The sequence below is a fragment of the Colius striatus genome, unplaced genomic scaffold (assembly GCF_028858725.1).
Source record: "Colius striatus isolate bColStr4 unplaced genomic scaffold, bColStr4.1.hap1 scaffold_38, whole genome shotgun sequence".
In the NCBI taxonomy this organism is placed as follows: Eukaryota; Metazoa; Chordata; class Aves; order Coliiformes; family Coliidae; genus Colius; species Colius striatus.
In genome coordinates this window covers 1,898,440-2,040,301 of record NW_026908522.1, presented here as the reverse complement: position 1 = coordinate 2,040,301, position 141,862 = coordinate 1,898,440, and the positions used below count along the sequence as shown (strand labels likewise).

The 141,862-nt window shown below is 51.5% G+C and overlaps 2 protein-coding genes and 1 pseudogene across 2 annotated transcripts; all 3 read right to left on the bottom strand.

Moving 5' to 3' along the window:
• Nucleotides 1–42,312: 42,312 nt before the first annotated feature.
• Nucleotides 42,313–55,337, bottom strand: LOC133629327 (immunoglobulin gamma-1 heavy chain-like). Its single transcript, XM_062019973.1, is given in 9 exon segments — nt 42,313–42,599; nt 43,159–43,275; nt 43,586–43,648; nt 44,246–44,473; nt 44,476–44,514; nt 49,814–49,872; nt 54,328–54,340; nt 54,662–54,967; nt 55,280–55,337. Coding segments are annotated over 8 exon segments (882 nt in total). The 3' UTR covers nt 42,313–42,599; nt 43,159.
• Nucleotides 55,338–55,603: 266 nt separating this feature from the next.
• LOC133629326 (E3 ubiquitin-protein ligase RBBP6-like) lies at nt 55,604–105,507 on the bottom strand (annotated as a pseudogene).
• Nucleotides 105,508–113,837: 8,330 nt separating this feature from the next.
• LOC133629325 (inositol 1,4,5-trisphosphate receptor-interacting protein-like 1) lies at nt 113,838–115,289 on the bottom strand. The gene has a single exon (XM_062019972.1). The coding sequence runs from the start codon at nt 115,287–115,289 to the stop codon at nt 113,838–113,840; it is 1,452 nt and encodes a 483-aa protein (XP_061875956.1).
• Nucleotides 115,290–141,862: the final 26,573 nt, after the last annotated feature.

Here is a 141,862-nt window from a genome sequence, read left to right as displayed (position 1 = left end):
TGCTCCCGGCGCTGCTCTCGGCACCTCTCCCGGCACTACTGTCGGTGCCTCTGCCAGTTCACTCTCTGCCCCAGGGACAGGCTCACTAAGTGGGGGGGGGGGAGGCGGGGGCTCTTTAGGCCGACACTCTTGTTCCTCGGGAGGGGCTGATGGCTCATATGGTTCTCGTACCCCGTCCGTGCCTCCAGGGTCATTTTCTACACGCGGGGTGGGGAGCATTACTTTTGAGACGGTAGGAGCCAGCGGGGTGGATTGGAACCAGTCACGCTCATCGTTTTTGTTCTTACTCTGTGCTGCTGATGCGTGCTCAGCAGCCTTCTTTTCTGCCTGATGTTGCAACAACTCATTGTGCACTATCCGCCAAAGCTTCCCTAACTTTTCAGCTATCTCATCGTCCTCCAGGGTAGCTTCCCACAGCAAATCCCCAAATCTACGCCATTCGCTCAATTCATGCACTGTATGTGGATTCTGAAACACTCCCTTAGCATACCCATAAGCTAACAACCCTGGTAGGTCTTTTTGCAGATCTATACCCTTTATCTGCCGCTTCTGCAAGAATGCAGTAAATAAATCATATGCCGCTTGCCTTTCCACACCTATTTGTCAGCTCGCTGTTGCAGCCCTTCAAGGTCCGGCGGCACGTATCGGCCGGGCTCGGCTATACGGTCACCCAGGGCACGGCGTGTTCCCAATTTTCACGCTTATTGCCGTCCTTGCTGCATAGGACCCGAACCCCTTCGTCGCTCTGCCGTGGCGCCCAGTCGGTATATCACGTCCTTTGCGTATCATGTCGGGGTCACCATTTGCTGAAGCCCACCCTGTAGTGCAACAAGTCTCAACTTTATTTGCAAAGATACAACTCTTTTATAGATACAATAATCAGGCTCATACATATTGCAAAAGCTAAGCTCATCATTGGTTCCCAGTTAGATGCAAACCTCGCCCTTGTTTCAACATACTCCAGATACGTGTGGCTGCTTAACCCAAACTAAGCTCCTGCTTTCTCATCCTGTTATCATACAGCTCTCTTGCTCTCACGGCCTTGAGCAAGAGTCCACTATCTTATCGCTTAATGCTTACTGCCTAACCAGCTGTATTCTATCATGTCCTCTTTTCTCTAGCCAAGTCTCCACAAAACTCCCCACATAGGTGGGATCTGCCATCCTGCTTTCTTGTAGCTCCCATATGCAGTGCTGTAACTTAACAGACACATGTATTTTTTCAATGGGAGATGAGGAGACAAAGAGTGTGGTATTGAAGATAGCTCCCACAGCAAAGCAGCTGCAAATGTGACACCGTGCTGGCTGATAGACTGCATGGGGACCTTCTCACTACTGTAGCTGGGGTCTGCCTTCCTGCTTTCTTGGAGCTCCCATACGCAGTGGTATAACTTAACCGACAACATGTATTTTTTCAATGGGAGCTGAGCAGTCCAAAGGAGTGGGACTGAAGATAGCTCCCACAGGAAAGCAGCTGCAAATGGGACACAGTGCTGGCTGATAGTCTACAATGGGACCTACGTACAACTGTAGCTGGGGTCTTCCTTCCTGCTTTCTAGTAGCTCTCATACGCAGTGGTATAACTTCTACCGACAGTTTGTATTTTTTCAATGGGAGTTGAGGTTAATTATGGACGGATAAAGTTGTGATGGACCGGCTTGCACCTCCTGGTCCACATCCATAGCAAGCTTGAGCAAGGGGAAAACCGAAACAGCAGATTGTAACAGAAACAAGGTCAAAGCAAGAAGATAGGACAGGACATTAAACCAAGCGTTGTTAGAGGACTGAATATAGCTTTCAATTTAGCATTGTATGATTGACTGTACTTGACTAATAAATGGTAACGTATGTAACTAACAATAATATAAAGGTAACTAAACGTAAGGTAAGCATAACCATAGTGTGAGAGAAAACTAACTGAAGGCCGAACAGATGGGGTGATATTTTAGACACAATAAGGCTGATGTTTTAAGCACAATAAGGATGGTGTTTAAACACAGTGAGGTTGGTGTTTAAGTTGTTACCAAAATGAAACTTTGAGGCCTTATGCATAGTGTGTGATGCTTAGTATTAACTATTTGCCATGAATTGTGGCACGTACAAAGCATTTGGAAAAGGTATAGAAGTGATGATGATGTGACAATAAATTGGAGCTGATGCACATCAGATTGGTGTCTGGTCACTCCCGTTTCGCGCAACAAAGAAGAACCCCTGCACAAAGAAAAAGAAACCCTGCAGAACAGGCTGCCCAGAGGGCTTGTGGAGTCTCCTTCCTTGGAGGATTTCAGCACAAGCCTGGACACGTTCTTGTGCAACCTGATCTAGGTGAACTGAATTCTGTGGGAGGGGGTTGCTCTAGATGATCTCTAATGGTCCCTTCCAACCCCTACCACTCTAGGATTCTATGATGTCACACAGTCTAGATGCAGTACCCAGATGTGCTGTGATGTCACAGAGCACTGTTGCAGCATCCAGAGGTGATGTGATGTTATAGAGAACTGTTGCCATGCCCACGTCTGCTGTGATGTCACAGCGTCTCGTTTCAGTGCCCAGATATTGTGTGAAATCTCAGAGCACTGTGTGTCCAGTGTCCAGACGTCCTGTGATGTCACAGAGCACTATTGCAGTGCCCAGATGTGCTGTCATATCACACAGCGCTGCTGCAAAGCCCAGATGTGCTGTTGCGTTACATAGTCCTATTGCAGTGCACACGTCTTATGATGTCACAGAGTACTGTTGCCTTTCCCAGATGTGCTGTGATGTCACAGAGCACTGTTGCACTGCCTAGTACTAGGACGTCGCAGAACCCCATGGCAGTGTCTGGATGTGATGTGATGTCAAACACTCTTGTTGCAGTGCCCAGATTTTCTGTGATGTCCTACAGCCCCGTTCCAGTGCCTAGATATGCTATGATGTCACGGAGCAGTGTAGCACTGCCCAGATGTGCTGTGATGCGACGCACACCACACATCCTCTGCAATGCCCACATGTACTGCTGTGCCACACAGTCCTGTTGTAGTGCCTAGATGTTCTCTGATTTCACACACCCCCTTGTCATGCCCAGATGTGCTGTGATGTCACACGGCCCTGTTGCAGGGCCCAGATGTGCTATGATGTCACAGAGCACTGTTGCAGTGCCCAGATGTGCTGTGATGTCACAGAGTACCACTGCAGTTCCCACTTGTGCTGTGATCTCACAGGCACTGTAGCAATGTCCTCTTGTGATAGGATGTTTCAGAGCACTGTTGCAGTGCCCACGTCTGCTGTGATGACAGAGTCTCATTTCAGTGCCCAGATACTATGTGAAGTCTCAGAGCAGTGTGTGTCCAGTGCCCAGATGTCCTGTGATGTCACAGAGCACTATTGGAGTGCCCAGATGTGCTGTAAGGTCACACAGCCCTGCTGCAAAGCCCAGATGTGCTGTTGTGTTACACAGTCCTGTTGCACTGTGCACATGTTCTGTGATGTCACAGAGCACTGCTGCCTTTCCCAGATGTGCTGTGATGTCACAGAGCACCGTGCCAGTGCCTAGTGATGCTGTTATATATCACAGCAGTGATTGAGTGCTCAGATGTCTTGTAATGTCACAGAGCACTGTAGCAGTGTGCAGTTGAGATAAGATGTTATAGAGCACTGTTGCAGTGCCCAGATGTGCTGTGATGTCAGAGAGTCCTGTTTCAGTGCCCAGATATGATGTGAAGCCTTAGAGCACTGCTACAGTGCCCAGACGTCCTGTGATGTCACACAGCACTGTTGCAGTGCCCAAAGGTGATGTGACGTCACAGAATACTGCCGCAGTGTCCGGATGTGATGTGATGTCACAGAGCCCCATTCCAGTGCCTAGATAAGCAATGATGTCACAGAGCAGTGTAGTGGTGCCCAGATGTGCTGTGATGCAATACACACAGCACAACCTCTGCAATGCCCACATCTCCTGCAGTGTCACACAGCCATGTTGCAGTACCTAGTTGTGCTGTGATGTCACAGAGCACTGTTGCAGTGACAACGTCTGCTGTGATGCCACAGAAACCCGTTTCAGTGCCCAGATATGATGTGAAGTCTTAGAGCACTGCTACAGTGCCCAAAAGTGTTGTCATGTCACACAGCGCCGCTGCAAAGCCCAGAGGGGCTGTTGTATTACACACTCCTGTTGCAGTGCGCACCTGTGCTGTGATGTCACAGAGCACTCTTGCAGTGTTCAGATGTGCTGTGATGTCAAACGTCCGCGGAAGAGGAAGACGGAGCACTGGAACAGGTTGCCCACAGGGCTTGTGGAGTCTCCTTCCTTGGAGGACTTCAGCATAAGCCTGGACACGTTCCTGTGTGACCTGATCTAGGTGAACTTGATTCCGGAGGAGGGAGTTGGTCTAGATGATCTCTAATGGTCCGTTCCAACCCCTACCATTCTAGGATTCTATGATGGCACACAGCCTGGATGCAGTACCCACATGTGCTGTGATGTCACAGAGCACTGTCAGAGTGTCCAGAGGTGATGTGATGTTATAGAGCACTTTTGCCATGCCCACGTCTGCTGTGATGTCACAGAGTCTCTCTGCAATTGCCACATGTGCGGCAATGTCACTGAACCCCATTGCAGTGCCCACGTGTGCCGTGATGTCCCCATGCAGTCTATCAGCCAGCACTGTGTCACATTTGCAGCTGCTTTCCTGAGGGAACTATCTCCATTCCCACTCACTGGGACTCCTCAGCTCCCATTGAAATAACACATGTTGTCGGTTAAGCTCTACCACTGAGTATGGGAGCTACAAGAAAGCAGGAAGGCAGACTCTACCTATAGTGGTAAGTAGGTCCCATTGTAGTCTATCATCTTGCACCGTGTCACATTTGCAGCTGCTTTCCTGTGGGACTTATCTCCAATCCCCTGCACTTGGGCTGCTCAGTTCCCATTGAAAACACACAGGCTGCCAGTAGAAGTTATGCCACTGCGTGTGGACACTACAAGAAAGCAGGTACACAGACCCCAACTACAGTGGTAAGTAGGTGTGGTAGTTTGAGCCTGGCTGGATGCCAGGTGCCCACCACACCACTCTGTCCCCCACCTCCTCAGCAAGCCAGGGAAGGGGAGAAAATAAGATGGGAGTCTCGTGGGTTGAGATAAAAGCAGTTTAATAAAGAAGCAGCAAAGCCGCGCGCGGGAAGCAAAGCAGAAGCAGATAAAGCTGTTCCTCTCCACTTCCCATCAGCAGCGATGTCCGGCCACCTCCCGAGAAGCAGGGCTGCAGTACGCGTAGCGGTTGCTTTGGGAAGGCCAGAAATGCATCTCGCCTCCCCTTCCTGCTCCTCTCCCCCAGTTTATATTCCTGAGCTGATGTCATAGGGTATGGAATATCTCCTTGGTCAGCCTGGGTCAGCTGTCCTGGCCATGGCCCGTGCCAAGATCATGCCCACCCACAGCTATTGGTGAAGGTGGGGGAAGGAATGCTGGAGGGACAGCCCTGATGCTGTGCGAGCGGTAGTCATAATATTGATATCAACAGTAAGCACAGCACTGCAGGAGCTGCTGTGGAAAGTCACTACCATCCCAGACCCACTACAGACAGTCACAGGAATGCAGACATATTACAAACACTATTGTTTCTGTGTTCAAACGAAACACACAGTCAGTAATATCAATCATGAAAACATCTCCTTAATTGTAGCATTCTTTTTTCATAAAGTGTATGCTCAAAAGACCTTGTAAACTCTTACAAGGGCTCCAAGTTTGCTGCATGTCCAATATGTTCATGTGGCTGCACAGCTTCTGAAGTTGTGTTCTATGTTCTGCATTGTCAGTTCCCAGACCTGTAGGCAAAACCTCAGATTGAACGTCGTATTCGTTAACTGACATCTTCAAGTCTGGAAGCCTGGTAACCCGGACCTTGGATGACAAAACACACCAAGTTGAAAACATAACTCATCAGTAGCCTCTCTCTAACTCTAAGCTACTCTAAGTAAAACTTTAAACATGTACCCGTTTATTGATACCTGTAAGTAATTGGTTTTCTCCCAATGTCCCAACAGGCACGTTCCCATGTTTAATTCTTCTCCAGATATTGCCATCTCTTTCATCATAATAGTGTCGTAAGGAACTTGTAGTTAACTCCATGGAACACAACCAAGAGAGCAACCAAGTAAACAATCCGAGCCCTGATTACACAAGTTACAGCTGAAATACACACCACACAGAATAACTTCCTAGACCAAAACATAGAAGAAAACTGCTGGGGGGACACAGTTAGAAAAACTCTAAACAAGAACAAAAGCATGGCAATCAGAAAAAGGCTGAGATGTGCCATATAGAAAAGGAAGCTGCTAAAGAGAATTACTTCTAGTAATTCCCCATTTCCACTGTATTTTTCATCTGAAATGGACTGAATGCTCAGATGGAAAACAGCATCACACATTCCAAAACACTAACTAACTGTACTCTTGGACCGGACCAAGCAGCCACAAGAGGCACGTCACGATCCTGAGATGGAGGGGTGGCCTTTCTGATGAACTTGTCCAGACAATTAAAAAATAACCAACTCTTTAAGCAAAACTCATCTCTAAGTCAATCTCCTACCAACAAGGTTTTGGGAGAATAGGAGAATGCTCAGAGGAAACACTCACTGCATGGAGGGCTGTTACCTTCTAGTCAGTCTTACCCAGAAGAATATTTGCCAGTGCCTTTATTACAGGCCAGGGAACTGACAGAACAATACAAACATGGCACTCACTGTAATATTTTCTTTTCAGGAAAACCTGAAGAGTTGACTCTGAGAAAACCAATAATTAAAACAATTTCATCCCATGCCTGAGATTATTGCCATGAGAAGTTATCTCAGTTTACCACAGAATGGCTGTGGCTGGAATGGCCCTCTGGAGATAATTTCATCCAAACTCCCTGCTCAAGCAGGGACACCTAGAATCATGTGCCCAGGACCACATCCTGGTTGCTTCTGCTTATTTCCAAGGACAGAGACTCTACAGTCTCTGAGAAACCTGTTCCAGGGGTCAGACGCCACCACAGTAAATTATCCAACAGTGTTACCTGAATACCGTGTGGAATCAAATTGAACTTGGAACGGACAGAAGCAAAGAAAAGAACAGGTGCTCTTGGTAAAGGAGTTTAGATACAAATATTTTGTAATGCTGCAATTCTATACCTCCCATTGGGTCAATCCCAGTTGTGTTTCCCAAGGTCAGTACTACTTTTGCTTTGTGTAGTTCTCCTTTAACTGTTTGATAAATAGAATTAGTTACCTAAGGAAAAACAAAGTCACTGCACTTAAGATGAATACCAACTTAACTTTACAATAACTGTAATGAAACAAATCTTCCAAGCTTAAAAATGACACGAGTATTAAACAAATAAAACCAGATTTTGTTACTCATTAAGGAAGGAGCTTCCTGAATGGGACAGTACTCAAACACAGTTTCATTTACACAGGCTACCCTTCCCCCGTTGAATCCCCACAGATGCAAAAGCAGCAATAACATTTTCTGGAAGAAGATACTGAATTCAGAAGAATTGAAGAAAAAAAATCGCACAAATCTCACTTGATTTTGCAGGAAAACAAACCAAGAAAGCTGACTTCTCAGAATCTGGCCAATAGTAGATATTTCTTGTTAATACTAATGAGGAGTTAAATTTGAAAACTAAGTTTGCAGTTCATTACTGCTTTCTTACAGAAAATAACACACAAAGAGAAATAAAAGAACATACCATTGAAAATCTGATAAATATTACCTTTGGGTTCCACTCAAGTTCATTACCAATGGGTGTCACTCTACAAATTCCCCAGCCTGAGGTGGCAGACACTGAAACTTGGCAGGTGAGTGAAGCAGCTGGTAACTTTGGACTTGACATGTTCTGCCTTCATCTATATAGTTAATTTTGACACTATAGAACATATTTTCCTTCTCTTTTGGGGAAATATCTAGCACCTGAGCCCTTCAGAGTTGGAGAGGAAACAAAGAATGATTATAGTTGTAAAGTTTCTTCACCTACTTGTGTCTAAAAAAGATTAAACTTTCACAGCACAATGTCCAGTGGTGTGTATGTGCAGCCATTCTGGCTTCCCTTCAGCACAGGCAGCATGGGAGAGCTTTTTAAAGAACAATTTGTACAGCAGAGATTTTTTTGCTAGTTTTCATGGTGGGTTAACTTTAACTTAGCAGTAAAAGTTCTAAAGTACTTTGTATTAAAAAGTGCACATGAATAATTTAAACCAAAAAAAAATCCACATTTTTACCTGTGAACAACTGTTTTCTGACATCAACCATGAAATGCCAGCTTCTCCACATTTTTAACAGCAATCTTATTACCAGGTTCCTTAAAATACCCATTAATTCCTTCAGCAAGAATTGTATATTGGTTCTTCTGCTGATCTACTCTTCGACCAAAGTAGTTTGTTGCATTTACAACGTGGAGAGGCAGAATCTGAAAGCATAAAATATGTTATAAAAAAGACAACTGATGGTTTCTTAAGTTAATGAGACGTTTTCATGTTGAAGATGACCTACCTCTTTCCAGCCTAAAGAGATGACAAATACTGCTGTACACATGCATTTCAGAAGATGATGACCTCTTATTACTCCAAAGATTAGGAATAATCCTGAATGAATGAATCCTTATGAATGGTAACTGTCCATAGCCCAGTCCAGACTGGACAGAAGTTCATAGAGCAAGATCTATTAGGTCTTGGTGGTATTCCACTTAAATGAACACTAGTGAACTACAGTATTACCTGTCAAGCTACTAACCACTAAGGCATTTCACATCATCCAAGCTTAATTTTAAGTGTTCTCCAACCTTACAATGAGATTTAGAAGAACTGACTGGGGAAGTGTGACGCCTTCCCTCTTTTTGCACAGAAAATGCTTGACATAAACTATCAAGAACACCAATTCACAAAATGCTGGGTGCATTTCATCCAAAGGCTCATGCTAGGCACAAGTACTGAGATACAGCTGAGTGTATGAGGCCAGACAGAAAAGAAGACCAGAAAGGTAATTGTCACTTACTAAAATCCTAAAACTCTCACAGCGCAACTAGAGATTCTTAAAGGAAAGCAACATGATACCGTGTTCTAAACAAAAGAGACAGTGAACACTTATCCAATTGACAATGGATTTGTAAGGCATATATCCAGGCTCTGCAGTCAGCAGAAGCAGAACTAGATGAGGAAAGAGGCCACAACTGCTGTCTTGAGTGCACAAAAGGGAAGTACAAGTTTATAACAGGAGTATTATGAAATCTGTCCAGGTTTCAAGCACTCAAACTGTATCTATAGGTTATCAACGAGTTTCAACTACCAGCTGCCAACAAAAGCTTATTTATTAGGCAGAAATGGAGTGACACCAAGGAATCCACCCAGTTTTTATTGTCTATTCTCACAACCTATGATTTTTGGGAATGGGGAACACCCATTGATTGCATGACTTGAGCGCACCTGAATTCTAGCTAAAGACAGGACAGGAAGAAAGTGTAAGCAGCTCATCCAAAAAGGAAAGCACCAGCAGTTCTCAGATCCAAGTACTAACCTTGAAAGGAAGCACCAGTGTCTACACACCTGCCCTCAGCAATCATTATCCAAGGTGGAGATGAGACAGACTCTACAGTACTGCTGTACAGGAAGACTCTCTAGTAAAGTCGGGACTGAAAAGCCAAGTGAAGGGAGTTTGACATACAAACTGTTACTGAGATGTGAAGAGCCACTATAGCAAAGTCAAACCAGTAACCAGGAAGGTTTCATGACTATTTAACTACCAAAAATGGCAGTCTGAATGTAACAGGATTCTATCAAAACTGTTTTCAAAACCACAATGACACCTTGGTAGGAAGCAACTGCTCCATCTAGAAGAGAGAATTTATATTCCATGTCTATGGACAGTGCAAATAGAGAAAATATTTGGTTCAATTGACAAGGCCAGAATATACTCATTTTTCAGGAAGTCTGCATCAACGTGACAGAGAAGGAAAAATCCTCCCTTCAACTCTTGTTAAACAGGCATGATCTTCCACTGCAACGTTTCTTCACTCCAGAGGATTGTGTTTGCTCTACTACAAAAATAATGACATTTACAGGACCTTTAATCTTTGCCTATTTTGGTTTATGTTCTAAATAGATAGAGGAAAGGAATAAACAGAACAAATGCCCTCTTCCCATAGAACATGAGCCTCCAATGCAGGAGAAAATCTAAGGTAAACTCAGAACCACCTACAAAACAATTTTAGGTCAAGCTAAAGATTAAGGGAAAATCTGACACACACTTAAGCAACGGAGAAACTAAAAAAGCTAAAAATCTCCCAAATATGTGGGATGTGGGATATGTACTACATTAACATGAAGGTAATATGCTAAGGAGGTATTTAAGATGTGTTCTTGGTACACCAAACCAAGGGAAAAAGCAATAACTGTAACTTACCATCAGATATCCAGGTGTTTGTGTCACTGTGTCTGGGATATGCTGGGGCACGTCTGTTTGTAAATTAACTTGATGACGATCCAGACACACTGTTCTGTTTCTACATATTTAAAAACTGGTTTTAGAACAAAGCCCTTTTACTTGTAAACTATTTTTGATGTGGCTTACAACATCTTTTCACACTAACATTTCATCAGCCCTCAGTATTCAATTTCTGTTTCAAGTAGCACCAATGACTGGAGATTAGACAGAAGTGGCCAAAAAGCTCTTGTTGGACAAGTTTATACAACAAAACCAAAATCCACCAGGAAACTAGTTTCAGAATAAAACAAATACTAACACTGAATTTTGTGTTACTTGCAACAAGGGTCATCCATAGAAGGAATATCTGAGGGCTTCATCCAAGGCCCTGTTAGAATCCAGTTAGACACAGCTCAGAGAAGTCATCTACTTACCTAATCTGGAGGGACAGAAGACAACAGAGGAGAGAGCAAAGCATAAGCCTCTGGCAATTATGGGCTAGAATACTAATCAAAAAAGAGCCTGAAGTTCCCTCAAGAACACTTGGGCAGGAATGACAATGAATTATGATATCCTGTCAGGCTACATGAGATTGGTCTCCAGAAAATGTTGGTATTTTGATTTTCGCAGCAGTATCTAAGAAGAGTGAAACTGATGCAAAAGTAACCACAAGAAAAAGAGTCATGAGCAAAAAATGGTTTCATGAAAGTATTCAACAGGAAAACTGAGCAAGAAAACAGAAGCAGCATCATTGAGGCATATACCACCTTCCTACACCAGTATGGGTGGTAAGAAAGCTTGGCAATTCCTTACCTGCAAGCCCCAAATGTTTTAAGATGGGTACACAGTGGCCTTGACAATTTCTGGTATTCTTCATCTTTTAGCACCTTGGCAGTCAAACCAGGCAGTTCTGGGGGAACTTCAGCTTCTGCCTGCTGCAAATAGCGGAGGATCCCAAGTGCATCACACTCGTTGTTTTCTCTTAACAGAACGACTGACTTTGCCTTTGTGATCTCTTGGTCTACAGAACAATCCTAAAACAAATACACACGTATTTTTAACAGCTTCTGTGTATCCACTACTTTGTGATCAAATGCACTATTAACCTGGTAACGGTTTGTCAAACCTTTATCGCATTACAGAAGTTGTCAGGCATGCTGTGTACACGATGAGCAAAGATTCTTGGAGAAGGAAAACTGAAATGTGTCACACAAGTGGCATCTGTAGCTTCCAAAGACTGCATGCATTCATCTGTTAAAGCTAAGCACACGGTTTATACACACTTGTAAGTGTACTACTCGAAGCATGTGAAGTGTGACATCACTTTAACAGTGGCTGTTTCCATCCCTCCATCCACTGATTTAAGAATTAAGAAAAAAGGTCCTTCCCAAACCACTTTGTCATGGTTTGCCATGACAGCCTTTTCTGGTGAGGGGGAAAGGGCTGTAAAGATGACTCCTGGAAGAAGCTGCTCGCAGCTCTCCCCAGCTCTGAGCCAGACCCACTGCTGGGGCTGAGCCAATGAGCCTCCATCATGACTTTTTAAGAGAACCCTGAAGAGGAGGTTTCTTCCTCCATTCTTCTTTCTTCTGCCCTTTTTTTTCTGGCTGCTGGTGGTGCAAGGAGTAGGAACAGTGAGAGAAACAACCATGTGGGCTCCAAGGTCAGTGATGAAAGAGAGGAGGAGGTGTGCTGGAGCAGAGACTCCCTGCATTCTATGGAGAGAACTGGGGAAGCTGAGGTTTGTTTGCATTTCTTTAAAGACCCTACAGCAGCAGTAGAGACTCATTTTGCTAAAGCTGGCCCCAGTCCAGGGGCAGCGATTCACTTCATTAATGGCCCCGAGCCAGGGGCAGTGATTTCCTTCTTTATCACTATGGCCAGAGCAGGCCGTGTCCCGAAGGAGGGACCCAATATCCACAGCTGTAACTGTGGGGAGGAACCATATTGGGATTTATCAAAATGAGACAGAACATAGTTAAAAATGTCATCATGAATGCATTCTGTGTCAGACATTCCTGTCAGCCTTTCTTCTAGCTGGCAGAAGGGCAGGGTTTGGGCTATTTTTAGCAGAAGTAGTTAAATTACAAATTCACAAACCTCCTTTATTCTTAGAAGATATTTTAGTTTGTTATATCTTAATAATTAAAAGCCCCACTTACCTGTGTAAAATGATGCTCACCTGATGAACCATTTCTGCCTCATCTCCTGAATTAGTGAATGTCAGCACCTTCTGAAGATTACTGTGGGTAAAAGCCAGTATTTTGAGTAACACAGCGGTTCTTTCACTGTCCATACAAGGCTGTACAACCTAAAGGTGGATACAAACCAGAGGGCTGGTAATTCATGTAATCTAGACATGCTTTACTGTGTATTTCTTCTTCTAAGAAGCACAAAGCATTGTTATATGCCAAAGAACACTGGTAAATCCTAAATCTTCTGTTAAACTTATAACGTACAATATACAACTCTCACAAAGGGTGTGAATTTCTGACAGCTTCCAGAAGCAAAATTAAAACCCATCACAATCAAAATCTCACATCGGTATTTTCTTATACGTGTGATTTTTGATGATTTGTCAGTGTTGAAGTTTCTCACTGAAGTACCACTGAAGAAGTTTCACACTCCATGAGCACAGTGCACTACCTCAGATAGTCTTAAAAAAAGCCTCAAAACATGGACATTTGCAGTGCTGCCAAATCACTAGACTTTTCACAAAAAGTGATGTTTTTCCAGTTTCATGTCATGCTCAGAATGTCTGGTCTTAGAGACTTCCCAACATTTTCAATCCCCAAATGATTATGTTTTGAGTCACAGAAGAATTCAGATCATACTTGTAACATTTTATACAATTGTTCAGCTCTATACCACACTGACTGGAAGTTCCATGAGAAGACACCTCAGGATATACAGTAGCTTTCTCAAAATATTAGGTCAAATTAATTTCTGCACTGTGTGGCACAGAGCAGTCAAACAAGCATTTTACTAGCTCTGTCTTTGGAAAACTCACTTGTAGTTCTGCCACTCAATCAACAACCACAAAAACATTCTGAACATTCTGGTCACAAACAACTAAGACAGCCTACATTGCATTCAAGTGTCATTAAGACGACAGAAGTATTCTTACTTCCTCAGATTTTCACACTTTTAGCTGCTTCTTTGTTCTGCCCAAGTATTAACAACATTGGATGAAGCTGTCTGGAGCATCTCTGGTATGTTTTCAGTAGCTCAAAAACAAGTTGTGCCTTCTTCCACCCAGGACACAAGATAAGTGCTAGTGGCTAGGTGTGGATGTACAAAAGAGTTACAGTATAGCATGAGACAACTGTTTAGAATCTTAGTCATTGTACTATTTCAGAATTTAGGGCAAAACTAAAATCTGCAAAACAGGCCTTTCAATGCTTCAAACAGAAGCTTTTAACACATATCACCTCTTCAATGCAGATGGTACAGGCCCGAGGAACCGTGCACCAAGCTGGAGACAAATGGATGTGCAGCAACACACGGTGAAAGGTCCAAAAGTTTCATAGAAGCAGAAACATCTTGTCTTACTTGGAGCTGTGTGAGCCATTTTCAGTAGTCCCTTACAGCCTCAGTGAGTCTATGTTTCTGTGATCTAATGCAGTAGAAAATGAATGACAATGTTTTAAAAATCAAACCAGACATTTCCATTTCACTATGTAACAGCCCCTTAAAAATCAAGCTTCATCGAGTATCAAAGTGATATGACATTAACCACTTGTTAGATATTACTTGATAAATAAGTTACAGACTCCCACACTCATGCAGTCCATCTCTGTCAATGTCTAAGCAGATGGCCTAAATAACCTGGGAAGCATCATGAAGATACTCTAAGATGACATCAGATGCACCCATTCTCAACATGCACTACCTTTTGGATCATTCATTGACATTTGCACCTTAGAACACAAAACCTGCAGTACTCTAATATATACATCCTCCACTCCTGTTTCTCAAGGTTTGTAGCAACTGCTCAACTGCAAAAGTGTAAGAATTAGTGGGATATACAAGAAAGGATTATTTCCCTGACATGAGATGGCAACTGCATCACATCCTTGAGCTATTGGTGGCCAACAGTAAGATTCAGTGGAGTTGGGGCCTAAAACTTTTTTCCAAGTACGTTCCTACAGAAAGAGAAATAAAGAGTTCTACCTGAAAATCGTGTGCTTGAAACACCAACAAGGCAACACAAAGCACTGAGCAATTTAAAAGCCTTTGACCCACTGCATAACACATTTCCTTAACACACAATATGATAAGAGTTCTTCTGGGATGAGGAGTTAAATTCCTACATCTAATTCAAATGCCATCATTTGTAGCAGTGGTTGATAGATCAGATGAAACTGTACAATTCTACAGTCTCTCTGAAGCATAATTTACTCAACAGTATGAACAACCTCCTACACATTCCTCAATCAAAATTAGCTACTATAGTATTTAGTATCTGAAAGTTAAGGTATGATACTAGTCTTAAAAATACTAAATGTAATGTATTACGTTAGCATTACCCTTTCCAGATCTTCAAGAAGTGGTGCTGTTTCCAGAATTGATGGTGGCTTCATTTTCTTGCCAAGAAAGACAAAGTTTTTCTTCAAGATTTTCAAAACTCTGAAACCATATGAAATAGATGACAAAGGCAATACTTAGTAAATGGGTTTGAGCTTACATCGAATTTAAAAACTGTTTTTTTTGAGAAGAATTAGCCAAAGAAATGTAAACAGAAATGAAATACAGCTCATACACACGTCACACAGCACAGTGCTGAGACTCCTACTGTCCCCTGACTTGGCCATTGCCTCTGTTTCTTGCTTTTTATCTTTTCGTCTCTTCCCCTGCATTTTTTTTTGCCCTTCATATTTTCACAGAGGCACCACCAACTTTGCTGGCTTGCTGACCTTTGGTCTGGTCTTGTTGCTGATGTGGCTGGATTCAGTCCCTGATGTCCCTCCACAGAGTCCCTCCACAAAGACCACTCTTGTAGCCTCAACACTACCCACACCTCCACATATATGACACACGTTTGCAGAGGTTAAATGGAAGTTATATCCTGGAATTACCTGTTGCTCATTTTCAGTTCTATGTGTCTTCAAAGGATCAGAATTTAAGCACTGCTGAAGCCTGAGAAATATACAAATATTAAATTCAATGTAAATGCAAAAGGAAAGTGTAATCGATAAATATCACCAATATTTCTAAAATGGCACGAAACAGTTCACCTACAAAATATCTCTGATGTATTACCTGTGCCAACAAAAACCCTCATATATGGAAGAAGAAATCAAAAAGGACCATTTTGGATGTAAAATTTACTATTAGGTTTTAGGTATCTGAAAATAACCCAAAGGTTTTTTTAACCAAGACAATTGGTGGGTTCCTCAACTTCAGAAGAAAATCAGATGGGACTGCAGGAATAAGGTGTCTTAAAGTTGCAAAAACGTGAAACAATGTATCTTTGCAACAGTTAAAACTTGAATTAAAAACACCCCTCAGGTTGTTTACATATGCAGCAAGTGATTTGCAGCATAATAAAAGCCTTGCACAAGTCAACTCAGATTTCATTCAGCTTGAAAACTTTATCAATCACACTAAGAATAACAGAAGGCAACTGAATATGCTGAGTGTGCAGAAACGTACTGCCTCATCACAGCCTTGTTTTCAAGCTACTGTTTAGAAAGAATTGCTATTTTTACTGTGGTCTGGATAAGTATCAGCAGCTTCTAATGGCCTCCTTCCCCAATACCATGTGCACACATCTGGTCTTACCCTCTGCCCTTTTAGCTGTCTAAGAAGAGTAACTGGAAACATACTACAGCTCCTAATTATCTGGCTACACAATTGGTTCAAATATGTAACATACTGTACCATACCTGTCTGTGTGAACTGCTGGATTTTCCTTGAAAGGCAATCCTGGGATTGTTTTGACAATCTATCAAGAAAAGACAAACCCTTTTCTGGCAGTAAAATACTGTTTAAGAGCAACATTTTAGAAAAAAAAGATTACTGAGCTCAAGGTGGTTTTCTTACCTAACCGAATTTTCTTCATTAAGAATCAAGCATGCAACAAGAACATCAACCACACAGGAGAATCAGTTCATGTTCACAGCTCAAGCTATAGCTTCTGGCAGCTCTTTCTTTGAAGAATCTGCCCCTGTATTCCCCCAACAACTACCAAAAGCTGGCCACACAAAACCACTACACATCTTCACAGCACTAGAGCAAGTGAGCACAAAAGGAGACATAACCTGTTCAAAGTCCATCGTTGCAATCTAAAAACCAAAACCACCAGAACCACAAACTTGAAGGACAATGTTCTCTTTTAACTAGATCAAGGGTTAGTCCCAGATTTGTTACAGAAAAGGACGTGATAGCTGACTACAGTATTCCTAATCTGCCTTACAGATGCTTCACTTAATTCATTCTGACATTTGAATAGAAAATCTAACACTTACAGATGTGGTAGTTTCACTGTCATCTGTGTTGGAGCTTTGTCGTGTCTTTTCAAGAACAGAACCAGATACAGCAAGATCTAGAAAGACAATTTTAAAAGATGCAGAAACACGTTTGTGATTATCTGAATCTATGAAAGGCCAGTGTTTTTACAGTTGGTTGCAACTGACTTCTTTCTCTGCTTGTCTCATTTTCTAATGGCAAAAAGAACAACCAAAAGACAGTTGTATTTACATAAAGATATGCAAATGAACCGAGGGAACAAGGACAGAGGATATTTATAGTGATTCAAGTCTGTTTTAAACAAGACAACTCACAGAAAACATTCAAGTTACCTCTGTGTAGAGAAATCCCTCTAAACTCAAACCAAACAGTAAGGTATCACTGATCAATGCTACAAGTTATTTCAACAGTATCTAATGCTTTTCAGCATATCAACAAATGACCCTGCAACTCACCCTTTGTCTTATCAAGTACAAAATGCTTTAGAATATTCCTGCATTTGCTGATTTGATTGCTCTTTGTAAAGTCTGATACATAGGCAGTGTTTGTTAGGATACCTTTTGTTCCACTTGTTGGATTCCAACTGATACAGTAGTTCAATATATCCAGGTAAAGACAAATGATGCACTGCATGAATGATTGCTGCCAACACACACGGTTCCCACTTGTTTCAGGATCTGTTGATACCTTCTGCTGGAGCAGCACTGTCCTCAAATCAAGTGCAGGATTAACAACTTTCATTGGAAGAGAGTCAAGATTTAATGATGTTTGGGTCTCCTGATAATCTGCTGAACTCACTGCATTCTCTTCAGCTTGCTCAAAATGAGCAAAGCTGCTTAAGACGAGATCATCATTAATGCATACCTAAAAACCCAAGTCTTTGACTGACCAGAATCAACAAGCAAGTCACCATCACATACTGCTTTAGAATTTACTTGAAGCTGGAGACAACAGGAAGACATATGCAGTATGTACAAATGCTTTCTGAAGAGTACTCATTCCAGGGCAGGAAAGTTGGTCATATCTTCCTCTATGTTCTCCAAACAGGTGTTACTTACCAGTTTCATGCTTTTGCCTAAAATTCTGTGCTCAGTTTTCTATCAGCTTTCAACATTTTTAGAAAAACTATCTTAGTTTTATGTCCCTTTGATTCAGAGTGCATCCAAACCTGGCAGGAAAAAGCAATATTCAACTTCAAAGTTCTTACTGGCTCAGAGAGAAGTGACACTTGCCAACTGTGATTCTGAACAGAGAAGGTATTCAAATTAAGATGTAATCCAAGTTATTGTCTACAGTGAAGACCACAGCTCTAATGTTAAAAGTCTTGGTAAAATACTCCAAATGGCAGCAGTTTTCAAACACATTTATTTTTGTCTACTAGGCAGCTGCTTAAGTCTGACAGTAGCTGCAGCAGAGATTTAGCAGGAGTTACGCACTTTGGTAAGTGCAACGAGCTTTCTTCCTTTCTCCCAACTGTTTGGGAATTCAGCCTTATGCACATATGAACTTGTATTTATTTTCATAACACCATGACACTGCCTTCTTGAAATATCTTTAAGTGTATCACAAAGAAGGACAAGAGTACAGTAAATTCACATAGTTGTTCATCTGAAGTACTTGGGGGACTTCATTTGCTTGTCAATACCTTCCAAAGCGGTTCACAAGTTTCCACCTCACAGAATTCATTCCAAAGTTCACAAACAACAGATTTAGAAAATAAATCTTCTAGTAAGTTAATGATTGCACTTCTACTGTATATGGCAAATTACAAAATTCACTTGCAAATAACACTTTTCGGTCTTAAATTTGTCACAAAGTTATAACTTCTACAGCACAGTGCACAAAGAGGTTTGTAGAGAGAAAAATATCTTACCTTTTCACCTTTTATTGTCACATAAAGGAAAACATCAGATGTGGTATCTTCTACAGCACATACTTTGGCTGTCGTCTGGGTAGTAGCAAAACTGAGTGATGGTGTTTCAAGGACGCAGCTGCCTGTTCTTTCCTGCTCTTCTCCAGCCCAGTGTTTCCTCACTAACCCAGCATCTGGAAGAGCAAACAATGGGTGCTTTAAAAGTCTCCCTCTCACTGCAGTGGTGACAAGTTTCTGTTGATCTCCTGGGGACTTTACTTTGGGTTTGGTTTGACATTTGGACCACCTGGACTTGAGAATTCTCCCTCCCTTTTCCACTCCCCTTTTCACATTTGTTGCCTGCGATTCTCCCTTTACAGTTCTTGCTGGACATTTATCCAGACTCTGTGCTCTGCACTTGAAACAACCAGCAGATGATTTCTGATGGAACCTGAGGCTCTCTGCACTGGCCTGATGCAAAGGCAATTTGCATCAAAACTCCTCCAAAATCCTTGTTTTTCTCTCACAATTGCACCAAAACCTCATTTTATCCCTCACAACTCCCCCAAACCCCACTTTTTCCCCTCAAAACGCATCCAAAACTCCACTTTTTCCCTCAAGATGGCACTTTTTTACCCAGCAGTTCCCAAAAATCCCACTTTTACCCTCAGAATAGCACCCAAAACTCACTTTTCCTCTGAAAATACCTCCAAAACCTCACTTTTTCATTCAGAACTCCACCAAAACACCACTTTTTCCCCTCAAAACACTTGAGTTTGCCCAACAGTTCCCTGCTGAACCATGTGGGTCTCCTGGCTCCCTTCCTGGACTTCCTACCCGCTGCATGCTCTGATCCTCAGCCTGGAAAAAGGGATCTTTGAATACAGATCAACTCTCTTGGGCCTCTTTGTCCTCTAATACCCTGTCCCACAAGATGTCCCCTAGCAATTGCTTGAAAAGCCCAAAGTTGGCCCTGCTAAAGCCCAGGGCTGTGGTCCTGCTTGGTATTCTGTTCCTACCACACCAGATCCTGAACTCCACCATCTCGTGGCTGCTGCAGCCAAGGCTGCTCTCGACCTCCACCACTTCCACCAGACCCTGCTTGCTCATGAGCACAAGATCCACTAGTGCTCCTCTCCTAGTTGGCACATCCACCACCTGCCTCAAGAAGTGATCATCCATGCACTGAAGGCATCTCCTAGACTGGAGTGGCAGCCATGTAGGTCTGCCAGCAGGTGTCTGGGTAGTAGGATGTGCTGCACCAGCCCTGCTACCCACCCGCCCTCTCCTGGCCAATAGCCACAGCCTACTGCTGCCTGGGGAGGAGCTCAGTCTCTGCCTTGAGCTTTGGTCAAAAACCCTGAGGGGCTTTGGCCAGAATAAGTCTTGAAAGGTTGAAAGCTCTCGAGCCCCTGAAGCACCTGGCTAGGGCACTGCAGTGCTCAGCAGAGAGCAGGGCAGCAGCCTCAGAGGGGCACAAAAGCAAGCGAGTCCCTGCCACGTCCCCCCAGGGCCAGATGCAGCCAGAAGCACCCAGCACACACTTACAGAGACAGCCACGTCTCTGGGAGCACTGCTGACAGCCACGGACAAGGAGCCTTCCTCAGGGACGTGCTGCAGAGCCACGGCACTCAGCTGGACTCGTGCTGGCAGCCTCATGACAACCTGGCCAGAATGCCCTGGGAAACACCAGCGCCTGCCCCGGGAGACATCCGTCTGCAAAGCAGCACAGGACAGCACTGAGACAGAAGCGAGTGCTGGGGCCAGCGCCGCTGCTCCTCTGGCCTGGAGCACAGGCGCCGTGTGCCTGGGGCTCTGCTCCAGCTGCAGGAGGAGGCACTGCCATGGCCTTGTGTGGAGCTGCTTTTTGCTTGGCAACAGGGGAAGGGAACTGCAGCGCTGTCCCTGTAAGCAGCTCTCAGAACATGCCCTGGATCTGAGCTGGATCCACCTCCAGCCTGGCCAGGCCAAGCTGGTGCCTCTGCCATCACTACTGAAGAAGCGAAATCTAAGCCAGAAGAGGAGGTGGTACAAAATGGAGCAGAGCATGGGGATCCCAGTCAGAGAAGGAGGAAGGAAAGAGCAACACTGGACCAGAGACCCCCCTGTAGCCCGTGGTGAGAGAGCAGCTGTGTCCCTGCAACCCCTGGAGAGCAATGGCAGGGCTGAGAGGCACCAGCAGCTCTGGGTCAGTGCACTGGTAGGGAAGAGGGTGGCAGCGGGGTCACAGCACGGCCCCTCAGTCCTGCTCCGCTCCCTTCCTGAGGGAAACCGCTGGTTTCTAGCAAGCCCTGCCCTGTCTTGGAGCTCTGGTTTCAGGAACCTGACCAACGCTGTGGGCTTCCACAGGAGCAGTGGCAGGCAGGCAGGCAAGCAGCACTGATGGTTTCTGCTACAGTACCTGCAGGATGGTATCAGGCCCATCCTCAGGGTACCTTTCTGCTCAGAACAATGTTGAAGATGCAATTCCAGCTGCACCTGTAGGTCTTGGAAGTTCTTGTCAGGTCAATGGTGGCACCTGTGAGGAAGGGAGAGCAGATGACTGCAAGAGCCACAGATCAGGAGGCCTCGGTGCCCCGAGATCAGCTGAGCAGCTCCAAGCCTGTCACTCCTGTCCCTGTGGCAGGACAAGGGCTGAGGGTGCTGGGAGACAGCAGGCGCCCATGTGGGTGTCAGCAGAGCAAGGCTGAGGGCCTGCTGCACCGGCAGCAAAGATGACCCAGCCAGTCCCCTTCCAACTGCCATGGAGAGGAGCAGAGTCCCTCCATCAGCACAGGAACGTGTGTGGGGGCAGCAGCAGGGGCACACACGGGCTGAGGGCAGGAGCGGGAGGCTCTCTGAGAGCCACGCTGCCACAGCCTTCCTCTTGGGCTGCAGCGAGCGTGGGAGCTCCCCCACTTTGGAGAGCAGTGCCTGGAGCACAGTCTTCTTGGGGCTTGCTGCACACAGGCACGGGGCAAGGAGATGGGGCTGCCTGTGTCCTTACCCAAGCTTTTCAGGGCCCAGTTAGACTTGATCATGTCTTCTAAACTCATCCCCAACGCTCCCTGGTCGTCTTCCTGGGAAAGCCATGAAGGAACACAGAAAAGGCCATCAGCAGGCTGCTCAGTGTGCCTGCTGGCACCCAGAGATGCAAAAGGTCGGCGTCAGCAATTGGAGGCAAGCCTTGTCCATGGAGCTGAGAGCTGCTGCTGCTGACCTGAGCCACAGAGGCTGAGAAACACTGTCTGAGGCTGTGGCTGTGAGCTGGATTGACAAGGGTTCCCACACCCTCATGGGCACCCTCCATGCTCTCCAGGTCAGCTGGGAGATGGGCTCAGGCCCTGCCAGCGGTGGCTGGCCCTCTGAGCGTGCCTGGCTCTCAGCCCTGCCTCAGGGGCGCAGCCAGAGCACCGGCACTAGGAGGGAAAGGACGTCAGGAGTCCTGCACTGCCTGCAGCAGCTCATTAAACTGGAGAAGGACCAGGGCAGGGCAGAAGCTCAGCCAGCAAGGCCCTGGCTGCTCCCTTGCAGGAGGTGCCCATCCCACCAGTGTCACCAACCTCTGTGCGTGCCTTTGCCTGCATCCTCCACGCTGCCAGCAGGGTCCCACAGTAAATGCCAACTGCAATTGACATCAGCAAGAGACAGTTATTTGCCTGGGGCTGCAAGCAGTCCTGCACTCACCTTGTCTCCTCCCTGTTGCCTTGGGCTGGGACAGCAGGTTAACTGGAGAGGTGGGGAACGGGAGCTGCAGAGAGAGGCCGCGTGCCTCTGCCCGGGAGCCATCAGCCCAGGCTCCAGGGGCTGCGCAGCCCTGGGCTCCAGCTGTGCTCGGGGCCCCATTTCCCCTCCCTGCTTCCCTGAGCTCTGACACCAGGCTACAGGGGCCAGGGGAGGGAACTGTCCATCAGTCCCCTGCATGGCCCCTCTGGCAATCTCCAGTTCAGGCTTGGAAATACACAGACCCTTCTGTCCCAGACACAGGCTGAGCCCTCTGGCTCGCTGCCCAGAGCAGCATTGTGCCGGAGACAGCACCAGCCTTAGCGGTCGTACAAAAGCTGGTCCCAGTCAAGGACATGCTCAGGAAGCACTTGGGCCCCAGAATTCCCACACACAAACAGGAGAGCTGCCCATCTGAGGGCTGCCATCCAGCACACACGGGCATTTGCTCTCGCCAGCTCACCCAGAAGCACTGCAGGCACCGCCAAGAGCTTGTTTTCAAGGGCTGCCCTGAACCTCTTGCTTTCCAGGGGTGTCTTCAGCCTGAAACAGAGGGAGTCTTGTGGCCATCAGTGAGCCGAGCCTGGAGCAAAGCCCTTCACAGGCAGATTCCCCTTTTCAGGCTGAAAAGCCCGTGTTTGGATGCCTGCTGCTGACAGAGAGAGAGCTGGCAGAGCAGCGCCCAGGAGGAACACATCCTGTGCTCACCCTTCAGCAGTGCCAGCAGCTTTTGCCCAAGGGAAGGGCTCCAGGAGCACCTTCCAAAGGCCTTGACAGTCATGCTGGGAAGCAAAGAGGTGGAGCAGACACGGAGACTGCATTTCAGCAGTCTTTCTGCTGGGGACCTTGCTCTCTGTGTGGCTGAGAATGCAGGCGTGCTCTCGCTGCCATCACACAGCTCTCTCTAAGGGCTGTTTCTGCACAGCTGGGAAGCGCAAGAGCCTCGTCTGGCTTTGCTCTCAGGGCCCTCCCACACCTGCATGGTCTCTTGCCACAGCTGGGGTTCACCCTTTCCCTGTGCAAGTGGCTGGCTAGTGACTGTGCCAGCGTGGCCAAAGTCTGGGCCTCTGGCAGATGTGCGAGAGAGAGTGCCAAGGGGCTTTGCTCTTGGTTCTCCCTGTGAATGGCCACAGCCCCAGCAGTGCCCAAGCTGCGGTGCCCCGGGGGGAGCAGGGGGCAGCTGCCTGGGGAGGCCTCTCTGCTCTCTCCTGGGCTTGTGCTGGCCCTCAGACCTTCCCTTTCTCCCCCTGTCCCCAGCAGAAGCATGCAGCACATACCTAGCAAAGGTGTTGGAGGGTGGCAGGCGGTTCCACAGGCAGACTGCCAGTGTGCAGGCGAGGCTGAAGATCATCCCTGGGCAAAGAAACCAGAGAAAAGTCAGGCCTGTCTCTTAAGGCCTCTTCTCAGGGATGAGAGAGTCTTTTGCCTCCCTGCAGGGACACGGGCAGAAGACAAAGGCACAAAGGGCAGAGGAGCCTGCGCTTCTCCTGCCGCTGCTGCCACGGGCACAGCGCAGCTCTCCCAGCTCATCCCTAGGACCTGGCAGCAAGCTGCAGTGCTGAGCTTACCTGGAACCTCTCGGGCTCTGTGGTACCACGCCACAGGCCGCTCTGGAGCAGGGACCGAGCTGGGAGCTGATGGCAAGCTGACATCCAGCTCTACACTGATGGTCCTATGGCAGGAGAAACAAAAGAGGTGCCGCTTGCCCACTGTCTGCAGGCTGTGTGAGCCAAGGCCCTTGCCAGCAGCTGGGCTCTGGCAGCCTCCCAGGGCATGTCCCAGCTGCAGAGAGAGAGGGCAGCAAGGCTGGGCTGCTTCCAGGGCTCTCCCCTCTCCTTTCCCCATCCCTAGCTTCACAAGGCCTGCAGTGGGAGGAGAGGAACCAAGGTGGCAGCAGCCCAGGCAGCAGCCCAGCCCCACTCTCCCCTCATCCCTCCCTGCACCCCCTCGGACCTGCTCGCCTGGGCTGGCTCCGCTGCCTTTCCTCTGGCTTCCGCGAGGGCCGTCGGCCTCTTGCCGCCGTTGCCTTTCTTCTCGGCATCTCTGGGCAGAGACAGGCTCCCTGCTCACACCCCAATCGAACCACACAATCCTTTGGGTTGGAAAAGCCCTTTGAGCTGCTGCAGTCCCAGCCCTCTCCTCACCCTGCCAAGCCCAGCACTGACCCACAGCCCTCAGCACCTCAGCTCCACGGCTTTGGGATCCCTCCAGGGCTGGGCGCTCCCTGGGCAGCCTGGCAGAGGGGCTGACACCCCTCTCAGGGAAGCAGACATTCCTTTATGGCAGCGCTGGGTGCACGGCGGATCGCTCCACTCAACGTGCCCCTGTGCAAGGAAACAACACTCCTCATACACATCAGAGAAACCAAGTGATGGTCTTGTACTTGGGCCTCACTGACACTGTTGGGAAGCTGTTTCTCTGCTCTGTTGTAAGGCTCTCTCCCTCAGCCACCCCCCAGGCTGGTTTTAAGGGCCTCAGCTCACAAGTGTCTGCACAACAGAGAAGTGGCCATTGGTGCTTTGAACCCTGTGCTTGCAATTCTCTCACTATTCAACTCAACATCCAACTCAGGTGTGTATAAAACAGCAAGTGAGGGTAGGAACTTGAGGACTGTACATGAGAAATCTCTCAAGTCTGTTATCAAAGAGACTCCTGAGGAAGAGCAGTGAGGTCAAGAACAGGGACACTCATGGGGGCAGGAATGAGGGTTCTGACAGGCCCCTCAGACAGCCTCCCCCTCCCATATTATGATGGGTTCATCAACAGAAAGACAGCCTGGGGCTGGGAAGGTGGAAGATCACATTGCTCACACTCGCAGCCTAGGACCAGGAGAACTCTGTTCAGACCTTCTGGCAAAACTTTCCAAAACTCCATGTCCCAAATAATCTTTAAGTCAAGGATTTGACAGATTGACAGAGCCCAGAGGCTGGTGATCAACGGCACAGAGTCGAGTTGGAGGCCTGTGGGCAGTGGAGATCCACAGGGATGGGTTCTGGGGCCAGTCTGGTTCAACATCGTCATCAACCACCTGGGTGAGGGGACAGAGGGACCCTCAGCAAGTTCCCTGCTGGCACCAAACTGGGAGCACTGGCTGATTCACCAGAGGTTGTGCTGCCATTCAGTGGGATCTCATCCAACTGGAGAGTTGGGCAGAGAGGAACCTGCTGAGGTTCAACAAGGACAAGGGCAGAGTCCTGCAGCTGGGAAGGAACAACCCCCTGCACCAGGACAGGCTGAGGGTGACCTGCTGGAGAGCAGCTCTGCAGAGACAGACCTGGGAGTGCTGGCTGAAAATAAACTGACCATGAGCCAGCAGTGCCCTCGTGGGCAAGAAGCCAATGGCAGCCTGGGGGCATCAAGAAGAGTGTGGGCAGCAGGTCAAGGGAGGTTTTTCTCCCCCTCTTCTCTGCCCTGGTGAGGCCTCATCTGGAGTCTTGTTTCCAGTTCTGAACTCCCCAGCTCAAGAGCAACAGAGAACTTCTGGAGAGAGTCAAGCACGGGGTCACCAAGATGATCAGGGGACTGGAGCATCTTTCATACTAGAAAATGCTGTGGGACCTGGGGCTGTTTAGTCTGGAGCAGAGGAGACTGAGGGGAGATCTTGTTAATAGATACAAATATCTAAAGGGTGGGTGTCAGGAGGTTGGGGCAGCACTTTTTTCGATGGTATCTAGCCACAGGACAAGGGGTGATGGGATGAAGCTGAAACACAAAAAAGTTCCACTTAACCATAAGAAAAATGTCTTTCAGTGTGAGGTGAGGGAGCCCTGGCCCAGGCTGCCCCGGGACGGTGTCGAGGCTCCTTCCCTGGAGCTCTTCAAGACACATGTGGGACACGTTCCTGTGTGACCTGATCTAGGTGGGACCTGCTTCTGCACGGGGGTTGGACTGGATGATCTCTAAAGGTCCCTTCCCAACCCCCACCATTCTGTGATTCTATGTGCAGAGCACTGGGCAATGGGGCATGGGAACAGTGGGATAAAGACGTAGCAGAAGCCACTTGGGTGGTTAACAGCAGAGGTTCAACTGATCGTCCTGGTCCTGCCCAAACAAAACCCCTGCACACTGTGGGAGGGGAAAGAGGTCCCTGGAGTGCACCCAGGGCAGTGGCTGGGGAAGGCAGGATGGGCTGCACCTTGTAGGAAGGGCTCCTGGAGCCTTGCTTCAGGATGGGTTTCCCACGCACTCACAGCCTCCTTCAGGCATCCACCCGCTCCAGCGTGGGCTCCTCCATGGGCTGGGAGTGGCTCTCTGCTCCACCAGGCACCTCTCTGGGCTGCAGGGACACAGATGCCTGAGGTGAAGCACAGAGAGATGCAAAGTACTGACAAGAAACACCAAGCGTGAAACCTCCTTTGTTTTTTCACGCATGCCAAAGAGATTTGCATTCTCATGTAGGCACTTGGAGTGGAAGCACGTGCACAGATGAGCTGCAAAGCTGTGCACAAGCAGAAAAAGGGCTGCAGGCAGCTGGCTGCTGATGGGAGCTGGAGACAAGAGTCCTCCTTGGGAAGAGGCAAGAACTCAACTCTGGTTGAGTCAGAGAGACACTCTTTGACTTGTGTGAGCTGCTGCTGCCGCCAGCTGCCGGAGGCAGCACGGCCACGTTCTCCCCAGGCCCCCGGAGCACAGTCTGTGCTGCAGTTTGTTGCGGGAGGGGTGTCCCATCCCTGCTTGTGCCTCCCTCCCCTGCTGGCCCCCTGTGTGGTGCCCCACGCAGAATGGCCCCCGCCCCAGCGCCCGCAGGCAGCGGCTCTGTGACATCAGCCCCGGGGCCGAGGTGCCGCGGGCAGCGCCAGCACTGCGGGCATTGCATCGGCCGCAGCGCTGCTGGGCACGAGCCCTCCCTCGGCTCTGGCAGCTGCCGCGTGTTGCCGCAGCAATGAAGCTCGTGCTGGTCTTTGTGCTGCTGGCCCTGTGCTGCTGGCCTGCGAGCGTGGCAGGGGACAGCTGTTGGTAAGTGGCTGTGGGAGGGAGCTGGGGCAGCCCTTCCCTGCAGGGTGCGCCGGTGCCACGAGCTGTGAGCCAAGGGTTCCCCAGCAGCCCCGCTGCCCGTGCGGCGCCCGCTGGGGAGGGCAGACGGCTGCCCTGCAGCCCCAGCAGCAGCCAGCCCTGGAGCAGGACACTCCTGACTTGCTCTTTGCAGGGGGAGCTGCGGCACCCGGCCCCTGGCTGAGCAGCCGTGGCGCGTGGTGGGTGGCGTGAATGCCCCCGTGGGGGCCTGGCCCTGGACCGTCAGCATCCAGAATCCCTGGGGAGAGGGCACCGGGCATTTCTGTGGAGGGAGCCTCATCCATTCCCAGTGGGTCCTCACTGCAGGACACTGCGTCGACTTCTACCGGTGAGTAGGAGCAGGGCAGGGCCGTCCCCCCGGCACTGGCAGGGGCCCTGTCTGCGGCCCGGCCTGCCGCTGGCGTGCCAGGGATGGCGTGTGCCGGGCACGGGCTGGTGCCGCCGCTTCCCGGCAGCCTGGGGCCGGCGCTGCCTGGAGCCCAGGGCACGCCGGGGCAGCCGTGCCCTCCGCAGCACGGCTCGCCTCTCTCCCTCGGCCAGCAGCAGGCAGGGCACTGCTGGGCTGGGCCGGGCTGCAGCGCACGGCTCCGCTCCCTCTGAGCCCTCTGCTCCCCATCTGCCTTCCAGGAGACTGCCGTGGTTTCGGGTGGTGGTCGGGGCCAACCAGCTGACTCTGACGGGCCCCGAGGTGCAGGTGCGATACACCACGCGGGCGCTGCTCCACCAGAGCTACTTCAACGTCACCGACTACGACATTGGAGCTGGACCGGCCCGTGGAGTGCAACCAGTACGTGCAGGTGGCCTGTGTGCCTCACCCCGCCGACGTGGTGGTGTCCCAGCTGAGAGACTGCTACATCGCTGGCTGGGGCCACACCACCGCACGAAGTGAGTTCCCCTGGGGAAAGCGCTGCTGTGCCCAGGGCAAGCCTGGCACGCTGGGGAGACGGCTCGGGCTGGCGCGGAGCCCAGGCGGGAGCCAGAGTCAGGCTGCGGGGACGGGCGGCTGCAGACGGGCCTGAGCTCCCTCAGGCTGCCACGGTGCTCAGGGCTCTGGGACACCTTTCTCGTGAGGAGAGCACCTGGAGCTCTCTGACCTTTGAGAGGAAACCTTCTCCATGCTGAGAGATAGCTCAAGGGCTGGGGTTTAGAGGCTGGGGCCAGGTTGTTTTGGCTGGGGGCCAGTGACAGGACGAGGGGTAAGGGGCACACACTGGAAGACGGGAAGTTCCCCTGGAAGAGGTGGAAAAATGTCTCTGCAGTGAGGATGCTGGAGGCCTGCACAGGCTGCCCAGGGAGGCTGTGGAGGCTCCTTCCCTGGTGGTTTCCAAACCCATCTGGACACGTTCCCCTGCCTCCTGCTTGAGGAGAACCAGCTTGAGCAGGGGCTTGGGCTGGATGAGCTCTCGAGGGCCCTTCCCACCCCCAGCCTTCTGGGACGCTGTGATTCTTTGCCACGGCCCCAAGGCAGCCCCACGGGAAAGATGTGTCCGATGTCTCTTTAGCAAGGTGCAAAGCAAAGGCCCAGGGAAGGGCTCTGGCAGCCAGGGGAGGGGAAGTGTCCCGCAGCTGCTGGGGGCTAATTCCTTGCTGTGCTCGCAGCCCACGGATCCGACGTGCTGCAGGAGGCCAAGGTGCGCTTCATCGATGCCAGGCTGTGTAACAGCAGCCAGTATAACAATGGCTCCATCCACAGCTACAACCTGTGTGCCGGCTACGCGCAGGGCGGCATCGACGCCTGCCAGGTAGGAGCAGCCGCGAGTCAGCCGCGGCAGCAGCCGCAGCCCTGTCCCACCTGGGGCTGCTGGGGCTCCCCAACACCCCCCTGAGCCTCTGTCCTGTGCTGCAGGGTGACAGCGGGGGCCCGCTGGTCTGCAGAGCTGCGGGCGCCAACTTCTTCTGGCTCGTGGGCGTGACCAGCTGGGGGAAAGGCTGTGGCAGAGCGCACAGGCCCGGGGTCTACACCTCCACCCAGCACTTCTACTACTGGATACTGGAACAGATGCGCTCAGCAGGAAGGGCTGCTGCTCTCACCCGGGCGTGGAGACGTTTTCCCAGCGCCTCATGGCCCTTTCACCGGCCAACACAGGCACCGACCGCAGCACCAAACCCAGCGTGGAACTGGAATCCAACCAGCTCAGGACCCTTTACCTGGGAAACATTTGCCCCAACTGCAGCACCAACACAGGCACCGGCCCTGACACAAACCCCAGCACCAGCAGCAGCGGGCCAGGTTGGGTCCTGCCCATTTCCCCTCCAGAAGCTCAGGGATTTCTTTAGGCGGGTCCAGGAGCTCCTGCAGGCCATGAAGGGACAAGCGGCTTGAGCAGCAGGACGCCGCTGGAGGTGCAGGCCTGGGCTCTGCCCCTCTGCTGCAGGTCTTTAGCAGTAGCCATTAGGTTGGAGGAAGTAGAAGCTGTAGTTGCAGTGTGTCTGGTATCTTGCCCTGGCTTCAGCCAGGATCGAGTTCAGTCTCCCTTTGTGGTGTTCTATTAAACTGTCCTTGTCTCAACCCGTGTTCTCCTTTCGCTGCCACCACCACACATTGCTCAGCTCTCACAACGCCGCCAGACCAGGACCAGCAAGAGGAGGTCACACAGGAACTCCTCCGGGTGGGTTTGAATGTCTCCACAGTCCATCTGGGCAGCCCCTTCCAGGGCTCCCTCACCTCAACAGGGAAGAAGTTTTGCCTTGTGTTCCTTTGGAACCTCTTCTGTTCCAGCTTGTGCCCGTTGCCCCTTGTCCTGTCATTGGCCATCCCTGAGCACAGCCTGGCTCCAGCCTCCTGACACCCACTCTTGATGGATTTGTAAACATGAAGTCACTCCTCAATCTCCTCCAAGCCCCAGCTCCCTCAGCCTTTCATCACAAGGGAGATGCTCCACTCCATCATCTGTCTGGCCCTACACTGAGCTCTCTCCAGCAGCTCCCTGTCCTCCTGCAACTGAAGAGCCCAGAACTGGACACAGTATTCCAGATGTGGTCTCACGAGGGCAGAGGAGAGGGGGAGGAGAACCTCTCTCCACCTACTGCCCACAGCCCTTCTAATCCACGCCAGGATGCCTTTGGGCTTCTTGGCCACCATGGCCCACTGCTGGCTCATGCTCACCCTGCTGCCCAACAGCATCCCCACATCCCTTTCCCCTACACTTCTCTCTGAGTTCGTTCCCCAGCCTGGTGTCTGGGTAGTAGGATGTGCTGCACCAGCCCTGGTACCCACCCGCCTTCTCCTGGCCAATAGCCACAGCCTACTGCTGCCTGGGGAGGAGCTCAGTCTCTGCCTTGAGCTTTGGTCAAGAACCCTGAGGGGCTTTGGCCAGAATAAGTCTTGAGAGGGAGAAAGCTCTCGAGCCCCTGAAGCACCTGGCTAGGGCACTGCAGTGCTCAGCAGAGAGCAGGGCAGCAGCCTCAGAGGGGCACAAAAGCAAGCGAGTCCCTGCCACGTCCCCCCAGGGCCAGATGCAGCCAGAAGCACCCAGCACACACTTACATAGACAGCCACGTCTCTGGGAGCACTGCTGACAGCCACGGACAAGGAGCCTTCCTCAGGGACGTGCTGCAGAGCCACGGCACTCAGCTGGACTCGTGCTGGCAGCCTGATGACAACCTGGCCAGAATGCCCTGGGAAACACCAGCGCCTGCCCCGGGAGACATCCGTCTGCAAAGCAGCACAGGACAGCACTGAGACAGAAGCGAGTGCTGGGGCCAGCGCCGCTGCTCCTCTGGCCTGGAGCACAGGCGCCGTGTGCCTGGGGCTCTGCTCCAGCTGCAGGAGGAGGCACTGCCATGGCCTTGTGTGGAGCTGCTTTTTGCTTGGCAACAGGGGAAGGGAACTGCAGCGCTGTCCCTGTAAGCAGAGCAGCCCCACACGAGAGGCAGAGAGGAGCTGCAGCATTTGGAGCAAACGAGCGTCGGAGCAGCCAGTGCAGGGCTGCCCTGTGTGTGAGGGACCCCAGGGGCTTGCAGGGAGGACGGGTGCAGAGCCCACCTGCCCTGAGGAGGGACAAAGGGCAGAAGCTATGGTGAACAGACTGACTGAAACCCCCACTCACTGGCCCCCAACCCCCCCAAGCCATTCGGGGTGTGGAGGGGGTAAAGACACTGGGATCAGGGCTCTGAACCAGGGAGGAGGGGAGGTGTGGCAAGAAGGTGTTCTTAAAAGGGCTGGTTGGACTCTTCATTGTTGTATTAATCTGAGTTGTTTTATTTTGGCTATGTTTTGGGTTTTGAGGTTATGTTTCAGTTGATGTGGCATTCAATTATTTTCTGTTTCCTTCCCCAAGCCCAGTAGCCTGCTCTGTTTTGTCCTGAACCTTAAGTTGCAATTAAGCTCTCCCTGCCCTTTGGCAGTTCTCAGCCTCTTCAGTACTTGAGGCTAATGGTGGCCTTTTGTTCCCTGATGGGCCTAAACCAGGACAGTGACCCACAGTGCTCCCCCTCCCCTGGGATGGCCTCTGCAATCATTCCTGGCAATCATTTAGAACTTCAGCTTCTACTAAAGGCACAGCACTGTTCACACTGTCAGCAAAAGTCTAACACTGAGCAGGGCTGCAGGGAGGAGGCAGCTGGGGTGCAAGAAACCCACTCCACAGTGGCTCCCTGGGACAGCAGCACGGAGGCTGGGACAGAGCAGAGACTGCGTGGGCAGCCCTATGAGCTCTTGCAGAAGAAGGGAGCTGCAGGGTACTGTGGAACTCACAAGCTGCATGTTTGTGATGCCAGGAAAGTGCCAATCAGGACTCAGTAGCCAATGTGACTATCAAGCAGCCCTTTCTGGCAGCGCTGGGCACACAGGGGATGGCTCCACCAAGTGTGTGCCCTGCTTAGAGCAAAACTTTCCACACGTCCCAGACTAGATCTGCATGTTCATTGCACCTTTTCATGAGTTCCCCCCATGGCCCTGCCTCAGCCCGCCCAGGTCACAGCTCCCTCACGCCTCCTTCGCTGAGCCACAGGGGCCTCTGAGGATGAAGATCTGAGTCTTCCTCACAGTGTATTTCTCACCTTTGGCTCCCTGGTGTTTGTCCAAACCACAGGCTTGAGCGGGTGCTGATTCATTTGTCTCACTCTGATGGGTCCAAGATAAGTTCTGCTCTTGCCAGATCACAACAGGAGTGAGATGTGCTGCAGTGACAGCTTCTTGTGACTCTAAGAGATCAGCCATGTCCTGAAGCTTGCACTGCCACAAGGGTAACAAGTTCCTAATGGCAATATTTCAAACGGTCACAGATGTGTGCTTGCAGTTTTCTGGCCAAATGCTGCTCTGTAACATCTGCAATTCATTGGACACCCTGGGCCAAGAGTCTGTCACTTTTCTAGCAAGCGCTGGGCTTTGGGTGCACCTTGCTCATCAGACTCTCATTATCATGGGGCTGTTTAGTCTGCAAAAGAGGAGACTGAGGGGGGATCTGATGAATAGTGACAAATATCTCAATGCTGGGTGTCAGGAGGCTGGGGCAGCACTTTGTTGTGTCTAGGAACAGGACAAGGGGTGATGGGATGAAGCTGGAACACAACAAGTTCCACTTAAATAGAAGCAAAGACTCTTTCAGTGTGAGGGGAGGGAGCCCTGGCCCAGGCTGCCCAGGGAGGCTGTGGAGGCTCCTTCCTTGCAGGTCTTCAAGACCCGCCTGGGCATGTTCCTGTGTGACCTGCCCTAGCTTGACCTGCTCTGGAAGGGGCCTTGCACTGGATGATCTCTAAAGGTCCCTTCCAACCCCCACCATTCTGTGATTCTATGATTCTAAGACCCAAACACAGCTCCATCCCAAAGCCCACCCAGCTCCAAGCTGCCACCAGCCCTCACTGAGCGTGTGCTCTGCATTCTCCTTACCCCACACCTTTAAAAGCAAAGCCAGAGCATTTCCCAGCAATCCCGATGAAGGTCTGTGTGCCCAGAGTCACTCCAGCCCCACCTCAAAGGGAAAGAAAAGACTATAAAATGGCTTAAGAAAGGGGCTGTTGGGGAAGGCACCATCGTGAATAAGTCAGGGAAGGTTCCATCTCAGGCTGCCTCTGACTCCTGGGAGCAGCCAACGGCTGCAGCTCCCTCCCCCCACAGGGACGCCTCTGGCTCAGAGCTGGTTGTGCCGAGGGCTGGCTGGGGAAGCTCAGAAATCCCTCTGCACAGTCGCTTCTCTCATCTCCTGCTGCACCATTCGCAGTCTCAGCTTCTGCCTGTGCTTTGGCACACGCTGTGTCCATCCCCAGCAGCCCACCAGCACCTGGGGAACCTGTTGCTGCCAGCAACTGCACCGTGGCTTCAGCTGGGTGTCAGAGTCTCAACGCAGCTGGGGAAGGGTCACGAGAACCGGTGTGATGAGGAGAGGCTCAGGGAGCTGGGGATGCTGAGCCTAGAGGAGAGGAGGCTGAGAGGACACAGGATCACTCTCTACAGCTGCCTGAAGGGGGTTGTAGTGACCTGGGGGTCGAGCTCTTCTCATTTTTAGCTTGCAAAGTGGTACCTTTTGGAAGAAATCCTCATTTTCACCATCCAAAGTGAGAGTTTTCTCTTCCAAACCCTCATTTGGGGGCCCATACCCTCCTTTTTAGCTTCCATTGCCTTCTTTGGAGGCCTAAGCCTCCATCTTAAGCTTTCAAACCTCACTTGGTGACCCAAACCCTACTTTTTGCTCCCAAAGCCCGATTTTCAGCTTCCAGACCTTGGGTTTAGATTTCAAATCGTCCTTTTCTACATCCAAACCATCATCTTTACTTTCCAAAGTCTCATTTTTGTGTTCAAACCCCCATTTTATGCTTCCTAACCCTCATGTCTCAGCTTCCAAACACTCAATTTTAGCTTCCAAATGCTTGTTTTGTGGCCCAGATGCTCATTTTTAGCTTCCAAAGCCTCTTTTTTGCCTTTTTTAACCTTATTGCTTGGATCCCAGCCCTCAAGGTTTTGATTCCAAAGTCTCACTTTGTGGCCCAAGTTCTTCTTTTTAGCTTTAATCTGTTCCTTTTCAGCTTTCAATCCCTCATTCTCGGGTCTCAACCTCAGTTTTTAGCATCCAAGGCCTCGTTTTTAGCTTTCCAAAGCATCCTATTGGGTAGATTTAGACCCAAATCCAGGTGTTATACACCTAAAAGAAGGATTTAGACCCTAAAAACTAGGCTTTAGGCCCAAAACGTCAGGATTAAGACCCTTAAACCAGGAGCTTAGACCCAAAAAAGATGATTTAGACCCTAAAAGCTTGGGGTTAGACCCAAAAATGGGTCTACAACTGGGGGTTTAGATCCCAAAAACAAGGCTTTAGACCCTAAAAGCTAGACTTTAGATCAAAAAAATGAGGGTTTAGACCCCAAAACTAGGGTTTTAGCAATAAAAAAGAGGGTCTAGACCCTAAAACTAGGAGTTTAGACACCAAAAATGCATATTTAGATCCTGAAACCAGGGATTTAGTTCTAAAAATAAGGATACAGACCCTAAAACTGGGAGTTTAGACCCGGAAAACAAGGATTTACACCCTAACAACAGGGTTTAGTCCTAAAACCAAGGATCTAGACCCTAAATCTGGGACTTTACACACCAAAAAAAGGGATTTAGACCCTAAAACTGTGGGTTTAGATTAAAACATGGGGATTGAGACCCTAAAAAGAGGGGGTTTAGGCCAAAAACAAGGATTTAGACCTTAAAAACAAGACTTTAGGCCCAAAAAATGAGGATTTAGACCTTAAAACTGTGGGGTTAGACCCATAAAATGAGGATTTAGATCCTAAATGTTTGGGATTAGACCCAAAAATGGGTATACACCTGGTGTTTTTTAGGTTCAAAAAGACCTGCTCCTTTTTAGCTTCCAAACCCTCATGCTAGGGCCCAGGTTTCTTTTTTTTGTCTTCCAAAGCCTTGTATCTAGGTCCAAACTTCTGGTTTTAGCATTGAAAGCCTCGTTTTTAGCTTTCCAAAGCATCCCATTGGGTCAAACCCCCTCCTTTTGAGCTGCCAAGGCCTCCCCTTGGAGGGCACAAGCAGGAGCTGGGCAGATGCTGCCCTTGTGTGTCTCTGTGCCCGTGCGGCCGCTGCGTGCCGCGTCCCCTCACACCCCAGGCTGCACATGGGCAGTGCCTGGGGGTACCCAGGGAGGGCCTTGGGTGGCCGCCCCTGTGTCAGCGTGTGCCCGGCACCCCGTGTCCCGTCCCTGCCCACCACACAGCACACACCGGCCCCAGCCTCTCGCCCCCCGCCCTGCAGGGAGCCCTCAGCGCTGAGAAGGGCCCCTGAGCTCAGCCTTCTCCTCTGCAGGGCCACAGCAGCTCTGGCTGGGATCTCTGTGCTGTGTCAGTGCCCCACAGAGAGCACAGACACACTGAGGCACAGACAGTGCTGCTGGGCGGGGAAATGAGCCCTCAGTGCCCCACAGAGAGCACAGACACACTGAGGCACAGACAGTGCTGCTGGGCGGGGAAATGAGCCATCGGTGCCCTTGGCTGGCCGTGGGGGGCTGAGAGCTTGAGCAAGGGCGAGACACGGAGTGGTGTGAGGGGGATCCCTCTGCTCTCAGCAGGGGCTGGGGCTGTGCAGGCTCACAGGGGACGGGCACAAAGGGGCAGCAACAGGGCGCTGGGCACCAGGCAGGGGCACAGCCCGGCTGCCCTGGCTCTGCTCTCACCCACAGCCCGTCCTCTGGCCTCGCAGCCCTCGCTCAGTTCTCCCTGAGGGCAGCAGAAACGCTGAGGGCTCCTGTGCAAATCCATCCCTGCACAGACACTGCTCTCTCCTGCTACACTCAGTGCAACTGAACCCCCCTCAACGTCCCGTTTCTGCTCTGTCGCCGCTTCCTCTCAGAGATGCAGCGAGAGAACAGAGCAGGGCAGGAGCAAGTCCTCAGCTGTTTGGTCTCTGCTGCACAAGTACCACAAACACAAAGCCTGGACTACACTCCTTCCTTGAACCATCAGCCATCAGCAGAGGAAGACAGCTTCAGCCAGTCGGTGCACCCCTGCTATTACATCTGGGCACCAGAGACAGGACTCCAGTTTGCCAGCAAGAAACAGCTGCATTAGCTTATGGCAAGATCCTCCCCAGAAATGTGACACAGAGATGCCAGGGCACATGGCAGGCTACAGGAATGGCAGCCTTGGTGGTGACCTGCTGATCTGTGCTGATCCACCTGCTCATACACAGAGAGAAAGGGAACCGTCCTCAAGAAATAAAACCCCATCTGCCTGAGATCAATGCTGTAACCATGGCTCACAGAAATGCCACCATGAAGTACTCGGGTCACTGGGCCAGTTCAAGGAACGCAGCATTTGCTCTGGCACACCACGCTGGGGAGGGGGCTCAGGATGAGGAGGGAACCCAAAAACACCCCAAAAGTCTTCGACACCCCCCAAGACTCTTCAAGGACTCAAAACAACCCAAAAGGCCTAAAAATGCCCCAACTCCCCTCTCCAAAGGCTCCCACATCCTCCCAGTTTATCCCTCAGTAGCCTCCTCTCAGTAGCTCCCAGAAGTCCCAAATCCCTCCCCAGGAACCCCCAGTTCACCCCTAGAGGCCCCCAGTAGCTCCCAGTGACTCCCAGTTCTCCTCACTGCAGCCCCTTGTGCCTCAATGAGCCGCCCAGTAATACCCCGTAGCTCCCAGTTCACACCCAGTAACTCCCAGTACTCCCCAGTGCCTCCCAGTAGCCACACAGTTCACCCCTCAGAAGTCCCAAACAGCTCCTCCCCAACTGCTCCAGCGTGGCTCCTTCCCACGGGCTGCAGCTCCTCACCGACTGCTCCAGCCTGGGGCCTGCCATGGGGGCAGCTCCTCACACCCTGCCCCAGCGGGGGTCACCCACCGCCACAACAGTCCCACGGGGACACACTGCTCCAGCCCAGGGCCCTCCCAGGCTCACAAGCGCTGACACAAACCTGCTCTGCACGGCCACCTCCCCACAGGCTCCCAGCTGCTGCCAGGAGCTCGCTCCACGATGAGCTTCCAGCACAGCCACAGCCTCCTGCAGCCCACGCCAGCGGGGCACGAGCAAGGGCTCCGCGCGGGGCACGCTGGGAACCCGAGGCCCCGCCCCCTCCGCCGCACGCCGCCTCCTGCCGGGCGCCGCCGCACAACTACAGCTCCCGGCACGCACCGCGGCTCCCGCCCGCGGCTTTGGGCGGCAGCGACGCGCTGGGGGTGATGGGAAATGGAGGCTGCGGGGCGCCAACGAGCCTCCCCACCTCCCGGTTTTAGGGTCTTTATCCCAGTTTTGCAGATTAAACCCCTGGTTTTAGGGTCTAAATCCTTGTCTTTGGGGTCTAAAGACCCAGTGTTCGAGTCTAAGTCCTAGTTTTCGGTCTGAACTCCCTGTTTTAGGGTCTAAATCTCCTTTTTTGGGTCTAAACCCACAGTTTTAGGGTCTAAATCCAGATTTTTGCAGCCTAAAGTCTAGTTTTTAGGGTCTGAATCCTTGTTTTGAGGTCTATACCACCTGGTTTTGGGTCTAAATCCTCGTATTTGCTGTCTAAACTCCCAGTTTTAGCATCTGGATCCTCTTTTTTATGGCTAAAACCCTAGTTTTAGGGTCTAAATCCTCATTTTTGGGGTCTAAACCCTCGGTTTTAGCACCTAAATCCCCTTATTTTGGTGTCTTAACTCCCAGTTTTAGGGTCTGGATCCTCGTTTTTAGGACTAACACCCTGGTTTTAGGGTCTAAATCCTTGTATTTGGGGTCTAAAGACCCAGCGTTAGGGTCTAAGTCCTGGTTTTCAGTCTAAACTCCCTGTTTTAGGGTCTAAATCTCCTTTTTTTGGTCTAAACCCACAGTTTTAGGGTCTAAATCCTCATTTTTTGGGCCTAAAGTCTTGTTTTTAGGGTCTGAATCCTTTTTTTGAGGTCTATACCACCTGGTTTTGGGTCTAAATCCTCGTTTTTGCTGTCTAAACTCCTGGTTTTAGGGTCTGGACCCTCGTTTTTACAACTATACCCCTGGTTTTAGGGTCTAAATCCTTATTTTGGGCATCTAAACAACCAGTTTTAGCGTCTAAATCCTCTTTTTCAGTATAAATCCTACTGTTTAAGGGTCTAAAGCCTTATTTTAATGCCAAAACTCCTAGTTTTAGGGACTAAATTCTCTGTTTTGGTCAAACCCCCCTGTTTTAAGGTCTATCTATACCACCTAAATCCCTAGTTTCAGGGTCTAAATCCTTCTATTTGGGGATCTAAACCCACTGTTTTAGGGTCTAAACCCTCATTTTTGGAGTCTAAAGTCTAGATTTTAGGGTCTAAAGCCTTGTTTTGGGATCTAAACCCCCAGTTGTATACCCATTTTTGGATCTAACCCCAAACTTTTAGGATCTAAAGCCTCGTTTTTTGGGTCTAAACCCACAGTTTTAGGGTCTAAATCCTCATTTTTTGGGCCTAAAGTCTTGTTTTTAAGGGGTAAATCCTTGTTTTCGGTCTAGTCCCCCTCTTTTATGCTCTCAATCTCCATTTTTTAGTCTAAACTGACACTTTTAGGGTCTAAATCCTCTTTTTTGGTGCCAGTGCAGAGCAGGTTTGTGTCAGCACTTGTGAGCCTGTGAGCTTGGAAGACATGAAAAGGAGAGACAAACTTAAAATATCCAGAAGTCTGTTGTAATGTGGCAGATAAAGCTCTTGGCAGCTTCTAAGTTCAAGATCCTGGCATCCTTAGGGTGTTCAGGATCAGAACCAGTGCAAAAGCTTTTGAGATTCCTTGGCCCAACATGTAGACTAATTCACCTTTTAAAAGCATTCCAGTGTCAGTCAGGTTGTTCAAGGTGGGGAGAGCACATAATACACCTTTCCCCACTAAGTATGTGGAGGAGAATACAGTTATTTGCTTTATTGCTTTAGTTTTCCTGAGTATTTCTGTGTCTTAGTACATCTACTGCAATACAACAGCATTTTGAAGAGAGAGCTTAAGGAACCAATTTCACAATCAGCATCTTTATTGACACAAAATGGCAATATTTACAATCCTTAATCAAATTCTGACATGACAGCTTTCTGCAAGTTCAAGTCATTTTGTTGCAGGCTTCGACTAGTTGTATAGACTTGGGTTTTACTTTTTATGATGTCTGAAAGACTTTCATTTTTGTCTAAATATCATCATGGTTATTTCTCTGCTAGATTTAGTTTAACTGTAGAGTAACTTCTATAGCCAAGCTGCTCAGAAAGTGACTTTGCTTTCCTGTGTAATAGTCCATTATAATGATGATGACATCTAGATTTCAAGTTAAAATCTGAACTACTTTGCTAACTCCTGAAAAATCTCTTCTTCTGGACACTGCATAAAGACAACATCATGTTTTAGATAAGATGAGCTGGTTTACATTCCACTCTCAATAGCATTTCAAGTGCTGTTAAATTTTACCAACATCAGGACATTTTTAATTGTGCTTCTACTTGTGGTGGTTTAGCCTGATGTCCACCCAGTCATTAAATCACTCCCCCTCCTAAACTGGAGAGAGAGAGAAATAGAACAAAGCACTTGTGAGTTAAGGACAGAGAGCTCACTCAGCAGTGAGCGTCACGGGCAAAACAGACTCAACTTGGGGAGAAAAGGTTTGATTATTACAAAATTAGAGCAGGGAGATGAGAAATAAAACCATCTGAAAAACCCCTCCCCCCACCCCTCCTCTGGCCAGGACTCCCCTTCCTTCCCCCCAGCAGCGCAGACCATGGGGCTTGTGGTCAGTTCATCACAGATGGACTTTGCCGCTGCTGCTGCTCAGGGAGAGGCCTCCTCACGCTTCCCACTGCTGCACTGTGGGCTCCCTCCCACGGGAGACAGTCCCTCCCCAACTGCTCCAGCGTGGCTCCTTCCCACGGGCTGCAGCTCCTCACCCACTGCTCCAGCCTGGGGCCTGCCATGGGGGCAGCTCCTCACACCCTGCCCCAGCGGGGGTCACCCACCGCCACAACAGTCCCACGGGGACACACTGCTCCAGCCCGGGGCCCTCCCAGGCTCAAACAAGATTTAGAGCCTACATGTCTTCTTTGTCATTTGACATCCATGGCAGTCCTGCAACAGCAGCTGCAATGCTAAAAGCCCACGGTCCCCCAGAGATGCTGTGACTCACCTGCTGTATCATCTCTTTGCATCTCATTTGGACTCCTGAGAACTATCCAGGAAAATGTCATTCCATGGTTTTCATGGAGACACAGAAATGGTACTCCCAATCTGAGTCTTGCCTGAGAGATTGCAAAGTGTGGAGTGCAAGATAAAAAGGTTCAGGGTGACGCCACAAAATCATGATCAAAACAATCTGCTAGTGAATGGCTTCCCCTGATACACAGTATGGTTGTAGGATGAACTAAAGTATTATGCTGGTTTTGAGTTTGTCATGCACATTTCACTTCTCTTCATACAGTGAGGGTCATCTAGGTGTGTGTAGGGACTGACTAACCTGGAAAAGCTTAATTAAACTGACCTTGCTATGCACTCTGTAGAAGCCGTCTTAAAGCCATCAGTAGAACAGTCAATATATGAAAAACCTTATTTCCCCTTCAGGATGTGGTTAACTTGTTTTTCAAACAAAGGGGGATTTAGTCTTGCCTGGTGTAACTTAGTCATAAGGTTGACCACAGCATCCTGTCTGTTGCTAGCGAGAGAAAATGAGTCGGGGGGATGTGTATGTTGGGGTCTTTTGAATAATAACCAAGTTGCTATGGAAACTGTTTTTCCATCACACCACCTTACATTAATTCCTCTTGGCCTGTTCCTAGTCTCAATGAGTGGAAAAAAACAGGATGCTTTTTTTTCTGAAATGTGCATTTTCCTTCCTCATACTCATATCAAACTGTCTTTTAACTGATTGCTCCTTAGACATGTGCCTTTCTGTTACCATGCAAAAGAAAGATGCATCAGAAAGGCCAGACCTCATTTGAATTTCTATTCTGACTGATCATTAGGTCAGTTGTGTTTCAGCAATCTCCATCTCAAAGTCATAAGAAAAAGCACAGAACAAACCACAGCATTTAGGCTTAGTAAAGCTTTCTTTTGGTCACCACTTCTGTAGCCTAAACTGCTGTGTGCCACACATTTTGCAGAAGAAATGCAGGTTTAATAAAGAAACACTTCCTTGGCTGAACATTATCTGGTTGAATTGAATCACTTCACATCCAACACAGGTCTCATCTACACTATAAAACTGCTGATGCTAAAGCTATCTAAAAATCATTAAAGCTATAAATAGCATCTCCTCTGCCTGAATTCTCTCAGCAGTAATACATCAATAACGCAACATGCCTGTAAATGCTGTTTTTAAAGGGTCATATATCTATGAGGACTGGATTTTTCAAAGCTATTGAAGCGATGTAGAGCTTTATACTAACATGTACTAATAAACCTTATACGAACTTATCGCAATAGTATCAAGCTTATTTTTTCAGACAAAATAAATTCACACAGGAGCTGTAAAAAGGTCGTGGTTATCTCCTCACACAACCTCCCGGGTCCTCCAACTTCCTTGAGGGCAGAAACCAGTTCTGCAAGGGGCCAAGTGATATCTCAAGTTGCCCAAAGATCAGGGGTGAGAAAGCCTCAGGACTTATCAGCCTTCATCTCCCGAGGCCCCAAAGACCATCACCGGGAGACACCACGCAAAGGAAAGGAAGAAAAGACCTAATTTACATGCCAAATCGGGGACAGGTTGTGTGTTTGTCTAGGTGGATAATGTCACCATATGATTTTGTGACTTTGTAACAAATATAAGTCAAGCAAGTTGCCCAGTCGGGTGGGCAAGTTTATACACCCCCTGCCCCCACCGTGCCGAATAAACATCCTTCCTTATCACTCTTGGAGCGACAGAGTCTGTTTCCGCGAGTCAGAAGCAGGTTGGATGCTGCTGTCTAGAAGTGAGAACAGTGGCGTGATCAACTTCTACTTAGCAGGGGGTTAAGAAAAAATACAGTCTCCTCAGTTCACAGAGAAAAAGAAACAGCAAAAGCAGCTACAAGTCTTGAAATGAAATCCACTGGCCAGGCAGGACTCGGCAGTACGGAAGGTCTGAAGGGGAGGGTGCTCTGTTGTCTTCTGCGTGGTTGTTGTCAGTAGATTTGACGTTGGCCGTTTGACCCGTTGTGCTGCTGGGACAAGCTCTCCAGCTGCTCTTCACAGTGCTGCTGCCTTGTTTCCACATCGGCCCTTTAATGCAACCGGGGCTACATGCCATTGTCTGACAGCTGTGAGATCAAGACAGGTAGACACTCACAAAGCTTAACCTGGACTATCTTTTGTGCCTCTTTGTATACTTTAATTTAAAAAGCCTCCCCTCTCCTCTCTCTCCTCCCACTACTTCACATGTCAGTGTTTTCAGAGCCTTGCTTTTAACCCCTTATTTGTGTTCATTTTTCTCCAGGCTTTGTGCTCTACCACTTGAAACAGTCAGTGAGATCTCTCTCAGGCATTTCTGGTAATACCTGAGTTGTTCTGGCAAAGAAAGTTTGCTGCAAAGAAAATCTGGGTACCAGACAGCAAGAACTGAGCTTTGGATATGAAAGGGGCTGTTTTCTTGGTGGTTTGGGAGTGACAATGGGACGATTTTCAGGTGGATTTTTTTGGTTGTTGTTGGGGATGAGGTTTAGATAAGCATTGTGCTTTTTCCCAGAAACCTACAAGAGTTATTTAAAGGGAGCAGGAGCAGGTGAACAGGTGTAATGACAGAGAACTACAAAAAGACAAGGGGTCATTCCTGGCATGAGCTTCCAGTTTTTCTATAGATCAAGCTATGTGCTTCCTTACCTCAGAAAAGAAACAGCTTGATGCTCATGAGTGCATTGAAGGCAATACTTTTTGCCAGCAGGACTCTCAAGCCCAACACAGTCACAGAGAGCATGTTTGTTTTCTCCCCTTCAGCATCTGTTCAGTGATAGAGAAAAGATGAGAGAGATCATGGTCTAGATTTGGATATTGTGACACTGTCAGAAAGTGGGAAAAAAACCAAACCCAAAGGTTATCGATTCAGGGGAAGATGACAGAGATACATGACAACAACATGGGAGGAGGATGTCTGTCTACACTGGGTTTTGCTTTATGATGCTTGTCTGCTGCTAAACCAGCTGCCTTTTAAAGCAGCTGTATTTTGATTCCCCTACCCCTGAGAAAATAGATTTGCATGCATTTACCACCAACATTGTCATGTATCTTCACAATCTATTAGGTAACTAACCTTGCATAGAGATGTCTGTGGTGTTGCAAATGTTCCCTGTTACTGATTCTTCAGCCTCCTTTTCTGTAGCATGATAATAAAAAAATGTTACAAATGATAGTCACATTTTTAAAAGGATTAAACACAATGTTCACATGACCCTTCCCATAGGAACACTGGGCAGTACAGCCTGAGGCTCCGCTGACCACTCACTAATTCTAAGGTTAATGAAGAGGAGGAGATTTCTCCATGCATTTGCAGAAAACAGAAGAATTATTGAATTGCTTTGGGTTTAGTGTTTGAATGAGTAAAAAAATCAATCCCCTTTTTCAAGAAAAAGAAACAAAATCCCACCACTGTAACTTTTTGCTGTGCTTACAAAGGCTATTTCAGGCTGTGCCAAGATGTTTGCTTCCAGGGGGAAACTATTTAGTCATAACTAAATGTGCATTTTTAAAAAAGACTGTGCCTTACTTTTCTCCCAAAAAAAGTAACTCCAAGTTGTTAAACAGTTCAGATTGTTTATGCTTTTAAACATCTGTCATCTCCACTTGCTCATGTACCAGATGTCTTCCCCATTTCTGCTGGTTACCCAGCACAGCACTCACTAGCAGGAGAAACAGCAAGCATCAGAAGATGCTGCCTCCAGAAATAAGCTGCAGCTGTACCACAAAACTGTACCTAGCAATGCTTCTTTGCCATCGTGTTTGGCTGTGCAAGCCACCTCTGTGCCTTTTGTTGCACTGACCACCTTAATGGTATCGTACAACCCTTCTGATGTCAAAACGGGGGTATTTTGCTCATATATGGCTTCATTAGAGGACACCTCCAAGATGACATTCTTTGTATAGAACTTCCTTGCCAAACAAGCTACTTTCTCGGTGTTGCCATCTTCTTCCAGTTTCTTGACTTCATCACAATGACTTGTGGGTCAGAACTCCTTATGTTGTCTGTAAAAAAAATAAAGCATTGTTTGGGCATGGTTTGGTTTGATTGCCAACTTGTCTGAGGTGCTGTCACTTAAAGTTCATATATACTCCAGCTGTGACTAATTCCTGGCTTTATCAATGACTAACTGCCTTTTCTTCCTCATTATTTCTTACTGCTGCTTCTAAAAGATCAGATCAAAGGCAGAGAGTAGGGGTTTTTATGGGAGCTTTCAGTTCACAGGATTCTAAGCCTCCTTTTTTCCAAAGCTCATTCTTTATTTATAAGTAAAGGACTTGCAAACCAGAAGAGAACATTTATTTATTCCCTTCCAAGAGTCAAATTATACCACTTTCTCAACAATTTAATTCCTAAAAATAACACTTTCATCAAGGACTGTCTTGCATATTCCAGAGACACAGGAGAATAACTGGTTTTCCTTAACTCTCCCTCCCCTCCCCCAAATCTTCTCCTGATGTGGCTAAAAGGTTTAACCACAGCAAGAGTAACAGGACAAAGAGATGTCAGTTTGTTGCTTCACTATTGTGCAAAGTTACCCCAATGAATGACGTTGCAGAAATGAAGTGCTGCTGCTGGACTGGGGGACAAGGTTGATCTTTTCTAGAACAAATGCTCAGATGCAAGAACGACTTTTGTCTCTAAGATGGGGAAGTAGGAGAGAAGCAATCAGAAGTCTGTGAATTGTGGATCTCCACTTCTCCAGGAGTTCCTGACAAGGTCAAGAACTTTCAGCTGTGGGGAAAGTTTTCCTCACTAGACATTGCACGTGCTGTGAGCTATTCCGACACATCAGGAGACAATGAAAAAGAGTAATACTGGTACTTGGTTCAACAAAAATTCTTTTGCTTGTTCTGAAAAGTGTGACCTTTCTCATCCATCTGCTGTGACATATTGTTTGTTCCACAGCTCCAGGGGCAGTTAGAAGTATAATGCAGAATTGGTATAATAAACTGATTTGAAGGGAAGAACAACCCGAGGCCAATGAACTTCTGATGTCCATGGACAAATCTTCTTACAAGCTTCCTTAAATTAGTGCAATAACCTTCAGAGGTAATGTTTTAGTGTTAAGAAACCAACAAACTTCAAGGCATGACAAATGTGCCCGAGCATTGGAGCTTTGAAAGAGCTTAAAAGATGCTGATAAGCTTTCAGAGGATTTGAAATCCCTGCTCTCTCATCTTTCCAAAGAGTTACTCTGAAACTTTTATATTCTTTTCTTTTTCAGTTTCGAAGGCATTTTAGAGTTCAGTTCCCAATTCCAAGCAACACACACGAATGATAAAGGTTTCACAACTGCAGAAGCCTTAATTTCAACTACACAGCAGCAGCCTTCTCAAGGAATTTCTTATGACATACAAGTAATGAAACATGATTGCTTAAACTTGAAAGAGATGTCTTTTCAGGAAACAGTGGTCTCAAAATGATTCAGTAGCCAACAAATCATTGTGATTTCTTGAAAAATAAAATATCTTTGCCCTCAGATCATAGATGGAGAAACCAGGCTGGTTCCACATACAAATGTCAGGACAAGATTAGCAACATGAATTTTGATAAAATCAAGAAACTGCAGGGAATCATCCAGCGTGCTTCCTTGCCAGACAGAGCTCAGCTTATGAAGGCTGGTTAGACAGACAAGAAAAGATTTACATGTCCAGCTTGTCAGGAGCATGCTGATGGATCTCTTTGCTAAAAAGAGGTGCATTAGGCTTTGAATTTTGCATGGCATCTGCCTTGCAGGGTGGTCAAAAGATCTTCCAGGTGTAACATTTTTCTCAATACAGGACTTTTTTAAGGTTTGATCAAGGGGCTCTGATTTTACTCTCTTTGCCACCGGTACCCCAATACTGAACAACTGAGGTGAAAGCCAAGTAGTACTCTGACATAGCTTCACCTACAGCAGATACCAAACAGGAATCAAACATTCACTGAATTCAGCTGACCTATTCAGTTTAACCCCAACTCTGAATAATTTAGTGTCAGGAGGTTGGGACGTCCCTTTTTTCTATAGTAAGTAGCAACAGGACAAGGGGTGATGGGATGAAGCTGGAACACAAAAACTTCCACTTGAGTATAAGAAAAATCTATTTTCCTGTGAGGGGAGGGAGCCCTGGCCCAGGCTGCCCAGGGAGGGTGTGGAGGCTCCTTCCTTAGAGCTCTTCAAGACTCACCTGGACATGTTCCTATGTGACCTGATCTAGGTGAACCTGCTTCAACAGGAGGGTTGGACTGGATGATCTCTAAAGGTCCCTTCTAACCCCCACCCTCTGTGATTCTGTGATTCTATGATTAAACTAGTACAGAAATGTTCATAAGGTTCCGTTCAATGCTTTTGTATATCATCCTTCTCTCGTCTCAGTGCTGTGTTTCTGATTCTGACATAATAGAAATTCTTAAGGACTTAAATGTCAGCCTGCACAGAAACTTTATTTCCCTTTAAACTGTCAAAGCATGACTTTAATACTTAAATCATCTAACTGCATATGAGAATGTAATAGATAGAAAGCCTACAGTCTAAGTAGCTACTTTAAGGCATTAGGGAGTCTGAGTTACAACTCAGACAAGGTTAGTACATAAAGGACATCTACTTGGCTCCACAGTCAGTTGAGTGCTGTTCCCAAAAACAAGCGCAGCTCTAATAGTTTAAACATGTCAATCAAAAAAGGCTCATTTTGCTATTCCTCCCACATGCATTTCCTTTCCAGGTGCTGTAACATGGTTCTGCCAGAGTCTGCTAGTCCTGTGGTTTCTTTGTTATCTGAGAAGAGGCTTTTCATTTTTTCTCATCTCCAGCATTTTTAAACAGTCAATATACTAGCAAGCTGCTTCTCTGGCATGATGCACTGGGTAAGACTTTCAGCAGGAGCAAATGTACACAGTGCAATTGTGGTTGATAAAGAGAATTATTTCCAAAAGCATCAACTGAGCCCCATTATTTTGCATTATCTGAAAACACATACACAAATCCCTACAACTGCTTGCTTTTGGGAGGGATTTATGTACATACAGGACTCTTGATGTGAGAAACAAGAGCATCATACCAGCATTTCTGTGAATGTCTGAAATGGCAACACCACTGCTCAGTCTTCCCTCTCCCTGTCTTTTGTTTCCTTCTTGCCACATTCTACTATTCTCTGTGGCATATTTTGCTTCTTTCAACATACAAACAAGCAAATATCATCTTCCAATCAACGTAGAGTGATGTTAAAATAATGGAATCTGGCAGTTTTGTCTGGCCCTACACTTGCAACTGAGGATTTGCTGGTTGGGAGGAACAAATCTTTCTCCAGAATGATAACTTTGTATTCCTTTAGCCCTTTGGAATTTGAAATGGACTTAAATTGTTCCAAAGCAGACATTTATTCCCATGCAAGACACCCAACAGACCTGGACAGATATTAGGCAGCACCTAAGGGAGTCCCAAGGCTTTCTGGAAGGAGAGCAGGATGTTTTAGATACGTAACATTACATGGGACATTTTTGCAGCACTTTAAGGACATGCAGACCTCTAAAAGCATCGTAACAAGTCTTAAGGTATGCACCTGGACGTTCAGGATAACGAAGATCTACTTAACAAATTCACCTCCTGTCCCATTATTCATACTTCCACAAAAAACCTTGGGGTGACATCCACCTATTCTTTACATCATAAAATTCCAAATAGAGCTGGGAAGAACTAAGGCTTGTTATAATCCCTGCTCATCACATTTGCATTTTCAGAGCCTAGGCAACTTCACAGCCAATTTTCTTTCATTCTAAGCAGTCTTAGACATGAGGCAGCTGTGAAAATTTAAGCCCAAGGATATTTAAGCTCCTTTCTCCTCTGTTTCCATGCCAGTGGAATTATTTACCTGGTGAAACTATGAATGTGGTGTTAGTGTCCCTTATGTTAAAGCTAAACATGAAGAGAAATAACAAAATAACTGCCATGCTCCATTCATCTCCTCTTCAGAGGAGCCTGAGGGGTGACCTCATTAATCTTTACAAATCCATAAAGGCTGGGTGTCAGGAAGATGGAGTCAGGCTCTTCTCAGTAATGTCCAATGACAGGACAAGGGGCAATGGGTATAAGCTTGAACATAAGAGGTTCCAAAGAAACAGAAGGAATAATTTCTTCACTGTGAGGGTGAGGGAGCACTGGAACAGGCTGCCTAGGTGGGTTGTAGAGTCTGGGAACATTCAAAACCCACCTGGATGAGTTCCTGTGCTTCTACTCTAGGTGGTCCTGCTCTGGCAGGGGAGTTGGACTGGATGATCTATCGAGGTCCTTTCCAACCCTTAAGAATCTGTAGTGTCAAAAACTAACTTCTTATACCAGAGAGCTAAAGATCCATCTGAAAACATCTCTCCACTGTCAACTCATGACTAAGTTGTTCATTCCTGCTCAAAATGATTCAGTGAAAATCCACTGGAGGGTAAGACACTTCACAGGAAATTTGGGCCAAATTGCTATCCAGTTAACACGTTAAGTAATGTGAGCCAGCAATGTGCCCTCGTGGCCAAGAAGGCCAATGGCACCTTGGGATGCATCAAGAAGAGTGTGGGCAGCAGGTCAAGGGAGGTTCTTCTCCCTGTCTACTCTGCCCTGGTGAGGCCTCATCTGGAGTCCTGTGTCCAGTTCTGGGCTCCTCAGTTCAAGAGGGACAGGGAAGTGCTGGAGAGAGGCCAGTGCAGGGCCACCAAGATGATCAGGGGACTGGAGCATCTTTCATACGAGAAAAGGCTGCGGGACCTGGGGCTGTTTAGTCTGGAGCAGAGGAGACTGAGGGTGGATCTCAATAGTTACAAACATCTCAATGGTGGGTATCAGGAGGTTAGGACATCCCTTTTTTCTATAGTAAGTAGCAACAGGACAAGGGGTGATGGGATGAAGCTGAAACACAAACAGTTCCACTTAAATATAAGAAAAATCTCTTTTCCTGTGAGGTGAGGGAGCCCTGGCCCAGGCTGCCCAGGGAGGGTGTGGAGGATCCTTCCTTGGAGACTGGACATGTTCCTGTGTGACCTGATCTAGGTGGTTCCTGCTTCTGCAGGGGTTTTGGACTGGATGATCTCTAAAGGTCCCTTCCAACCCCACCATTCTGTGATTCTATGAAGTAATGCACACCCAGTGCTTGGGGATGATGGAGCAATAGCAATATATAGAGGCAGCCTTCCTTAGCAGGCTCAAGCTGAGGATTCACCTGGAAACCCTGGACAGAGTGATTATTGCAGCAGAAAGTTCTTACAATGAACCCAAACTCTTAGATTCCTTCGTCCTCCTCCACATTAACAACATTTTACAAATAACATAATGACACTTACTTGGCTCAACTGTGAGAGTCGTCCCACTTCCAAAAATAAGCTTATCTGTCCTCACACTGCTGATACTTACTGCAGTCAATCACTCTTTCCTTGTGGTATTCAAAAATGTTGTAAGAACAGGGGTTGAAAAGCCAGATATTTGTCCTAATCATCCACATGTGCAATCCCATGAGGATTTCCAGATCCACATTTTCTTCCAAAACTGGAAAGGGAAAAACAATAATGAAATAGTTCAATGATTTCAAAGTGAGGACAGAATTTCCAGCTTCTACCTTTCGTCCACCTTTTAGAGACCCTTTGAGCTCTATTCCCAGGATTAATAGAAATATTAAAAGAATGTTGCATTTGCCTCCTTAATCATTTCAGTCACTCAGCTTCTTTTTTCCCCAAAATATGTTGCCTTTTTCCTCCTCTAGGTTTTTGTACAGGACCCTATGCTGTTTATATCATTGTGGTGACCCAGCCACCACAGTGATAGATTTCATTGCAAAAAACTGTCACTTCCTGCTTCTTTACTACTCAGAATTTGGATTCTAGTCATGTGACTTCTTGAGTGGTTTCTGATGCAATACACCACATAAAGAAATGTGATATCAGTAAACAGTGAAGACACATGAAAATCCAGCACTTTTAGTGCTATCTCAAAGCATTTATGACAATCTGCTTCACCTTGAACCTGGTTTCAGTTCTCAGGAGTTTATCTGAGCTCTTATCTGGGCTCTAAAAGTTGGTGTCTGAGGGTCATTTAGTGCCTTAGAAAGTCTTTATGCTGGTTTGAGACAAGGAAGCAGGCAAAATGATTGTTCATAAACACAGACTTATTGTGCACTGTTTGAGCTCAGGATCCAGAGAGGAGAAGACAATGCAGAAAAGCAGGACTGGAGCCCTGGACTTCAGGAGAGCAGAATCTGGGCTCTCCTGCTTAGAAAAATCCCATAGGTTATGGCCTGGGAAAGAAGAGGGCCCTGGAGCTGCTTGATTTTCAGAGATTAACTCCTCCAAGTTCAAGAATGTTTCATCTTGACGATGCAGCAAATGAAGAAACTTTCAAGAACATCTGTGGACCAGTTGCCCCAATCTTACCAATTTCTAACTACTTTCATTCTAAATTTCCTAACTCTTTCTGGACTCTCCAGTATTTATGGTCTCAAAACCTGTTTTCATGGGAAATAACAAACATCACATTTATGAATTGTTAAAACATTCCTTTGGATTAGCTGACAGTGGTTTGATGGAATCTGCCTTGATGTGCTAAAGCTGCTTATGCACTCAGGTATCTGATTTTTACTATCTCTTGAGTTATTTTTATAAGGGTTTTGGAAGGATTTTCCCAATTACTCCAGCACCTTTTTTTGTTTCTCAGTTTCTTTGCTCTTGTGAGCTAGATTATTTGACCACAGTGTTGGCTATTCTGTGGGCTATTATTTATTTACCTAAGCCCTTGGCTGAGCTTGAAGGGGGAAATATCTAGTTATGACTGACCAAAGCTGGCTTTTTAATTGGATCATGGAGCAGTCTCTGCATCTTCACACCCAGTTCTAAGACACAAAACGAAACAGCATTACTTCATCCTATTCACAAATCAGTGACTCCCCACTGATACAGTGGTTCCCCACTGGATTACTCCGTGTTTATTTGCATTACTGTTGTCATTACTCTTTATTGTGTTTAAGTGTTTTCTCCTCCTTATTCCCCCATTCCTCCCAGGAAAATGTTGAGATGTCTGATGTGATACTTTCAGTCTCTTGAAATGTTGGCAGAAGAAAGAGAACAAGCTCTAAATGCCTCCTGTAACAGACCTGGGTACATCCAGGTGCCTCTCTCACAGCCTTTGCCTGCTGCCAAGTCTTCCCAGAGCAGTGAGAACACACCCAGTTTGTCACTGGGCTCTCAGATGCAATTGAACAGCCTTTTCCCTTTGGGTGGCCACAGAAACACACTTGCCATCACAGCCTCCCACAAGTTGTTGCAGTACCTCTATGCCCCTTGCCAGGAAAGTCAGCTCAGAGAGGTGTAGCAAGTGCCTTGCCTTGAGGCCAGCAACAACCATCCATGATGGATTTAACCCCCCTCTTTCCAGGTCTGCTCTGGCCCTGCCTGTGTTGCAAGCACTGTGCCCTTTTCAGCCCTCTGCTGCTGCAGAAACAGGGTCGTGAAGTGACACCCTGTTTCCATGGGGCACCAGAAACCATGGTGTCTCTTTCCCCAAGATGCTGTTTGCTGATGACTCCATCAGCCTCCCACACAATCAGTTCCTTCATCTTGCTCAGAGGCCACCTGGCCAGTGTCTCTCTGCTTCAGTGAGGAGCAACAAACTGTGATCACTCCAAGGAGCAAAGACTGGAGTGATGCTGGTGTAGCATCAGACACTGGACTGGTAGGAGAACTAAATGGTTCTCTGTGAACTCAGCAGAAAAAGTTTAGCAGAGAAATAGAGCTGGCACCAGGAAGGAGGCAACACCTTCCCCTCTTCTGTGTCAGACAGGAGCTTTTTCTGATTTTCCCATTCAAAACAGTAAGTGCATCTGAAGGACAAAGCCCTTTCTTTCCCAAGCTGGGATGGTGAGGAATCCACTCTCCTGCCCCTGGAATGGCTCTGAATGAGCACAGCAAGGACAAGGACCTCTCACAGGCAAGTAGGGAACAACTACACTGCCCTCCTGAAACCTGTTTTTTTTAAGATGGGCTGCAGTGCCCCATGAGCAGTTTCCAGCCCCAGTTACACCACCAGCCCACAAGATGAGTGAGCAGCAGGTTGGTGCATCCCCATCCCACCTCTGCAGAGGCTGGTCAGATGTCCAACACTGCTGTGCCCTGCAGGGATGGCAGGAAGGGAGCCAGGGGCAGGTCAGGCTGCAGCAGCCAGCACAGCTCCACAGAGCCCTGCAGAGCACAGGGGCAAGCTCAGTTCCCAGGAAACATCAACCCTTTCACTTACCTGTGATGGGGAACATCAGCACACACACGGCAGCACACGTGGCCAGAGCTGCTCGCTCTTGCCTCTCTGCCCGCAGATCAGCTCTGCCCACATCTTCCCTGCCTCAGCTTTGGTCACTGTACTCACCCCAGGCAGTGCTACAGGCTGGGACAGAGAGGCTGGAAAGCTGCTCAGAGGGAAAAGACATGAGTGTTAATTGGCAGCAGCTGAACATGAGCCAGCGGTGTGCCCAGGTGCCCAAAAATGCCAATAGATTCCAGGCTTGGGTCAGAAATAGTGTGGCCAGCAGAACCAGTGATGGAGGTAACGCCTCTGTGAAGAACAGATTTGAGAAGGGAGGTTGTTGGTCAGTTGCAAAACTGCAGCAGCCACAGGGAGGGAGAATGTGAAAACATCTGGGCAGACCCCAAGGTCAGTGGAGAAGGAGGGGAAGGAGGGTGCTTAGGCACTGGAAGAAAGACTCCTCTGTGATATGTGGTGAGGACCATGGTGAGGCAGCTGTGCCCCTGCAGTCCATGAGGTCCTCAGGGAGCAGAGACCCACTGGCAGCCCGTGGAGGAGCCCAGGCCGCAGCGGGTGGATGCCTGCAGGAGGCTGTGACTGTGCTGGAAGCTCATCCTGGAGCGAGCTCCTGGCAGCAGCTGGGAGCCTGTGGGGAGGTGCCCGTGCAGAGCAGGTTTGTGTCAGCGCTTGTGAGCCTGGGAGGGCCCCGGGCTGGAGCAGTGTGTCCCCGTGGGACTGTTGTGGCGGTGGGTGACCCCCGCTGGGGCAGGGTGTGAGGAGCTGCCCCCATGGCAGGCCCCAGGCTGGAGCAGTCGGTGAGGAGCTGCAGCCCGTGGGAAGGAGCCACGCTGCAGCAGTTGGTGAGGGACTGTCTCCCGTGGGAGGGACCCCACAGTGCAGCAGTGGGAAGCGTGAGGAGGCCTCTCCCTGAGCAGCAGCAGCGGCAAAGTCCATCTGCGATGAACTGACCACAAGCCCCATGGTCTGCGCTGCTGGGGGGAAGGAAGGGGAGTCCTGGCCAGAGGAGGGGTGGGGGGAGGGGGTTTTCAGACGGTTTTATTTCTCATCTCCTTGCTCCTCTTTTGTAATAATCAAACCTTTTTCTCCCCAAGTTGAGTCTGTTTTGCCTGTGACGCTCACTGCTGAGTGACCTCTCTGTCCTTAACTCACAAGTGGTTTGTTCTATTTCTCTCTCTTTCCTGTCCCATTTAGGAGGGGGAGTGATTTAATGACTTGGTGGACACTGGTCTAAACTACCACAACTCACCTGGCAGCAAAACCTCTCTGGGCAAAAAGAGATGTGCTGTAGGTCCACCCCAAGTTTTCTCTGGAGCAGCACTGCACGCCGTTGCTGCTGGGATTCTGAAGATGGCCCCACAGCTCTCAAGCTGTCCCTTGCTCCTGTTACAGTCTCAGATCTGGGAAAAAAAAGCACAAATTCCCTATTCTGCTCCAAAGCTTCCAAATGACACTGTATTTCCCTCATTTTCTCTACCCAGTCCTCAGGCAGCTAAGTTGTGGGCTACACTGAGTGAGCCTGAGCCATGCCCAAAACCACAGCAAGGCTATTTACAGACCCCACCAGCTGGGCCATGGCTGGGTGGGAACCAAAGCTAACAGCAAAAACTGTTTACAAAGGCAAAAAGGTTATGGAGTGTGACAGGGGTAAGGATCAGCCTGAGACATGGGGAGATGGCAATCAGAAGGGTCAGGACAGAAAGGGACAAAACCAACTGAAATGACCCTTTCAGAATCAACACTGGAAAACTGATGCTGTAACTACACAACTCTCCGGGGAGCAGCACTGAAAAAGTGTGGGAACAGTCCCCAGTTTTGAGGCCCAGAGTTGGGGCAGTGCCAGGAGGTTTCTGCTAAAACTCATTTACATTTCCCGTCCCTGTGTGTGCGAACAGCACAGAAGTAGCGGGCAGAGTCCTGTGGGCTCAGGGCACTTAGAGACAGAGCTGTCCTAAACCGGGAATTGTCCCGGGACACAGAGGCTCGACCATTCACTGCCGGTGCACGTTGAATCAGTGATGAACTAGGGGAGATAAAGGACACCCACTCCAGCCTGCCTCCGGGTGCCTGACGGTACCATCTTATTGCGTATGTCCCGAAGTCGAAGCCGTGTCCGCGGCAGAAGAGGAGCACGGAGTCCCCGGGCGCTCGCTGCCCTCCGCCGGCCTCCACCAGCCTCAGCTGCGCCCACACGCCTGCGGACGGACGGACGGACGGAGAGCGCGGGCATCGGGCACGGCGCGCCCACGGCCCGAGGACGGGCACCCGCCGCCCCAGCGCCCCCCGCCCGGCCCGGACACAGCCGCAACAGCGGGGCAAGCCCCGCACCCGAACCCTCCCTCACCCTGCTCTTCCCTCTCTCCTTCTCACTTTCCCTCGCCCTCTCCCGGCTTCTCCTTCTCTCTCCACCCGTCCCTCTCCCTGTTCTCCCCCTCCCTGTCCCCCTCCCTCCCGCTGCCGCTGCCCCCGCCCCGGGCTCGCCGCCCTCCCCGCCCGCCGCCTCTCACCTGCCGGCCCCAAGGCCAAGCCCGAGCCCAGCAGCCACGGCCCCGGCCCGGCCGCCATCGGCGGAACCAGGGCCCGGCGGGGCCGCACACGAGCCGAGCGGAGCCGAGCTCGGGCCCGCCGCTGCCCGCCCCGTCGCCTCGGCCCCTCGCCGCCACAGCGCCCGCGCCTCTGCCCGAAGCCCGCACGGCCGCCCCGGCCCGGCCCCCCGGCGACAGGGCCCCTCCGCGCAGGAGAAGGGGCGGCGCCACAGCACCGGCGCGGGCTGGCCCCCTGCTCGGCTCCTGCGCACACGCTCAGCCCCTGCCGAACGGTGCTGGCGAGCTTCAGAGCTGCAGGAAACGAGGGGACGGTGCCGCAGATGACCCGACGGCATCAAAAGGCTGCTCCGTTCGATCGGCGCTAAGAGCCGCGGCAGAGATGTGGCGGGGGGAGACGTGCGGGAACGGACAGCATTTGCCTTCAGCACATGTGCGGCTGACAGCGCTCTGCAACGAGCGGCTGATCCAGCGCAGGGTTGTGCTGCTGATAGCCTGAGGCACCTCAGCCGGCTGCAGCAGTGGGCTGCCAGCAGCCTCACAGAGCTCAACAAGCACTTAGGACACATTGCTGCACCGGGAGCAGAACAGCCCTAAGCACCAGGACAGTCCATGCTCACCCAGCTGGAAATAGCTCTGCAGAGAAACACCTCGGGGTTGTGGTGGACACCAAAGTTTCCGTGAGCCAGCAACGTGCCCTGGCGGCAAGGGCAGCCAGCGGCATCACGGGCTTCTCCTCTCTCTACTCCTCCCTCTCCTCCCCGCCTGCGCGCCACCAACAGCCCTGCGCAAGGGACGGGCTGTCAGCCGGCAGCGGCAACTCGCGGGTGTCTCCCCGTGCCCCGCACCCCCAGCCCGCCCTGGCCCCGCTCCCATCCCCTGCCTGCAGGGATCGAGGCACGGTGCTTAAACGATCCTATACACTGCTGTTGCTCCTTGGCCTGTGCCAACCCTAAAGCTGAGGTGGGTAAAGAGAAAGTTGTTGCAATTGCCATGTGTAGTGGGTCTGGGATGGTAGTGACTTTCCACAGCAGCTCCTGCAGTGCTGTGCTTACTGTTGATATCAATACTATGACTAACGCTCGCACAGCATCAGGGCTGTCCCTCCAGCATTCCTTCCCCCACCTTCACCAATAGCTGTGGGTGGGCATGATCTTGGCACGGGCCATGGCCAGGACAGCTGACCCAGGCTGACCAAGGAGATATTCCATACCATATGACGTCAGCTCAGTAATATAAACTGCGGGAGAGGAGCAGGAAGGGGAGGCGAGATGCATTTCTGGCCTTCCCAAAGCAACTGCTACGCGTACCGCAGCCCTGCTTCTCGGGAGGTGGCCGGACATCGCTGCTGATGGGAAGTGGAGAGGAACAGCTTTATCTGCTTCTGCTTTGCTTCCCGCGCGCGGCTTTGCTGCTTCTTTATTAAACTGCTTTTATCTCAACCCACGAGACTCCCATCTTATTTCCTCCCCTTCCCTGACTTGCTGAGGAGGTGGGGGATAAAGCGGTGTGGTGGGCACCTGGCATCCAGCCAGGCTCAAACTACCACAGCGCCGGGCCGGCGGCCCTCCAGGAGTCGCTGGGGGTGGCCCTCGGGAGCAGCGCTGCAGGGCACAAGGGATCACGGGGGCTTTTTCCTGCACGGGCCTTCCCTCCCTGCACCGATGGCAGCAGAAGCGAGGAGCTTCCAGCCTCTTTGGGAACCATCCCGTGTCCCCGGCGCATCGTCACATAAAGGATGTCTCTGCTGATCTGACTTGGTGTAGAGAAGTTTGTCTGCCCCAGCACATTTGCAACAACCTCACTCAATGGAGATGAGAGAGTCTGAGGCCCCCACACACACACTTGCTGCCAGTTCATGATGAAAACCCTGGAGATTTGTTCCCCACGCATTCACAAGGTCTGTTGCAATCTTCCCGCGCAGCTGCTGGGCTGTTCCTCCTGCCCCTGCCTACATTTCTGTACTCTAGTTCCATTGGCTCTTATCTCTTTGACAACTTCCATCTCTTCTATCAGTTTCTAACCATCCTTTGACCAATTCTGTCTGTCTCTTTAGGATCACCCCAATTCAAGCTAACTTGAGGCCAGGCTGATTTGTTCAGGCTATAGGGTTTATGGCACATTCCTGCCAAATCTCTTCTCTCTGGACTGAACAACTCTCAACGGCATGTCACCATCAACTGAAGCTTTGACCTTGAACAAATATTGGAGAATGTTGACACACATTACCCACATTTTTCCTGACCCTGAACACTGATTTCCTCACACACATCACACCAGAGGGGCTTCAAATACCCTGGACACTGATTCCCTCACACACATCACACCAGAGGGGCTTCAAACACCCTGGACACTGATTCCCTCACACACATCACACCAGAGGGGCTTCAAACCTTTTATGTTCACACACTGGGCACAAATCATTTCCCACAGACACACACTGACTGTTACAGAACAGTGGGGAGAGCAGCGGGGAGGGTGCTGCAGCGGCCGGCTCTGCAGGAGGCCTCAGTTTGATCCCTCACCAGTGACCTCTCCTCTTTCCTCTCCTTCCTTCCCCTGTTGCCATGTTGGGCTCCCTGGCCTCACCTTCCCTCTGTGCCCTGAGGCGAGCCCGCCTCTGATTGGCTGCGGGGCTGTCACTGCCCTGGCTGGGCCCGCCCTCCCTGAGGCAGCGTTTTCTCTGATTGGCTGAGGAGCTGTCACTCTCTCCTGGGCTGGGCCCGCCCTCCCTGAGGCGATGATGTCTCTGATTGGCTGCGGGGCTGCCACAGCTGTGGCTGGGCCCGCCCTCCCTGGGGCGCCGCCGCCTCCGATTGGCCGCGGCGCACACGTCAATCACGGCTGTGCCCGCGTCCTGGGCTGCCATTGGCTGTGCGGGGCTCTGGCTCCCCTGTGGGCAGCCGCTGCCAGGACAGCAGCTCTGCCTCTGGGCTCGGCGCTGCCCGAGCCAGGCTGTAACAAAGACGCGATGGACGCGGAGGGACAGGAGAAAGCCCCCAGCCCTTCAGGAAGGTCTCAGAGCAGCCTGTCAGGCAGCAAGGGCTGGGAGGGTGGAACTTGGCTGGCTGACATGGATCCTAGGACCTCTCTACAAGGGTAGGACACCCGGGGCTGAGGGCTTCCTTCTATCCCTCAGCGTCCTGGCGTTTGCAGGGTGGGCTGAGCACACTCGCTGTGCACCATGAGGGACACCTCACACCGCAAAAGAGGGAAGTGGGGCAGAGCTTGGCTGGCTGAAAGGGTCCCCTGGCATCTCTCTGGAGGGGAAGGAAAGCTGCGACTGCCGGCGTTCCTCTGCCGCTCAGGCTCTGCCGCTGATTTCTTGTCTCCGAGCCCCTCCTGGCAGAGCAGCCGTCCTGCATGCGACTGACACCCCTCCCGCAGCCAAAGGGACGAGCAAAGTCTCTCACAGCCAGCCAGACTCCACATCTTGTCCCACAACACTCCAGCAAAAGACACCTTTCCCCTCAAAAACCCACCTGAACCCCACTTTTCCCCTCAAAACCTCACCCAAACGCCACTTTTCCCCTCAGAATCAGGAATTGTTTGGTGGTTAAAGCCCCTGAAGCTGCTGCAGTCCCAGCGCTCCCCACACCCTGCCCAGCCCAGCACTGACCCACGGCCTCAGCACCTCAGCCCCACGGCTTTGGGGTCCCTCCAGGGCTGGGCACTACCCCAGCTCCCTGGGCAGCCTGGCACAGGGGCTCACACCCCTCTCAGGGAAATGGTTCTGCCTCAGCTCCAGCCTCAACTCCCATCCAAACTGCACTTATTCCCCTCAAAACTCCACCAATAACTCCACTTTGCCCTCAAATCTCTACTAAACTCCCACTTTCTCCCTCAAAACTCCACCAAAAACCCACTTTTTCCCCTCAATTCTCCACTAAACTCCCACTTTCTCCTCAAAACTCCACCAAAACCCCCTTTTCCCCTCAATTCTCCACTAAACTCCCACTTTCTCCTCAAAACTCCTTGAAAACCCCACTTTTCCCCTCAAATCTCCACTAAACTCCCACTTTCTCCTCAAAACTTCTTAAAAACCCCGCTTTTTCCCCACAAAACCCCCAAAGCCCCACTTTTCCCCTCAAAACTCTAACAAACACTTTTTCCTCTAAATTCCAAGAAATCCTTTTTTTTTTTTTTCCCACAATACTCCACCAAAATCCTACTTTTTCCCTCAAAACTCCTTCAAGATATGACTTTTTCCCTCCAAAACACCACAAAAACCCCACTTTTTCCTCAAAACTCCACTGAAACCCCTTTTTTCCTCAAAACTCCATCAAAATCCCACTTTTTTACTCTGAAAGCCCCCAAACCCCCAGTTTTTCCCTCCAAACTCTGACAGAATCTCAATTTGCCTTCAAAATTGCACCACAACTCCATCAAAAACCCCCTTTTCCCCTCAAATCTCTACTACCACTTTTTCCCTCAAAACCCCTTCAAAACCCAACTTTTTCCCACCAAAACACACCTTTTCCCCTCAAAGGTCCACTGAACTCCACCTTCTCCCCTCAAAACCCCCCTTTTATCCCTTAAGACCCCAAAACCTCCCCTCTTTCCCCTCAAAACCTCCGTTTTTCCCCTCAACCTCCCCCTTTTCCCCTCAAAACCCCCTCTTTTAACCCTTAAGACCCCAAAACCTCCCATTTTCCCCTCAAAACCGCATTTTTTTTCCATCAAACCCCCATTTTCCCCTCAAAACCCCTCTTTTATCCCTTAAGACCACAAAAACTCCACAGTTTCTCCTCAAAACCCCCTTTTTGCCCTCGAAGGACCCCTTTCATCCCTTAAGATCCCCAAATCTCTCCTTTTTCTCCTCAAAACCTCCCTTTTTCCTTCTAAAACCCCCTTTTTCCTCTCAAAAACTCTTTTAACCCTTAAGACCCCAAAACTTCCCCCTTTTCCCCTCTAAACCTCCCTTTTATTCCTTAAGACCCCCAAACCCCCCTTTATCCCCTCAAAATCTCTGTTTTTCCCCTCAATGCCCCCTTTTTCCCTTCAAAACCTCTCTTTTATCCCTTAAGATCCCCAAACCTCCCTTTTTTCACCTCAAAACCACTTTTTATCCCTTAAGATCCTAAAACTCCCCCTTTTTTGCCCTCAAATCTTGCCTTTTATCCCCTAAGACCCCAAACCTTCCTTTTTCCCCTCAAAACCACCTTTTATCCCTTAAGATCCCCAATCTCCCCCCCTTTCCCCTCAAAACCCCCCTTTTATCCTTTAAGACTCCACAACTCTCCCTTTTTCCCCCAAAAGTCTCCTTTTATCCCTTAAGACCACAAAATCTCCCCTTTTTCCCCTCAAAACCCTTTTTCCCCTCAAATCCTTCGTTTTTCCCCTCACCCCAGCCCTTTTTCCCTCAAACTCAACTTTTTCCCTCAAAACTCCACCAAAACTCCCCTTTTCCCCTCAAAACTCCTCTAAACTCCCACTTTTGCCTCAAAACTTCACCAAACCTCACGTTTTGGCTCAAAACTGCCCCCAAACCCCCCTTTTTCCCCTCAATACCCCACTTTTGCCCCTCAAGACCCTCAAACACCCCATTTATCTCCTCAAAACTCCCCCAAAACCTCCCTTTTTCCCCCTCAAAACCTCTCTTATCCCTTAAGACCCCAAAACCTCCCCATTTTCTCCTCAAAACCCCCTTTATCCCCTCAAAACCCCCCTTTTCGACTCAACCCCCCCTTTTATCCCTTAAGACCCCAAAACCCCCCTTTTTCCCCTCAATACCCCTCTTTTATCCCTTAAGACCCCAAAACCCCCCTTTTCCCCTCAAAACCCCTCTTTTATCCCTTTAGACCCCAAAACCTCCCATTTTCCCCTCAAAACCTCCATTTTTCCCCTCAAACCCCCCCTTTTCCTCTCAAAACCCCTCTTTTATCCCTTAAGACCCCAAAACCCCTTTTTCCCCTCAAAACGCCCTTTTTCCCGCCTTTAGACCCAAAGCCGCCCCTTTTCCCCTCAGCGCCAGGCCCCGCCCCTCCCCTCGGCCCGTCCATTTCTCACGGGGGGGGGTGCGAAACAAACCCCCCTCATTTTATACAAAACCTTTATTCTGTAACAGTGTGTGTTGGGGTGGGGGGTCCCCCAAACCTCCCCCCGCGACCCCCCAACACTGAGAGGGGGGAGCACAGCGGGTGCCAAGGGGGGACACACACATAGGTGCCCCCCCCCCCGCCATCATCCCGAGGGCCACAATGCCGCCCCCCCCCCCCGCCTTAAATCTCTTGATCTACACAATAAATACGGCGGGGGGCGGCTCAGGCGCGGGGGAGGCAGCGGCGGGGCCAGGCCGGGGGGGCACAGGCAGCGGAACGAGCCCGCGGTGTTGAGGCAGCGGCCGGGCTGGCAGCGGGGGGGGCCCGAACACTCGTCCACGTCTGGGGAGGGCGGCGGCACAGAAGGGGTTAATGGGGTATTGGGGGGGGGGGGATGGGGAGGGGGGTGGATGGGGAGGGCTCAGGGTGCTGGGGAGGGGGTTTGGGTGCTGAGGAAGGAGTTTTGGAGGGGGGCTGGGTGCTGGGGTGGGCTGGGTGCTGGGGAGGGGGTTTGGGTGCTGGGGAGGGGGTTTAGGTGCTGGGGAAGGAGTTTTGGAGGGGGTTTGGGTGCTGAGGGAGGGGGTTTGGGTGCTGAGGAGGGCCCTGGGAGCTAGGGAGGGGATTTGGGTGCTGGGGAGGGGATTTGGGTGCTCGGGAGGGCATTTGGGTGCTGGGGAGGGGGATAGGGAGGGGGTTTGGATGCTGAGGGAGGGGGTTTGGGAGGGGGCCTGGGTGCTGAGGGAGGGGGTTTGGGTGCTGGGGAGGACTCTGGGTGCTGGGGAAGGGGACCCGAGTGCTGGGGAGGGGATCAGGGTGCTGGGGAGGGGGTTTGGGTGCTGGATTGGGCTCAGGGTGCTGGGGAGGGGGATAGGGAGGGGCTTTGGGTGCTGGGGAAGGAGTTCGGGAGGGGGTTTGGGTGCTGGGAAGGGGTTTTGGGTATTGGGGGAAGGGCTCAGGGTACTGGGGAGGGGGTTTGGGTGCTGGGGAAGGAGTTTTGGAGAGGGGCTGGGTGCTGGGGAGGGCTCTGGGTGCTGAGGGAGGGGGTTTGGGTGCTTGGGGAAGGGGTTTGGGTGCTGGGGGAGGGCTCAGGGTGCTGGGGAGGGGGATAGGGAGGGAATTTGGGTGCCGAGGAGGGAATTTGGGAGGGGGTTGGGTGCTGGGGCAGGGCTCTGGGTGCTGGGGCGGGCTCAGTCTTGAAAGGGGGCTCCTGGTGTTGGGGGGTGGTCAGGGTGCTGGGGGAGGGGTCAGTCTGGTTGGGGGGGTCAGACTGAAAGGGGGCTCAGGCTGATTTGAGGGAGTCAGGCTGGTTTGGGGGCTCAGGCTGGTGTGGAGGTGTCTGTTTTGGGGGGCTCAATCTGGTGTGGGGGTGTCTGTGTTTTGGGGGGCTCAGGCTGGTTTGGGGGGTTCAGGCTGGTTTGGGGGTGTCTGTGTTTTGGAGGGCTCAGGCTAATTTTGGGGGGCTCAGGCTGGTGTGGGGGTGTCTGTGTTTTGGAGGCTCAGGCTGGTGTGGGGGTGTCTGTGTTTTGGGGGGCTCAGGCTGGTTTGGGGGCTCAGTGTGTTTTGAGGGTCTCAGTCTGGTTTGGGGGCTCAGGCTGGTTTGAGGGCTCAGTCTGATTTGGGGGTGTCAGTGTGTTTTGGGGGGCTCAGTCTGATTTGGGGGCTCAGGTTGGTTTTGGGGGGCTCAGTGTGTTTTGGGGGACTCAGGCTGGTGTAGGGGTGTTTGTGGTTTGGGGGGCTCAGGCTGATTTGGGGGGCTCAGGCTGGTTTTGGGGGCCTCAGGCTGGTGTGGGGGTGTCTGTGTTTTGGGGGGCTCAGGCTTGTTTGGGGGGCTCAGGCTGGTGTGGGGGTGTCTGTGTTTTGGGGGGCTCAGGCTGGTGTGGGGGTGTCTCACCGACACAGTCGAGCTGCGCCGGGTCCAGCCGGTAGCCGGGGTCGCAGCTGCAGGTGAAGCCGTCGGGGAGCCGGACGCAGCGCCCGTGGCGGCACCCACTGAGCACCCCACACTCCTCCCCTGGGGCTGGGGGGGTCAGGCTGGGGGTCAGCACCCCAAAATCCACCCCCTCAGGCTGGTTTGGGGGTGTCTGTATTTTGGAGGGCTCAGGCTGGTTTTGGGGGGCTCAGGCTGGTTTGGGTGACAGTGTATTTTGGGAGGCTCAGAGTGGTGTGGGAGTGTCTGTGTTTTGGGGGGCTCAGGCTGGTTTAGGGGGCTCAGGCTGGTGTGGGGGTGTCTGTGTTTTGGGGGGCTCAGGCTGGTGTGGGGATGTCTGTGTTTTGGGGGGCTCAGGCTGGTTTTGGGGGACAGTGTGTTTTGGGGGGCTCAGGCTGGTGTGGGGGTGTCTGTGTTTTGGGGGGCTCAGGCTGGTGTGGGGGTGTCTGTGTTTTGGGGCGCTCAGGCTGGTGTGGGGGTGTCTCACCGACACAGTCGAGCTGCGCCGGGTCCAGCCGGTAGCCGGGGTCGCAGCTGCAGGTGAAGTCGTCGGGGAGCCGGACGCAGCGCCCGTGGTGGCACCCAGTGAGCACCCCACACTCCTCCCCTGGGGCTGGGGGGGTCAGGCTGGCGGTCAGCACCCCAAAATCCACCTCCCCTCCACCCCACCCCCTCCCCAAACTCACCCTCTTCCTCTTCCTTCTCCTCTTCCTCCTCCACCAAGGCTCCGTGGGCTTGGTAGGACCAGGCGTGGGGGTCGGGGTGGGGGTCAGGGTGGGGATCGGGGGGTTCATAACGGGGTCCCCGAGGTCGGTGAGGGATGAAACGTAAAGGGGGGGCCTCAAAATCATCCCCCTCGTACCGGGGGGGGGGGCTGTAAAGAGGATCGTGAGCGCCGATGCTGCCAAGCCCCGCCCCGAAGGAGTAAGGGTCGTATTCGGAACGGGGGGGCAGAGTGGAGGGGGCGAGGTGAGACCCCCCCGAAATAGTCGGGGCTGTAAGGTGGGGGTGGGGGGGGGCGTAAGGGGGGGGGTGCTCGAAGGGGGGCGCGGCATAGCCCGGGGGGCGCAGAACGCTGCACAGGAACTCGAAGTCGTCTGGGGAGGGGGGAGGAGAGAGAGAGGAGAGAGGGGGGTTATGGGGGACCCCCACACACAGTAAACGGGAATGGGAGGGGGTTGGGGGGCTGGGGAGGGGGTTGGGGTGGGGGTTTGGATGCTGGGGAGGGAGTTTGGGTGCTGGAGGTGGGCTCAGGGTGCTGGGGAGGGGGTTTGGGTGCTGGGGGAGGACTCTGGGTGCTGTGGAGAGGATTGGGGAGGGAGTTTGGGTGCTGGGGAGGGGGTTTAGGTGTTGGAGGTGGGCTCAGGGTGCTGGGGAGGGGATTGGGGAGGGGGTTTGGGTGCTGGGGAGGGGGTTTAGGTGTTGGAGGTGGGCTCAGGGTGCTGGGGAGGGGGTTGGGAGAGATCAGGGTGCTGGGGAGGGGGTTGGGAGGGCTTGGGATGCCGGGGAAGAGGATTATGTGTTGGGGGTTTGGGTGCTGGGGGTGGGCTCAGGGGGTCTGGGTGCTGGGAGGGGGTTGGGGAGGGGGTTTGGGTGCTGGGGGTGGGCTCAGGGTGCTATGGAGGGGGTTGGGGAGGGGGTTTGGGTGCTGGGGAGGGGGTTTGAGTGCTGGGGGTGGGCTCTGGGTGCTGGGAGGGGGTTTGGGTGCTGAGGGGGAGGGGGATTGGTGCTGGGGGGATAAAAACGCCCCCCAAAGGGGGCCTGAGATGGGGGGGGGTGGGGGGGTACGCGCGACCTTCTTAGTGAGGCACTTGGGGTCCCATCATGGGGGTGCATGGAGGGGTCAGCTGGATCCCTCCCATCGCCACGGGGTGAGTGGGGGATGTTGAGGGGTCCCTGTTGCTGCCCGTTCCGAAGGAAAACACAAAACAACCGAGGTCGTTTCATGCGGTGCTTTATTGAGGGCCCTAGGGACCTGAGGACTAGTGTCCAAAGTCAGAGCCCCCACTAACAGAAAATTTCAGAGAAAGATATCAGTCCCTTTGTTTTAGTAACAACTAAGGTAACAGCCAAGGTAACCTAAGGAATACGTTGACCAGGGTCTTGTAGTTCAGGTAACAGCCAAGGTAACCTAAGGAATACGTTGACCAGGGTCTTGTAGTTAAGGTAACAGCCAAGGTAACCTAAGGAATACGTTGACCAGGGTCTTGTGGCTAAGGTAACACGTCCCCATCAGGTGTGGTATGTAACTCTTGCAGTTTGATCCTTATGTGATTCAAAGGAATACTTACTTAATCCATAGGTGTATGAGTTATTGGAAGTGCTGAGCTAACTGATTGGTCTCTTACTAACTAGGTGCTTAACAAGTACTTCTGGTGGTGATAAGTGGTTCACTAAAATAATTGTGTGTGTGCAACAAGAAGGGACCTTTAGAGATGATCTAGTCCAACCTCCCATGGCAAAGCAGGTCCACCTAGATCAGGTCACACAGGAACATGTCCAGGTGTGTTGGGAAGCCCCCCAGAGAAGGCTACTCCCCACCCTCCCTGGGCAGCCTGTGCCCATGCTCCGTCACCCTGACAGTGAACTAGTTTTTCCTTAGGGTTAAATCATAGAATGATAGAATGGTAGGGGTTGGAAGGGAGCTTTCCCCTTCTCCTTGGCTCCTTGACCACTTGTGACAGTTGATTGTCACGAGCACTGTGCAGGAAGCTCCTGGCCTGTGTGTGCTTGGCTGAGTGGCTTTGCCAGCAAATATCAGGGGTGTTGAGGTCCCCGTGAGGACCGGGGATGATGATCGTGAGGCAGCTCTGAGCCGTTTCTTCGAAGGCCCTATGCACTTCTTCCTGCTCAGGTGGCCTAGAGTAAAGTGCCATAGTAGGATCATCCACACTAGCCTGCCCCTTTGTTTTCACCCAGAAGCACTCACCCCAGCCCTCATCCCCACCCAGGCAGAGCTCAATGTGCTCTAACTGCTCTCTCACCTAGAGAACAACTCCAGCCCCTCGGCCCAGTTGCCTGTGTTTCCTAAACAGCACGTAGCCATGGCTGGCTGTGCTCCAGCCCCGTGAGCTGGCCCAGCGCGTCCGTGTCACTGGCGTGAGATCATGGGCGCCCTATCTCTGCACCCACATCTCTAGTTCCCCCTGCTCACTCCCCAGGCTGTGTGCGTTGGTGTACAGGCAACACAGGGGCTCCCTCCAGCAGATGGGTTTCCCTGGCCCCTGGCAGGCCACACCTTTCCCCACTCCTTGTCCCATCTACGGACGGGTGTCTCGATGCCTCTTCACAGTGAGTCACCCCCAAGGAGCAGCCCTTGCTTTTTACAGGGCCTGTTGCCAGGGGCACAGTTGGTGGTGTATTGGTTGTTGAGATTTCCCCACCCAGACCGTGTTCATTCATGACCACATTTATTAGAGCTACAAAGGTATAATTTATTGGAACACGGGAGGGAGGGTCACGAAGGGGAGAGGGTCGTGTACCAGAGAGTGGCAAAGCGGAGAGGGGAGAGGATCGCGATGCGGAGAGAGTCTTGAAGTGGAGAGGGACGTGGAGAGTGTCATGAACATAGAGAGCCTTGTGAAGCGGGGAGTCCTGAAGCTGGAAGTCCTGAAATAGAGAGTCCTGAAATAGGGAGTCCTGAAGCTGGAGTCCTGAAGCGGTGAGTCCTGAAGCTGGAGTCCTGAAGCGGGGAGTCTTGAAGTGGAGAGGGTCACATAGTAGAGAGAGTCGTGAAGTGTAGAGGGTCGTGGAGGGGGTCGTGAACTGGAGGGTCTTGAAGTGGAGAGGGTCGTTAAGCGTGAGTCGTGGAGACAGTCTTGAAGTGGAGAAAGTTGTAAAGCTGCAAGGCTCTTGGAGAGGGTCTTGAAGTGGAGAGGGTCATGAAGCGCAGAGTTGTGGAGGGTGCCCGAAGTGCAGAGTCTTGAAGTGGAAAGGGTCATGAAGCAGAGAGTCGTGACCTTGAGATGTTTGTGAACTATAGAGTGTCGAGAAGCAGAGAGTCGTGAAGTAGAGAGGGTCGTGAAACTGAAAGGATCGTGGAGAAGGTCCTGAAGTGGTGAGTGGTGGAGGGTCGTGGAGAGGGTCGGAAGCATCGAGTCTTGGAAGTGGAGAGGGTCGTGAAGTGGAGAGTTGTGAAGTTGAGAAGTTTGTGAAGTGTAGAGAGTCTTGGAGAGTTGTGAAGTGCAGGTGGTGGGAAGCACAGAGTGGTGAAATGGAGAGGGACGTGAAGCGGAGAGTGGTGGAGAGAGTGGTGGAGACAGTCATGAAGCTGAAATAGTGAAGAGGGTCGCGAAACGGAGAGTGGTGGAGAGAGTCATGTACCTTAGAGTCCCGGAGTGGGGAGTGGGGAAGTGGGGAGGGTCGTTTACCTTAGAGTCATGAAGTGGGGAGTCGGGAAGTGGGGAGGGTCGTAAAGCAGAGAGGGTCCCGAAGCGGAGGGTCCAAGGTCTTGTGCTGCAATGGATTCTGACACTAGAGTGGCACTCTGACATCAATATTTCCGTGGTGTTGCAAAGAGGAGCCTTGGCATTCGTTTGTAGTGCCGGGACCCATACTGTGGTGGATCGACCTCCATGGGCTCTTCCCGATCCTGAGGTGGATCCACCTCCATGGGCTCCTCCTGATCCTTTGGTGGATCCACTTCCATTGGCTCCACCCTGTCAGCTGCTGGAGGAAAAGCCATTGCAGCAGGAGCAAGAAGAGTTGCGGGAGGAGGAAAAAATGGTGCGGGAGGAGGAAAAAATGGTGCAGTAGGAGGAAAAGGGAGGGGAAAGGCAGCCATCGGTGCAGGGGGGCAAGTCGTTGTTGCAGGCATTGCTGGAGGAAAGGCAGGAGGTGCTGGAGGAGGAAAGGTGAACGTTGGTGGTACAGGAAAAGCCATTGGTGCAGGGGGAAAAGCTGGCGGAAAGGCAGGTGCTGCTGGAGGAGGAAAGGCAGGTGTTGCTGCTGCTTTGTTGATCTTGAGAAGTCTCTGAAGCCACATCTTCACCCTCCTGAACTTCTTCCCTTCTTGGCCAGGCAGAGATGAGCAACTGCTGTCTTTGGTGCTAAGGATCCCCGTCCAAGTGTGTGGAGGTCACGACGCCAGGAGCTCTGCAGCTGAGAGTCAAGTGCCGTGTGTCGGTTGGTATGCTAATGGGGTTAACGGACATGGCAGGAGACAGCGTGATGTCAGCAGCACACGCTGGGGTGAATGCAAATGTCCACGCGGACGACTGTGATTGGCTCGTGTGTGTGTTGGCTTGGCAGCGTGAGCTTAGGACTAGATGATGGTCAAGGCCTTTTCCAAGCAAACTAATGCTATGATTTGATGAAAGGTAGCGTGGTGTGGGAGGAAGAGGAGGGCTGTGGAGGGGCAGAGGGCCCCTTCCTGGGAGTGTCCCCTCTGTGTCCATTGCTAAAGGAGGGCCGTAGCAGGGATTGGGTCTGACCTGTGGTTTCTAGGTGTTAAGTAGGAGAAACACAGCACGTCACAAGGCAAGGCTGCTGCAGCTTTCAAAGCTACCCTTGAACTCGATTTGTGACGTAGGCACCTTGATCTTGTAGAGAGGGCTTGGATGGGCTTGCCGAGTGGGTGGCCTCCACAGTGCTCCAAAATATGCCTTTCTTGGCTGCTGAGAAGTGCCAGTGGGCTGATGCTTCTTGTCCAAGTGGTGCTTTGCAGCCCTACTTTCCTGACTTTGGGCCAGAGCCCTTCCGAGTGGGCTTGTCAAGCCCCAGAAGTGCCTTCTAAGCTGCACTGGATCTCATGGATGTGAAGCCGTGCCGTTGGTTGCCTTCTCTCCTTTGGCACTTAGTGCAGGGAGCTTTGGCTGCTTGTCTGTCAGCATCAGGATGTTGTGAGTTCAAGGCTCCTGCCTTCCATTGGCTGCATCCTGTTGGCTCTGCAGACTGGGAGCAGGCTGGCATTTTTCAGGCAGGAGCAAGGTAGTTCTGATCCTCTGGCACTATCAGAAAGCATCAGTGTTTGTGCTGTAGCAAGACTGAAAAGAGTCCCCCGCAGAGAGTGACTGGGAAGAACAGGCAAGCTCCTGCTGCCAAGGAAGGCTACGTCTTTCTGTCCAGCAAAGGCTTTCACGTTTATTGCCAAGGCATAAGGTGCCCGTCATGCGCAAACAGTTGCAAGGTGTCTTTGGAAGGCAGCAAAACCTGTTGCTTCCTGATCTCGCTTCACGTCTCCAACGTTGCTCTGCATGAAGCATCTGAAGGGTGGAGAGGAGTGGGTTGGTATCTAAAAATCAATCCTGGTTTTGCTTTAATTCTAAAGCAAAGATATCCTTGTGTCCTCTCATCTGGAGAAAGAGGATCCTGTGTGTAGTCAAGCACATAGTTAAATACCTTTATCTGGTAAGGCCATTGTTGCTGCCTGCAAGAAGATAATGTGCCCAGAGCTGCTGGAGGTGGGATTTGAACTCCTTCTCTTGTTGCAGATGGCGGAAGCTGTGCAGACTCAAGATCAACCAATGGAGGAGGAGGTGGAGACCTTTGCCTTCCAGGCAGAGATTGCTCAGTTGATGTCTCTGATGATCAACACTTTCTATTCCAATAAGGAAATCTTTCTGAGGGAGCTGATTTCCAACTGATCAGAGGTAAGTCCTTTAAGGTCTGCCCTCATTCATGTCAATAAAGCTGCTATAATGTTAAAAACCAGGCAATGCTAAAGCCTGCGTCTTCTTTTAAAGGCTCTGGACAAGATAAGGTACGAGAGCTTGACAGACCCAAGCAAGCGGGATTCTGGAAAAGACCTGAAAATTGACTTGGTTCCAAACAAGCACGATCTCCCACTGTGGATACAGGCATAGGGATGACCAAAGCTGACCTGGTCAACAACCTTGGTACTATTGCCAAATGTGGTACTAAGGCTTTCATGGAAGCACTGCAGGCAGGAGCTGATATGTCCGTGATTGGGCGGTTTGGTGTTGCTTTCTACTCGGCCTACTTGGTTGCAGAAAAAGTGCCAGTGATCACCAAGCACAATGATGATGAGCAGGACGCTTGGGAGTGGTCAGCTGGAGGATCTTTCACTGTCAGACTTGATAATGGTGAGTATGAAATGTCTCTGCTCAAGTATGCTTTCTAGAAGGTTTTTGGTACTCGGATACCTAATGTATTCATTGAAAATGAAAGGAATTGGGACTAGTCATGTGTCAGGTGAAGCCCAGGCCCAGTTATTCTCATACCATTCCTGTTTGAGTAGCTGTTGGTACCAAAGGGAATGCTTCATAATGAACAGTAAGCTTTCAAAGCTTGTAGATATCAATATTTCTGTAGGTTCCTACAGTTTATCTACAGAAACTTGAAAGAGACCATGTGAGTAGATGAATGAGTTTCAAATCTCTTAGACTTGCCTGAAGTACCTTCTAGGTACGGTCAGCCCGAGGAAGTGTCTGTGAGGCTGTTCCTGTGCCCAGAAGTTTCCCTTCTCCCAGTAAAGATACTGCAGGACTTAGTCAAAGAAAATCTGCTTTAATATTCATTCCAAAGTCAAAGTGTAGGCTTCTGCTGCACAAATTAAAGCCGTCAACACCGTTCTAGGTGAACCTTTGGGCCCTGGAACAAAAGTCATCCTGCATCTGAAGGAAGATCAGACTGAATACCTGGAAGAGCGGCGAATCGAGGAGATTGTGAAGAAGCACTCTCAGTTCATTGGCTACCCCATCACACTCTTTGTACGTACCTTGCTTCAAGTTTTTACAAGGCTATTAATACATTTCACAAGATCTAGGTAAGTCACGTCATTTTAAGGGTTGGAAGGGACCTGGAAAGCTCATCCAGTGCAACCCCCCTGCCAGAGCAGGACCACCTAGAGTAGGTCACACAGGAACTGATCCAGATGGGTTTGGAATGTTTCCAGAGGAGAGTCCACAGCCCATCTGGGCAGCCCCTGCCAGTGCGGCCTCACCTGAACACTGAAGAGGTGTGTTTCTTTGGAAGCTCTTACGTTCCAGCTTGTACCCATTGCCCCTTGTCCTAGAGCACAGCCTGGCTCTATCCTCCTCACACGCAGCCTTTATGGCTTTGTCAACATGAATGAGGTCACTGCTCAGTCTCCTCCAAGCTCAAGAGCCCCAGCTCCCTCAGCCTTTCATCACAAGGGAGATGCTCCACTCCATCATCTCTGTGGCCCTGTGCTGAACTGTCTCCAGGAGCTCCCTGTCCTTCTGGAACTAAGGAGCCCAGAACTGTGCTGCCCGTTCCCAAAGGAAAACACAAAACAACCGAGGTCGTTTCATGCGGTGCTTTATTGAGGGCCCTAGGGACCTGAGGACTAGTGTCCAAAGTCAGAGCCCCCACTAACAGAAAATTTCACAGAGTTTATATACTTTCCACAAATGATTACTTCATCAGGTCCCCGTGATGTTTACCAGTTTTCTTAGACTTTAGGATTATGTTGTGCTCTTTCATGTAGTTACTTGAGACAACGCTTATCTGAATCCACAGCCAGAAATTTCCATAGATAACAAACAGGTAAACATTCAATAACGATTTCTTTGAGAAAAACAAGATTCAGGTTCAGCATTCTTCACTAATGTCTTTGCTTTGTTTAAGCAAGAATGCACAAGCTCAGCATGCCCCACTAGTTCCCTAGACTGCTAGGTTACATCAACATCCCACACTGCTCACTAGGCCTCGATACAGACCTTAGCCTAACTACTTCTAACTTTCCATATACAGTAATGCTAACAACTGGACACTATTCCAGATGTCGTCTCACGAGGGCAGAGTGGAGGGGGAGCAGAAGCTCAGGATCACAGTCTCCAAATCACTGAGAAAAATGAAACACATCTTGATGTGTTGTCAGTGGTAGTTGAGTGTAATTGAAACGAGACAGTATAAATGACATCAGCACATGGAAATACACCAGCACTTGTGCCTGGGCACGCAGAATGCGAGGAGGAAAGTACCGTTTCCCTGGTGCCATTTTCAGGCCAAAGAAGAGAAAGCGGCCTCGTTATCCCAGGAGATTTGTCCAAGCAGGTCTTTGAAGAGGCCCAAGTCAGCTGGCCGAAGCCCAGGCTTGCAAGCCAGTTTGGCATCCTGCTGCTTCTCCATAGCAGCTGGAACTGCACCATTTCATGGTCACTGCAGCCAAGGCTGCCTCCAACCTCCACATCCCCAAGCAGCCCTTCTTTCTTGGTCAGCACAAGGTGCAGCAGCACACCCCTCCTCCTTGGCTCACAACATTTGTCCAGTGCAACAGCTTAGTCTTATTGCTTGTGTTTCCAGACCAGTAAGGAATGCACAAAGAGGTCAAGAGACTTGCTGGAGGGGAGGAGGAGCATGGATGAGACAGCTGGCAAGAGACCTCAAGTCTCCTTCCTCCTATCCATGTAGTTTTCCCTGAAGACCGTTGTTGTGCGTATGAAATAAGACGGGGACAAAGGCTGTTTTCCTGGTAGTCTGATGTAGTCTTGAGGTCTGTGTAATAAACCCGGAGTCTGTTAGAATTCCAGCATATAATATAAGGACCCTGTAATGAAATGAGTAATACAGACAGAGAGATATTTGTAACTGTTAATAAGGTCCCTACTCAGTCTTCTCTTTTCTAGACTAAACAGCCCCAGTTCCCGCAGCCTTTCCTGCTATGAGAGATGCTCCAGTCCCCTGATCTTCTTGGTGGCCCTGCGCGGGACTGTCTCCAGAAGTTCTCTGTCCCTCTAGAGCTGAGGAGCCCAGAACTGGACACAGGATGTCATTGCTGTGAGTTTCATCTTTAGAAACATTTCCCTTCAAGGTGTTTACATTGAAATTCAAGGTGTTCTAGATGTGCCAAACCACTCGGGAAAAGCCACTGGGTTTTGCCCTCTTAAGACTCAGCTGGTGGTGTTGGTAACCTCAACCATCTTTTGAGGTGAGTTGAGATAGAGCTGTGCGTGCTCAGGTTCTCAGCTGTGCTCGTCACCAAATGTTCACTTGAAATATTCCATCATTCACTTCCTCTTCTCACTTACCTTGGGGTCTGCGTAGACACTTGTCCCTCATGCAACTCCTTCCACTTCCCAGAAAAATAAGCTTCCTCTACTTTCTTCCTCTGACAAAGGGGTTGTGGAGGGTGCCCAATTGGCTCAGCCCCAGAGGTGGGTCTTACTTAGAGACAGGGAAATTTTTGAGCAACTTAGCATTACCATAAGGACCAATATTACAGCTCCTTCCCTGGGACCAGAACCAGCTCTACACAGAGCCAAGACGTTAGCTAATGTTGTTCCTTGTGTGTGTTTGTGTTTGTTTGTCTTGTTATTCAACCAGTTGCAAACCCTTGTTTTCAAATAGAATCCTAGAATCATAGAATGGTAGGGGTTGGATTGTTGACGGATCCGCAATCCATGAAAAACTTCCCTACACAGGAATGCAGAGAAGCAGGCACTTCTTTATTATGCAGCGCTGGGAAGACACGAGGGATAGCTCCTCCATAGGTGCTTCCTTGTTAGTTACCATTTTCAGGGTTTTTACAGAGCTGAAAGAAAAGGATCACATTTGCCAACACAAGCATGCATAAAATGTCCATCTGTCAGTTTAGCCCTTCACCTTGATTGGTTCCCAACAAACACAAAATTTCCAAAACCACAGTGATTGGTCAAAGAAAGATATCAGTCCCTTTGTTTTAGTAACAACTAAGGTAACAGCCAAGGTAACCTAAGGAATACATTGACCAGGGTCTTGTAGTTAAGGTAACAGCCAAGGTAACCTAAGGAATACGTTGACCAGGGTCTTGTAGTTCAGGTAACAGCCAAGGTAACCTAAGGAATACGTTGACCAGGGTCTTGTAGTTAAGGTAACAGCCAAGGTAACCTAAGGAATACGTTGACCAGGGTCTTGTGGCTAAGGTAACACGTCCCCATCAGGTGTGGTATGTAACTCTTGCAGTTTGATCCTTATGTGATTCAAAGGAATACTTACTTAATCCATAGGTGTGTGAGTTATTGGAAGTGCTGAGCTAACTGATTGGTCTCTTACTAACTAGGTGCTTAACAAGTACTTCTGGTGGTGATAAGTGGTTCACTAAAATAATTGTGTGTGTGCAACAAGAAGGGACCTTTAGAGATGATCTAGTCCAACCTCCCATGGCAAAGCAGGTCCACCTAGATCAGGTCACACAGGAACATGTCCAGGTGTGTTGGGAAGCCCCCCAGAGAAGGCTACTCCCCACCCTCCCTGGGCAGCCTGTGCCCATGCTCCGTCACCCTGACAGTGAACTAGTTTTTCCTTAGGGTTAAATCATAGAATGATAGAATGGTAGGGGTTGGAAGGGAGCTTTCCCCTTCTCCTTGGCTCCTTGACCACTTGTGACAGTTGATTGTCACGAGCACTGTGCAGGAAGCTCCTGGCCTGTGTGTGCTTGGCTGAGTGGCTTTGCCAGCAAATATCAGGGGTGTTGAGGTCCCCGTGAGGACCGGGGATGATGATCGTGAGGCAGCTCTTAGCCGTTTCTTCGAAGGCCCTATGCACTTCTTCTTCCTGCTCAGGTGGCCTAAAGTGCCATAGTAGGATCATCCACACTAGCCTGCCCCTTTGTTTTCACCCAGAAGCACTCACCCCAGCCCTCATCCCCACCCAGGCAGAGCTCAATGTGCTCTAACTGCTCTCTCACCTAGAGAACAACTCCAGCCCCTCAGCCCAGTTGCCTGTGTTTCCTAAACAGCACGTAGCCATGGCTGGCTGTGCTCCAGCCCCGTGAGCTGGCCCAGCACGTCCGTGTCACTGGCGTGAGATCATGGGCGCCCTATCTCTGCACCCACATCTCTAGTTCCCCCTGCTCACTCCCCAGGCTGTGTGCGTTGGTGTACAGGCAACACAGGGGCTCCCTCCAGCAGATGGGTTTCCCTGGCCCCTGGCAGGCCACACCTTTCCCCACTCCTTGTCCCATCTACGGACGGGTGTCTCGATGCCTCTTCACAGTGAGTCACCCCCAAGGAGCAGCCCTTGCTTTTTACAGGGCCTGTTGCCAGGGGCACAGTTGGTGGTGTATTGGTTGTTGAGATTTCCCCACCCAGACCGTGTTCATTCATGACCACATTTATTAGAGCTACAAAGGTATAATTTATTGGAACACGGGAGGGAGGGTCACGAAGGGGAGAGGGTCGTGTACCAGAGAGTGGCAAAGCAGAGAGGGGAGAGGATCGCGATGCGGAGAGAGTCTTGAAGTGGAGAGGGACGTGGAGAGTGTCATGAACATAGAGAGCCTTGTGAAGCGGGGAGTCCTGAAGCGGGGAGTCCTGAAGCTGGAAGTCCTGAAATAGAGAGTCCTGAAATAGGGAGTCCTGAAGCTGGAGTCCTGAAGCGGTGAGTCCTGAAGCTGGAGTCCTGAAGCGGGGAGTCTTGAAGTGGAGAGGGTCACATAGTAGAGAGAGTCGTGAAGTGTAGAGGGTCGTGGAGGGGGTCGTGAACTGGAGGGTCTTGAAGTGGAGAGGGTCGTTAAGCGTGAGTCGTGGAGACAGTCTTGAAGCGGAGAAAGTTGTAAAGCTGCAAGGCTCTTGGAGAGGGTCTTGAAGTGGAGAGGGTCATGAAGCGCAGAGTTGTGGAGGGTGCCCGAAGTGCAGAGTCCTGAAGTGGAAAGGGTCATGAAGCAGAGAGTCGTGACCTTGAGATGTTTGTGAACTATAGAGTGTCGAGAAGCAGAGAGTCGTGAAGTAGAGAGGGTCGTGAAACTGAAAGGATCGTGGAGAAGGTCCTGAAGTGGTGAGTGGTGGAGGGTCGTGGAGAGGGTCGGAAGCATCGAGTCTTGGAAGTGGAGAGGGTCGTGAAGTGGAGAGTTGTGAAGTTGAGAAGTTTGTGAAGTGTAGAGAGTCTTGGAGAGTCGTGAAGTGCAGGTGGTGGGAAGCACAGAGTGGTGAAGTGGAGAGGGACGCGAAGCGGAGAGTGGTGGAGAGAGTGGTGGAGACAGTCATGAAGCTGAAATAGTGAAGAGGGTCGCGAAACGGAGAGTGGTGGAGAGAGTCATGTACCTTAGAGTCCCGGAGTGGGGAGTGGGGAAGTGGGGAGGGTCGTTTACCTTAGAGTCATGAAGTGGGGAGTCGGGAAGTGGGGAGGGTCATAAAGCAGAGAGGGTCCCGAAGCGGAGGGTCCAAGGTCTTGTGCTGCAATGGATTCTGACACTAGAGTGGCACTCTGACATCAATATTTCCGTGGTGTTGCAAAGAGGAGCCTTGGCATTCGTTTGTAGTGCCGGGACCCATACTGTGGTGGATCGACCTCCATGGGCTCTTCCCGATCCTGAGGTGGATCCACCTCCATGGGCTCCTCCTGATCCTTTGGTGGATCCACTTCCATTGGCTCCACCCTGTCAGCTGCTGGAGGAAAAGCCATTGCAGCAGGAGCAAGAAGAGTTGCGGGAGGAGGAAAAAATGGTGCGGGAGGAGGAAAAAATGGTGCAGTAGGAGGAAAAGGGAGGGGAAAGGCAGCCATCGGTGCAGGGGGGCAAGTCGTTGTTGCAGGCATTGCTGGAGGAAAGGCAGGAGGTGCTGGAGGAGGAAAGGTGAACGTTGGTGGTACAGGAAAAGCCATTGGTGCAGGGGGAAAAGCTGGCGGAAAGGCAGGTGCTGCTGGAGGAGGAAAGGCAGGTGTTGCTGCTGCTTTGTTGATCTTGAGAAGTCTCTGAAGCCACATCTTCACCCTCCTGAACTTCTTCCCTTCTTGGCCAGGCAGAGATGAGCAACTGCTGTCTTTGGTGCTAAGGATCCCCGTCCAAGTGTGTGGAGGTCACGACGCCAGGAGCTCTGCAGCTGAGAGTCAAGTGCCGTGTGTCGGTTGGTATGCTAATGGGGTTAACGGACATGGCAGGAGACAGCGTGATGTCAGCAGCACACGCTGGGGTGAATGCAAATGTCCACGCGGACGACTGTGATTGGCTCGTGTGTGTGTTGGCTTGGCAGCGTGAGCTTAGGACTAGATGATGGTCAAGGCCTTTTCCAAGCAAACTAATGCTATGATTTGATGAAAGGTAGCGTGGTGTGGGAGGAAGAGGAGGGCTGTGGAGGGGCAGAGGGCCCCTTCCTGGGAGTGTCCCCTCTGTGTCCATTGCTAAAGGAGGGCCGTAGCAGGGATTGGGTCTGACCTGTGGTTTCTGGTTGTTAAGTAGGAGAAACACAGCACGTCACAAGGCAAGGCTGCTGCGGCTTTCAAAGCTACCCTTGAACTGGATTTGTGACTTAGGCACCTTGATCTTGTAGAGAGGGCTTGGATGGGCTTGCCGAGTGGGTGGCCTCCACAGTGCTCCAAAATATGCCTTTCTTGGCTGCTGAGAAGTGCCAGTGGGCTGATGCTTCTTGTCCAAGTGGTGCTTTGCAGCCCTACTTTCCTGACTTTGGGCCAGAGCCCTTCCGAGTGGGCTTGTCAAGCCCCAGAAGTGCCTTCTAAGCTGCACTGGATCTCATGGATGTGAAGCCGTGCCGTTTGTTGCCTTCTCTCCTTTGGCACTTAGTGCAGGGAGCTTTGGCTGCTTGTCTGTCAGCATCAGGATGTTGTGAGTTCAAGGCTCCTGCCTTCCATTGGCTGCATCCTGTTGGCTCTGCAGACTGGGAGCAGGCTGGCATTTTTCAGGCAGGAGCAAGGTAGTTCTGATCCTCTGGCACTATCAGAAAGCATCAGTGTTTGTGCTGTAGCAAGACTGAAAAGAGTCCCCCGCAGAGAGTGACTGGGAAGAACAGGCAAGCTGCTGCTGCCAAGGAAGGCTACGTCTTTCTGTCCAGCAAAGGCTTTCACATTTATTGCCAAGGCATAAGGTGCCCGTCATGCGCAAACAGTTGCAAGGTGTCTTTGGAAGGCAGCAAAACCTGTTGCTTCCTGATCTCGCTTCACGTCTCCAACGTTGCTCTGCATGAAGCATCTGAAGGGTGGAGAGGAGTGGGTTGGTATCTAAAAATCAATCCTGGTTTTGCTTTAATTCTAAAGCAAAGATATCCTTGTGTCCTCTCATCTGGAGAAAGAGGATCCTGTGTGTAGTCAAGCACATAGTTAAATACCTTTATCTGGTAAGGCCATTGTTGCTGCCTGCAAGAAGATAATGTGCCCAGAGCTGCTGGAGGTGGGATTTGAACTCCTTCTCTTGTTGCAGATGGCGGAAGCTGTGCAGACTCAAGATCAACCAATGGAGGAGGAGGTGGAGACCTTTGCCTTCCAGGCAGAGATTGCTCAGTTGATGTCTCTGATGATCAACACTTTCTATTCCAATAAGGAAATCTTTCTGAGGGAGCTGATTTCCAACTCATCAGATGTAAGTCCTTTAAGGTCTGCCCTCTCCTCACACGCAGCCTTTATGGCTTTGTCCCCAGCTACCTCAGCCTTTCATCACAAGGGAGATGCTCCACTCCATCATCTCTGTGGCCCTGTGCTGAACTGTCTCCAGGAGCTCCCTGTCCTTCTGGAACTAAGGAGCCCAGAACTGTGCTGCCCGTTCCCAAAGGAAAACACAAAACAACCGAGGTCGTTTCATGCGGTGCTTTATTGAGGGCCTGAGGACTAGTGTCCAATGTCAGAGCCCCCACTAACAGAAAATTTCACAGAGTTTATATACTTTCCACAAATGATTACTTCATCAGGTGCCCGTGATGTTTACCAGTTTTCTTAAACTTTAGGATTATGTTGTGCTCTTTCATGTAGTTACTTGAGACTATGCTTATCTGAATCCACAACCAGAAATTTCCATAGATAACAAACAGGTAAACATTCAATAACGATTTCTTTGAGAAAAACAAGATTCAGGTTCAGCATTCTTCACTAATCTCTTTGCTTTGTTTAAGCAAGAATGCACAAGCTCAGCATGCCCCACTAGTTCCCTAGACTGCTAGGTTACATCAACATCCCACCCTGCTCACTAGGCCTCGATACAGACCTTAGCCTAACTACTTCTAACTTTCCATATACAGCAATGCTAACAAGTCCCCCCTTTTGAGCATTCTTCTATCTTGCAAGGATGCTCAACATCATCTGTTTCTATTGTCCGTGTCTCAAGTAGTGGTTTCCTTATATGATGGAGGAGGAGACCCATTTCCAGTTCCATTTCTGGTCATCGCATTCGTTAATCTGCAGGTGTTGAGCTTTTCTCTGGTAATGGTTCCTAAAATACACTTGTAAACTATATAAATTATCATCAGTAGTATAACAAACATAATTACATATTGGATGACTGAGGAAATCCACCCAGAGACCTGGAGCCCCAATGAATCAAATATTGCTCCTATCCAATTATGTTGAGCTTCTTCTTCAATTTCTTTGGCTTCGGTTTCAACCTTCTCCAATTGTAAAATATCTTTTTCTACTTCGATTGTCATGTTTGGAATATGGATACAGCAGTGATCAATTCTTTTGCTCAGGTAACCACAGACCCCATGTTCCCGCAGCAGCAACATGTCTAAGGCCATTCTATTCTGCAAAGTCATTCTGCTAGTTGCCTGTAGCTGCAAATTCATATCCTTAAACCCTTTCTTGGTGGCTGCTGCTAATCTTTTAGTTTGGCCCAGTAGCTTATACAACATTTCCCTATTACGGTAGGATGCAACCTGTGCAAACAAAGACTCTAAAGCCCAACCAAAGTTTACTCCATCACTTGGTTCATGCCACTCATCTTCTACCTTGATATCATCACCTATTTCCCTTTTCTTCCGAGCTATCCTTGTTTCTAATTTAGATTGTCTCCAAAATGGGCATCATGTGGGAACTCCCAAGGTTATTTGAGTTACTGGACCATCAAATGGTAAATGGGTGGTCCATTGCCCATGACCCATAACCCAAACTAAGTTTCCTGGACTTCTGATTGTGGTGGATTTACAATTAATGACCCTTTTTCCATACATCCCTTTCTCATGTACATCTCCCTTTATTTTGTCTTTAATCGTATGATTGTATCCCCGACATTCACACCCCCACTTCAGCAGAACTCTAACAGGGACTAAACCTATCTGACTCTCTGGGGAGTCATAAATAAAAACTTTCGTACAGTTCCATATTTCTTTCTGATCTCTGGATGGTCTCACGGAGGTGTATGTAGCCACCACACTATCGTGAGTCTGATCTTTCTCCCCTGTCCATTGTATACACCATTGTACTGGACCTAGGTAACTATATGATTCCAACAAACCAGGTCCCCATACTGTGTCCCATTCATCTTCCAAAGTTTGTTATTGTGTAACATTCTGGAAGATCTCTTCATTCCTAATCTTTTCGACTTTTATTCTTGTGCTACTACACCAATATCCAATTATTGGAATAGTACCATCTACTGTACAGCGACCTTTAATACTGCCACCTCTCCCATAAGGACCTGTTCTAACCCATCTATAATACCCCGGCAATGATCTACACTCCTTTTCTGTTAAATCCCCCTTTATTAAACACCCATTTGTCCACTCTTCATACTTTATTGATACTTGCCTGCAGTTCCAAGTAAAATTAACAGAGGTTTCTGGCATGGTTGTTAATGGAATAATTCCCCAGGGTATAGGTTCACCTGCAGCCTGAGGTAGTGGCAAACATGCTGTAATCTTAGATACATTCTGAATCATTCCAAAATCTCTAATCAACCCGACCACTAAATTTTCCCGTCCTTCATCTCGATGGAAGTTTATTGTCCCATTTCCTAGATCCCGTATTCTCCTTCGGCTATATTTGCCTCTAATTAATGATACTAACATCCTAGAGTGGGCCCACCACGCATCTTTGGCCATCCAACACCAATACATCCCTTCATCATCTGACTCTACGTCATTTATTATTAATACTATGGTGCCGCCTAACCTCTTCTCTATCCGATATTTCCTTCCAGGCTGTATACTGCTATCTCCAAACCACCACCCAAAATCTGAAAAACTCATTCTGGGATTCACTTTACATGTTAAAATAACTATTTTCCCTTCATTGGCCTGATACACCCCTTGTGTGGCCCTAATTCCTTGATTCAAATGAGGTCGGCCCTGCACATTTCTTTTTCCATAATTAGAGTAGGGTCCACATACAACTACACATAGATATTGTCCATCCACCTTACCCAACAGAGGTTGAGTATAATTCAGCCATTCTATCCCTCTGTTCCCCACATTCCACCAACTGATTCCTTCCTCGATCCTATCCCACAATCCTTGAGGTCCCATTTTCCACCATTTAACTTGAACCGGGGCTTCACATTCTCTTTGTGAAGTAAAAGCACAGTTTATCCTCAAGGGTGGGCCATCCCACATATCCACTAAAGCTATTTTTGGTATTACTTCTACTCCCTCCTGAATCGGGGACCAAGGTACCACTCTCAAATCTATTCGCTTATAATCAAAATTTTCCCGAATTAACACCAAACACATGTATACTCCTGCTTCTCCTAACGTTAAATTAGTCAATTGCAAGGTAACACTTCCTTTTTTGGGTATCCTTATTCCAAACAGTAACAATACTTGCAGTCAATCTGGTTTGTCCTTGTTTCCAAATCGCAATTATTTCCTCGGCTCCAGCTCCTTGGTCATCAGTAATGTCACAGGTTAAATTGTCACAGGTTAAATTGACATCCATCCCTTCCATGACAGTAACCTCAGGTTCTGTAACAGTGACAAATACAAATCCATTGACCGATACCATTTTCAATAATATCAACAGTACAACAGTTAAGAATGTGGTTTGGCTCGAAATATCATTCGAGTGGGGGATACCACTTGGGTTTCCCATTCGGTTGGAACCTTCTTGACTCGAGTGTAGTGGATCCAAGCGTCGATTCCCGCTACCTTTATGGCTGTGAAAGTTGTCAAGATCACTTGATGGGGACCGTCCCATGTCTCTCTCAGTGGGTCTGTGAACCAATTCGTCACATAGACCTGATCTCCCGGTTGAATATCATGCACTGGATTTTCCAGCGGGAGCGGCCGATTCCATTGAAGGGCACCCCGTAAGGCGTTGAGAACTCTATTGAGCGACATAACATAGTTAAAAATCACCTGGTCTCCCAATGCATGCGGGTCTCCTTTTAACACGGTGGCATGATAAGGCTTGCCGTACAGTATCTCGTACGGACTTACTCCTATCCTTTCCCTAGGCTTTATCCTAATCCTAAGTAACGCTAACGGCAAAGCTTGGGGCCACTGAAGTTTGGCCTCCTGACATATCCTTTTGATCTGATTTTTCAATGTTTGGTTCATCCTTTCTACTTGACCACTAGACTGGGGTCTCCATGGAGTGTGTAAATTCCAGGTAATGTCTAACGTCCTAGCCACCTCCTGAACTATCCCTGCCACAAAATGTGGGCCTCTATCTGATGATAATCCCAGTGGTACTCCAAATCTAGGTATTATTTCTTTCAACAAAGTTTTCACCACTTCCTTTGCTTGGTTTGTTCTACAAGGGAAAGCTTCTGGCCACCCTGAAAAGGTGCACACATACACCAACAGGTATTTAAGTCCCTGAGCCCTTGGAAGTTCTGAAAAGTCGACTTGCCAACAATCTCCAGGCTCTGGTCCTATTTGTAATTTTCCCAACTGCACCTGTTTCCTTACAATAGGATTATTCTTTAAACAAACTGGGCACATGGCATTCACCCTTTTCGACAGCGTTAACATTTGGTTGGAAATTATTTCCTTTTTCAAAAATTTTACCAACACTTCTGCTCCCCAATGGCATTTATTGTGTCCAGTCTCTAATATGGACTTCATAACATTTTTGGGCACCACCACTTGTCCCATTGTCGTTACATACCATCCAACTGCATTCTTCTGGGCCTTTAGATATGTCGCCAATTTCTCATCATCGGCAGAATAGCTCGGTTTCCGAATCATATAACAAGAAACAGGGCTCACCTTGGTTGGTATTAAAGCCATCTGAGTCCAAACCTGTCGAGCAGCTTCTTTAGCAGTGATGTCTGCTAGTTCATTCCCTCGATATATCTTTCCTTCTTCTTTACAATGTCCCCTGATGTGCATTACTGCTACCTTTTCTGGTTTATGTACCGCATCCAACAGGGCGAGAACTTCCAATCTATGTTTTATCATAGTCCCTTGTGATTTTAACAGTCCCCATTCTTTCCATAAGGCACCATGAACATGTACAACTCCAAAGGCATATTTCGAGTCAGTCCATACATTTACCTTTTTTCCAGTACTCAAAATTAATGCCCCGGTAAGTCCAATTATCTCTGCCTTTTGAGCAGATGTCCCAGGGGCTAAAGCCTTTGCTTCAATCACTTGTGCAGCTGTGACCACCGCATATCCCGCATACCTGGTTCCATTTTCCACAAAGCTGGATCCATCGGTAAAGAGATCCCAATCTGAATCTTCTAACGGTGTGTCCTTTAGGTCTGCTCGGCTCGCATACACCTGTTCAGTTGTTTCTACACAGTCATGAACCAGCTCCCCTTCTTCCTGTTTGCTGTGAAGAAATTCTGCTGGGTTGATATGGTTAGTTATCTTAAGTTCCACATCATCTTGTTCTCTTAATATAGCTTGATATTGTAACATTCTGCTGGATGATAACCAGTGACCCCCCTTTTGTTCCAGGACAGCCAAGACCATATGGGGCACAAAGACCTCCATTTTCCTTCCCAAAGTCAGTTTTCGGGCTTCCTGTATGAGGATCACTGTGGCCCGTAACTGCCCTCAAGCATGACGGCCAACCAGCACTAACATTATCCAGTTGTTTTGAAAAATATCCCACTGGGCGTTTCCATGACGCTATTTTCTGGGTCAACACTCCCAGAGCCAGATTCTGCCTTTCATTTACATAAAGCTGAAAATCCTTATTTAAGTCCGGCAACCCTAAGGCAGGTGCTTCTTTCAGAGCTTGTTTTAGCTCCTGAAAGGCTCTTTTCCTTTGTGGACTCCATTCCAATTGGGGCTCCTTCAAAGCCTCATACAAGGGTTTGGCTAACAATCCGAAATTTAGAATCCACAGTCTACACCAACCAACCATTCCTAAAAATGATCTCAGTTCCTGATGATTCCTTGGAAGGGGTATGGCACATATTGCCTTAATTCTGTTTGTGCCCAATCGTCTCTGACCTTGCATCAATTCACATTCCAAATAAAGAACATTCTCTTTGAGGAGCTGGGCCTTTTCCTTAGATACTCGATATCCTGCTTGTCCCAGCATATTCAGTAAGGCAATTTCAAGCTTCAGGCAAACTTCCTTTTCCTCAGTTGCCAACAGAATATCATCCACATACTGCAAAATCACATAAGAGAATGGAGATTCTCTTACCTGTTCGGTCTTCCATTCCTCCAACTCTTTGGCTAATTGATTTCCGAAAATAGTGGGGCTGTTTTTGACACCCTGCGGAAGCCGTGTCCATGTCAGTTGTTTCTTCCTTCCCGAATTTGGATCTTCCCATTCAAATGCAAAATACTTCCTACTGGGTAATGCCAGCGGGATGCAGAAGAAGGCATCTTTCAAATCAATTACTGTAAACCATTTAAACCTTTCCGACACAGATGTTAACAGAGTATAAGGGTTAGCAACCACTGGGTGAATGTCCTTTACAATTTCATTTATTGCCCTAAATCTTGCACTAGCCTATATTTACCATTAGGCTTACTTACAGGAAAAATAGGGGTGTTATACTCAGATTCACATTCCTGTAAAATTCCTTGAATCACAAATTGGGTTATCAGTGGAGCCACTCCTTTCCTAGCCTCCAACTTAATTGGATATTGTCTAACCCTAACCGGCTGGGCTCCTTCTTTCAGTTCTACAACAACAGGCTGGGCAGCTTTTGACTTTCCTGGGGTCCCTGTTTCCCATACCCAGGGTACAACTGCCTGATCTATTTCTTCTGGAATGGGAATAGGTTCTATTTCCTTTATTACAAAAATTTTCCCAATTTCTTCATTTGGAATCTCCAATTTTACTCTCCCATTTTCAAATATTATTTTCACATTTAACAAAGACAATAAATCCCTTCCAAACAGGGGCTTGGGACAATTGGGCATATAAAAAAATTGATGATCCAATTCCTTTCCCCCAAATTTCAAATTTAGAGGCTGCAAAAATGGTCTTTCTTCCAGCTGACCCATAGCCCCTACCACCTGTACGGTGGTATCACTTATTGGTCCCAGTCTTTTGTTGAGAACTGAATAAGTAGCTCCTGTATCAACTGTGAATTCCTGTTCTTTACCATTTATTTCTAACCTTACCCTTGCTCTAGTCAGCTCTGATTTTGGTAATTCCCCAAAACCAGGGCTTGGGCGACATCTGCCTCAGGCATAGGATAACTACCCATTGTCCCGGCGCCACCCCCCATTCCATTTTTCACAGGACATTCATTTTTCCAATGTCCTATCTGTCGACAAAAAGCACACTGATTAAAACCTAACTTTCCTTGATTAATGTTTCCCATTCGAAATCCCCCTCTTCCCTGACCATAACCACCTCTTCCTTGGGCAGAGCCTCCCCTACCAGGACCTCGGCCCCTTTGTCCTCCTAATTGTTGAATTGCAGCCAGTATACCCGCTTGTTGCCGCTTAGCTGATTCTTTTTCCCCTACTATTATAAACCTTCCACGCAACTTCTAACATTTTATCCAAGTTCCTGGTGTCCTCATCTTCATCCTCTTCTTCCTCCTCATTATCATCGTCCTCGCTATCCTGTTCCATCTGAGGTGGAACATAGGGTGGAGCAGAGGGACCCTGTCCACTATGAGCAACTAATAACGATAAATCTTCCTCTGAACCAGAGGAGGCAGCTAAACACTTAACACACATAGATCTCTTCTTACATTCACTACACCCTAATTCCTTTGTTTCCAAAACTAAAATACCACATTCCTTCTGCCAATCCAGTTTTCGCCCTAAATAATAAAACAAATCCAAATACGGGATCTCATCCCATTTCTCATTGTCCCGTAAATACTGCATCAAAGGCGATACAATACCCGGATCGACAGTACCGTTTAGGGGCCACGCAGGTCCCCGTTCTGACTCATATAAAGGCCACCAATGATTACAATAGTTTATCGTTTTACCCTTATTCAAATCCTGATGAAATCCAGCACTCCTCCATCTTCCCAGCAAACATCCTAATGGGGTGTTTCCTGGGATTTTACTATTAGACTGAACTAACGGCTTAAAAGTTTTAAGCGGCATCATTTCAAGTATTCATGAAACAAAATAACAGCAGACAAAATAACAGCAAACACAGACACTGTAACGACACAAACAAAACCCACAAAACCAATACCCAGTACCAAACCAACTTGCCACTTCTGGACGCCGCGAGGGGCAAGTGCCGGACCTGCGCAGCTTTCGCCGCGTCTTACAGCCGGCGCCTGGGCATCCACCAAGACGTCTTAGCCCAACTCAGCGAGGATCGCCGCCTCGTCTTATGAGCAGGCACCCATACCAGAAAATAAAGCACCTATGGGCTTACCTTATAGCAGTCGTCCGCCAGGTGCGGGGGTCGGGCACGAACCGATGACTCCCCGAGAATCTCTCGGTGCCGGCGTGGAGTAAATCAGCACGCGAACCGCCCCAGCTGCCTTCGGAGTCCTGCCGCGGTCGCCAGAAAACTGCTGCCCGTTCCCGAAGGAAAACACAAAACAACCGAGGTCGTTTCATGCGGTGCTTTATTGAGGGCCCTAGGGACCTGAGGACTAGTGTCCAAAGTCAGAGCCCCCACTAACAGAAAATTTCACAGAGTTTATATACTTTCCACAAATGATTACTTCATCAGGTCCCCGTGATGTTTACCAGTTTTCTTAGACTTTAGGATTATGTCGTGCTCTTTCATGTAGTTACTTGAGACTGTGCTTATCTGAATCCACAGCCAGAAATTTCCATAGATAACAAACAAGTAAACATTCGAGATAACGATTTCTTTGAGAAAAACAAGGTTCAGGGTTCAGCATTCTTCACTAATCTCTTTGCTTTGTTTAAGCAAGAATGCACAAGCTCAGCATGCCCCACTAGTTCCCTAGACTGCTAGGTTACATCAACATCCCACACTGCTCACTAGGCCTCGATACAGACCTTAGCCTAACTACTTCTAACTTTCCATATACAGTAATGCTAACAGGCTCAGTCTTCAAAGGGGGCTCCTGGTGTTGGGGGGTGGTCAGGGTGCTGGGGGAGGGGTCAGTCTGGTTTGGGGGGGGTCAGACTGAAAGGGGGCTCAGGCTGATTTGAGGGAGTCAGGCTGGTTTGGGGGCTCAGGCTGGTGTGGGGGTGTCTGTTTTGGGGGGCTCAATCTGGTGTGGGGGTGTCTGTGTTTTGGGGGGCTCAGGCTGGTTTTGGGGTGTCTGTTTTGGAGGGCTCAGGCTAGTTTTGGGGGCCTCAGGCTGGTGTGGGGGTGTCTGTGTTTTGGGGGGCTCAGGCTTGTTTGGGGGGCTCAGGCTTGTTTGGGGGGGCTCAGGCTGGTGTGGGGGTGTCTGTGTTTTGGGGGGCTCAGGCTGGTGTGGGGGTGTCTCACCGACACAGTCGAGCTGCTCCGGGTCCAGCCGGTAGCCGGGGTCGCAGCTGCAGGTGAAGCCGTCGGGGAGCCGGACGCAGCGCCCGTGGTGGCACCCAGTGAGCACCCCACACTCCTCCCCTGGGGCTGGGGGGGTCAGGCTGGGGGTCAGCACCCCAAAATCCACCTCCCCTCCACCCCACCCCCTCCCCAAACTCACCCTCCTCCTCTTCCTTCTCCTCTTCCTCCTCCACCAAGGCTCCGTGGGCTTGGTAGGACCAGGCGTGGGGGTCGGGATGGGGGTCAGGGGGTTCATAACGGGGTCCCCGAGGTCGGTGAGGGATGAAAGGTAAAGGGGGGGCCTCAAAATCATCCCCCTCGTACCGGGGGGGGGGTGTAAAGAGTATCGTGAGTGCTGATGCCGCCAAGCCCCGCCCCGAAGGAGTAAGGGTCGTATTCGGAACGGGAGGGCAGAGTGGGGGGGGCGAGGTGGGACCCCCCGAAATAGTCGGGGCTGTAAGGGGGGGGGGTTTGCTCGAAGGGGGGGGCGGCGTAGCCCGGGGGGTGCAGAACGTTGCACAGGAACTCTGGGGAGGGGGGAGGAGAGAGAGGGGGGTTATGGGGGACCCCCACACACAGTAAACGGGAATGGGAGGGGGTTGGGGGGCTGGGGAGGGGGTTGGGGTGGGGGTTTGGGTGCTGGGGAGGGGGTTGGGGAGAGGGGCCGAGTGCTGGGGAGGGGGTTGTTGGGGGGGTCAGGGTGCTGGGAGGGGGTAGAGGAGGGAGTTTCGGTGCTGGGGAGGGGGTTGGGAAGACGTTTCGGTGCTGGGGAGGGGGTTGTGGGGGGTCAGGGTGCTGGGTAGGGATGCTGGGGGTGGGCTCAGTGTGCTGGGGTGGGGGTTGTGGGGTGGGGTTGGGTGCTGTGGAGGGAGTTTGGGTGCTGGAGGTGGGCTCAGGGTGTGGGGAGGGGGTTTGGGTGCTGGGGGAGGGCTCTGGGTGCTGGGGAGGGGGTTGGGGAGGGGGTTTGGGTGCTGGGGAGGGGGTTTGAGTGCTGGGGGTGGGCTCTGGGTGCTGGGGAGGGGGTCTGGGCACTGGGGTGGGCTCTGGGTGATGGGAGGGGAGTCAGGGTGCTGAGGGGGGGGGGGATTGGTGCTGGGGGGATAAAAACGCCCCCCAAAGGGGTCGTGAGATGGGGGGGTGGGGGGCTACGCGCGACTTTCTTAGTGAGGCACTTGAGGTCCCATCATGGGGGTGCATGGAGGGGTCAGCTGGATCCCTCCCATCGCCACGGGGTGAGTGGGGGATGTTGAGGGGTCCCTGTGTTAGCGGGGGGGTGCCGCGAAGTTTTCGGCTCTTGGCCTGAAAAACCAGACTCGAAGTCTGCAACCCAGACTCTAAGTCTGAAACCAGCTCCAAGCCTACTTCATGCGGCGATCAACCCAGGGTCCGATTCTCAGCTGGGTGGGAAGAAATCAGTCCTACTCAATGTGAGTGATAGCAGAAATCATCTTCTTTATTGAGAGCAGGCTCTAACTTATATCCAGCAGCTTCAAAGCTGGCTCAGCAACAGCAGCTAATAGATTACATTCTTATGCTAATCCTACTTGCGGTTCCTGCCATAAGCAAGCTCCCTCACATTTTCCCATCTTGTTTTTCCCCCATAGTTGTTTTCCACCTTGGGCTGTTACCTCGTTAGCTGAAAACAGCCCGACCTTGAAGGAAGAGAAAGCGGCCTGCTGTCTGCGTGATAGCAACTGCTTTAACCATGGCTCTGACTCTGGTCTTGATTGTCATTAAATTCATATAACTAGAACTCAGATTGCCTTGCCCCATCGGGCCTAACATTATACCCTGGGATCCATGTCCATTCTCCCTTAACCATTCCTCGACAACAAATGGCTTGTGAGTTCAGATAAGGATGGAGAGATCACTCAGCAATGAGCATCACAGGCAGAACAGAAACAACTTGGGGAGAAAAAGGTGTGATTTATTAAAGGAACAATAAGAGCAGGGAGGTGAGAAATGAAACCATCTTAAAAAAACCTCCTCCCACCCCTCCTCTTCCCAGGACTCTCCTTCCTTCCCCCCCAGCAGCGCAGGGGATGGGGAGTGGGAGTTGGGGTCACTTCATTACAGATGCACTTTGATGCTGCTGCTGCTCAGGGAGAGGCCTCCTGACACTTGCCACTGCTGCACTGTGGGCTCCCTCCCACGGGAGACAGTCCCTCCCCAACTGCTCCAGCGTGGCTCCTTCCCGTGGGCTGCAGCTCCTCACCAACTGCTCCAGCCTGGGGCCTGCCATGGGGGCAGCTCCTCACACCCTGCCCCAGCGGGGGTCACCCACCGGGAGAACAGTCCTTCAGGGACAGACTGCTCCAGCCTGGATCCGTCACAGGGTCACAAGTCCTGACAGCAAACAGGCTGTGTCGTGGTGTCTTTTCCCTGCGGTCCCTGTAGGATGCCCTGTGGTCAGCACCATCGTTGCGCTGGAGCCCACGCGCAGCCCGGCGGGTGCAGCCCTGGTGATGTCAGTGCTGAGAGAAGGTGCCCGAGAGCGTGGATGGGCCGGAGAAGGTGTCGCTGTCACAAAGGGCCCGGCCCCAGCAGCCCTATAAAAGCGGGCCGGGGGCAGGGAGCCGGCAGCGCGGGCAGCGGCTGAGCAGCACGCTCGGGCAGCGGCAGCATGGCCCGGGCCCGGAGCCGCAGAGCGCGCAGCAGGAGCCGCGGCAGGAGCCGCAGCAGGAGCCGCCGCTCCCGGGGCCCACGCCGAGCCAAGAGAGCCCGCAGGGCCGGGCAGCCCAGGCGCCCGCGGCCCGTGAGGAGCCGCCGCCGCCGCGGGACGCGCGGCCGCCGCCGTGGCTGAGCCCGGCCGGCTCTGATCCGCCGCGCGGCCGCTGGGCCTGAGCCTCCCGGCCGCCGCCAGCACCGCTGCTGTGCCGCCGCAGCGCCGCCACGGCTCCTGCAATAAAGACGAGCCCGTGACGCAGCCCTGGGCTGGGTGTCCTTGGCGCTGGGGCTGGGCCGGGGGGGACACGCCCTAGGGAAGAAGACTGAAGCCGGCAGCTCGGCACTTTGGCGCTTTGACAGTTGCATGGCAAGGGGATGGGGCGGGATGGGAGTGCCCAGGGAGAGCACCAGGGCTGATGGACAACAGCTGAACACAAGTAGTCTCACCGAAGGAAAAGCCTCTTTAGAGGAAGGCTGAGGGAGCCCTGGCACAGGCTGCCCCAGGAGGCTCTGGAGGCTCCTGCTCTGCAGGTTCTCAGGCCCGGCCTGGACACCTTCCCGTGTGACCTGATCTAGTTGGGAGCTTTAGCAGAGGGCTTGCCTAGATGATCTCTAGAGGTCCCTTCCAGCTCCTACCACTCTGTGATTCTGTCATAGCTCCCACATCACAGGAGCTGGCAAGGGAGCACTTTGCTGGCTGACAGGCTCCCCTGGGACCTCTCTAGAGGAGTAGGAGAGCTGTGGCTGGGGGCTTTCTTCTGATCTGGGGCTGTTTAGTCTGGAGGAGACTGAGGGAGGATCTCACTGAGTTACAAACGTCTACATGGTGGGTGTCAGGAGGCTGGGGTTTCCCTTTCTTTGCTATTGTAGGCAGTGACAGGACAAGAGGTCATGGAAAGAAGCTGCAACAACAAAAGTTCCATTGAAATGTAAGGAAAACAATGTTTCCCTGTGAGGTGAGGGAGCCCTGGCCCAGGCTGCCCAGGGAGGGTGTGGAGGCTCCTTCCTTGGAGCTCTCTAAACCTACATGGACACGTTCCTGTGGGACCTGACAGAGATGGAACTGCTTTAGCAGGGGGGGTTGGACTAGATGATCTCTAAAGCTCCCTTCCAACCCCACCACACTGTGATTCCGTGATTCCCTGACCATGGCCAGCTTTGAAGAATGGTTTGTTCACGTCAAAGCTGGCATCACAAACCCAGTCACAAGGTGTCCATCCTACTCCTGTAGAGGGGTCCCAGGGCAGCCTTTATTTGAGTCTGGGCTGAGCAGACTGACTGCACACGAATGAGGAGAGCTCCCACCTTCGTATTTCTTGTAGAATAAGCTTTCCTACTCTCCTCTCTCGCTCAAGCACTGGAGTCTGTTTTGCTCAGGACCGTCACTGGCAGCGAGCCCTCCCTGCCCTTGTCTCCATCCACAACGACCTTGGTGATCTTTTTAGTGCCATTTCGCTGGGGCCTCTGCCATCCTAACGAGGGTGGGGGTGGATGTGGGCACCGAGCAACAGACTGTGGTGCTGCTGCTGGGCTGCTTGGGCCAAACCACCACACACACACACACCAGTGTTACACACACACCCACTGCTCTCACCAGTTGGCCCCAGCAGAGAACACTACACCTGACGACTTGTAGTTCCCACTCAGATGCTCTGGCATTCGGACCTCCATCTGTACCTAGAGCAGAGAGCTCCCTTGCCCTAGAAAGCACTTGGATGTGCAGGTATTGGGAAAGCAGGACAGGCTGTGGTGATCAGCTGCAAGGCAAGGCCACAGAAGTGGACTGATCAGCCCCCTGTTTACGTGTGACCTGCTCCTTTCAACCCCTTTTCTCTCTGTTTTCCCACCTCTGTTCCTCCAGAAACCACCTGATCTCACCCTTTGCCTTGGTTTGGTCCTTTCCTACACATCCCATGGCAAGATCCGCGAGGCAGCAGCAGCCATCCTGATTTGCCACGGCCATGCTGGGAAGCTCTCCCCTTGCCCTCCTCGGTGAATCTTTCCCACAGACCTGTTGGAACTCTTTTTCATTCATCTTTTCAGTGATTTCTCAGGAAACACAGCAATTCCCCTCCTACACCTGGCAATTCTGTCTTTGTTAAGAAAGCACTGAAAGCCATTCAGAGCTCCAGACCAGCCCCGGGACATTTCCCAGTGCACATATTCAAGCAGGAGCCATCTGAAAGGGAAGGATCCTGTTCTAACAGTCTTCACCTCTGGGTTGTCTGGCTGGGCAATGGGACATAGAAAGTCGTCTCTCATTTGAAGAGCAGACAAATCCCTCATTTGTACCACTTAGAGGAGGGTAAAGCAGGGAGTGTCAGGACTCAGCACACTTTGGCTTGCAGACAGTCAGGCCCCATTAGGATTGGTCTGATATTCTAATTGTTGTGATCCTGTTCCCTTTGCTTCTCTGGAGTAGGAGTTGTGTCCTGCTTTGTCCAGGACAGCTCCATCTCCAGGGTGGGACAGAGCAGAGCCTGCAGAAGTGCCCTTTGCAACAGGACTGTCCTGCTTGACTTACGGTCCAGATGCTTGTTGAGGAGTTACTTGTGTGTGAAGTCATCTTCAAGGCAGCACAAGGGAAAACACAGGGCAGAGAGGAAAAAGACTAATGGGCACTGCAGCTCTCCTGACTGCACTAAGGCACAGAGAGAGGAGCCCTTTCCACGTCGTGTGCCAAGATTCCTCCAATTTTCAGTGATAAAAGTGAGTTCTATCCCAAAAAAGAGCCCCCCTGACACAGAAAAGCTGACTCCTCAGCAGCACGGGAGCAGAGCTCCTGCCCCTCACAGCCAACACACAGCACAGCAGAGAAATGCATTTCATTGGGAAGGTAATTACCTGAAGAATGGAGTGGCTTTGCTCAGAGGAGTCTGTCTTCTATTTTCTCTGCACTTTGCTGTTTTTAAAAGGCTCTCCTTCAAAGGAACAGCAAATGCCCAACAGCAGCTGCAGCAGCCAGTTCCTGCTCCTGCCCTTGGCAGACACAGGGGAGCTGCAGCTGCTGCACTTTGGGCTGTGCCTGGGCATCTCCCTGGCTGCCCTCCTGCCCAACGGCCTCGGCATCAGCGCCGTAGCCTGTGACCACCCCCTCCACACCCCCATGGACTTCTTCCTGCTCAGCCTCTCCCTCTCAGACCTGGGCTCCATCTCCACCACGGTCCCCAAAACCATGGCCAACTCCTGCTGCGACCATTGGGACATCTCCTACTTGGGACATGCTGCCCACACATTGAGGAGTCTCCTTTTCATTTCAGGACAGCGTTATCTTCTCACCATCATGTGCTACGGCCGCTCCCTGGCCATCTGCCCAGCCCTGCACTAGGGGCCGCCCTGGGCAGCAGAGCCTGTGTCCAGGTGGCAGCAGCTGCCTGGGGCTCTGGCTTTCCCTCAAGTTTCTGTACTTTACTTTCTGTCAAGTTTCCTTTGTTTCCCGTGTTTTTCTTTGGCAATATTAGACTTTATTTTGTAAGGTATTTTCTACGATTACTACTATTTACTACCATTTCCTACTACTTCCTCTTCTTTTTCCCTGCTGCAAGTGCTTGAGGCGTCTGGGACTTTGCAGTCCTAGGGACAGAAGGACGTGTCACCGGTGCAGGGGGATGCAGAGGGTAGATGTTGTCCAGACACAAGTGTTTGAATCTCCTGCCAATCAGGCTCAACGCTCCTTCAACTTCATGGGAGAGGCCTGGAAGACAAGAATCCCACCCAAGGTCAGCAGCACAGGTAGGCTGAGGACACCTCCAGCCCTGCCATGGGAAGCAACTCAGCTGCCAGAAGCCTCCTGAGCTGCATTGACCCAACTCACTCACAGACACTTTTCAGCCCCAATTGCTCCAACATCCTTCCCAGTCAAGATGCTGAGAAGCATCCCCTATCTGCTGCTTCAAGCCCAAAGGGATCCTGCAAAAGGGGCTGGTTCAGCTCCAGCAGCCAAAGCTGCTCAAATGCATTCCCAGCCCTACAACAGAGGCTGCACGTGCCCAGGCCCAGGCCACTTGCCACATCCCTCTGCTGGAACAGCCCTGAGCAGAACATTTTGGTAAAAGCCGTGGCCTAGCCAAGCCACTGAATCCATTTCTAGTCTAATTAAAGCCCCCAAGCTACGCTCTAGACTCTGAACAAAAAGGCTCCTCTTACCTTTGATGTGACAGACTTCGTAGTCATCGACATCAGGGAGCGCTGAGAGAGAAATTTTGGCCCCAGACTCTCTCCTCAAGCTGTTAATAAATTGTCCTTGCTTGCCAATCAGATGTGTAACTATCACCTTGATGAAAGACAAGAAAGCAAGAGTCAAGGAGAGAAATGTAGATCAAACACCACTGTGCCCTGGGGCTTCTTTTGCCCATCTTCCTGGTTCCTGCAGCTGATTTGGAGGTTGGGTTTGGACAGGCAGCGGGAGCGTGACCCTCCTGCACAGGGGAAAGCACCACAACTCATTCCCTGCTCTTAGGAGCTGTGAGCCCTCAAAGCCTTCTGAAGGCTTTCAGAGGGTCACCCTGACAGATCAGGGTGGAAGGTGCTGGAGAAGGACTCCAACCACCAGCCCTGGGTGTCTCCCTAACATGCCTCTTCTTTCCATCTCTGCACCTCTTCTTCCTTCCTATTGGGTCCCCACGGCAGCTGAAAGTGCCTCCGCAGGGCAGGGCAGGAGGCACGAGCAGGACAGCGGCTGCTTACCTTTGGCACCTCTATTGCCCAGACAACCACTTTGGATTTTCCCCTTTGGCCGCGCTTCTTTCGGGTCACTGTCTGCCACTCGGGACCGTCTGTGTCCTCCGAGTCCTCGTCAGAGCCATTTACACCTGCAAGACAGGCACACAGGTCAGCATTCAGACAGCCCACACAGTGCAGCTGCCACACAGCAGGTCAGGCAATGAGATCCTTTCCTAGAGAGGTGACACTGAGCACTTGCTACGCATTCCATGGGGATGCTCCTCCATCAGGTTCCCCGGGATGTCACGAAGGGTCAAGTCCCATCACACACCCTTCATGCCTGGGGAGAAACCAGCCCACCTCTGGGAATGCAACAGGAGCAGGCCCAAGTTCAGCAGCAGCCCCTCAAACACAGTGATCCTTTCCCCAGCAGCAGAGGCAAGACAGTCCTGTCCCAGTGCTGACCAAAACTGCCCCAAGTGGAGCAGCAGCCGTTTGTCGTGGCCCCAGCCCAGCCAGGTGCCCAGCAGCCCGGCACAGCCCTTACCTGCCGCGCCACGCGCATGGCTGCCCGCCGCCAGCAGCCCCGCAGCATCCCTGCTGGCAGCCGTGTGCTCAGCCGCTGCCGCCGCCTCCAACAGCCCCCGCTCAGGGGCAGCAGCGCCGGCCGCCTGCGGAGGGGCATCAGCTGGGGCGGCTGCAGCCGGGCAGAGCCCAGCGGGCACATCCTGCGCGGCACCCGGCAGCGCTGCCTCAGCCCGGGGCTCTGCCTGCGGGGATGGCGGCAGCGCAGCGGCGCTCTGGGCACTGCTGGGCTCCTGCCCGGCTCCTGGCGCTGCCGGCGCTGCTGCCGGCCGCTGCTCTGCGTCGGCGCCTGAGCCTGAGCCCTGTGCGGGGCTGGCTGCAGCGCTGCCGGGACACTCTGTGCTCTGCACGGGGACAGAAACAGCAGCAGGGACGCTGCTTTCCCCTGCACATCCTGTTGTCTCTTGTCTCTCAGCGTCATCCTCCAAGGTGCTGGGCTGAAATGTCATCGCTGACACCTCTGGAAGGTCAGCCTTTGGCCATTCCTCTTCCAACGAGGAACACAGACTCTGAGGGACACAGGCTTCCGTCTGGGGCCACGATTCCTTCTCTGGGCCTCCTTCCTCCAGCGCTTCCTCAGCAGCCGTGGCCGGTTCCTCACGGTCTCTGGCCTGCGCTTTTCGGGAGGAATAGAGCCACCAGCAGCCCAGCAGTGCCAGCGCTCCGGGCACGGCGTATGGGATCACGCTGCTGAAGCGCAGAGACATTGCACACAGCCTCAGCAGGATCTAGCAGGAGACACAGACAGCACGTTCAAATAGACACAGGGAACGAAACAGGAAGGCAAAAGTTTCAGAAAAGCCTTGAGGCTCCTGTTTGGGCCCAAACCCTCCTCTGTAGCTCCCAGTGCCTCCTTTCTGGGCCACAATCAGAACTAGCACAGAGCAACACTACTCATAGCCCTGGCCAGCCTAGAGAGGTGCAAGAGTTCAGCCTAGAGATGGATCACGAGGTACAGAGTTGGATCATCCTTACCTTTGGAAGAGGTTGGAGAAGTGGGCAGCAAATGAGAGATGGTTGGAAGCAAGCAGGAAGGCAAGTAGCCAAAGAAGGAGCTGAGTCCTCCCGAGGGCAGCTCAGCCCAACTGGCTCTGGCTGTCCCGCTCTGAGGCTCTACAGCCCCTGGCCAGGTGAGGTCACAACGCCGGGTGGGGTCTGGAACAGCCCCTGTGTGACATCAGCAGCGCCCTAAGGTCTCCCTCTCCCTTGGTGACGCCCACAGCGCTCCCCCTCCCCTGGGATGGCCTCTGGCATCACTACTAGCCATAGTTTAGAACTACTGCTAGAGGCACAGTATTGTTCACACTGACAGGAAAAGTCTAACACTGAGCAGGGCTGCAGGGAGGAGGCAGCTGGGGTGCAAGAAATCCGCTCCACAGTGGCTCCCTGGGACACCAGCACGGAGGCCGGGACAGAGCGGAGACTCTGTGGGCAGGTCCTGTCAGCTCTTGCAGAAGAAGGGAGCTGCATGGTACTACAGAACTCTCCTGACAACACAAACATACAGCTTGTGAGTTCCAAGTGCCAATCAGGACTCAATAACCAGTGTGACTTTCAAGCAGGGATTCTTTTTGGCAGCGCTGGGCACACAGGGGATGGCTCCACCAAGTGTGTGCCCTGCTTAGAGCAAAACTTTCTACATGTGCCCAGACTAGATCTGCATGTTCATTGCACTTCTTCATGAGTTTCCCCCATTGTCCTGCCTCAGTCTGCCCAGGTCACTGACGACTTATTTCATAGAGACTGATGTCACTCACCCACGTCAATGACAGCAGGTGGTTCTCCTTCACTCAGCTCCAGAGGGTAACCTCCAGGGGCATCTCCACTCAGAGAATTGAGGGCTCCTGAAGAGCCTTCCTGCCCTCAAGCACATCTACACACCTGCCCAGCTTGGTGGGATCATCATACTCCCTGAGGGTGGTGGTTTAGCCCTGACTGGGTGCCAGGTGCCCACCAAGTTATAACTTTCACATGATTCCACACACGTTCTTCAGCATCATTCCCCCTCTGAAGGTCTTTCATCAGTTTCAGATTTCCTTAAAAACGACCTTGATCTCATAATTCCTGAGACAAAAACTGACCAATACTCGCAAAAGCCACCAGTCTGCAGTCTGGGTGAAAGCAACTGCTGCCCCATTACAACTGTCAGCCAGCTGTCACCTCTGCCACACTGGAGCTACTCACCTACACAAGATTCCCCTATCACTGCCAATCACCTTGGATCATCCCTCATGATCCAGGTGTGGAGTGGAACTCCTCCCGAGTTCCCCACACAACCTGCTTCTCCACCACAGACGTGTCAGGCAGTTGGATAGCTTCTTTTCAGCCCTTCTGTATTCTGTCAGTTCCTTTGCCAAATCCCTGCCAAAGCAGGCGACAGGTTCCCTGGCAGCCCGGCTGCCACAGATGCTGCACCAGGGCCCAACAATGGCAAAGCAGCAGCAGGCCAAGAAGCTGGAGAAGCTGGTGGGATGATGGGTGGATCCTGCTGGCTGGAAATGGTTGGCTGGAGAAGAGGTTGCAGGTTGTGTGTTCTCGCTTGTCTGAGGAGTGTGGCTGGAGGTGGAGGCGGCGGCAGCTGCTGCTGAGGCTGCTGCTGAATCTGCTGACTGCAGCCAGTGTCATTCCTCAAGTTGTTCACAATCTGGAGGCAGAAACACTGTTAGAAAAAGGCACCATGAAACTTCAGGAGAGTCGGGAACAAAAACCTCCACAGAGGGAAATGATGGCTATCCCTGTAAGGGCTGTCAATCCTAAAATCAACCCAGAGACAGATACATGAGCACATCCCACTAAAGGCTGGTAAGAATGACTGGTCACCCAGAGCAGCTGCATTCAAAGCACTTGAGTGTTAACAGCCCATCGGAAAGGGAGGCAGCTGTGTGGAACAAGCGTGACCTGAACTGGCCACATTGTCTGTAAGGAGCTGTCAGCTTCTCTAACAACAGATCATGGCCTGGAGAAGCCAGTTGGGCCTCAGCCCATTGAGCCTTGCCTAAGGAGACCTCAGTGAACATTTCCTTCCCTTCCAACTGTTTGCAAACAGACTTTCCTCACAAACCCTCTCCACCCAAGCCATGGGGCTACCTTGCGCAGGACTTGTTGGCCTCCTAAGAGTCAGGAGAAATGTCTGTCTGATGACACGTTGGGCACTGATGTTCCTCAGGTTCCAGCAGTGCTGTTCTAATACCTGTGATGAATTAGAACCATCAGAATAGCTCTGAGCCAAACTAAGGAAATGTTTAGGGTTCAAGTCAATGACAATCCATTACAAAAGCATGTGGGTTAAATGCCTGCCTGTCTGTCTGTGGCAGACCCCAGTAAGTCACCAGAGCTGGCTGTACAGTTTTGTGGGAGACAAAAGGGCTGTGGGCAGCCTAAATGCCTTCCATATCCAATCTGGAATTCACCTGCACCATTATGCTCTCTTCTCATACTCCACCTTCTGCCTCTAGAGATCATTGAAGCAGAGACGTTCCAAGGGAAAAAAGAGCTGGCTGCCTTTTGTTTCTGTCTTTAGCACGAGAAGAGCCCTTTGCTGTTCTGAGGGTACTTCAGTTTTCAGTAGAACAGGTAACAGAGTCGCTGTGTCATCTATTTCAGCTTTCACAAGATCAGATGTAATGTTTGGAGTTAACAAACATGGCAGTAACACTTACAGTCATCACAGTCATCGTTTTGACAGCAGGGAATAACAGCTGCGTCCGTGATTAACTCTTTACACAGGGGACATAACAGCTCCTCAGGAACAGGAACATCTGAAGAGGAGGAGGAGGAGGATGGCTCCTGTGGCAAGAAGGGAGGCTTTTCCTTCTTCTTCCGAGCCTAAGCTGCCCTGGGGGGAGGGAGGGTGGGGAAAGAGAAACATTAAAGACTGGGAAAGGAAAAGTCATCCTCTCAGACTAGTCAAATCCCTTTCTGACAGCTGGAAATGCATGGAATGAATCCCACCTCTGCTCTGGAAGAGGGTCAGTGCAAAATGCAGGCTCACGAGGAGTTTAGTCTCCGAGTCATCACATATCAGAGAAGGAGGAAGTCTTTGTAACAGCTTCTGCAAAAGGAGCCCTATGACAGAAAACCACAAGTGCTCCCCATCCCTTTCTCAAACAGCCACTCTAGCAGCACCTGCTCAGTTCAGAGCAACAGCACAACTTCAGCCTGTTTCACACGTGCCATCTGATCAAAGGCAGAGGAAATCTCCAGCCAGCAGCCAGTGGTGAAAGTTGACAAGAAGCCTTTGAAACTTAAACCAGAGGCAAAAGGAGCTTTCCAAGAGAAAGACTCCCCAGGAACAGCACTGAACTCTTGGTCAGAAATGCAGGTTCTTAGCACGCTACAAGATGAAGCAACTTCCAGGGGCACCAACAGCAGCACTGCACTGTCTTCATATTGGAACGGACGACAGATGGGAAGGTTGAGATACATTGACACTGCTGCCTCCCTCACAAGGACAGATGCTGGCCCGTCTCTCTCTCACACACACACATGGTTCCTCTCGCTCACTCTCTGGCCAGTCCAATTAGCTCCCCACTTACGCATTACTGGCTGGGATGGCGCATTTCCCGTCGCTCGTCAGCATCGCGCCCTTCGTGTTGGGATCATCCACCTCCACCATGAAACTCCTGGGAATTCCAGTGCTCCTTTTCATTCTGGGAACAGCATCACAAGGGATCAGAACTTCAAATGAAGCACTTGCAGCTAGACTCTAAAGCCTGAACATCAAAATGCTGTGTTCTCAGAGTCCAGTGACTGTGGAAATCTCTCTGTGCACAGACACTGCTCTCTCGTGGTACATCCAGTGCAGCTGGAAGGCTTTCAGCCCAAAGTCCTGTGACTCAGGAGCCCTGTAAAGAAAAACCAGAACAACTCATCAGGCTGCTGACTTCAAAACCAGCAAGAACAAGCCCCACCGCGCCCACTGCCCCCAAAGCACTCACTAGAATAGAAAGAGAACAAAACTGCAACAGACCCAAAAGCCTCACACACCCACGTGTGGCAAGAGTAACTGACTGCAAGCCCACTTAGAGGGGTGCACCCTAAACCACACCTGCAATAGAACAGGTTGTTGTCATACAAACAGGTACTGAGGAGAACTGAACTGGACTAGAACTATGAGCTCATTTCACAGATACCAAAGCACTGCAGTTGCACAGGAAAGGTCCCTCAGAACAGGAGATTACTGTCTTGTGCATTACCAACTGAAGAAGGGAAACCAAGAGCAAGCAGGTGTCTTGCTGAGGACAGCAGACCACATTACAAGGATCACAAGTGCATCTTGAGGACAACGGCTGGTAATGCATCTGTGACACCTCTGTCTCTGAGAGGAAAATCATGTCTTTGAAATCCTTAGGAAAAGCTCTCCAGAAACTCATTTCCACCATGGGTCAAATCCCTGCTCCTGAAGCCCTGCATTTCATTCTAATGGTTTACACACACTGACTAAACACCCAGTAGCGGGAAAAGTAAAGAAAATAGCGTCCCTGTTTTAAATTCACCTTCATACAACAAGCTGACACAAGACATGCCAGGGGATTTAGATGCACTAGACAGAAAACAGCAAGGCTGCTGCTGACTTTGAGCTGAATGTCATGACGGCATTGAGCTAGATCTTTGCCAGGCCCGGAGTGCTTCACCACCGCGGCACTCTCAGCAGAAACACCCTCTTTGTAGAGAAATGGAGAGAAGAGGCAATCACAAAACGACAGCTGGAGACTGCCAACACACAAACAGTAACCCAAAAGTACTTCAGACTGCCGCTCAGTCATGGGCTTTGGAAGGCATTTGCAGTAGTTCTCCACACAGTGCTCTGTATTACACCTTGGTAGTTTAGACTTGGCTCTGCAGATGAATTACCAGCCTGGCTAAGAGCTCCAGCTGCACTGTGCCTCACCACTACTACCTTGTCAAGTCTGGATGTTGGCTCACACACACAGGAACTGGACTGACCCAAAAACCACAACCTGGGCTCTGCAGCACCGATGATCCAAGTGAGTTCAGGTGGAAACACATTTCTGAGCCATGCTCCTTTCTCCAAGACTATACGTCCCAGTCAGAGAGAAACTCAAACAGGCTGTGCAAACACCCCAGGAAGTCCATCCTATGAATACATCAAGCACTTCTGACTGTTTTAATTGTGGTAACTCACCTCTCCTTTCCTGAGCCATAAAAAAGAGCCAGAATGGCTGCTACAGTGAGTAGAAGCTACTAATTTGTTGTAGAAGTTGGAAATGTAATTATAGATGGTAATATGAAAAAAAAAAATCACCTGAGATTTCCTGCACAAGGTCAATGGAACACAAACAAAACACTCCCAACAGAGCTGGCTGAAATTCCCCAAGGTTAGGAAGAGACGCAGCACTGCAAATGCCATGTCGAATACACGTGAACAGTGATGATGAGAAAAAGATCCAAAAAGGAACAACAGGAAAGTTGTAAAGATCACTTCTGAAAATCAACTCCTGATGCCTCTTATGACCGTGTTTACAAGGGCATGTGTCCCCCATCTCCCTTCCGCAAATGCACAGCTGGATTCCACACCCCACACAGGAGAGTCACTGGGCTGCTGGGATCAGTCACACACATGACTGAGGGAAACGAAGGCATCCGAAGGAAGGGATTTGACCAAGGCAACCCAACACAGACAAAGACATCCCCTGTGTTGCTTTCACCAGCAAACAGAAATCATATTCATATTCAGCAGCTGCACCTCAGGGCAGCAGTCAGCATGGGCTGAACTGGAAATGTCTGCTGAAATCCCAACAACTGCCTCTGAAAGGTCACATCAATCCCAGAGATACAACAACAACCCCCAGCCAACACTACACTGTGTTTTTCACTCCTGAAGAACATCAGGTTGGCGTCACAGCCAGGATCCCTACCTGGGTCTGTCAACTTGCCCCTCTGCAGCCAGCAAGGCAGAGCTTTTGTCCCCTCCTACCCCGCGGCGGCTGCCAAAGCAGCGGCACAGCCAGGACGGCGAGCTCCCGGCCGGGCTGTGCCTGCGAAACCTCTGGCCCAGCACCTGTGGGGAGAAGGGAAATGGAGTGAAAGCCCTGCCAGAGTGAGCAGCACCACACACTGCTGCTGTCAGACTGAAATGCTGGGGCGGCTCCGGGGGCTCTGGCAGCTGGGGCACCCGGGGCCTGTGCCCGGGGCCTCTGTCTCCATCTCCTGCCCCTCCTCAGCTCTCGGGTCACCCCCGCGGCTGTCCCAGCCAGGCCCAGCTCCAGCCTGGAGCTCCCATCACCAGCCCTGGGTGGGCAGCAGGCAGGAGACACCCCCACAGCTGCCCAAGGGCCCGGCTGGCCTGAGCCCTCACCTCAGCCAGGCCACAGCTGGAACAGAGACTGTGCCTCACAGCACCGACACGGCTGTGGGCAGCTGAGGGGGCAGCGACAGCTCCCAGTGTGCCCAGCAATGAACAGGGACGGCTGGCAGCCCCTGCCCAGGGCTACAGCTCCCACATGGCCCAGGAGCCAACATGGCTGGCTGGTAGCCAGTGTCCCAGGCCTACAGCTCCCACGTGCCCCGGGGCCTCCTTCCTGCTGCCTGACCCTACAGGGACACCAGCCCCTGGCCAGGGCCCCCTGACCCTGCAGCCCCATGGCCGCCTCCCCAGAGGAGGAGGAAAATACGGGGGAGGAGCAGGGCAGAGGGACAGAGCAGGAAAGGGATGGAGCTTAAGGAGACAGGGAGTGCAGGAGGAAAAAGAACACTAAAGAGCAGGAAAGAGGGACAGAGAGAGGATTGGAAGGGCAGAAAGCAGGACAGGGGGATACACAGACACAGGCAGGGAGAGGGACAGGGGGGCAGAGAGACTGAAAATGCAGCAGGAGAGTGGAGTGACAGAGAAATGGGACAGGGATTAGGACAGAAGGGAATAGGGAAGGACAGAGAAAGGGAGGGGAGGAAAAGCAAAGCATCCAGAGAGAGCGAGGACCAGAGAGATGTGGATCAGCAGAAGGAGGCGCAAGAGGGTGGAACAGGGATGGCCTGAGAGAGTCAGTGGAAGAGCTAAAAGGGGGTGAGGAGCAGGATGGAGGCCCAGAGAGAAGAGAGTAGTTCCAGCCAGCTGAGCAAGAGAGATGGGCAGGAAAGTGGGGACAGGCTGTGGGGGAGAGAGGGAAAATAAGGCCAGGAAGCACAACATGGTGATAGAAAAAGGCAAAGGACAGGGAGCAGGAGAGGAGAAAGGAAAAACAGCAACAGGATGTAGGACACACAGGGAGGGGTCAGAAAATACAGACAAGGAGTCCTACAGAGAAAGAGAAAGAAAAAAACAGTGATGGGCTAAAGACCGAGAGGGAGGAGGTGAAAGATGAGGGCAGGGAGCCAGACCGAGTGACAGGGGACACCAAAACTAGCAATTATGGACAACTGCCCTCATTTCTTGAGCAGTGCCCAGGAACTGCATTAGCAGGAGCCTCCAGAAGTGTGCTGCCTGCAAAAGGCCTGTCCTGGGCCCAGCCCTGCACCCTGAGAGTGCTGCCGACCAGCACCTTGCAGAGTGGCCAGCACTGGGGAAGGGAAATCACCCAGCTGTTTCTTTGGGGTTTTATTGTGATGGTTTTGCTTTCAAAAAGCAACTGTGTATGCTCTAAATAGCACCTGCAAGGAAAAGGGAAGCAGGCTTCCCAGGTGGGACACCTTTAATGCCTGAACCAGGTACCAGGCTTGAGAGATTTCACAGAATCATAGAATCGAATCAGAGAATGGTGGGAGTTGGAAGGGACCTTTAGAGATCATCCAGTCCAACCCCCTGCAGAAGCAGCTCCCACCTAGATCAGGGCACACAGGAACATGTCCAGGTGGGTCTTGAAGACCTCCAAGGAAGGAGCCTCCCCACCCTCCCTGGGCAGCCTGGGCCAGGGCTCCCTCACCTCTCAGTAAAAGAGTTTTTTCTTTTGTTTCAATGGAACTTGTTGTGTTGCAGCTTCATCCCATTACCCCTTGTCCTGTTGCTAGCCACAACAGAGAAAAGAGACGTCCTGACCTCCTGACACCCACTCTTTAGATATTTGTCAATGTTAATAAGGTCTCCCTTCAGTCTCCTCTTCTCCAGCCTAAACAGCCCCAGGTCCCGCAGCCTTTCCTCATGAGGAACATGTTCCAGTTCCCTGATCATTTTGTGGTCCCTGTACTGGCCTCTCTCCAGAAGTTCCCTGGAGCTGAGGAGCCCAGACCTGGACACAGGACTACAGATGAGGCCTCACCATGGCAGAGGAGAGGGGGAGCAGAACCTCCCAGCAAGGCTGCTCCCTGCTCAGCAGATTCACCAGGCAGTGAATCAGTTTCTAACATGAGCCCCTCGGGGCACCACACATCTCTCTGGCAGGGGGTGGGGGGAAAAAGGGCACCGATAACCCCAAGCAAGGTGGGCCAGGCCCTGGACTGACTAGCTGAGGGCTGGACTTCTCAGGAGAAAGGTAGTGCCCAAGACCAGCAAAAAGCACCCTTCCTGCCCCAAAGCCTCCTGACGACACTCTTTTGCTGCCCACAGGCCAGTCGTCCCCCCGGCTCTGTCTCTGGCCCTCGCTGCATCCTGCCTGGCCCTGGGACGGACGCCCCATCCTGAGCCCTCAGCCCAGGCCCACGGGAGGGGACGCTGGTGCTTTGGGGGGTGTCTGCTCCTGGGCACCCACCTCTGCCAGGCTTCTCCAATCTGCCGGGCCAGCCCTTGGGGACAAGCCCCTCTCACCCAGCACCAAGGGCATTTGCGGGGGTGTCCTGTTTGCAGAGGACAAATGTTGGAGGGAGCAGAGAGAAGGGGGCTCTCACCTGGCCAGCAGCCCCATGGCGCTGTGCCGGGTCTCAGGGTGGAGCAGTGCTTCCCAGCCGTGCTTGCGCTCGAATTCACGCACCTCGGCCTCGTAACCCAGGTAGTACAGCAGCTTCCTCAGGGTCCGCATCGCAAACCCGCGCCCAGGTCACACTGGGAGCCCCTGGCCTCAGCTCCAGAGCCGTGTCAGGGATGGCAGGACCGGCACGGGGCACCTGCCGGGGATGATGGGAGAGCGGCCTTCCTGCTGCCATTCTCAGGGCCCAAAGCGTCACGGGCAGCACCCAGCCCCCCGTGCCCCTGCACACAGCCTGCGCTTGAGGCCCAGCAGCCCCATGCTGAGGGTCCCAGCCGCCTGCTGCGGCCACAGGAGCCCTCAGAGCCTGACAGCGGCTGCCCAGAGGGGAGCCAGAGCCCCGCACAGCCAATGGCAGCGCAGCAGGCGGGCGCAGCCCTGATGGACGTGTGAGCGCAGCCAATCAGAGGCCGCAGCGCCTCAGGGAGGGCGGGCCCAGCGCAAGGCGGTGACAGGCCCGCAGCCAATCAGAGGCGGCGGAGCCTCAGGGCGGGCTCTGCAAAGCCCCTGAGCCACAGGCAGAGGCAGAGCGAGAGAGACGGGAGCTGCTGGACACAGGCCCCCAGGGGTGAGTGCTGAGGGGCCGGCACATGGCTGTGGGCAGCGAAGGCTGCGGCCCTGCAGAGGAGAAGGCTGAGCTCAGGGGCCCTTCTCAGCGCTGAGGGCTCCCTGCAGGGCAGGGGGCGAGAGGCTGGGGCCGGCGTGTGCTGTGTGGTGGGCAGGGACGGGACACGGGGTGCCGGGCACACGCTGACACAGGGGAAGCGCCGCTGGAACAGCAGGAGAAGCTTCGTGACTGTGACACAAGGCCCTGAGCTGTGGATGGGCACACTGAGCTAAGGACTGCGCCTCAGCCAGCACCAGAGACCCCCAGAGACCCTCCCTCGAGCAGTTTGGGGCTATCGGGAGGCTCTGTGGGCTACTGGGAGGAACTGGGTGTTAGTGGGGGTGACTGGGAGTTACTGGGGGGGCTCTTTGGGAGGCACAAGGGGCTACTAATGGGTGAACTGGGAGTCACTGGGCTGCCCTGGAGGCTACTGGGAAGTACTGGGTGTTACTGGAGGTGAACAGATTTACTGGGGAGCTATTTGGGGCTACTAAGGGATGAACTGGAGGCTACTGGGAGGCACTGGGAAGTCCTGGAAGTTACTGAGTGTGAACTGGGAAGTCCTGGGTGTTACTGGGGCCTATCTGGGGCTTCCGGAGGCTACTGGGAGGGACAAGGGGCTACTGAGCGGTGAACTGGGGGGAACTGGCGGCTACTGGAAGTGAGCTGGGAAATACTGGGGAGCACTGGGAGTTTCTGGGGGAAAACTGGGAGCTACTGGGGAACTATTAGAGCCTTCTGGGGACTCCTGAGAGGCACAAGCGACTCCTGAGGGGTCAACTAGGATCTTCTGGGAGGCACTGGGAGCTCCCGGGCTGGTTTCTGTGGGGAGGGGTCCCCTGTGTGACCCCCACACACACTCTCTGCCCCCCCAGTCTCAGCACTATGGGACCATGTCCCTGGGCACTCCCCAGCCTTTCCGAGCTCTGAGTGCTCTCAGAGCGCTGCTGCCACTCGGACACGCCGCCTTGCGCATGGGAGGGGGCAGGTCTGGCGTGGGGAGGGGGCGGCTGGGTGGCCAAGACCCCCCTTAATGTAGGACCCCCCAAGCCCAGGGTTGCTGTCCTGCTATCGGCCGGGGCTGCCCCGCACCCAGCAGCCCAACGGCAGCACCTTGAGCATCGGCTGCAGCAGCGGCAGCGTGAGGGGCTTCCTCAGCCAGGACACGCTGATGGTGGGGAGGGGGCACAGCAGGGGAGGAACATGGAGGAGGATTTTGCCACAAGCATTTTGTGGCGTGGGGAGGGACTTCTGGGGCTTCATAAGCCAGAAAAAAATGACTGGGGGAAGGAGGCATTTTGGGGTGTTTGGGGATATTGAGGAGTCTTGGTGGGTTTTGGGTCCCCTTCTCACCCTGAGCCCCTCCCCTGGTGTTAAACGTGTCGGTGCCAGAGCAAACGCTCAGCTTTGAGTGGGGGTTTGGGGCCTTTTGAGTTGTTTTGAGACCCTGATGAGTCTTGGGGAGTGTTTTGGAGTGTCTTGTGGGGGTTTTAGGGTGCCCCCTGCCCTCAATTTCCCCCCAGGAGTTGAACATCTTGGTGCTGGAGCAGTCGTTGGCCGAGGCCCTGGAGCTGCAGGGTTTCGCCTTTGCTGCCGCCCGTTTCCATGGGCTGTTTGGTTTGGCCGTTCAGGCGGTGCCAGCCTGTGTCAACACGATGTGCCGGCGCCTCCTCAGCAGCAACGTCTTCACCTTCCACCTCCAAGGTACGGAGGGGACCCCAAAATCCCCCCTCCTCGAGCAGGACACTCATGACTTGCTGCTGACAGGGGCAGCCCACGGTTGAGTGCTGTGGCCTGTCGTGCATCTGCACCTCGTCTCAGCACTTTTGCAACTGCATCCTGACACAGATGGGCTCAGGAACAAGTGCTGCTGCGCTGCCCTGACATGGGGCCATTTTTATCCCACCTTCAGGGCCCTTTCAGTGGCACCAACCCCGGCAGCAGCAGCAGTGGGCAGGTTTGAGCCCTGCCAGTTCCCCATCCAGAAGCTGCTGGTTTCGTTAGTTGTGTCCAGCAGCTGCTGCAGGCTCTGATGGGAAAAGTGGCTGGAGCAGCAGGACTCTGCAGCAGAGCTGGGCTCTGCCCCTCTCCTTCACTGCAGGGTCTCAGCAGCAGTCATCAGGCAGCAGTGAGGAGCAGCTGCAGTTATAGCAGTGTTTCTTTGCCCCGTTGGACTGTGTAAGATTGACCAGAGGCTCCTGTTATGTTTTGCAGCTCTGGGGCCTCTGTGCTGGTGCTGCACAACTGCAGTGTTACGTGTGCAATGGAACCTCTGCCATGGGAAGTTAGTGACAAAGAATTACAAGCAATTCCAAAGAGAAAACAAAAGCAAAGGCCCCTTTGCCTCCTGGTGTCTGTGCAGCACGGCCTGGCTCCCCTCCCTGTGCCCTGCAGCTAAGGGCCATCTCACCAGCCCAGCCCTGGCTGGACACCCAGCCCCAGGACACGGGGGCTCTCAGCCCCCTCCATGGCCACGCCGGACTTGCACAGAGGGGTGAGAGCAAATGGTCTGCCTGTGGGTCTCATGGCTGCTCTCAGCCTCCTCAGCCATCCTCACTGGTGTCTGTTAAAGTCCTTAGATGGAGGGGAACCAGGACACCGTTTGGGGTTTGCCGGTGCTGCTGGGTTTGCCAGATTTGGCCCTGGCTGTGGGCTACAGTGGGTCCTGCAGCATCCCTGGGATCCCATCCCCCGAACCCAGAGGGACAAGCTGACCCCCCCCAAGAGGGTTTTCTCAGCAGCACGACCCCAGGGAGCCCCCCCGATGCTGAGGTGACAGCAAAGGCCTCCTCCTCACAAGAGAGTGAGAGAGAGAGAGACCTGTGTGAGGACAGAGATGTTACAGTCAGCTCAGCGCACTGACCAGATGCCCGTTTGCCATCATAGAACTCCAGTAACAGAGTCCATGCAGCTGCTCTCCATTGCCTTTCTCCAGCTGCTGTGTGTGTTGCACTTCTGCCACTGAAGCAGGAGCCTTGTAATGCCTCGGACCCAAAAACTCTGGCTTCTGTCTGATGCTGTGGCCCGGTCATATGCCAGGGGTCTCAGGAAACTGTATCATCTACAACTGTTCCTTCTCATTCCAGGGGATGTCCTCACCTAGCAGGGGGCAATTGTGCATCTTCAATCAGAGCGTTTTGGGAGGCCTCAAAGGCTTCTTGTTGCTGTTTGGTCCCCTGCCCAACAACCTTCTTCCTAATCAGTTTCTGCAAAGGGCACGTTAACACTGCCAGGTGTGGGGTCAAAGCCTTCCAATGCCCTAAAAGTCCCCAGAAGGTCTGTACTGGCTTCACTGTCCTTGGCACAAGAAAGCACTGAACTGTTTGCTACACTTTATTTGGTGTTGCTGTAGTCTGGCCATGCCAGACTGTTCCCCAGAATTCCCCAGGAATACCAGGGCCCTGTGTTCTCTTTGGATTCAGTGCCCAACCTCAGCCCTGTGAGTATGTTTTTGGTGATCCAGCAGCTATGGCAGCTTCTGGCTGTGAGTCTGCCATCATCAGTAGATCATCAGTGTAACAGTCACCCTGATGGTGGCCAAGCCTAGAGCTGCATCCTTTGGTGTTGACCTTTGGTGGCAAAGGGGAGGAACTGTGTGAGTGGCCCTGAGCCAATACCTGGGAAGTCTATTGCTTTTGCTACCAGGTAAAGGCAAACTGGTGCTGGCTTTCTGAAGCAATTGCAGGCAAGACAAGAGCTCTCATAGGTAGGAGGGGAGCCGGGCAGGAGCTGAGCAGTGCCCAGAGCGCTCCCGGGGAAGCGGCCACAGGCGCTGAGGAAGCACAGGAGGAACGAGGGATAGAGGAGGAATCCTGCCCCAAAGCAGTAGCCGCCGTCCCTGCTGGCTGTTCTGTCCTCCTGCTTCCTGACAGCACAGTGTCCCAGGCAGGGCTGAGGCTGAGGTGCCAACCCAGCCCCGTGGCCATCAGCAGCGCCGGCAGCGCCAGCAGCGTGTGCGGGACCCCGCCGGAGCCGAGCCGTGCCCAGAGCGCTGCTGCGCTGCCGCCATCCCCGCAGGCAGAGCCCCGGGCTGCGAGCGGGGCCGTTGCCGGCTGTGGCACACGCAGCCCCTTCCCCGCCGCTCAGCACACGGCTGCCAGGAGGGATGCTGGTGGCTGGATGCCGGCGGGCAGCCAAGTGGATGACACGGCAGGTGTGGGCCGCTCGGCCCCATTGGTCTCTTTGGCTTTTGGCTTCAAGATCCTAGATGGTTTGTGCTGGGGAAGGGCTCACTGTGTGTGAAGGGCTGCTGCTGAACTCGGGCCTCCTGTGGTGGCATTCCCAGAGCTGGGCTGGGTGGTCCCAAGTCGTCAAGGGAAGCTTTCAGTGGGCTCTGTGTGATGGGACTTGACCCTTTCTGACATCCTGGGGAACCTGATGCAGGAGCATCCCAACAGAATGCGTAGCAAGTGCTCAGTGGCATCTCACTACAAAAGGATCTCTTCTCCTGGGCTGGTGTGTGGGAGCTGCGTTGCGTGGGCTGTCTGAATGCTGACATGGTGCCTTTCTGTCAGGTTTAAGTGCAACTAACATGGACTTGGAGGACACAGACGGTCCTCCGTCCTGCCGAGGGCCAGACAGTGAGTTGCCAGAACCATCACCGAAAGAAAAAATCCAGGCAGTCTAATGTCCTTGTGTGGGAAATAGAGGTGCCCAAGGTAAGCAGCCACTGTCCTGCTCGTGCCTCCTGCCCTGCCCTACACAGCCATCTCCTGCTTCTTCCATCTCAGGGCCACCCCAGGGAGATACAGAATCAGCCAACGAGGGTTTCAGCGTTAGGGCTACACCCTGGAATGGTTGCTGGAGTCCTTTTTCTCCATCACTTCCCACCCTGATCTGTCAGGATGATGCTTTGAAAGCCTTCAGAAGGCTTTGAGGGTTCACAGTCCCTGAGAGTAGGGAATGAGTTGTGATGCTTTCCCCTGTGCAGGAGGGTCACGTTGCAGCTGCCTGTCCAAACCCAACCTCCAAATCAGCTGCAGGAACCAGGAAGATGGGCAAAAGAAGCCCCAGGGCACAGTGGTGTTTGATCTACATTTCTCTCCTTGACTCTTGCTTTCTTGTCTTTCATCAAGGTGATAGTTACACGTCTGATTGGCAAGCAAGGACAATTTATTAACCGCTTGAGGAGAGAGTCTGGGGCCAAAATTTCTCTCTCAGCGCTCCCTGATGTCGATGACTACGAAGTCTGTCACATCAAAGGTAAGAGGAGCCTTTTTGTTCAGAGTCTAGAGCGTAGCTTGGGGGCTGCAGCTTGGGGGCTGCAGCTGCCCCGTGTCTGCCAAGGACAGGAGCAGGAACTGGCTGCTGCAGCTGCTGTTGGGCATTTGCTGTTCCTTTGAAGGAGAGCCTTTTAAAAACAGCAAAGTGCAGAGAAAATAGAAGACAGACTCCTCTGAGCAAAGCCACTCCATTCTTCAGGTAATTACCCTCCCAATGAAATGCATTTCTCTGCTGTGCTGTGTGTTGGCTGTGAGGGGCAGGAGCTCTGCTCCCGTGCTGCTGAGGAGTCAGCTTTTCTGTGTCAGGGGTGCTCTTTTTTGGGATAGAACTCACTTTTATCACTGAAAATTGGAGGAATCTTGGCACACGACGTGGAAAGGGCTCCTCTCTCTGTGCCTTAGTGCAGTCAGGAGAGCTGCAGTGCCCATTAGTCTTTTTCCTCTCTGCCCTGTGTTTTCCCTTGTGCTGCCTTGAAGATGACTTCACACACAAGTAACTCCTCAACAAGCATCTGGGCCGTAAGTCAAGCAGGACAGTCCTGTTGCAAAGGGCACTTCTGCAGGCTCTGCTCTGTCCCACCCTGGAGATGGAGCTGTCCTGGACAAAGCAGGACACAACTCCTGCTCCAGAGAAGCAAAGGGAACAGGATCACAATCAGAATATCAGACCAATCCTAATGGGGCCTGACTCTGTCTGCAAGCCAAAGTGTGCTGAGTCCTGACACTCCCTGCTTTACCCTCCTCTAAGTGGTACAAATGAGGGATTTGTCTGCTCTTCAAATGAGAGACGACTTTCTATGTCCCATTGCCCAGCCAGACAACCCAGAGGTGAAGACTGTTAGAACAGGATCCTTCCCTTTCAGATAGGTCCTGCTTGAATATGTGCACTGGGAAATGTCCCGGGGCTGGTCTGGAGCTCTGAATGGCTTTCAGTGCTTTCTTAACAAAGACAGAATTGCCAGGTGTAGGAGGGGAATTGCTGTGTTTCCTGAGAAATCACTGAAAAGATGAATGAAAAAGAGTTCCAACAGGTCTGTGTGAAAGATTCACCGAGGAGGGCAAGGGGAGAGCTTCCCAGCACGGCCGTGGCAACTCAGGATGGCTGCTGCTGCCTCGTGGATCTTGCCATGGGATGTGTAGGAAAGGACCAAACCAAGGCAAAGGGTGAGATCAGGTGGTTTCTGGAGGAACAGAGGTGGGAAAACAGAGAGAAAAGGGGTTGAAAGGAGCAGTCCACTTCTGTGGCCTTGCCTTGCAGCTGATCACCACAGCCTGTCCTGCTTTCCCAATACCTGCACATCTGACAGGGCCAGTGCCAGACAACTGTCAGATGGAGCCGCTGCTAACCAAGGCTGAGTGCTGGAGGTAACTGCTCCTCAAATACGTGATTAACATATTTGAGAAGGGGAAGCAGTTGCTGTGTAGGTGGTAAGCCACAGGAGAAAAAGGGGGTGAGAATGTCAGAACACCACCTCTGCAGATACCAAGGTCAGGGGAGATGGAGTGGAAGGAGGTGCCCAGGCACTAGAGGAGAGATTCCCCTGCAACCTGTGGTGAAAACCATGGTGAAACAGCTGTGCCTCTGCAGCCCCTGGGAGTCCACAGTGGAGCAGAGATTCACCTGTAGCCCATGGAGAATCCCACACCAGAGCAGGTGGATGTCCCAGAGAGGCTGTGACTGCCTGGGAAGGAAGTTCCTGGCAGGACATGGGAACCTGTGGTGAGTGGAGCCCACGCTGGACTGGGTTTGCGGTCAAGGCTTGTGACCCCATGGGGAAACCACGCTGGAGCGGTCTGTTCCTGAAGGGTTGTTTTCCTCTGGATGAAACCCACGCTGGGACAGTTCATGAAAACTGTGGCCCATGGGAAGGATGTATGTTGGAAAAGTTCATGGAGGACTATTTCATGTGGGAGGGACCCTACACTGTACTAAGGACAGTGTGAGGAGTCTTCCCCTGAGAGAAAACAGCAACAGAGACCATCCGTGATAAACTGGCTGTAGCCCTCATTCCCAATCCCACTCTGCTGCTCTTGGGGAGGAGGTAGAAACTCAGGAAGAAAAGAGGTGTGGGGGGAAGCATTTTAAGATTCAGTTTTATCTCTCATTTCCTTACTCAATTTTGACAGTTAACAAATCCAACCATTTCTGCAGCAGTTTGGTCTGTTTTGTCTATGATGACAATTGCTGAGTTATCTCCCTGTCCTTATCTTGACAAAGTATTCATCTGTGGAGGATGACAAATGATTCCAATTGCCCCAACATAGGGACATCAGTGAAATCAGAGACCACTGCCTCAGCTGTTCTGCCAAATGCTCCCTGCATCTGGGCAGCCCAGCATTCAGCAGCCTGTGTCTGCCTTCCCCACAAAGGGATGCACAGACACTCACAGCCTCAGTGTGTGTTCAAACAGACATTTATTCAACTGTGTCTTCAAACAACTAACTATGTACATGGTCAAGCTCCCAGAGGCAATGGGCTCCATTTTTCCTCCTACATGAGGTGTCCATCTGCCGTCAGCTGTGAGCCTCACCAACAGAGCTCTGCCTGGAGACTTCTATCGCTTTCCGTAGATCAGCAGTCTTGCAAGCTTATCTTTCAGCTTATCAAAGTCCCGCAGAGCCTTGGCATAGGCAGCTATATCCTCCACCAGGTGCTGGAAGAGGTTGAGTGGTTCAGCCTCTCGGAAGCCTGGTGGCAAGACAATCTCCTCTGGCACATTCTCATTCCCAAAGAAGAAGTGGTTGAGGCACCTCTCCTCCACGCAGTGGCCCAGGTACCGCATGATTTCCCCCAGGCGCATCAGGAAATGCCTCCTGCGCCAGCCTGACTGGGGTGTGCTGGCCATGAGGTGCATCACTACTGTCTTCATGATATACGTGGAAAAGCTGTATCCCAGCAGGATGCGGGTGCAGAGATGCAGGCAATGGAGGTGGTAGCTGCCAGGCTTCCAGGCCACATGCCTGAAGAACTTCACCTCTGCCACAGCACAGCTCTCAAACCACATCGTGCTTGGGGTGAAAACAGCGTCAGGTGAGGTCTCGCTGGTCACAAAGATGTCTGAGTCACCTTGCTGCACCCCAAAGATCAACTCAAAGGTGAGGATTTTCTGTCTGCAGTTTCTCACCTCAAATTTGCAGGAGCGCCTAGAGGGCAGCATCACAAGGGGTTGTGAACGTGACAGAAGAAAGAAGCTCCAGGCTGATACCATCAAGTGACAGAACCAGCAGGCAGTTTTCTCCACATCCAGGTAGTGGTCAGTGCAGAGGTGGTCAAAGAAGTTGGTGACCTCATCACTCCTCCATTCTTGCTCGGGGTGATGGAGGAAGCAGAGCACGTCTCCTGTCGGCTCCTCTCCACTGCAGGTGCACTCCGGCTGCACACGGATGCGAAAGCCCCTTCCCGGCAGCTCCTGTGCAGTGTCAGGCTCCAGGTGGAAGGAGTACCCTTGGGGGGCCTTCAGGGGCACAAGCATGCGGTGTGTGATGTCCTTCTCACAAGGATTCCAGCCTTCAAAGCTGCTGCCCACCCCGATGGCTGGCTGCAGCACTGGGGAGAAACTTTCTGCCAAGATTTTTTGGCTGATTAAGACAAATCTGTCCATCAGCTTCTTTGCCATCTCACTCTGTGAAGCCAGGTTCTGAACTTGCCACTGTATGTGTTTGTCTAAAAACCCTACAAAGTCATATCCTTCATTTTCCACTTTCGCCTGCTCATTGTTGCTGCTGGAGCTCTCCTCTCCACTGCTGTGGTCTGGCTCACGGCTCCTTTTCCTGAGCCACCAGAGGAGCCCCAAGAGCAGAACCAGGACTGCAGCAGCGACCCAGAATTGCCAGTGCTGCAAGCCATGAAGAAGCATGGCTCCCCAGGCAAAGCCATACTGCCCCTGGTGTGTCTGCTCCAGCTGCTCCATCAGCTGAGTGGTCTCCAGGCTCAGCTGCAACTCAGTCTGCTTCAGGCGCTGGCGCGTGACTTCATCCAGTGCATCGCTGACCGGCTGTGGTGCCATGATAAGGAATGACACAACAAAGAAACATATGAGCTCCATGGCCTGCAGGAGGGGGGATAGAATAGATTTAGAGGGGTGGGAAGGAGGGAGCTGGCAGTGGGGAAAACAGGGCTGGGAGAGGGGTCAGGTTGGAGAGAGGCTGAGGCAGGGGGGAGGCACAAGGCCTGCACCAGCCCTGCCAGCGACTGAGCCCTGGGTGACGCACCTGAGCCCACCCCTGAGGCCCACATTCCTGCCCCAGTTCCCCTCTTCCTGCTCCCTGCACACTCACCGCTGTCCCAGTACGTACTGGACCCGTGCTGCCTACGGGGCCCCTTTTATAGCCACCCCTCGCTGACATGACCTCTGATGTCACAGCCACTGCAGCGCCTCATGGCAATGGTTGCCGGGCAACTGAGGCTTGAGGCCCCTGAAGGAGGACAACCTGGGAAACTACAGGCTGATGAGCCTCAACTCCAGCCCTGGAAAGGTGACGGAATAACTCATCTTGAATGTTATCACTACACATATGAAGGAAAAGATCATTATCAGGGGGAGTCACTAAGGGGAAATCCTGTTTGCCCGACCTCATAGCTTTGTATGAGGGCATAACTGGTTGGTTAGATGAGGGAAGAGCAGTAGATGTCATCTACTGCAAAGATCAGGAGTTAATCCATTAAGTCCATTGCAAAGGGCAAGGCAGAGTGAAACATACCCGTGTGGAATGTGCAGCACTGTAACAGGCCACAGCAGCAGTGGCAAGAAAGACCTGACCACCCCAGCACAAGCCAGGAGTAAAGCATACACATGGCCTGCCAGGGGCTTTTCATACCCATGGAGCCAGTCCCACTGGAGGTGTGATTGGCAGCCCTAAGGACAAACTTTGCACCAGACAGACTTTGGTGGGGTGGTAGAGCTGAATCCTAGACTAAGTGCAGCCACTATGGGTTGAGTTCCTCTGTGCAAGCATGATACAGCAATAGCTCTCTCATCCTACTGTACCAAGTTGTCTGGGTGCTGGCATCTCCTCAGTGTTCAGTCCTGGCCAAAGTATCAGCTCAGAGGAGAATATATCATGGTATTCCTGCAGGAGACTACTGAAATCAGTGGCTGATGACGCTGCTGAAGCCTTTGCAGTGAGTTTGGCAGGCTTGGGGTGGGAGCTAGTGGCACGGTGGGGAGCAGATTTGACTGAAGTAGCATTTTGTAGAGTCATTAAACAAAGTCACTAGTAGCAACTTCACTCTGAGGCCAGAGCTTATTCAGATCCTTTTTTTCATGCACTCTCCTCATCTTGATTTCTACCTTTACCACTGGGACAAGAGAAAAGGCTTTGGTAGAGTCAGAGATAGTGGGAAGGTTTCATTCCAAGGGTGATGGGTTGGTTTATTTCTGCCAGGGCTAGACCTTCCTCCAGAAAAGGCTGAAATCCCTGGAGTCCCGGTTCACATGCTTTGACTGCTCTGAGATGAGGCACAAGCTGCAAGAGATGTTTGGCAGGCTGGAGGCAGATCACAGAAAGCACACATCTAAAACCAGGGTGAGCCATTCAGTGGGTAAAGTCTCTTAGCCACATCAATCACAGCCTGTGTTTGTCAAGCAGATTAAAATAGCATGTACACAAACAAAACATCTGGTAGTGAATGGTGGAAGAGTTTCTGTTTCCAAATAACACACTTCCTGGGATGATGCGTGTTTCATGAAACAATTAATGGAAACTGGTGTGCAAATGTTATGACGCTGTATTGTTTCAATATTGTTTGTCATGCAATAGTTATTACAGTATTATTATTGTGCATTATTCTTTATTCTTGAAATTATTGCAGTATTATTTCACTATTTCTTATAGAATGTAAGGCTTTGACAAGTTGGTGATGGGAGCAGAGGAAGAGAGAGAAAGCCTAGGCGTGAAGGAAAGCCTCTCTCCATCATTTTTGAACAATCATGCAGGACAGGTGAGGTGTCTGAGGGCTGGAGACAGGCCAATGGCACTCACTGCAGGCTGCAACAAGGGCAGGAAGGACGAGCCAGGAAACCACAGGCTGGTCAGCCTCACCTCCATCCCTGGAAAGGTGATGGAACAACTCATCCTGAATGTCATCACTAAACATACAAAGGAAAAGATGGTTATCAGGGGGAGTCAACATGGATTCACCAAGTGGAAATCCTGCTTGCCCAACCTGATGCCTTCTAGGAGTGCATAACCGGCTGGCTGGATGAGGGGAGAGCAGTGGATGTCATCTACCTTGACTTCAGCAAGGCTTTGTACACTGTCTCCTACAACATCCTCATCAGAAAGCTCGGGTAGTGTGGCTTGGATGAGTGGACAGTGAGGTGGATGGAGAGCTGACTGAATGACAGAGCCCAGAGGGTGGGGATCAATGGCACAGAGTAAGGTTGGAGGCCTGTGGCCAGTGGAGTTCCACAGGGATGGGTTCTGATGCCAATACTGTTCAACATCTTCATCAACCACCTGGATGAGGGGACAGAGGGACCCTTAGCAAGTTCCCTGCTGGCACCAAACTGGGAGGACTGGCTGACTCCCCAGAGGCTGTGCTGCCACTCAGTGGGATCTCGACCGGCTGGAGAGTTGGGCAGAGAGGAACCTCCTGAGGTTCAACAAGGACAAGGGCAGAGCCCTGCAGCTGGGAAGGAACAACCCCCTGCACCAGGACAGGCTGGGGGTGACCTGCTGGAGAGCAGCTCTGCAGAGACAGACCTGGGAGTGCTGGCTGAAAATAAACTGAGCATGAGCCAGCAACGTGCCCTCGTGGGCAAGAAGCCAATGGCATTCTGGGATGCACCAAGCAGAGTGTGGCCAGCAGGTCCAGGGAGGTTCTACTCCCTCTCTACTCTGCCCTGGGGAGGCCTCATCTGGCCTCCTGTGTCCAGTTCTGGGCCTCCAGCTCCAGAGGGACAGGGAACTGCTGCAGAGAGGCCAGTGCAGGGCCACCAAGATGCTCAGGGGACTGGAGCATCTTCCTTCTGAGGAAAGGCTGCAGTAACTGGGACTGTTCAGTCTGGCCAAGAGGAGACCGAGGGGGGAGCTCATTCATAGTTCCAAATATCTCACTGGTGGGTGTCAGGAGCTTGGGGCAGCACTTTCTTTCTGTTGTATCCATTGCCAGGACAAGGGGTGATGGGATGAAGCTGGAACACAAAAAGTTCCACTGAAACACAAGGGAAAACTGTTTCAGTGTGAGGTGAGGGAGCCCTGGCCCAGGCTGCCCAGGGAGGGTGTGGAGGCTCCTTCCTTGGAGGTTTTCAAGAAGCTGCAGTGCACACGCTCAGTGAGGGCTGGTGGCACCTGGGAGGTGGGTGGCTTTGGGATGGAGCTGTGGTTGGTATTAGAATGAGATTCTCATGAGCAAAGTTCACCTCAAACCCAGAATTTTTTCACACAATGATAGGCTGCTGGCCCAGGGTGTCAAACACGCAGCTGATCCGTTCCACAGTACCATGCGGCTCCTTTCTTCTGCAAGAGCTCTCGGGAGCTGCCCACAGAGTCCTCACTCTGTCCCAGCCTCCGTGCTGGATGCCCAGGAAGCCACTGTGGAGTGGAACCCTCGCACCCCAGCTGCCTCCTCCCTGCAGCCCTGCTCAGGATCAGACTGTTCCTGGCCATGTGAACAAGGCTCTACCGTGAAGATAAGTTGAGTTTCTGAATTAGTGCCAGTCATGATTCCAGAGGCCATGGCAAACGAGGGGGAGCGTGGTGTGCGGTCACCAGGGGAGCGCGAGAACGTTGGGCGCTGTTGATGTCACAAGGGGCTGTTCCAGACCCCACCCGGCGTTTGTGACCTCACCTGGCCAGGGGCTGTAGAGCCCCACAGAGCGACAGCCAGAGCCAGTTGGGCTGAGCTGCCCTCGGCAGGACTCAGCTGCTTGCTCCTTGTCTTTGTGCTTCCTTCCAACCGATTCTCGCTTGCTGCCCACTTCTCAACTTCCAGCCTTGTCCAAAGGTAACGATGGTCTAACTCTGCAGCTCCTGATCCATTTCTAGGCTGAGCTCTCACCCCTGTCTCGCCTGGCCAGGGCTGTGGCTAGTGCTGCTCTGTGCTCATTGTGATTGTGGCCCAAACAGGAGGCACTGGAAGCTACAAAGGAGGGTTTGGGCCCAAACAGGAGGGCGTGGAGGCTAGAGGTGGTGGGTCAGAGCTGTGAGGTTCAGGAGCAGCTGCAAAACTGCTCCTAGAAATACCTCAAGGCATTTCTGACGCTTTTGCCTTCCCGTTCCTTTACCTGTGACTCTTGGAACACGCTTTCTGTTTCTCCTGCTAGATCCTGCTGAGGCTGTGCACAATGCCTCTGCACTTCAGCAAGGTGATGGCATACGCCACATCTGGAGCGCTGGCACTGCTGGGCTGCCTGTGGCTCTGTTCCCCCCGAAAATCGCAGGCCAGGGATGGTGCCAAACCAGCAACAGCCGCTGAGGAAGGACGGCAGAAAGCAGGGACGGAGAAGGAATGGCGGCCCAAAGCAGAAGCCCGTGTCCCTGCTGGTTTGTCCGTTGTGCTCGCTGCGCACCCAGAGCCCCAGCCAAGGCTGGCACTGAGGTGCCAGCCCAGAGCAGTGCCTGTCAGCAGCGATGCCGCGGCAGGTAAGGGCTGTGCCAAGCCGCTCGGCACCTGGCTGGGCTGGAGCTGGCACAAACAGCTGCTGCCTCCGTCGGGGCAGCTTTTGATCGGCGCTGGGGTCTGTTCTGGGCTGCTGGGCTGCTGCTTGGAGGAGGCTGTAAGGCAGGTTGCTGAGGTGCTGCTGGAGGAAGCAGGGAATCGGCAGAGCTCTCGCTCAGCCGGGAACTCGGACTTCTTGCAGTGTCTTGTCTCTGCTGCTGGGTGAGGGCTCACTGTGTGTGAAGGACGCCTGCTGAACTCGGGCCTCTTGCTCTTGCATTCCCAGAGTTGGGCTGCTTTTTCCCCAGGGAACAAAGAAAGCTTTCAGTGGGCTCTGTGTGGTGGGACTTGACCCTTTCTGACATCCTGGGCAACCCGATCCAGGAACATCCCAATGTAACGCGTAGCAAGTGCTCCCTGTCAGCTCTCGACACAAGGATCTCTTCTCCTGGCCTGGTGTCTGGGGACTGCATTGTGTGGGCTGTCTGAACGCTGACACGTGTGCCTGCCTTGCAGATTTAACGGTGCCTGACGTGGACTCGGTGGACACCAAGTGTCTCGAGTGGAAGTCAGGGACTCGCCCGAACTCTAACCTAAGAAGAAAATCCACACAGCCCAAGGTCATTGTCAGGGAAACAGAGATGCCGAAGGTAAGCAGCTCCTGTCCTGCTTGTGCCTCCTGCCCTGCCCTACAGAGCCATCTTCTGCTTCTTCCAGTCTGACACCATCTCAGTGCCATCCCAGGGACAACCAACCAACCAACCAACCAACCAACCAAGCATTTAGCAAAAGGAGCCCCAGAGAACAGTGTTGTTTGATGAATATTTCTCTCCCTGACTCTGGCTTTCTTGTCCCTTTCATCAAGGCTTTGGTGAGATTCTTGATTGGCAAAGAAGGAAATTTTACTAAAGCCTTGAGGACAGAGTCTGGGCCCAAAGTTTCCATCTCAACGCTCCCTGATCTCCATGGCACCAAAGTCTGTTACATCAAAGGTAGGAGGAATGCCACTTGGGTCTAGGCCTAGGATGCAGCTTGGGGGCCTTCATTAGACAGGCAAGGGACTGGAATGGATTCAGTTGCTTTTTGAGGCCAGTGCTGTTACCAAAGTGTTCTGCTCAGCGCTGTTCCAGCAGAGGGATGTGACAAGTCGCCTGGGCCTGGGCATGTGAAGCCTCTGCCCTCGGGCTGAGAATGCATGTGAACAGCTTTGGCTGCTGGAGTTTAACCAACCCCTTTTGCAGGGTCCCTTTGGGCTTGCAGGAGCAGCTGTGGGATGTGTGTCAGCACAGGCAGTCTGGACTGGGAAGGACGTTGGATCAATTGTGGCTGCAAAGTATCTGCCAGAGGGTTGGGTTCATGCTGGAGGCCAAAGCTGTTGGAACTGGGGCCTGGGGGTGTGAGTTGCTCCCAGTGGTTTGATCTTTGGATCTGTGGCCAATCTGTTCCAACTGAAATGGTTGATGGAGCACAGGAGGCTTCTGGCAGCTGGATTGCTTCCCGTGGCAGGGGTGGAGGTGTCCTCAGCCTGCCTGTGCTGCTGACTTTCTCTCTGTGGGATTTTGTCTTCCAGGCCCCCCACATGTAGTGGACAGAGTGCTGAGGCTGATTGGCAAGAGGTACAAATGGCTGACTCGCTGACACCTGCCCTCTGCATGCCCCTGCGCCACTGGCACGTCGTCCTGTCCATAGTTGTGCAGTCTGTCTGTCCATAGTTGTGCAGTCTGTCTGTCCATAGTTGTGCAGTCTGTCGTAGTTACACAGTCTGTCCGTAGTGTCCCAGATGCCTCGGCTGCTCTCTGCGAGAGAGAGAAGAGCAATTGCCCATTGCTGCCCATCCCTGTTGTGGTTTGTCTGTTTATGTATGTTCCAGCTCTGTAAATAGACTGCAAAATAAAGTTAGTACTGTGCAAGAAAAACCCTGGCAGCCAAGGGAACTTTTCAAAAGTGTTTTCACCCCGCAGTGTCCCGTGGAGGTGGCGCTGGGTTGGGCTGCAGTCCCTGGTCCTCATGGGGGACTTCAACCTCCCTGATATTTGCTGGCAAAGCCACTCAGCCAAGCACACACAGTCCAGGAGGTTCCTGCAGATTGTTGATGGCAACTTCCTGTTACAGGTGATCGAGGAACCAACGAGGAGGGGTGTGCTGCTGGATCTGGTGCTGACAAATAAGGAGGGTCTAGTTGGGGATGTGAAGGTTGGAGGCAACCTTGGCTGCGGGGAGCACGAGATGGTAGAGTTCAAGATCCTGTGTGGAAGAGGCAGGACACAAAGCAGGACTGTGACCCTGGACTTCAGACGAGCCCCGTTTGGCTTTGAAGATCAAAGACCTGCTTGGAGGGGTCTCATGGGATAGGATCCTGGATGGTAGAAGTGCTGGAGAGTGCTGGTTAATCTTCAAGCACCACTTCCTCTGGCTGATTCCCCAGAGGCTGTGCTGCCATTCAGTGGGATCTCGACCGGCTGGAGAGCTGGGCAGAGAGGAACCTCCTGAGGTTCAATAAGGACAAGGGCAGAGTCCTGCAGCTGGGAAGGAACAACCCCCTGTACCAGGCCAGGCTGGGGGTGAGCTGCTGGAGAGTAGCTCTGCAGAGAGAGACCTGGGAGAGTGCTGGGTGGTAATAAACTGAACATGAGCCAGCAAAGTGCCCTCATGGGCAAGAAGCCAATGGCAGTCTGGGGATGTCAAGAAGAATGTGGGCAGCAGGCTGAGGGAGGATCTGCTCCCCCTCTGCTCTGCCCTAGTGAGGCCTCATCTGGAGTCCTGTGTCCAGTTCTGGGATCCTCAACTCAAGAGGGACAGGGAACTGCTGGAGAGAGGCCAGTGCAGGGCCACCAAGATGATCTGGAGACTGGAGCATCTTTCATACGAGGAAAGGCTGTGGGACCTGGGGCAGAGGAGCAGAGGAGACTGAGGGGGGAGCTCATTAATAGTTACAAATATCTGAATGGTGGGTTGTCAGGAGGTTGGGGCAGCACTTTTTTCAATGGTATCTACCAACAGGACAAGGGGTGATGGGATGAAACTGGAACACAAAAAGTTCCATTTAAACATAAGAAAAAACTGCTTCAGTGTGAGGTGAGGGAGCCCTGGCCCAGGCTGCCCAGGGAGGGTGTGGAGGCTCCTTCCTTGGAGGTCGTCGAGACCCACCTGGACACGTTCCTGTGTGCCCTGATCTAGGTGGGAGCTGCTTCTGCAGGGGGTTGGACTGGATGATCTCTAAAGGTCCCTTCCAACTCCCACCATTCTCTGATTCGATTCTATGATTCTGTGAAATCTCTCAAGTCTGGTACCTGGTTCAGGCATTAAAGGTGTCCCACCTGGGAAGCCTGCTTCCCTTTTCCTTGCAGGTGCTATTTAGAGCATACACAGTTGCTTTTTGAAAGCAAAACCATCACAATAAAACCCCAAAGAAACAGCTGGGTGATTTCCCTTCCCCAGTGCTGGCCACTCTGCAAGGTGATGGTCAGCAGCACTCTCAGGGTGCAGGGCTGGGCCCAGGACAAGCCTTTTGCAGGCAGCACACTTCTGGAGGCTCCTGCTAATGCAGTTCCTGGGCACTGCTCAGGGGATGAGGGCAGTTGTCCATAATTGCTAGTTTTGGTCTCTCCCCATGAGTTCATCTGGCTCCCTGCCCTCATCTTTCACCTCCTCCCTCTCGGTCTTTAGCCCATCAGTGCCTTTTCTTTCTCTTTCTCTGTAGGACTCCTTGTCTGTATTTTCTGACCCCTCCCTGTGTGTCCTACATCCTGTTGCTGTTTTTCCTTTCTCCTCTCCTGCTCCCTGTCCTTTGCCTTTTTCTATCACCATGTTGTGCTTCCTGGCCTTATTTTCCCTCTCTCCCCCACAGCCTGTCCCCACTTTCCTGCCCATCTCTCTTGCTCAGCTGGCTGGAACTTCTCTCTTCTCTCTGGGCCTCCATCCTGCTCCTCACCCCCTTTTAGCTCTTCCACTGACTCTCTCAGGCCATCCCTGTTCCACCCTCTTGCGCCTCCTTCTGCTGATCCACATCCCTCTGGTCCTCGCTCTCTCCAGATGCTTTCCCTTCTCTTCTCTGCACCCTGCCTTCTTTCCCTGCCTCTCTCTCTCCTTTCCCTTTTCACTCTGTCCTAATCCCTGTCCCATTTCTCTGTCACTCCACTCTCCTGCTGCCTTTTCTGTCTCTCTGCCCCCCTGTCCCTCTCCCTGCCTGTGTCTGTGTATCCCCCTGTCCTGCTTTCTGCCCTTCCAATCCTCTCTCTGTCCCTCTTTCCTGCTCTTTAGTGTTCTTTTTCCTCCTGCACTCCCTGTCTCCTTAAGCTCCATCCCTTTCCTGCTCTGTCCCTCTGCCCTGCTCCTCCCCCGTATTTTCCTCCTCCTCCGGGGAGGCGGCCATGGGGCTGCAGGGTCAGGGGGCCCTGGCCAGGGGCTGGTGTCCCTGTAGGGTCAGGCAGCAGGAAGGAGGCCCCAGGGCACGTGGGAGCTGTAGGCCTGGGACACTGGCTACCAGCCAGCCATGTTGGCTCCTGGGCCATGTGGGAGCTGTAGCCCTGGGCAGGGGCTGCCAGCCGTCCCTGTTCATTGCTGGGCACACTGGGAGCTGTCGCTGCCCCCTCAGCTGCCCACAGCCGTGTCGGTGCTGTGAGGCACAGTCTCTGTTCCAGCTGTGGCCTGGCTGAGGTGAGGGCTCAGGCCAGCCGGGCCCTTGGGCAGCTGTGGGGGTGTCTCCTGCCTGCTGCCCACCCAGGGCTGGTGATGGGAGCTCCAGGCTGGAGCTGGGCCTGGCTGGGACAGCCGCGGGGGTGACCCGAGAGCTGAGGAGGGGCAGGAGATGGAGACAGAGGCCCCGGGCACAGGCCCCGGGTGCCCCAGCTGCCAGAGCCCCCGGAGCCGCCCCAGCATTTCAGTCTGACAGCAGCAGTGTGTGGTGCTGCTCACTCTGGCAGGGCTTTCACTCCATTTCCCTTCTCCCCACAGGTGCTGGGCCAGAGGTTTCGCAGGCACAGCCCGGCCGGGAGCTCGCCGTCCTGGCTGTGCCGCTGCTTTGGCAGCCGCCGCGGGGTAGGAGGGGACAAAAGCTCTGCCTTGCTGGCTGCAGAGGGGCAAGTTGACAGACCCAGGTAGGGATCCTGGCTGTGACGCCAACCTGATGTTCTTCAGGAGTGAAAAACACAGTGTAGTGTTGGCTGGGGGTTGTTGTTGTATCTCTGGGATTGATGTGACCTTTCAGAGGCAGTTGTTGGGATTTCAGCAGACATTTCCAGTTCAGCCCATGCTGACTGCTGCCCTGAGGTGCAGCTGCTGAATATGAATATGATTTCTGTTTGCTGGTGAAAGCAACACAGGGGATGTCTTTGTCTGTGTTGGGTTGCCTTGGTCAAATCCCTTCCTTCGGATGCCTTCGTTTCCCTCAGTCATGTGTGTGACTGATCCCAGCAGCCCAGTGACTCTCCTGTGTGGGGTGTGGAATCCAGCTGTGCATTTGCGGAAGGGAGATGGGGGACACATGCCCTTGTAAACACGGTCATAAGAGGCATCAGGAGTTGATTTTCAGAAGTGATCTTTACAACTTTCCTGTTGTTCCTTTTTGGATCTTTTTCTCATCATCACTGTTCACGTGTATTCGACATGGCATTTGCAGTGCTGCGTCTCTTCCTAACCTTGGGGAATTTCAGCCAGCTCTGTTGGGAGTGTTTTGTTTGTGTTCCATTGACCTTGTGCAGGAAATCTCAGGTGATTTTTTTTTTTCATATTACCATCTATAATTACATTTCCAACTTCTACAACAAATTAGTAGCTTCTACTCACTGTAGCAGCCATTCTGGCTCTTTTTTATGGCTCAGGAAAGGAGAGGTGAGTTACCACAATTAAAACAGTCAGAAGTGCTTGATGTATTCATAGGATGGACTTCCTGGGGTGTTTGCACAGCCTGTTTGAGTTTCTCTCTGACTGGGACGTATAGTCTTGGAGAAAGGAGCATGGCTCAGAAATGTGTTTCCACCTGAACTCACTTGGATCATCGGTGCTGCAGAGCCCAGGTTGTGGTTTTTGGGTCAGTCCAGTTCCTGTGTGTGTGAGCCAACATCCAGACTTGACAAGGTAGTAGTGGTGAGGCACAGTGCAGCTGGAGCTCTTAGCCAGGCTGGTAATTCATCTGCAGAGCCAAGTCTAAACTACCAAGGTGTAATACAGAGCACTGTGTGGAGAACTACTGCAAATGCCTTCCAAAGCCCATGACTGAGCGGCAGTCTGAAGTACTTTTGGGTTACTGTTTGTGTGTTGGCAGTCTCCAGCTGTCGTTTTGTGATTGCCTCTTCTCTCCATTTCTCTACAAAGAGGGTGTTTCTGCTGAGAGTGCCGCGGTGGTGAAGCACTCCGGGCCTGGCAAAGATCTAGCTCAATGCCGTCATGACATTCAGCTCAAAGTCAGCAGCAGCCTTGCTGTTTTCTGTCTAGTGCATCTAAATCCCCTGGCATGTCTTGTGTCAGCTTGTTGTATGAAGGTGAATTTAAAACAGGGACGCTATTTTCTTTACTTTTCCCGCTACTGGGTGTTTAGTCAGTGTGTGTAAACCATTAGAATGAAATGCAGGGCTTCAGGAGCAGGGATTTGACCCATGGTGGAAATGAGTTTCTGGAGAGCTTTTCCTAAGGATTTCAAAGACATGATTTTCCTCTCAGAGACAGAGGTGTCACAGATGCATTACCAGCCGTTGTCCTCAAGATGCACTTGTGATCCTTGTAATGTGGTCTGCTGTCCTCAGCAAGACACCTGCTTGCTCTTGGTTTCCCTTCTTCAGTTGGTAATGCACAAGACAGTAATCTCCTGTTCTGAGGGACCTTTCCTGTGCAACTGCAGTGCTTTGGTATCTGTGAAATGAGCTCATAGTTCTAGTCCAGTTCAGTTCTCCTCAGTACCTGTTTGTATGACAACAACCTGTTCTATTGCAGGTGTGGTTTAGGGTGCACCCCTCTAAGTGGGCTTGCAGTCAGTTACTCTTGCCACACGTGGGTGTGTGAGGCTTTTGGGTCTGTTGCAGTTTTGTTCTCTTTCTATTCTAGTGAGTGCTTTGGGGGCAGTGGGCGCGGTGGGGCTTGTTCTTGCTGGTTTTGAAGTCAGCAGCCTGATGAGTTGTTCTGGTTTTTCTTTACAGGGCTCCTGAGTCACAGGACTTTGGGCTGAAAGCCTTCCAGCTGCACTGGATGTACCACGAGAGAGCAGTGTCTGTGCACAGAGAGATTTCCACAGTCACTGGACTCTGAGAACACAGCATTTTGATGTTCAGGCTTTAGAGTCTAGCTGCAAGTGCTTCATTTGAAGTTCTGATCCCTTGTGATGCTGTTCCCAGAATGAAAAGGAGCACTGGAATTCCCAGGAGTTTCATGGTGGAGGTGGATGATCCCAACACGAAGGGCGCGATGCTGACGAGCGACGGGAAATGCGCCATCCCAGCCAGTAATGCGTAAGTGGGGAGCTAATTGGACTGGCCAGAGAGTGAGCGAGAGGAACCATGTGTGTGTGTGAGAGAGAGACGGGCCAGCATCTGTCCTTGTGAGGGAGGCAGCAGTGTCAATGTATCTCAACCTTCCCATCTGTCGTCCGTTCCAATATGAAGACAGTGCAGTGCTGCTGTTGGTGCCCCTGGAAGTTGCTTCATCTTGTAGCGTGCTAAGAACCTGCATTTCTGACCAAGAGTTCAGTGCTGTTCCTGGGGAGTCTTTCTCTTGGAAAGCTCCTTTTGCCTCTGGTTTAAGTTTCAAAGGCTTCTTGTCAACTTTCACCACTGGCTGCTGGCTGGAGATTTCCTCTGCCTTTGATCAGATGGCACGTGTGAAACAGGCTGAAGTTGTGCTGTTGCTCTGAACTGAGCAGGTGCTGCTAGAGTGGCTGTTTGAGAAAGGGATGGGGAGCACTTGTGGTTTTCTGTCATAGGGCTCCTTTTGCAGAAGCTGTTACAAAGACTTCCTCCTTCTCTGATATGTGATGACTCGGAGACTAAACTCCTCGTGAGCCTGCATTTTGCACTGACCCTCTTCCAGAGCAGAGGTGGGATTCATTCCATGCATTTCCAGCTGTCAGAAAGGGATTTGACTAGTCTGAGAGGATGACTTTTCCTTTCCCAGTCTTTAATGTTTCTCTTTCCCCACCCTCCCTCCCCCCAGGGCAGCTTAGGCTCGGAAGAAGAAGGAAAAGCCTCCCTTCTTGCCACAGGAGCCATCCTCCTCCTCCTCCTCTTCAGATGTTCCTGTTCCTGAGGAGCTGTTATGTCCCCTGTGTAAAGAGTTAATCACGGACGCAGCTGTTATTCCCTGCTGTCAAAACGATGACTGTGATGACTGTAAGTGTTACTGCCATGTTTGTTAACTCCAAACATTACATCTGATCTTGTGAAAGCTGAAATAGATGACACAGCGACTCTGTTACCTGTTCTACTGAAAACTGAAGTACCCTCAGAACAGCAAAGGGCTCTTCTCGTGCTAAAGACAGAAACAAAAGGCAGCCAGCTCTTTTTTCCCTTGGAACGTCTCTGCTTCAATGATCTCTAGAGGCAGAAGGTGGAGTATGAGAAGAGAGCATAATGGTGCAGGTGAATTCCAGATTGGATATGGAAGGCATTTAGGCTGCCCACAGCCCTTTTGTCTCCCACAAAACTGTACAGCCAGCTCTGGTGACTTACTGGGGTCTGCCACAGACAGACAGGCAGGCATTTAACCCACATGCTTTTGTAATGGATTGTCATTGACTTGAACCCTAAACATTTCCTTAGTTTGGCTCAGAGCTATTCTGATGGTTCTAATTCATCACAGGTATTAGAACAGCACTGCTGGAACCTGAGGAACATCAGTGCCCAACGTGTCATCAGACAGACATTTCTCCTGACTCTTAGGAGGCCAACAAGTCCTGCGCAAGGTAGCCCCATGGCTTGGGTGGAGAGGGTTTGTGAGGAAAGTCTGTTTGCAAACAGTTGGAAGGGAAGGAAATGTTCACTGAGGTCTCCTTAGGCAAGGCTCAATGGGCTGAGGCCCAACTGGCTTCTCCAGGCCATGATCTGTTGTTAGAGAAGCTGACAGCTCCTTACAGACAATGTGGCCAGTTCAGGTCACGCTTGTTCCACACAGCTGCCTCCCTTTCCGATGGGCTGTTAACACTCAAGTGCTTTGAATGCAGCTGCTCTGGGTGACCAGTCATTCTTACCAGCCTTTAGTGGGATGTGCTCATGTATCTGTCTCTGGGTTGATTTTAGGATTGACAGCCCTTACAGGGATAGCCATCATTTCCCTCTGTGGAGGTTTTTGTTCCCGACTCTCCTGAAGTTTCATGGTGCCTTTTTCTAACAGTGTTTCTGCCTCCAGATTGTGAACAACTTGAGGAATGACACTGGCTGCAGTCAGCAGATTCAGCAGCAGCCTCAGCAGCAGCTGCCGCCGCCTCCACCTCCAGCCACACTCCTCAGACAAGCGAGAACACACAACCTGCAACCTCTTCTCCAGCCAACCATTTCCAGCCAGCAGGATCCACCCATCATCCCACCAGCTTCTCCAGCTTCTTGGCCTGCTGCTGCTTTGCCATTGTTGGGCCCTGGTGCAGCATCTGTGGCAGCCGGGCTGCCAGGGAACCTGTCGCCTGCTTTGGCAGGGATTTGGCAAAGGAACTGACAGAATACAGAAGGGCTGAAAAGAAGCTATCCAACTGCCTGACACGTCTGTGGTGGAGAAGCAGGTTGTGTGGGGAACTCGGGAGGAGTTCCACTCCACACCTGGATCATGAGGGATGATCCAAGGTGATTGGCAGTGATAGGGGAATCTTGTGTAGGTGAGTAGCTCCAGTGTGGCAGAGGTGACAGCTGGCTGACAGTTGTAATGGGGCAGCAGTTGCTTTCACCCAGACTGCAGACTGGTGGCTTTTGCGAGTATTGGTCAGTTTTTGTCTCAGGAATTATGAGATCAAGGTCGTTTTTAAGGAAATCTGAAACTGATGAAAGACCTTCAGAGGGGGAATGATGCTGAAGAACGTGTGTGGAATCATGTGAAAGTTATAACTTGGTGGGCACCTGGCACCCAGTCAGGGCTAAACCACCACCCTCAGGGAGTATGATGATCCCACCAAGCTGGGCAGGTGTGTAGATGTGCTTGAGGGCAGGAAGGCTCTTCAGGAGCCCTCAATTCTCTGAGTGGAGATGCCCCTGGAGGTTACCCTCTGGAGCTGAGTGAAGGAGAACCACCTGCTGTCATTGACGTGGGTGAGTGACATCAGTCTCTATGAAATAAGTCGTCAGTGACCTGGGCAGACTGAGGCAGGACAATGGGGGAAACTCATGAAGAAGTGCAATGAACATGCAGATCTAGTCTGGGCACATGTAGAAAGTTTTGCTCTAAGCAGGGCACACACTTGGTGGAGCCATCCCCTGTGTGCCCAGCGCTGCCAAAAAGAATCCCTGCTTGAAAGTCACACTGGTTATTGAGTCCTGATTGGCACTTGGAACTCACAAGCTGTATGTTTGTGTTGTCAGGAGAGTTCTGTAGTACCATGCAGCTCCCTTCTTCTGCAAGAGCTGACAGGACCTGCCCACAGAGTCTCCGCTCTGTCCCGGCCTCCGTGCTGGTGTCCCAGGGAGCCACTGTGGAGCGGATTTCTTGCACCCCAGCTGCCTCCTCCCTGCAGCCCTGCTCAGTGTTAGACTTTTCCTGTCAGTGTGAACAATACTGTGCCTCTAGCAGTAGTTCTAAACTATGGCTAGTAGTGATGCCAGAGGCCATCCCAGGGGAGGGGGAGCGCTGTGGGCGTCACCAAGGGAGAGGGAGACCTTAGGGCGCTGCTGATGTCACACAGGGGCTGTTCCAGACCCCACCCAGTGTTGTGACCTCACCTGGCCAGGGGCTGTAGAGCCTCAGAGCGGGACAGCCAGAGCCAGTTGGGCTGAGCTGCCCTCGGGAGGACTCAGCTCCTTCTTTGGCTACTTGCCTTCCTGCTTGCTTCCAACCATCTCTCATTTGCTGCCCACTTCTCCAACCTCTTCCAAAGGTAAGGATGATCCAACTCTGTACCTCGTGATCCATCTCTAGGCTGAACTCTTGCACCTCTCTAGGCTGGCCAGGGCTATGAGTAGTGTTGCTCTGTGCTAGTTCTGATTGTGGCCCAGAAAGGAGGCACTGGGAGCTACAGAGGAGGGTTTGGGCCCAAACAGGAGCCTCAAGGCTTTTCTGAAACTTTTGCCTTCCTGTTTCGTTCCCTGTGTCTATTTGAACGTGCTGTCTGTGTCTCCTGCTAGATCCTGCTGAGGCTGTGTGCAATGTCTCTGCGCTTCAGCAGCGTGATCCCATACGCCGTGCCCGGAGCGCTGGCACTGCTGGGCTGCTGGTGGCTCTATTCCTCCCGAAAAGCGCAGGCCAGAGACCGTGAGGAACCGGCCACGGCTGCTGAGGAAGCGCTGGAGGAAGGAGGCCCAGAGAAGGAATCGTGGCCCCAGACGGAAGCCTGTGTCCCTCAGAGTCTGTGTTCCTCGTTGGAAGAGGAATGCCCAGAGGCTGACCTTCCAGAGGTGTCAGCGATGACATTTCAGCCCAGCCCCTTGGAGGATGACGCTGAGAGACAAGAGACAACAGGATGTGCAGGGGAAAGCAGCGTCCCTGCTGCTGTTTCTGTCCCCGTGCAGAGCACAGAGTGTCCCGGCAGCGCTGCAGCCAGCCCCGCACAGGGCTCAGGCTCAGGCGCCGACGCAGAGCAGCGGCCGGCAGCAGCGCCGGCAGCGCCAGGAGCCGGGCAGGAGCCCAGCAGTGCCCAGAGCGCCGCTGCGCTGCCGCCATCCCCGCAGGCAGAGCCCCGGGCTGAGGCAGCGCTGCCGGGTGCCGCGCGGGATGTGCCCGCTGGGCTCTGCCCGGCTGCAGCCGCCCCAGCTGATGCCCCTCCGCAGGCGGCCGGCGCTGCTGCCCCTGAGCGGGGGCTGTTGGAGGCGGCGGCAGCGGCTGAGCACACGGCTGCCAGCAGGGATGCTGCGGGGCTGCTGGCGGCGGGCAGCCATGCGCGTGGCGCGGCAGGTAAGGGCTGTGCCGGGCTGCTGGGCACCTGGCTGGGCTGGGGCCACGACAAACGGCTGCTGCTCCACTTGGGGCAGTTTTGGTCAGCACTTGGACAGGACTGTCTTGCCTCTGCCGCTGGGGAAAGGGTCACTGTGTTTGAGGGGCTGCTGCTGAACTTGGGCCTGCTCCTGTTGCATTCCCAGAGGTGGGCTGGTTTCTCCCCAGGCATGAAGGGTGTGTGATGGGACTTGACCCTTCGTGACATCCCGGGGAACCTGATGGAGGAGCATCCCCATGGAATGCGTAGCAAGTGCTCAGTGTCACCTCTCTAGGAAAGGATCTCATTGCCTGACCTGCTGTGTGGCAGCTGCACTGTGTGGGCTGTCTGAATGCTGACCTGTGTGCCTGTCTTGCAGGTGTAAATGGCTCTGACGAGGACTCGGAGGACACAGACGGTCCCGAGTGGCAGACAGTGACCCGAAAGAAGCGCGGCCAAAGGGGAAAATCCAAAGTGGTTGTCTGGGCAATAGAGGTGCCAAAGGTAAGCAGCCGCTGTCCTGCTCGTGCCTCCTGCCCTGCCCTGCGGAGGCACTTTCAGCTGCCGTGGGGACCCAATAGGAAGGAAGAAGAGGTGCAGAGATGGAAAGAAGAGGCATGTTAGGGAGACACCCAGGGCTGGTGGTTGGAGTCCTTCTCCAGCACCTTCCACCCTGATCTGTCAGGGTGACCCTCTGAAAGCCTTCAGAAGGCTTTGAGGGCTCACAGCTCCTAAGAGCAGGGAATGAGTTGTGGTGCTTTCCCCTGTGCAGGAGGGTCACGCTCCCGCTGCCTGTCCAAACCCAACCTCCAAATCAGCTGCAGGAACCAGGAAGATGGGCAAAAGAAGCCCCAGGGCACAGTGGTGTTTGATCTACATTTCTCTCCTTGACTCTTGCTTTCTTGTCTTTCATCAAGGTGATAGTTACACATCTGATTGGCAAGCAAGGACAATTTATTAACAGCTTGAGGAGAGAGTCTGGGGCCAAAATTTCTCTCTCAGCGCTCCCTGATGTCGATGACTACGAAGTCTGTCACATCAAAGGTAAGAGGAGCCTTTTTGTTCAGAGTCTAGAGCGTAGCTTGGGGGCTTTAATTAGACTAGAAATGGATTCAGTGGCTTGGCTAGGCCACGGCTTTTACCAAAATGTTCTGCTCAGGGCTGTTCCAGCAGAGGGATGTGGCAAGTGGCCTGGGCCTGGGCACGTGCAGCCTCTGTTGTAGGGCTGGGAATGCATTTGAGCAGCTTTGGCTGCTGGAGCTGAACCAGCCCCTTTTGCAGGATCCCTTTGGGCTTGAAGCAGCAGATAGGGGATGCTTCTCAGCATCTTGACTGGGAAGGATGTTGGAGCAATTGGGGCTGAAAAGTGTCTGTGAGTGAGTTGGGTCAATGCAGCTCAGGAGGCTTCTGGCAGCTGAGTTGCTTCCCATGGCAGGGCTGGAGGTGTCCTCAGCCTACCTGTGCTGCTGACCTTGGGTGGGATTCTTGTCTTCCAGGCCTCTCCCATGAAGTTGAAGGAGCGTTGAGCCTGATTGGCAGGAGATTCAAACACTTGTGTCTGGACAACATCTACCCTCTGCATCCCCCTGCACCGGTGACACGTCCTTCTGTCCCTAGGACTGCAAAGTCCCAGACGCCTCAAGCACTTGCAGCAGGGAAAAAGAAGAGGAAGTAGTAGGAAATGGTAGTAAATAGTAGTAATCGTAGAAAATACCTTACAAAATAAAGTCTAATATTGCCAAAGAAAAACACGGGAAACAAAGGAAACTTGACAGAAAGTAAAGTACAGAAACTTGAGGGAAAGCCAGAGCCCCAGGCAGCTGCTGCCACCTGGACACAGGCTCTGCTGCCCAGGGCGGCCCCTAGTGCAGGGCTGGGCAGATGGCCAGGGAGCGGCCGTAGCACATGATGGTGAGAAGATAACGCTGTCCTGAAATGAAAAGGAGACTCCTCAATGTGTGGGCAGCATGTCCCAAGTAGGAGATGTCCCAATGGTCGCAGCAGGAGTTGGCCATGGTTTTGGGGACCGTGGTGGAGATGGAGCCCAGGTCTGAGAGGGAGAGGCTGAGCAGGAAGAAGTCCATGGGGGTGTGGAGGGGGTGGTCACAGGCTACGGCGCTGATGCCGAGGCCGTTGGGCAGGAGGGCAGCCAGGGAGATGCCCAGGCACAGCCCAAAGTGCAGCAGCTGCAGCTCCCCTGTGTCTGCCAAGGGCAGGAGCAGGAACTGGCTGCTGCAGCTGCTGTTGGGCATTTGCTGTTCCTTTGAAGGAGAGCCTTTTAAAAACAGCAAAGTGCAGAGAAAATAGAAGACAGACTCCTCTGAGCAAAGCCACTCCATTCTTCAGGTAATTACCTTCCCAATGAAATGCATTTCTCTGCTGTGCTGTGTGTTGGCTGTGAGGGGCAGGAGCTCTGCTCCCGTGCTGCTGAGGAGTCAGCTTTTCTGTGTCAGGGGGGCTCTTTTTTGGGATAGAACTCACTTTTATCACTGAAAATTGGAGGAATCTTGGCACACGACGTGGAAAGGGCTCCTCTCTCTGTGCCTTAGTGCAGTCAGGAGAGCTGCAGTGCCCATTAGTCTTTTTCCTCTCTGCCCTGTGTTTTCCCTTGTGCTGCCTTGAAGATGACTTCACACACAAGTAACTCCTCAACAAGCATCTGGACCGTAAGTCAAGCAGGACAGTCCTGTTGCAAAGGGCACTTCTGCAGGCTCTGCTCTGTCCCACCCTGGAGATGGAGCTGTCCTGGACAAAGCAGGACACAACTCCTACTCCAGAGAAGCAAAGGGAACAGGATCACAACAATTAGAATATCAGACCAATCCTAATGGGGCCTGACTGTCTGCAAGCCAAAGTGTGCTGAGTCCTGACACTCCCTGCTTTACCCTCCTCTAAGTGGTACAAATGAGGGATTTGTCTGCTCTTCAAATGAGAGACGACTTTCTATGTCCCATTGCCCAGCCAGACAACCCAGAGGTGAAGACTGTTAGAACAGGATCCTTCCCTTTCAGATGGCTCCTGCTTGAATATGTGCACTGGGAAATGTCCCGGGGCTGGTCTGGAGCTCTGAATGGCTTTCAGTGCTTTCTTAACAAAGACAGAATTGCCAGGTGTAGGAGGGGAATTGCTGTGTTTCCTGAGAAATCACTGAAAAGATGAATGAAAAAGAGTTCCAACAGGTCTGTGTGAAAGATTCACCGAGGAGGGCAAGGGGAGAGCTTCCCAGCATGGCCGTGGCAAATCAGGATGGCTGCTGCTGCCTCGCGGATCTTGCCATGGGATGTGTAGGAAAGGACCAAACCAAGGCAAAGGGTGAGATCAGGTGGTTTCTGGAGGAACAGAGGTGGGAAAACAGAGAGAAAAGGGGTTGAAAGGAGCAGGTCACACGTAAACAGGGGGCTGATCAGTCCACTTCTGTGGCCTTGCCTTGCAGCTGATCACCACAGCCTGTCCTGCTTTCCCAATACCTGCACATCCAAGTGCTTTCTAGGGCAAGGGAGCTCTCTGCTCTAGGTACAGATGGAGGTCCGAATGCCAGAGCATCTGAGTGGGAACTACAAGTCGTCAGGTGTAGTGTTCTCTGCTGGGGCCAACTGGTGAGAGCAGTGGGTGTGTGTGTAACACTGGTGTGTGTGTGTGTGGTGGTTTGGCCCAAGCAGCCCAGCAGCAGCACCACAGTCTGTTGCTCGGTGCCCACATCCACCCCCACCCTCGTTAGGATGGCAGAGGCCCCAGCGAAATGGCACTAAAAAGATCACCAAGGTCGTTGTGGATGGAGACAAGGGCAGGGAGGGCTCGCTGCCAGTGACGGTCCTGAGCAAAACAGACTCCAGTGCTTGAGCGAGAGAGGAGAGTAGGAAAGCTTATTCTACAAGAAATACGAAGGTGGGAGCTCTCCTCATTCGTGTGCAGTCAGTCTGCTCAGCCCAGACTCAAATAAAGGCTGCCCTGGGACCCCTCTACAGGAGTAGGATGGACACCTTGTGACTGGGTTTGTGATGCCAGCTTTGACGTGAACAAACCATTCTTCAAAGCTGGCCATGGTCAGGGAATCACGGAATCACAGTGTGGTGGGGTTGGAAGGGAGCTTTAGAGATCATCTAGTCCAACTCCCCCTGCTAAAGCAGGTCCATCTCTGTCAGGTCCCACAGGAACGTGTCCATATAGGTTCAGAGAGCTCCAAGGAAGGAGCCTCCACACCCTCTCTGGGCAGCCTGGGCCAGGGCTCCCTCACCTTATATTTCAATGGAACTTTTGTTGTTCCAGCTTCTTCCCATGACCTCTTCTCCTGTCACTGCCTACAACAGGAAAAAAAGGGACACCCCAGCCTCCTGACACCCACCATGTAGACGTTTGTAACTGTCAGTGAGATCCCCCCTCAGTCCCCTCCAGACTAAACAGCCCCAGATCAGAAGAAAGCCCCCAGCCACAGCTCTCCTACTCCTCTAGAGAGGTCCCAGGGGAGCCTGTCAGCCAGCAAAGTGCTCCTTTCCTGGCTCCTCTGCTCTGGGAGCTCTCCTCAGTCACGTGCAGTGAGTCTGCTCAGCCCAGACTGCAAAAAGCCAGGGTGTAGCAGAGAGAGATTCAGCCAACGCTGGACACAGAGAAAAACAAGAAAGCCCACAGCCTCAGGTTTCCTGCCACTTGAGAGTGGGGCCCCATGGACCCTGCCAGCCAGCAAAGTTCTGCCATCCTCCATCTTTTGGTGTGGGAGTTCCTTGACATTTTTGCAGGCAGCCTTCCCAGCCAACAGGCTGCAGCCCCAAGAGATGCAGGGAACAGTGAGCACTGAGGGACAGAAGAAAGCCCCAGCTCCAAGTTTCCTACCCTTTAGAGAGGTCCCAGGGGAGCCTGTCAGCCAGCAAAGTTCTACCTTCCCAGCTCTTGTGATGTGGGAGCTATGACAGAATCACAGAGTGGTAGGGGTTGGAAGGGACCTCTAGAGATCATCTGGGCAACCCAAAGTAGTTGCCAAAGCACCCAAGTAGATCAGGTCACACAGGAACGTGTCCAGGCCGGGCCTGAAAACCTGCAGAGCAGGAGCCTCCACACTCTCCTGGGGCAGCCTGTGCCAGGGCTCCCTCAGCCTTCCATTTGTTCTTTGCTATTTCCAGTATTTAATAACGGGTCACATGTGAATGATGAAATGACCAGGAGTTGCTAAGCATTTCTTAATTATTGATTCCTTGTCTTGGGAATCTTTCTTGAGTTAGCAATTACAACAGATCTGATTAAGCATTGGAGTATGAATGAGAATTGATATGAGTTCAGAGGGTGATGAAGAGATCATTGATGAGGATCTCTCACACACTCCCCTGCCTGACAGCACCAGGAAACAAACTGCCAGGTGTCACCCAGCAGAAACCAGAGCAGGGCCGTCAGGTCTACCCAGTAGAAACAGTGAAGGGCAGACGGGTCTCTCCCAGCTGAGACAGGGGCAGGGCAGACAGCTCACTCTTTGGACATGGCAGGGCTGACAGGTCTACACCAGCAAAAACGAGCAAGGCCGCCAGGTCTACCCACACCACAGTGATTCCAAACTAGAGGAGGAGCTACTGAGAGTTTCACGAGTAGAAATTGAAGCAAAAAATGCAACAGGAAGAATGGGAAATGGCAAAATAAAAACGGGGTTTGAGAGCCAGACCCCTCTGTCAGGTGATGAGGGGCCACTTGCTCCCAGCTGTGCCCCAGTCGGTGGCCAAGTGCTTCTGGGAGGGGCTCAGGAGGCCCCAGCTCACCCAAAGGAATGTGCCTGGCAGCGCAGGAACGAGAGGGAAGCCGGGGGATGCGCCCGCAGCTGTGTCACGATCCCCTGTTGGGTTTAATTTGGCAGAATTAAACCCCAGTGCTTTAATACTGACCTCAGACAATTCTGGGCGGCTGGGGGCGGCTGGGCTTCACCCCTGAGGGATGTCCAATCAAACGGTGTCGCGGTCAGGTTTCATGTATTCTCGGGAACAGAACTAAGAGTCAAACGGGGTCAAGAGCTAAACTATTTTATTTTACCCACAACAATCCACAGTGAAAGGAGAAAGGGAAGAAGGAAAAAGAAAGGAGAGAGAGAGAAAGAGAGAGAGAAGGGCACAACAGTCCTCACGGCGAGTCCCTGTGGAGCCCCCAGCAGTCCCCTTGTCCGAGAGCTCTGTGGTTCCGCCGTCCAGTGCGGGGAAGATGAAGAAAGAGAGCGCGCCTCCCCTCGTCCCGTGCTTATAGACACTGCTCTTGCTGGCACATGCCCAGTACCGTCTCTGGAGCGTCCTGAAAAGCTCTTGAGGGTTCTGGAGGATCTTGGAAAGTCTCTAAAAGTCCGTGAGGGTAGCAGCCCCCTGACCCTGGGCTTGGGCCCATGCACAGAGGCGCTGTGTCCTGAGACAGCGGGACATGCAGTGCAAGGCAACAGCGCCTTCAACAGGCCGAATCCTTGGTGGCTGCAGCAATGTGGTTTTGGTGTTTAACTGTGCTGCCAGCAATTGATGGTGGATGCAGAGATCAGGAGAGAGAAAGGATAGAAGGGAAAAGAGAGAAAAAGGACAGAAAAAAGTTCACTCCCACAAACATTCCAGTTTACAAAACTTTGTATAATTTAACATGAAAGCAGTAACAATTCAACTTTTAACTACAATATGTTTAAAGGAAGGATGGAATAGTCAACAAGGATAAGCAGTCCAAAGAGGAAAATGAAAAGGAAATGCCTTTTACCCTCTTACAGCTCCGGAGCCGTCGTTGCGTGGACTCCTGGTCGGCGTCAAGGTTGCCCTGGGCCGTTAACGGGAAAGCGGATTTCCAAGCTCCGGTTCCGAGAGCAGGCCTTCTTGAAGAGGAATCTGCCCGTCCCGTGAGGAAGACAGGGCCTGGCAGGAAGTCTCACCCAAGAAGAAAAGCCCAGCAGTCTGGGCTGGGAAGGGTGTTGGAGGAATTGTGGCTGAAAAGTGTCTGCCAGCGAGATGGGTTCACGCTGGAGGCCAAAGCTGTTGAAGCTGGGGCCTGGGGGTGTGAGCTGCTCATATTGGTTCCATATCGGCTTCTGTGGCCAGTCTGTTCCAAATGAACTTGTTGATGCAGCTCAGGAGGCTTCTGGCAGCTGGGTTGCTTCCCATGGCAGGGCTGGAGGTGTCCTCAGCCTCCCTGTGCTGCTGACTTTGAGTGTGGTTTTTGTCTTCCAGGCCTCCCACAGCAAGTTGACAGAGCGCTGAGCCTGATTGGCAGCAGGTTCCAGCACCTGTGTCTGGACAACATCTACTGACCTGCTCTGGGCTGGGATGGGCTTCACTTCCAACAGAGTTCTAGAACTGTTTCTCCTTCACTTGTCTCTTGTTGTTGTTTATTCCTTTTGTCTATCCTCTCGTTTATGGTTATACCTGTTGTCATCTTCACTTCTTTTGTTCCATTAAACTGTTCTGTTTGCAACCTCTGGGAGCTTTTGGGTGTTTGCCCTTGTATCTGGTTCCAGCAGTGAGCCAGCACCCTCCTGGCTCTTTGTCCCTGGCTGAGCAAAACCAGGACATCTACTCTGTCCCTCCCCCTGCACCAGTGACATGTCCTTCTGTCCTTCGGGCTGCAAAGTCCCAGCTGCCTCGATCACTCTCTGCAGAGAAAAGCAAGAGGAGAAAGTCTTGCCAAGCCCAACTGTAGTTTCTCTTGGCCGTATCCTACAACTCTGTCCATGTGCTGCAAACTAAAGCCCAACATCGGACAAGTCAAACTCTGGAAACAAGGGAAACTTTACAGAAGCTTTTGGCTCCCAATTGCAACTGCTTTGAGCACCTGCACTCGTCTTTCTTGAGTTTCCTTTCTTTTTGTTGTATTCTTTTGTTATATTCTTTTCCATTACAATATGAATTTAGTCTGGTTACAGATTAGTCTAGAAAAGAGGAGACTGAGGGCGATCTTATAAATATTTACAAATATCTCAGGGGTGGGTGTCAGGAGGCTGGGACATCCCTTTTTTCTATAGTAGCCAGCAGCAGGACAAGGGGTGATGGGATGAAGCTGGAACACGAAAAGTTCCACTTAAACATACGAAAAAGCTATTTCCCTGTTCAGGTGAGGGAGCCCTGGCACAGGCTGCCCAGAGGGGTTGTGGAGGCTCCTTCCTTGGAGGTCTTCAAGACCCTCCTGGACATGTTCCTGTGTGACCTGATCTAGGTGGATCTGCTTCTGCAGAAGGGTTGGACTGGATGATCTCTAAAGGTCCCTTCCAACCTCCATCATTCTACGATTCTACGAGTATGCTCTGCTGTACTGACTGGTGCGATGCACCTAGTGGTAAGCATTGAAAAAAGACAAAGATCACAATACAAGTTAGCACAGTTTGAATTTGGGCTACCATATTTTTACCATAAACTCTGCTACCTGCATCTAATACGAGTTTAACATCTTCTAGAGTTGGTATTTTTCTTTCTGTGACGGTCACAGGAATGCAGACAGACTACAAACACTATTTTCAAACGTGTTCAAACGTGTTCAAACGAAACACACAGTCAGTAATATCAATCATGAAAACATCTCCTTAATTGTAGCATTCTTTTTTCATAAAGTGTATGCTCGAAAAAACCTTGTAAACTCTTACAAGGGCTCCAAGTTTGCTGCAGGATCCAATATGTTCCTGTGGCTGCACAGCTTCTGAAGTTGTGTTCTATGTTCTGCATTGTCAGTTCTCAGACCTGTAGGCAAAACCTCAGATTGAACGTCGTATTCGTTAACTGACATCTTCAAGTCTGGAAGCCTGGTAACCCGGACCTTGGATGACAAAACACACCAAGTTGAAAACATAACTCATCAGTAGCCTCTCTCTAACTCTAAGCTACTCTAAGTGAAACTTTAAACATGTACCCATTTATTGATACCTGTAAGTAACTGGTTTTCTCCCAATGTCCCAACAGGCACGTTCCCATGTTTAATTCTTCTCCAGATATTGCCATCTCTTTCATCATAATAGTGTCGTAAGGAACTCGTAGTTAACTCCATGGAACACAACCAAGAGAGCAACCAAGTAAACAATCCGAGCCCTGATTACACAAGTTACATCTGAAATACACACCACACAGAATAACTTCCTAGACCAAAACATAGAAGAAAACTGCTGGGGGGACACAGTTAGAAAAACTCTAAACAAGAACAAAAGCATGGCAATCAGAAAAAGGCTGAGATGTGCCATATAGAAAAGGAAGCTGCTAAAGAGAATTACTTCCAGTAATTCCCCGTTTCCACTGTATTTTTCATCTGAAATGGACTGAATGGTCAGATGGAAAACAGCATCACACATTCCAAAACACTAACTTACTGCACTCTTGGACAGGACCAAGCAGCCACAAGAGGCACGTCACGATCCTGAGATGGAGGGGTGGCCTTTCTGATGAACTTGTCCAGACAATTAAAAAATAACCAACTCTTTAAGCAAAACTCACCTCTAAGTGAATCTCCTACCAACAAGGTTTTGGGAGAATAGGAGAATGCTGAGAGGAAACACTCACTGCATGGAGGGCTGTTACCTTCTAGTCAGTCTTACCCAGAAGAATATTTGCCAGTGCCTTTATTACAGGCCAGGGAACTGACAGAACAATACAAACATGGCACTGACTGTAATATTTTCATTTCAGGAAAACCTGAAGAGTTGACTCTGAGAAAACCAATAATTAAAACAATTTCATCCCATGCCTGAGATTATTGCCATGAGAAGTTATCTCTGTTTACCACAGAATGGCTGTGGCTGGAATGGCCCTCTGGAGATAATTTCATCCAAACTCCCTGCTCAAGCAGGGACACCTAGAATCATGTGCCCAGGACCACATGCTGGTTGCTTCTGATTACTTCCAAGGACAGAGACTCTACAGTCTCTGAGAAACCTGTTCCAGGGGTCAGACGCCACCACAGTAAATTATCCAACAGTGTTACCTGAATACCGTGTGGAATCAAATTGAACTTGGAACGGACAGAAGCAAAGAAAA

Bases quoted from the DNA above. Each gene is read 5' to 3' on its own strand.
- LOC133629325 (XM_062019972.1), bottom strand. From the start codon at position 115,289: ATGGCACCACAGCCGGTCAGCGATGCACTGGATGAAGTCACGCGCCAG.